Genomic DNA, 138545 nt, shown 5'->3' with positions numbered 1-138545 from the left:
GTTTTGAGGAGCAGCCTGGGCTGGAGGCTGGGTGCCCTGAGGCCCCCTGTCCTGCCCTGCCCACACGCCCCCTCCCCATGCTGAGAAGCAGGAAGCACGGAGGAGGTGTGTGGCTCCCCTGGGCACCAGCCCTTCTCAGCCTGGGAGGGTTGTTAAGTCAGTTACCAGAGGACTCCCTCTCCCCTCCGCAGGAATAGGAGGGGTGGGGGTGGTAAGGCCCTGTCCCCTCCTTCCTGCCCAGACGCCAGCCACCACAATCAGGCCTACTGGGCCCAATGGGGGGGCTTCACGGAGGCGCCCCTGCCCTGAGCGAGCTTGGGGCCTGTCTCCAGGGAGGCCTTAGTGCCCACGGAGTATCTGTGGACTGGTCCCTTGGTCACTCAGAGCGCAGGCAGGAGTGGGAGGGAGGGAGCAGGTGCCTCTGTGTCTCAGGCGGGAGGGGGTCACAGATGCGACTGGGCCCTTGGACAAGCACGTGGGTGGCGGGAGTGTGTATGCGGGGCAGCAGAGCGCTCAGAGACGGACCCAGGAAGGAAGCATCCGTGAGCCTGGCTTCCGGGTCTGTCCATGAATTCTTTTTTTTCTTTAAAATTAATTAATTAATTAATTTTTGGCTGTGTTGGGTGTTCGTTGCTGCACACGCGCTTTCTCTAGTTGCGGCGAGCGGGGGCTACTCTTCGTTGCGGTGCGCAGGCTTCTCATTGCGGTGGCTTCTCTTGTCGCAGAGCACGGGCTCTGGAGCGCAGGCTCAGTAGTTGTGGCTCGCGGGCTCTGGAGCGCAGGCTCAGTAGTTATGGCGCAGGGGCTTAGTTGCTCCGTGGCATGTGGGATCTTCCTGGACCAGGGCTCGAACCCGTGTCCCCTGCATTGGCAGGCATTGGCAGGTGGATTCTTAACCACTGCGCCACCAGGGAAGTCCCTGTCTGTGAATTCTTACTGAAGGTTGGTGGGCAGGCAAGGCTGGTTCATGCTCGAGTCAACTCCTGCGGAATCCTGAGTCAGACAGGAGACCAGGCCTCCCCATGACCCTGGAGCGGGGCAGCGCTTGTCCCTCCACGTGGCCTCATGGCCACACAGCTCAGCTGCTTTCTGGGCCCAGTGGGTCTGGGATGCTCCAAAGGCCAGATTCGCTGACCTTGGACCAAGCTCTCTGTCCGTGGGACAGGGAGGACAGACCAAGCTGGCAGCTGGTAGGGCCAGGGTGACGGGTCCTGCTGAGCCAGGGGCCTCTGGTCTTGCTTGTTCCCTCCCCCTTCCCACCTGCCTGGCGCCAACCCCAAGCTCAGAGGGTACAGCCTGGCCTGAGCCTGTGGCAGAAGCGAGGACAGCACGCAGTGCCCCCCTTCCCCGCCCGCCCCCCGCAGATCCTGGTGCCCCGCCCTCCCTCCCCGACGTGCCCATGGACCTCCCGGTTCGTTCCAGACTGTGCACGGTGGTGTCCTGCCTGCTGCCTTTGCCCTCCCTCCCCGACGTGCCCATGAACCTCCCGGTTCGTTCCAGACTGCACGGTGGTGTCCTGCCTACTGCCTTTGCCCTCCCTCCCCGACGTGCCCATGGACCTCCCGGTTCGTTCCAGACTGTGCACGGTGGTGTCCTGCCTACTGCCTTTGCCCTCCCTCCCCGACGTGCCCATGAACCTCCCAGTTTGTTCCAGACTGTGCACGGTGGTGTCCTGCCTGCTGCCTTTGCCCTCCCTCCCCGACGTGCCCATGGACCTCCCGGTTCGTTCCAGATCGTGCACGGTGGTGTCCTGCCTGCTGCCTTTAGATCCATTTGGGTTGGAGTGGGCGCTGTCCAGCCCGGTCACTGAGAGACTGGGCCTCTGCAGGGGAAGGCTGGGCTCAGGTGAGGGGCCATCACTCGCTGGGGGATCTGTGATGGGGGAGGTGGCCAGGGCAGGCCGGGAGCCCCATGGTCACATGCTTGATGCACACGTGTGGTGAACATGTGTGTGTTTCAGCGTGCTCCCCCTCAGGCTGACACGTGCACACGTGGCTTGTTAACGCACCTCTGGGCCCCCTCAGGTCTGCACGGGGCAGCACCCCGCCGCCCTGCTGTGTCTTGTCTGCGCGCCCAAGGCTCTCCCACAAGGCTCAGAACCCCGGGAGGGGCCTTCGCCAGGGCACTGTCCGCTGCCAGGCCTTCTCCGTGGCCTCTGGGGTCCTGCTGTGGGTGACCCCTGGGGAGGCCTGGTGTCTGCAGGGCTCTGAGGGCCCTGCAGGACCCGATGCTGGGAGGGCTTCTGTGGCAGGAGTGCCGATCAGCACGTGGGTGTCTGCGAGGGGCCACGCCTAGGGCTGGGGAGACGGTACAGGGGGGCAGTGCCGGGGAGGGGGCAGGGCTCGGCTGGGGAGGGGGCCCAGGGAGGCGGCATCCTGGGCTCTGAGCAGGGCTGGGCGTTGGCTGCACAAGCGAGCACCTGAAGGAGGGGTGCCACCAGGACCAGAGGGAGGCACCCGCAGCTCGGGGACCCGGGTCTCCTAATGGTGGGGCTGCCCTGGACGCCCCCCCAGCCCTTGGCCCTGTGTTCGCATGAGCTCTGCTGGGCCACATAACAGACAGTGACGCCTCTCTGTGTGCCCGGCCCCAGGGTGGGGAGCCTCTTTCCAGGGCTCGTGGGAGGACCATTTTGTTGTCACCCTGGCAGCGGTCAGGAGAGGGGGCTGGACCCACTGGCCCAGCTGAGGACTGCGGCTCTACCCAGCCTAGAGCCTTCGGCTTGGGGTGGGGTAGGGGCCTCTGGCTGAGGGACTGAGCTGGCTGGAACTGTGAGTGATGACTCAGGTCTAGAAGCCCTTTGTCCTGGCCCTTTTGGTCGTGTGTCCCGTGGGACACACATCTCTCCTCTCTGCCCGACCCTCCACAGAGCCCTGGGCTGGGGTCTGGGACCACCCTGTCACCACCACGGTGCGCTCGGCCCTGGGCTCTAGGGAGGCTCCCTTCCTCCGTCCTCAGGGATGGCAGGTGGTGGGAGCTTCCCGCAGGAGAGGAAGACCTGGCAGGAGCGGGTTTTCAACGTCTGGAGCTTGCACAGCAGGCCTCCCGCAGCTGTGGGCGTGGAGGTCGCGAGGGCGACTCTGGGCTGGTGCCGGGGCCCAGGTGAGGCCTGGGGCCTGGACGGAGCTCGGATTTCCTTGCCTGGGACCTCAGCCCCCATCTGGCTCCAAATTGTGGGTCGCAGTGGGGAGGGAGGGACAGCCCCGCTGACCCAGTTGGCCTGGCCTGCTGGGTCCTACAGCATCTGTGGGGAGAGTCCAGCTGCATAGGCCCTGGGCACTGGTTTTTTTGGCGCTGGGGGAGGACAGAGGTTTGAATCCAGACAGGGCAGCTCCCCTCACCTCGCCCACCACAATTTTAGCTTCCGTTGGCATCAGCCGGGAACGCAGGGGAGGGTGGGAAGGCAGCACGCGTGCGTGGGGACGTTGCCTGTGCAGACAGCTCCTTCGTGCCGTGGTGGTGGACTTGGCAGTGGTAAAGAGGAGGTCAGAGGCTGGGCTGGGTGAGGGTGTCTTGGGAGGGGCCAACGTGGTCTGGGAGGGCCCCTGAGGGGAGATCAGGGTCCGCAGGGGCTGTGGGCATGGAGTTCATGGCTCCACCTCGGAGCAGAGCAGAGCCCAGCCCAGCCTGGGCACGGAGGAGCTGGTTGACGCGTGGCGGTGTCAGCCGGGACCCGGCTGCGTGGTGGCCTCTTGCCCCGGTCAGGGCCACCTTCTTGTGCCCAGAGGCCCTGCAGGTATTTCATGGGCTTCTCCTCTGGGTCCTTGCTGGACTGAGGCCCGGAGTGTGGCCGCTGTGTCCTCAGAACTGCGTCTGGAGCCCAGGACCTGGGTGTCTTTCCTTCCCGGGCCTCTTCTTGGTGCTCCAGGCACTGCCGGGTCCGGAGGAGGCTGTGGGCCCCCCACCCAGCCCTGCTGAGTCAGCAGCAGGGCCAGTTCCCACCCGCCCCTGCCCATGTGTGGGTGCTCCTGTCACCATGGCAACCCCGTCCCAACAGGTCTCGTTCAGGGACATTTCCCGGTGTCCACTTTGTGTCCTCTCGAGGGCCTCTCTGCCCGTGACCCTGTGACTGCCAATGTCCCCGTTTTCGGACGGTGGGTGGCCAGCCCCCCATGTTTACCTGTGACTGTCCACGTTTCAGGCCTGAACTTCCACATTCCAGGAAACCCCTTGGTCCTGGACAAACCACTTACCCGGGGGGCCTGTCGGGGGGGACGTGAGAGGATGCTGCCCCCCAGGGGAGGCTGCCTGGTGTGGCCAGGCCTGGGCTCGGCCAGAAGACAACCCCTGTCCCCCCATCGCCACCCAGGCCCGAGGCCCCTCTGCTGATCCCCTTGGTCTGTCTCCTCTGGTTTAAATGCCTGCTGTGTGCCAGGCACTGGCGGAGCCCTGGCACATCCGTGCTTTCTCCATCCCACGGTGACCCAGGAGGCAGGGCTGCTCCGGCCCCACTTCACAGGCGAGAGCAGGAGGCTCTGGTGGGGGGTCCCCTGGCAGGTGCCATCCTTGAGCAACAGGCAGGTGTAGCTCCCGAGGGAGCTGCCGCTGTCAGCAGTGTCCATGGGCGGACGCCCAGGGGCTGGCCCCGTGGTGCTCTCAGGAGCCTGGCAGATGCTAGAGCGGCTGGAAACTCCGAGCCCCAGCTTCCTTCCCAGGGTGGAGAAGTGTGGGCTTGAGCAGAGCTGGCACTTGTGCTGTGGAGACAGGTCTCACCTGAGGTCTGTCCACACCTCCAGGCGACGGTCGGGAGTGCAGGTCTAGAGCCAGCTTTGTCCTTGCTGTTGAGTACCCAGGGTGAGGTACTCAACACCTCTGAGCCTCCATTTCCTCACCTGTCCAATGGGGATCATACTTCTCCTGCCTCAGAGTGTGGAGAGGTTAAGTTGAGATGATGCGGCAAGGGCTCTGCCCCACTCAGTGCCTTTGATGCTGGACGGAGCCCCGCCCCGGTCCCACCTGCCCGTGCTGCTCTGGGCCTGGTCCGGGGTTTCAGCCTTGGGCTCTGGCAGCTAGATGGGGGCTTGGAGTGAACTCTGGCTTCACGTCAGCTGTGAGTGGGACAGGAGGCCGTGTGAGGGGGTCACCAGCATGTGCAGGGAGCTGGGAAACCTGGTGGCCAGTCGCTCGCCCGAGGTGTGGAGCTCTGTCGTGAGGGAAGCACCTCGAAGCCCCCCTCTTCCAAGAGGCCCTCCCGGATCAGCTCTGCCTGACCACGCAGGGGTAGCCATTTTCCCCAGGGCTGGGTGGGTGGGTGGGGTCTCTCCATTTCCAGCGGAGCCGCGTTCTCATCGTGCAGCTCAACCCTGACCCCTAGTGGCCAATTCTGAGCACTGCTGCTGAGGATTTGGGACCGATGGCCTGGGGGGTGACCCAGGGGGATGTACTGTGACCTAGCCCAGGAGCCTCACCGCCCTTCCCAAAGTCTAGCCTGGACACACCCAACGAAGGCCCCATGGTGGAACCCCAGGCTTGGTGGCAGGGCTTCATTCAACCCAGGTGTGTGCTCCTGTTGAGGGGCATGACCCAGGGATTCAGGGAAGCCCCATCTGGAGTTGATCTTCGTCATGCTAGAGGCTTGTCTGGATGGGCCAGCCCTGAGAGGTGGCCTCTGAGCTGTGCTCCTAGGGTTCAGGGAGGGATGGAGGAGCATGAGGGGGAGCGGGAGAGGCTGGGGTGCGTGGCTGGAGTTGGGGAGGGGTGAGGCGGCAGGGCAGGCAGGGCTGCACTGGGAGGAGACCTGGGGCCAAAGAGGGTTTTAGGCAGAGCAGTGACACGGTCACATTGCGTTTCAATGGCTGCTGGACAGAAGGTGGACGGAAGGGTCGAGGCTGGCAGTAGGTGACTGGTGGGAAATGGAGCTGCTAAGACCCCAGCCTGGTGGGGAGGAGAGCCCTGGCAGGCAGGGCCTGGGGACGGACTGGCTGAACGTGGGGGCGTGGCTTGGAGGGCAGTTGTGGATGCCAGCAGCCCTGAGGGCAGGAAGAAGGGGAGCCCTGGTGCTGGGAGACCTAGGCCAGACTCTCAGCTGCCAGCTGACATGGTGATGGGGGAGGTGCAGAGGTCTGTGGGGAGGGGCTTAATGGGTCTCAAGTGTCTAAACTAATCTGGGCCCCTGTGGGGGGGCCTGGACTCGGTCCCTGCCTGAAGCCTCAGTTGGCTTCCTGCTCAGCTGCGCAGGGGCAGCGGGGAGCTTGGAGGGCAACGATGTGTGGTCAAATCCTACGTTTCCAGATAGCAGAGGAGAGGAGCCGGGGGTCTTTGGAGGCTGGAGAGAAGTCTGGGTAGCCGGAGGCTGCTTGGAGCCAAGAGGTTAGACAGATGCGGCAGGAGCTTGAGGGCAGCCGCAGGGCTCAGGCCTGCATAGCTTGAGGGGCTCTGGGGGCCTGATATTTCTGTGTGAAGGTGTCATCCAAGAAGGGGGGCTCGTGTGGCGGGCACGCAGGTATGCAGAGGCACCTGTGGTGTGTGTGCACGTGCTGTGTGCGTGTGCGTGTGGACCTGTGTGCGCGCGCGCGTGTGCGGTGTATCCACACACGTGCACACACTGCATGTTTTGTGTGCACGCACGTGTGCGTGTGCGTGTGTGTGGTGTGGTGGAGTTCTCCCTCCTGCCTCCTCCTAGTCTCTTCCTTTAGGCCCTTCTCTACTTGGTAATGAGAGTGATTTTTCTAAAAGCCAGTAGGATCATGTCCTGTCTCTCTCTGAAAGCCTTTACAGACTACTCATTGAAATACTCGTGAATGAAATGATGTGATCGTGTTTGGGATTTGCGTCAAGATGATCTTGCGGATGTGGGTGTAGAATAGACAAATAAAGGTGGCCGGAGCTGATCTTAGAGTTTGGCAATGCCCACGTGGGCGGTACTGGTGTTCTTCTCTCTATTTTCGTGTGTGTTTGAAATTTTGTCAGGATAAATTGCAAAAGACTTTGAAATGTCAAAAAATGTATTGGGTGTTCTGTTGGCTCACTCTTCCAGATTATTTGTCTTTCATTATCTTTGAACTGTTTTATAGCTCTACAATGGCAGAAAATTGATAGTAATGCAAACAATTCTTGTTCATAGGAATGCAAATTAATTTTGTCCAGTGGAAAGCAATTGATGATTGCCCTTTGGGTACTGACCGTCTTGCTTGTACTTACAAATTCATTTCAGGATTCTGGGTTGCCCGTGGATGTGTCTGTGGTTTGGATTCTTCTTTGATCTGGGTTGTAAAATGTTACTGGTTTCTTCATTAATGATTGCTGTGGGGTGAATTGTGTCCCTAGAAAGACATGTTGAAGTCCTGACCCCCAGTCCCTGTGAAGGCGACCTCATTTGGAAGTCAGGTCTTTGCAGATGTGACTCGTTGCTGTCAAGTCCTTATTAAAAGAGGGAAATTTGGACACAGACACAGAAGACACAGGAAGAACGCCAGGTGATGACAGAGGCAGAGATTGGGGTGATGTGTCTATAAGTCAAGGAACATCTGGGGTCATCAGAAGCTGGAAGAGGTGAGGAAGGAGCCTCAGCTATAGCCTCTGGAGAGAGGGTGGCCCTGCCCACACCTTGATTTTGGAAATCTGCCTTCCAGACTGTGAGAGAATAAATCTCTGTTGTTTTAAGCCCCCCAGTCTGTGGGCTTTTGCTAGGGCTGGTAGGGGGGCCAGGAAACACAAACAGTGCACGCGCCAGGGTGCACTTCCCAAACAGGGAAGAAGGCAGTGCAGGGCCTGCAGGAAAGGCGGAGCCTGGTGGGAGGGGCAGCCTGGCCTGTGGGAGGTGGGGGTGTGGTGGGGTGGGGGTGTGTCACTGGGAGGAGTTTGGACATTTTCCCTGAAGGCAGCATGAGGCTTTTGAAACAAAAACCAAAAACCAACTAATTCTAGAAAATGTTAAAGGATAGATTTTTGAAGGTAAAATCTTGGCCCTCGTGTCAAAAGCTATTATTTCACTCGCTGTGGGCTAACTGCCGGCCGAGAGCAGGGTTGGTGTCTGTGCGGAGGCTCCTGCAGGGAGGCCAGGGGAGGCCGTGTGGAAGAAGGCTGGGCGTTGAGGGTGGTTTAGATGTGTGCCTGTATGGACACACGTGTGTTTGGAGACAGATCACGAGGTGGATGCACCCGGGGTTAGATGCGCTGGAGGGCGAGTGCACTGCAGTGTAGATGCGTCACTGTGCGCGCTGCAAGGTGGATGCATTGGGTGAGATGCAGGGAGGACCCTCTGCAGTATAGACACACTGGCTGCAGTGCAGACCCCGCTGTGTAGAAGCATGTCTCCCGTGTCTACTCACGGCCACTCTGAGGCCTCTGGCTGGGCCTGCGCCCCAGGCAGAGCAGGGGCTGTGGGCCAGGGGGACGGGCGGCCCATGTCCTCCCCAGCCAGGCCTGCCCTGGCCCCTCTCTCACATCCTGCGGGGACCCTCCTCCTTGCCCGTGCTCATGATCCCCCGGCCTGAGCTCTGTGCTGCTGGAGCCCCGGGGGCTGGTGAGGGGCGTCAGGCCACATTTCCTCCCCGGGATCCACGGCCGTTCCAGAAAGGTCCCTCACAGTGAGCCCGACCACACAGAACTGGGCCCAGGTGACCCTAACCCGAACCCTAACCCCGTTTCAACAGGGTCCTGGGGACACCCCTGGGTCCCCAGACCGCGTCCCCTCCCTCACCCTCCAGAGGGGGGCAGCGTCTTGCCGCGTTCGCCCTCAGGACAGCTGCCAGCGTTCTTGGGGCCCCTCTGTGGGGTGGGCGGAACACGCCCACTAGACTCTCAGAGAGGCTGCCCCCAGCCCCGGCCACCAACACTTCAGAATTACTGGGGGGGTCCCCACCCTCAGGCCCCAGGGTCAGAGCCTCTTATCCTGAGTGGATAAGCTACAGGATTGGGAATTAAACAATGCGTATTTAAATATTTTAATATATTTTATTTTTATTTTTTTGGGAGGGGGAATAGGCCGTACATGCAGATGATTCAAGAAGAAAATGGTCCAACAAGGAGGGACGTGGTGAAAAAGGACCCCTCTCCCCCGCTTCTCAGCCCCGGGGACCTGTGGTCCCTCCGTCAGTGGCCTGCGGGCCTCCAGGCCGTTCTGAGCATCACAGACAGCTCACTCCCACTGGCCTGTCCACACGGGGCAGGGCAGTCCCATCCACAGTGTTGCTTAGCCCTTGCTGATGGATATTTAGGTGGTCTTTTTTTCATGGACAGTGTTGCCAACGATGTCCCTGAACCTGTGCCTTTGCAAGCGGCGGGCAGGCTTTAGGATAGTCTCCTGCACGTGCCGGGCAGTTTTCACTTTGAAAGATCTGCTGCCACATTGCCCTCCGCAGAGCTCGCTCCATACCTGCCCACGTCAGTGAGTCAAGTGGTTTGTCCCCCATAGACTCCCAGCATAGCTGTGTTAGGAAACCTTTGGATCTTTGCAATCTAAGAGCAACTCTGCTGTTCAGAATTGCATTTCTTGTACCATGAGTCAGGTTGAACAACTTTTAATTTATTTTAAAGTTATAGTTTCCCTTGTTCTGTAAACAGCCTTGACCCAGTTTTTTTTATTGGATTGTCGGACCTTGTCTTATTGATTGGACAGGCTCTTTACATAGTAAGGCTTTATCCTTAGATATTTGCAAATATTTTTCCTCGTCTGTTATTTGACTTTTGCTTTGTTTAAAGTAGTTGTGCCATGTAGAAAATTTTAAATCATGTAATTTTACAGTTTGGTTTTGTGAGCTTATAATATGCTCTGCATTCTTCCTTCCGGTACTTTTATGGTTATTTTTAAACATTTACATCTTTGACCCATTTAGAACTTATTTTGGTATAAGATCCGAGTTAGGAATCTGTGTCGGGTAGGGTCCAGTAGCAGACAGACGTCATCCTGAAATTGGGAAATTTGAGGAGAGCTGAATAAAGGGATTAAGGTGTGGGCAGGGGGTAGAGAAACCACTAGTGAGAAGTGGGGTCCACCCTTAGAGCTGAGGGAACCCGAGAACCTGCCCAACAGGAGCTGAGACCTGGGAGTGAGGCCCCGTGCAGGGAGGACTGTGCCCTGATCTCCTGGGGGCTCCCCATTGGACAGTTGCCACCAGCAGCCCAGAGGCAGGTGGTCCACTGGCACACCTGCAGGTCACCTTGGCTCTGGGCAGGGTGGGGCTGCCTGGGCGCCAGACACGTCAGCACAGGATGGGGAACCAGGTATGGTGCCAACACACTGACTTAGGAATGGGTGGTTTGAGGGCTCCCCAGGGGACTTGGACAGAGCCCCCCAGGGTGCAGGGTGCGGTGAGGGGCTAGAGGGCTCGGAGGCCAAGGGGAAGGACCCGTGTGAAATGAGCTGACCGCGAGCTGGACCTGTCTGTGATGGCCTTTCCTGCCCGGGACTGCCCAGTAATCTGGTCCCTGGGGCAGTGGGGCTTGAGGCTGGCGTGTGGAGCTGAACAGAACAGGGTCTGTGGGGCTGGGGAGGGGTCCCCCCTCCTCCCAAAGTGGGGACCAGAATGAGGGCCCCTTGCTGCCCCCTCCGTCCTTCACTCATTTGTTCGTTCACTTGTTCAGCACACCCAAAAAGTTAGGATGCTCCTTGACGTAAAATTCAACATTAAAACAATGTTAAGCCATAAGTTGGTGTAACAAAGTCCTAAGCATTGATGATTTGCCCCAGGATGACAACTTGGAAACTTCTGGGAGAAAAAGCCCAATTATTAAAACAATTGTTTTTGGCACCCTGCTTTGATAATGCCCTGAACACCGGGCCTAGCTGTTAGAAATTCAGGGTCCAGGTGGGCGAGGTCCTCGTGGGCGGGGCCCTGACGTGCAGATGCGGGGATGGGAGGAGGAGCCTGGGTCTGCTGCAGACCCAGAGAGGGGCTTGACCGTCGTCCTGTAGGAGCTGCTGATGGCTGCGCCCTGGTGTGCAGGGAGCAGGGGACCCAGGGCCACTGAGGGTGGCGCGGAGCAGCGTGGGGGCAGTGTGGGAGGTGGTGTGCAGAGGGGTGCCGCACAGTTCCTGGCCAGGTTGAAGGAGAAGGTTCCCTGGGGCGGCTGTGGGGAGGGTCCAGGACCACAGGAGGCCCACCCCGCAGGCTACCAGTGCCCTGGCTGGGGAGGGGCATCCAAGGACAGAGATTGGTTCTGCTGGTGACAGCAGAATTCGGGGACCCAGACGGTGGGCTGAGGGGCTGAGCCTGGTTTGCCTGGGTGGGGTGTTTCCAGGCTCTCAGTTTTAACAGCAGGACAGTCTGGACAAGTCTTTATGAGCTGGCCGCCCCCCTGGTGCATCTTTGTTCTGACGTGGGTGAGCTAAGTGGCAGCTGTCCCACAACCGCCCCCCGCCTGAGGACCCAGGGTCCTGCGGGAAAGGTCAAAGTTCAAGCTGCTTCCCCTGCCTCAGACCAAGGGACCTGTGGACACAGAGGGCAGCCCTGCCCACCATGCCGCCGGATCCCAGGCGAGGTGTCTGGCTCCGTCCTGCCGGGCATGCTGTCACAGGGGACCCCCCTTGTTCCCTTGTTCCAGACAAAATCCTCTGCACACCCTGGGCCTCGACCGTCGTCTGATTTCCATGGTGGCCGTGGCCCTGGTGTCCGGGGCAGTGAGGGCAGGTCACCCGTGCGCCGTTTACCTGGAGTGGGGCTCCTTCCTCCTTGTTGGTACGAGGCTGATTGCTCTGCATTTTCACGGTAAATTTGTTTTCTGAGTCGCTGTTGAAATTCTGGAAGCAGAGAAAATGCATTTGCTCCATCACCTTCCGGATGTGACAAGTCCTATAAAATCTATTAAAGCCTTTAATGAAATCCCTGCTCAGAGCTGCTCTGTGAATGAATGTGGAATGAGAATTTAAATGAAAATGTTTTTGTAGTCTGGAGGCTTTGCCTGGGAAGAAGTTAAAGGGGCAGCTCACCTTTCTGCCGTCATTCTCAGGCTTGATGAGTGCTGTGCTTGGTGGCCCTCTGACCGGATGCTGGGGGCCTTCCTCAGACCCTCCACGCAGAGGGGAAGGCGGGTGCACCTGTGGGCCGGTATAGCCACTTGTGGCTGGAGATAAACGCATTTACTTATAAACAGGTGCGAGCCCTGCACTCGCAGAGCCCACAGTCTGGGGGGACAGACATGTCCAGAATAGGTGTCAATGCCCAGAAAGAGGAGTGCAGTGCAGGGCTGCTGGGGAGCTCGGAAGGTCCATCTGGGGTGGGGAGGACAGGGGCAGGGACAGGAGTGGGGGTGGCTTGGCTGCGAGCAGATTCCTTTTCTCCCTGTGAGCTGAGTCCTGCCCCGGGGACCTCAGACACGCTCAACTCCCAGGTCTCTGGCCAGCCCTCCCCACACTCCACCCTCCTCCAGGCACCCCTGCCTGGGGAGAGAGACACAAACATGCAGCGCCTGCCTCAGGACACCAAAAAGTGCTTGTCTTTCCTGCTTTCTGGGGTGGCAACATTGCCCCTTTCCTTCTATGATGACAAGTTCTAAAAAACACCCAGAACGTGTGCAGCACAGAGTGTCGAGGGGCAGCTCTTCCCAGAGGAGGCCCAGGGAGCCCGTGCTGCAGGCAGGGGGACCACGTGGGGAGCAGGTCCAGGGGTTAGGGTGTAAAGTGTTGTGACCGAAGGAAAGAGGGGAGCCCCAGCTGGATGTGGAATTTGTTTACCCAGCAAGGGTTACTCCCCCAGTATGGGGAAATACTTACAGATCAACAAGAAAATCACCACTGAATAGAAAAAAAGGCAACACAGGCTGTGCAGAGACGAGCTTTCCAGAGACACTGGCAGTGGAAAGCCGCTTTTGGGGACCTGCTTGCTGCCTCCGTCTCTCCCCAGATGAAGAAGCGGCCCTACGGGTGCTGAGCGATCCTTGCAACCCTCCTGGGGGGCGGGGGCAGCAACGTCAGTGGGTGTGAAAGGGCGGGTTTGGCGTGCAGAATGTTCCAGGCACAGGACAAGCCTCTCCTGCCCTCCCTACTGTCCTGAAGTCCTGGGCCCTTGGCCGCCCAATCGGAAACTTGAGTGTGGGTCCCTCCCGCCAGTCCCTGAGGCTGTCTCTACAGCTCCTGCCTCACTGGTCACCTGGGAAACACATGAGGTTGGCAAAAGGGACAACTCAGATACTCCAAGCGTGAGTGGGTAGACGTGAGTGATTGCTGCGGCATGGGGACCACATCTAGCTCGAGCCCTGGAGAGCCTTGTCTGTGCACCAGGGCTACCTGAGGCACCCAGGGTCATCGGCTGCACCCAGCAGCAAGGAGACAGGGTCATTAAAAATGGATTTGTCATGACAAAAATGTGGACCTAGGTGTCCCTCAGCAGGAAAACACAGAGGTGTGTGTTATTCATGCTGTACAACGCCACACAGGGGTTAAGATCAGCCAGATCAGCTCTGATACACCTCAACAGCAATACTGATCGGTAAAGGCAAGTTGCAAAGGGTTTTGTTCTGTGTGATCACATTAACTAATCTGCAAAGAGTGTTACGCGTTGGTCTTGGATATGTATGTAGATGGTAAACCAATGAAGACATGCAGAGAGATGATACAGACCAATTTCAGAGATGTTCCCTCTGGGGAGGATGGCAGAGTCCTGAGTGTGTATCGTCATCTATGTGTTTGAACATTTCCATGCTTAAAATTTAAAAAAAGGGTATGGGGGATGGGATGAGGAGCCAACATGCTGAAGGAAGTTGACCCCCAGCTGGCGGCGGGAGTGAGCAGGCAGTGGGAGCTGGGCGGAGGGAGGGCTTTGAGGGTTCCAGGCAGAGTTCAGTAGGAAGAAGAGCTAAAGAGAAGGGAAGGGTACCGGGCAAAGGCATCTGGGGAAGGTCGCGAGGGCCAGGCGGACTGTTGCTGAGCGGGTCACATCCAGTTGGAAGGACACTTTGGGAACCTGGAGCCCAGGGGGGATGTCACCTGCGTCACAGCCCAGCTTCTAGGAGCAGAGGCCATAGGGGGTCCTGGGAGGGGTCAGTGTCTCTCCGTCCAGGCTTCAGGGGCCTGGTACCGCTCAGAATAGGGCTGGGTACAGAGAGATGGGGTAGAGAGGGCTGGAGAGCGGAAGAAAGATCACCTTCCAAGGCTGAGAGCGCACTTAATTATGCGTCGCACACAAGACGTTTCACCAAGTAAACAGAGTTTTAAAGACTGGCTCAGTCGTGGAGAGCTGTTTCCTGTGGCTCAACAAGTTTATAATAAACACAGTTAAACTTTTATTTATGGCACAGCTGCTAATTGCACCATAAAAGTTTTTTCATCAAGCAATTGCTGTTTACTCACTTGCCAATCAGCTCGTTATCTGGCTCTCTCTCCCCGTGCTCCCAATATTCCCACTTCCAAATCCCGCTGCTTGAAATGTCTCCCTGCAGCTGTCCTCCAGGCCCACCGGCCCAGGGCCATGCCCGCCCACCCCCTGGTGGGCACCCCCTCTCAGCCCCCGAGCCCACTCTGACCTGCCGTCCCTGCCCTGAGAGTCTCTCGTGACCAGGCACAGCGGTGGAGGCCCTGCAGGATGGCCCTGCTGAACTGTCCCTACGTTCCCCCTCCTCCGGCTCCCCAGCCTCAGAGCCCAGCAGGCCTCGCCTCCTCTCTCTGCCCGTCTTTATCGCAGCCCCTCCGCTTGTCGGGGTCTGCCCATCCATCTCTCCACAAGACCAGGAATTACATAAACCTGACACCTGGGTCCCCAGCGTTCACCCCTTCCTTAGGCAGTGATCCTGGCACTCAGCCCCCGCCTTCATCCCTCCAGGAGGTGCTCCTAGGGAGCAGAGGTAGGTCTCACATCTCTTCATACCTTTGTCCCATCCTGACCACCGCCTGTGTCCTGGGCGTGGTGAGAACCCTTCCCTAGGCTGGGCCCCTCAGGGGCTCTGGTCCCCTCCTCCCACGGCTTCTCGGCAGGCTGGCCCCGGGGCGAGCCGTGTGGTGCTGAAGCAGCGTGAAGCCAGAGCTGGTAGACCCTCTGGGTGGAGCGGGCCTCCCTGCCATCACGCAGACACGCTGACGCCTGCCCCCGCCAGACAGCCGCTGGGCCTTGGTGTCTGAACGGTCTGAGCGACCTTCTGAGTGGGATTTCTAGAGTCCTCTCCAGGCACCTCAGGACAGGGACATTGGCTGGGTACATCCTGTGTGCAGATCCTCCAAAACCTTCCCCCGAGGGCCTCCCCTCCATGCTGGCGGTCCAGCCATGTTGCAAGGCCAAGCTCCGGAGGGCATATTTGCTCTGGAGACTCTTGGGAGGAAAGGGAGTGAGACCATTCCCATCCCACCAACCCCTTCATTTCTTAGATCCAACATGATTAGAGCCACCTGGATGAGTTGGGAGTGTCCAGACTGAAGCTGGCTGGTGGGAAAGGTCTCCAGGGCCCCTCCCCCCAGGGGCTCACGCCAGGAAAAGGGAAAGACCAGGTTCAAGACAGGGCCTGGAGGCCAGTGGGTGGTACACGGTGGGGTCACGTGGGGAGCCCCCAGGCTTTGGCTCCGTGCCAGGCTGAAGCTGATCCGTCATGACCCCTGGCCCCGCAGCAGCCTGGGGGTGAGGCTGCTGGTTTGCGGGACCAGGAGCCAGTCCACAGGGCTGTGCAGGTCCCGATTCCACAGTGACACCCGCTGGCCGTGACTGGAGCAGCGTCACCTGGGCCGGGGCAGGACCGGGCAAGCCCACCGCAGTTTTGGGCAGTTGGGTGCGCGTGTCTGAGGAGAGACTTAGGAAGGGAATCATAGACTGTGTGCTAACCGAGGGTCTGGAGGCACGCACGCTCACTGGGAAACAAACCCCCATGCCTGCCTCTGTGCTTTGAGCTGGTGAAGGGTCATTTCCTACCTACTCCCCTTCCCGCGTTTCCTGGTCCCTCCCCTTGGGGTCCAGGGGACGATCTGGTGCAAGCTGCTTTTTGAGTCCCTGGGTTGGGTGAGGGGACAGCGCTGTCACAACCACACCAAAGTGCTGCGGGGAACAGAGGGCTGTGGCGTCTGGGCCAGTGACTGATGGGTGAGGACCGATGCTTGTCAAGGGTGTTGGTGGACCAGGGGTTGGGCTGTGTGCGGCCCCGGGGCCTGGTGTGGCGCCTCAAACCCCCTTGTGGATCCTGCATGTGTAAGGAGACCGGGTCCGGTCCTGTCCAGTCAGCCCCGGCCTGTGTCCAGTTCTGGGGTCGGACACTCCCTGGGTTTGAGTCTGGCCCCTTCAAACCTGGCAGGGGCTCGGGCTAGGCCGGGGGTCAGGAAACAAAGAGCCGCCCTGGCTGAGGCCCTGGGCAGCTGAGGGGCTTCAGCTTGGCCTGGGGGATGGGCCACTGAATTCTCAACACCATCCTCCCCTTCCTGCACCCTCCCGGGCTCTGTTTTCAGTCAGTTCAATTAGTACAACTTTAAAGCAATTAGGGAGAATGGCAGTCAGGCCGCGCTGCGGGCGCTGCTGAGTGCACTCCTGCCCCCGCCTTGTCCCCCAGCCTGGCAGCCTGGAGGGTCTGCAGAGGGGAGGGTGGGCAACCCAGGGGAGAAACCCCGACACGGCTGGGACTGGAAGTGGATGAGTGGGGAGGGACAAGGAACAGAAATCCGTCTCCCCTGGGACCCCGGGCCTGGGCTTGCTTGCAGAGGAGACAAAGCGAGGGTGCTGGTTAGAAGCTCAGCCCCTGAGCCAGGGTGCTGGGTGCAAATTCAGGGCCCCCTCCAATCAACTTCTCCTCCCTCCCCCTCCCTCTTCCCCTCCCCCTCCCTGCTTCTCCCTCCCCTCCCTCTTCCCCTCCCCCTCCCTGCTTCTCCCTCCCCCCTCCCCTCCCCCTCTCCCTCAGTCCCTTTGGGAGGGAGGAGGAGGAGGAGGAAGATTAAACCTCTGCTCTCTGGTGTTGAGGCTGCCCGAGTGTGTGACATTCCTGGCTGTCACAGCCGCTCCCTCCCGATTCTGTGGTCTCTGGCCGCAGGGAAGGAGCCTGCAGCAGTTTTCTGAGGAGGGGGAAGTGTACCAGCCTCTGACCTCACTCCATGGCCTCCAGGGGCCCCTTGGCGGGGTGGCCTCTGTTTAGGGCTCTGCACTCTGAACACCAGGGCAAGTGGGTGCCTGGCCCTGTGCCCCCGCACGCGGCAAAGGCCTTCTGGGCCAGCTCCATGGCCACCTGGAGGAGGCGACCCCTCGAGCTGCGGACACCCTGCTTGGAGACCTGGGCCTCCCCTCCAGGCGTGGGGCTTGGTGGGGCGGGGCAGGTGCAGGATCTGACTGCAGACAGAGCCCTTTGTGTCGGGACCCCCGCCCCCCCAAGCCTTCCGGCCCTGCCCCTCCACACTCCCCCAGCCTCTCAAAGGAAGCCTGTGCTGGGAGCCTCCTCTGGGAGACCCCTGGCCAGCGCAGCCTCCCTAAGATGTGTATGGAGTCAGCAGTCTACCACGTCCTTTCCTCCTTCACCTGTCTACACTGGCCCAAGACTGGGCAGGCCTTGAGCTGGGCGCCGGGTGAGACAGGCCCCTGCTGCCCCCTCCTCCCCCAGGAGTTGGATTCTGAACAAATGGTGACACAATACTTGGTCCATCTGTGACAAAGGCCACCAGGAGGAGGGGGCCCGGCCTGGGGGAACTCTGAGGATGCCCTGACCTAGTCTGGAAGCTCCCAGGAAGGAGCTGGGTGGGGCAAACCCTGGGAAGGGGGAGGGAGCCACCCTTCTGAGTGTGGCCCAGCTCCAGGGAGGGGACCCGGGCTGAGGCCTGAGGGCAGGTGGAGGCTTGTGCTTTATTCTGAAGCCAAAGGGCCTGATGGGTGGTGGCTGCTGTCAGGTGGGTGCAGGGAGGTGCTGGGCGTGGGCATGGGGAGGGGTGGGCCCTTCCTGTTCTCCAGCCAAGGAAGGGGCTGATAGGGTTCCCTATGGACAGCTGAAATGGTCTGGGAACGAAGGGAACTGGCCCACCCCCAACTCTTAGCCTGACACCTGTGTCCAGCCACCCCGTCCTGCTCTGGCTGTCCACGCCCACACCTGCCAGCAGCCTTCACTGGGCCCCATCGCACTGGGCTGGGGCACATGCCCTGTGTCTCCACAGCTGCCACTGAGCAGATGAGTGAACCCAAGGGGAGGGCTCCCCAAGGAAAGTATGCTGAGAGGTACAGGGGAGCGGATCTCACAACCCAGTAAAATTCTATTAGCAAGGGTGGGACCACCCATGGAGCTATGATCAGCTCAAAATAGAAGAAGCTCCTTTCTGACCCGCTGCGCCTGTTGTGGGGTTGAGGGCCTCCCGGTGGGGAGGGGCTGCTTCCTGCCCCCCTCTCCACTCTGCCGAGGCTCCTGCACGAACACAGGAAGGCGGCGGGGTCTTGGCGGGTGCCTAATGGCCAGCACGTCCTCTCCCTGTGCTCGCTGTGCCCGTTACAGGTGTCTCACTTCCTGATGAAGCAGTTTCCAACAAAATGGCCCCACGTTGCAGGATAAATGTGAGGAAGCACTAAGGAGAGGCAAGCAGATGCGACGCTTTGGAGCATCATCCGTGGAAGGCAGTCTGGCTGCAGGCAGTTCTTGGCGGGGTCCTTGCACGGCCTCTGCTCAGGTCTGGGGGAGAGACCCCGCAGGCACCGACAGGCACCCACCCTGAGCAGAGCAGACCAGACGCCTGCCTCGCGTGGCCCCTAGCTCAGTGGGAGAGGCACAGAGAGGCAGTGCAGGGGCCACTCCCCGGGGTAGGTGCGGGGCAGGTGCGGGGCAGGGGGCTCTGACGGGCTGGCTGCAGGGTTGCAGGCCGCTGGAGGAGGGATGCTTGAGCGGAGACCCCGAGATGCAGCCTGTTCCCTTGCGTGGGCAGTTGGACAGCGTCCCTGCTGTGGCCAGCAGGTGCAAAGGCCCACGGGAGCTGAGACCCAAGAGACCTTGGTCTGGGGGAAGCACATGGCCCACGTAGAGCATGGCCTCATAATCTGGGGAGGGGGATGTAGGCAACACAATGGGCCCTGAGTTGAGAGGGAGGTGGGCACCAGTGGACCTTGGCCTGAGTCTGGGCGCACACCCACCAGACGGCAGCTGGTGGGGGTGGGCCCACAGGGGCCCTCCTGTGGGTGACTGGCTAGACCTGTAGCTGCTGGGCTTTTTTCCAGCCCCACTCCCCTTCGTGGGGGCAGGAATGGTGTGTGCACGCAGATGTGCATGCACAAGCACACACACACACAGATGTGCACACAGTGACCACACAGACAGGCACACACGTAAGTGTGCACACACACATAAACGTGCACGTACCCTTGTGCAAGACGTGCACACTGACGCGTGACCACAGATGCGCCCATCCAGACGCACACACACGTGGACGCGCACAGCACACTCACAAACGTCCCCTCTGTGCAGCCCCGCTTCTGCCGCCGGCTGTCACTTCTCCCTGTCCTGGGCTCTTGCCCCAGGACAGCGGAGCTGAGGGCGGAGAGCGAGCTCCTGAGGCAGAAGGCCTGGACGCTTCTCTGGGCCTTGACGCCCTGCTCTGTGGCTGGGGACGCTGGAGCTTGGCTCACAGGTTGCAGGAGGGATTTGGTGCAACAGTGCAGGCGAGGGGCTGGCCTGGGCGCTGGGTCCAGGTCAGGGTTAGGAGGGTCCCTGGGAGCTGAGAACTTTCACCTCTGAACCCTGGCTCAAGAACCAGATCTACAGACCCTTGGAGGTCTGGCTGGGGTTGGGGGCTCCAGCACTCTTGGCTGGGCTCCGGGAGCCTGCCCACCAAGCCCCCGAGATGGCTAGTTCACTACACCCTTGCGGGGTGGTCTGCATGAGGCCACCATGGGGTCAGGCCAGCGGTCAATCCTGGAGGGTCGAACTGCTCAGGGGTTCAGCCCCGCCCCTCCCACGGCGGACACGGTAGCTGGAGCTCCCACCCCAGCCCACTGGGTGCAGCGGCCCCTTGCAGGCCCTGTGCCCCAGGGGCTTGGGGGTGGGGGCAGGACTCACTGCTGTGGGGCTCCTGCTTCCAGCTACAGGAACGTGGACTTGGCTTTGTGGCCACCCTGGGTAGGAGTTGCGAACTGAGACACGGGTGACCCCGAGCATGGGGGTCCGTAGACCTCACGGTGGTTGGGGACAGTTGTGAGGGGCGCCTTATGGTTTTGGGCCACAGAGGTTCCCGTGTCTGGTCGTGGCTTCCTCACCCCTGCTCTAGGCTCCGTGAGGCGCACAGAGGCCCAGACGCTCACAGTGAGTTCCAGGCCGACCTGCCCAGGGGAGCTCTGGGCCTTCAGGAGCACACAGGCCCCTGGTGTGGAGACTGAGTGAGCGCCCGTCTAGGCATGAGGGGCACCGAGGCTGGGCAGGCCCTTCCCGAGGAGGTGCTGGAGGACAGCGGGGGCGTGCCACGGAGCTTGGCCACAGCTGAGGCCACGGGGCTGGGGTGACTGGACCAGTGGCAGGGAGGCCTCTGGGGGGACCCCTAGGGAGCTGGCTGTGGTTGAGGGAAGAACACCAGCACAGGACCGGCCGGGGCTCTCAGGGGAGAGCCTCGGAGCCACGGCAGGATGTCAGGGCCTCGGCCACGGGGGCAGGGAGGAGTGGGGTCCCTGTGGGCGGCCGCCGCGGGGCCTGAGAAGGACGGAGTGAGCTGCCCTGAGGAAGCTCGCGGGACCAGTTGGGCCAATCGGCGTCTGTTTGTTCATTTGACAGACATTGAATAAGTGCCCCAGGTCGCAGGAGCGGCTCGGGGAACCTGGGTCCGTGCCCTGACACCCTCCTGAGGGGCTTGTGTCTCTTGGGGAGAGCCAGCCACGCACGAACCCTCCAGGCTTCCGCTACGTTCGAGGGTGGGAAGCGTGGCATGGCCAGGGCGTCCAAGGTGCTCGGGTTGGTGAGAATCAGCCCTGTTGGGAGCCCGGGAACACCCCGGTGTGGCTGAAGGGACGGCGGGCCCAGCAGGCTGTGAGGTCCTCAGGGTGATGGGCCTGGGCTGAGGTCGAGCCCAGAATGGGCTTTGGGGTCAGGCCATGACGGCCCCTCCCCTGCATGGGGGGTGGGTCTGGGCTCATTCCTGTGTTGCCCAACCCCGGCTCCTCTGTTCACAGGACGCTGCTTGGCTGCTAGGAGCTGCCCACCCATCCTTCCAGGGTGAAGGTGGAGGTAGAGGCGGTGATTCCCAGGTAAGCCTCCCGCTCTGGCTTTCCATGTGTGTCTGCCTTCTCCCTGGCATGGGGAGAGCTCAGCTTTTTACAGACGTGATCATGAGTGATCGGTCTTGCAAAGGGCAACGGCATTGCCGGGACACTGCAGGCTGCCTTGTTAATTTGGAGCCTAATGTGGTGTCTGGAGTCGTCTTTGATTTAGATACAAGTGGCAGCGTATTTCCCGTGTTTCTCGGTCCCCCTCAGAGTCAGGCTGGGGGGCAAGGCAAGCAGCGAGGGCGCGGGACAGGGTGTGTGGAGCCCTTCTGTGTGCCTTGCGTTTCCAGCTGAGGCTCAGCCACCTTGAGCCTGACCCCAGGGCTTTGCCTGGTCTCGGGACTCTGTGCGTCTGGCCCCCACCACCCAAGCCCCGCGTGTACACAGTGCACACGAGCGTCTGTCCTGCGCTCCCGTGCCGCGTGGGTGACCCTAGGGGACGCTGGCCTGGGTTTTGACCTTCCAACAGGTCCACCTCGGCTGAAGCAGGATGGCGCACTGGGCCATGGCTCTGCTGTGGCTTGATTCTGTGGCCCTCAGAGAAGCCCTCTAACTTCTCTGAGCCCATAAAACAGATCAGATCAGTCTTACCTGAAACACAGTGACGTTTCACTGGGATAACTGTGTGGGCACCTGCTGGGGGGCAGTTACTGGCCGCCGCCCTTCCTCCTGCCCCTGCCGGATGTGAACTCAGACTGGCCCATCGCCGTGTTTCCGCGCAGCCAGTAGCTTCAAGGCCACGCAGGGACTGCCGTGCCAAGGTCACTGCAGGCCCACAGTCCGAGCGTCCTGTTCCTCGGCCCTGAGGCCCCCAGGCCCCGGGTGGGGGCCACAGCCCTTGCTCCTGTGGTCCTGCTCATCCCTTCTGGGGCGGCGCCTTTGGCCAGGGCCTTTGGCCAGGGCTCCCCTGAGGCTGCCCTCCTCCCCGACACCTTGTGCACGTTGGGCTCCTCAGCCCTCCCTCCCCCTGTGTCTGTGGGATTTGCATACAGGTGCCCCTGCCTGTGCAGCTGAGGGGTTGGGGGCGGAGCCAGCAGCCAGGCCGGGAGGCCAGCAGCGCCGGAACACAGGTGTCAGGACAGTGGCCCCTCGGAAAGCAGGTTTTATTCCCTTGCCACCACCTCAGAGCCGCAGCCGGGCTCCCGTGCTGCGGGAGCGGGTGGGCTCTGGTGTTCGGGGCCTCTGGGAGCCCCCGTAGTGCCGTCAGGTCCCTCTGCAGCCTTGTGCCGGCCACCGTCCGAGCCTGGGGACCGGGGAACGGGGGCACGGCCTGCACGGGCTTGTGTGAGCTGAGGACCCGTGTCTGCTGTAGACGGATGGCTCGGGGGTCCCTGCCGTTGCAGGAGGACCCTCAACCCAGGCTGCACGTTCACAGAGCCTTCCCGTGAAGACTTTCTCCCAAATGGGGTGGTGCTCGGCCGGGCAGGCTGGTGAGCTGGGCGGATCGTGGGCGGCTGCGACGGTGCTGTTGTCTGAAATGTGTGTTAACCCAACACCCGCCTGTGAGAAAGCCGACCGTGAAAGGGATGAACTGTGAAGGCGGACGTTGGGCACGCACCCCAAGTTCCGTCACACAGCTTCGAACAGCCTGGAGGCCCCCTGCATCAGAGGTCTCCCGCCGCCTGGTTACCGCCGTGGTGAAGAGCCGGGAGTGGGTGTCCCGGGCTCACGCACCCCTCCCAGCCAGCTCTGGGCCCTTTCCCAGCAGCCTCTCCTGCATCTCGTATCCTGGCCTGCGCTCCTGGGGCTGGGGTGGCCATGTTTGCCGGCCTGTGCCTCTTGTCTTCCCGACTCAGGGATGCCTGGTGTGTGGGGTTGGGGTCGATGTTGTCACACGGGCCTCTGGCTGCGCAGTGGGCGGCCTTGCCTGGATGTGTCTGGGGCTCTGGAGGTGTATCTCTGGTGGGGGTCAGGCAGGTAGGGGCACACAGGGTTCTGGACTCCAGGGCCTTGTGGATTGTCACACTGTGGCCCCCAGTGAGCCATGTCCCCTGTGCCCAAGCCTGGATGGAGCCCTTCCCACCTGTGCTGATCTTCTCCAGCAAACCGTGTGCTTATCCATCCATTCATCTGTCCATCTGCTGTCCCCCATCTGTCCACCCACCTGAGCTCCATCCACCCACTCACCCACCCACCCACCTACCCATCCATCCATCCACCCACCCGCCCACTCACCCATGCATCCATTCATGTACTCATGGCAGAGTTGGGGCATGGAAAGGTCAGGGCTATCGATGGGCCAGTCGCGGTCTCATCCAGTAGGTTCGGGGCTCTGCCTTTGTGTGCCCAGGGTTTGGAGGGTTCTAAGCTGCTCTAACCGGTGAAGGCTGGGATATCCAGAGCGTGAATTTGGTTGGGGACCAGGGGACGCTGTGGCCCTGGGGCACTGGGCAGAGCTGCTAGGCCTGGCCTGCAGTCCTAGGTCCTGGAGGCCCTGTGGTCCGTCTTCCTTGTGGTCGTCCTGGTGGGCTTCAGGCGCCTGTCCAGGGGCCCCTCGGCCATCTCTGCTCTCTCCCACCTTCTGGCTCTTCTCATGTTCCCATCAGATGCCTCCTGCTCACTCCAGGCAGGGACTAGAGTGAGGCCTCAAGACCACCCCCTTTGCCCACCCTTCCCCTGCCCCGTTCTCCCTTTGAAGCCTGGGGTGAGACCTTCCTCATCCAGAGACTTTCCCCAGCGCCCCACCTTGGGGAAGCGGGCCCCCGAGGTCTCTCCTTGTGGGGCCGAAGGCCCAGACTCTGCCCTGGGGACTTTGGGCCCTCGCGTCCCGCAGCCATGTCTGCAAGGGGGCTCCCCCGCTGTCTACCCTGCCGGGGGCCCTCTGTGTGGAGGTGCGTGGCGCCCCGCTCCCCCTCTCAGGGGCATCCTGCCTGGCTCCCTCGGCGGGACTCCTGTGCTGGTTGGGGTGACAGGGGCCGGGGGGAGCTGGCACCAGGATCTGTCCCCTGAGAGCAGCTCCGTCCAGGCCTCCAGCTGCCCCTTCTCGCTCTGGGCTCCAGGACCCCAGCCCTTACCCAAGGGCGCTCCTCGACTCACCAGGGAAGCTGCCCCATTATCCCCAGAGTGTGGCGCTGGCCCCAGGCTGGCTTTGGTCTCCAGTGCTGGGTGCGGCTGGAACCACCCCAGCACCAGCATGTCCTGGGCTCCAGCCCGGCTGTCTCGGGATTGAGTCTGGGGAGGGAGTGCTTCACCCGATGTGGCTGGGCTGTCGTCCTCATGTCTCAGCCTGTGCCCACCAGCTCCACCAAGCTCCGTTCTTGTGGCCATGGGGGCTGGACGTCCAGGTGAGGGTGTCTCCCCACTGGGGCTCTGCTGGGGGCTCCCCTCCCCAGAGCCCGTGTTGACATTTGTGGGCTGTGCTCTCGTGGCTGCTAATAAGCAGAGGGCACCGGCCCAGCCTGCCATGGCAACCGCTGCGGCCTCGCTCTCGCCCGGGCTCCTGGGCGGCTTTATCTCTGAGGCCATCTGTTCCGGGAGAGAATTCCAAAGCCATTTAAACAGAGCCTGGAGCCCTCTGTCCCCCTGCTCTTGTGCGCGCGCGCGCACACACACACACACACACACACACACACACGTGCACACGCATATGCAGATGAGGTGTGACCCCTGCAGGGTGCAAGGCCTCTGAAAGGACAAAATCAGGGGAGGCTCCCAGCCAGCCCTCGAAGTGAGGACAGCTGCCGTCCCCAAGCCCCGGGGCCTGTGGCCTTCTTGCTCCCTCACCTCTGTCTGTCTGTCTGAGCCCGTCTGGTTTCCGCCTCCCCTCTCTGTCTGTCTGTCTGAGCCCGTCTGCTTCCCGCCTCCCCTCTCTGTCTGTCTGTCTGAGCCCGTCTGGTTTCCGCCCCCCCTCTCTGTCTGTCTGTCTGAGCCCGTCTGCTTTCTGCCTCCCCTCTCTGTCTGTCTGTCTGAGCCCGTCTGGTTTCCGCCCCCCCTCTCTGTCTGTCTGTCTGAGCCCGTCTGCTTTCCGCCCCCCCTCTCTGCCGCTTCTCCCTTGTGTCTCCCACCACTGTGCTCATCCCTAACCCTGGCCTCCAGCCCACTGCCGCCTGCCCCTCTTCCCACCCGGTCGGTTGCGCGCTCTTCCTCTCGCCCCCTCGGTCCGGGCGGCACCGAGCCCACGGGAGGCTCTGGTCCCCGCAGGCTGGACATCCTGAGAGTCACAGGGCCAGCTGCTCACTCCCTCCTTGGTCTGGGTCCCTCTGTCCCCTCTCTTCCTTCCTCCCCTCCTCCCAATGGCCAGGGCGGGATGAGGGGCTACCAGATCTGCTGTCAGCCTCTTGGGGCCCCACGCTTTGGGGGTGGCCTATCACCTGGAACTACAGACCCTCACTCTGAGCCCCTCACTCTCTGGGCCCCTCACTCTCTGGGCCCCTTACTCTCTGGGCCCCTTACTCTGGGCCAGCAGCCCTCTGATACCAGCCTGCAGGGAGGAGATATGAGGTCTCTCTGGGTCCATCTGGACCCGGGTGCTGAGCTGGGCTGTGCTCGCCCTACCCCGGCTGCCCCCGGCCCTTGGCTGAATCTGCTGAGAGCTGCCTGCAGGCCCCAGGACCACTGGGCTCCAGCCTCCATCTCGAGCCCTGAGGGTCCTGCAACCTGGAATCTGGCAGTGGCTGCCACCCTTGGGGTCAGTACGCGCAGAGCCCAGCCGCAGTGCCCGTGTTCCCAGGAGACGGCTCCTGCCGTGGTGCTGCCCCTTGCTCTTCTGAGCAGCAGGCAGGCCTGTCCATGGCTCGAGTCATCACTTCTGCCTGAGGAAGGTGGGGTGCCTGGACCTCTGCAGTGCCGGCTAGCGGCAGAGCCGGCAGTAGGGGAGCCACAGGGCAGACCCCATGGGGCGTCTGGGGCACACGGGGGGCTCTACTAAAGCACCACCAGAAACTGGTGCCAGACCAAACTGCCCTCCCAGCCCGCGTGCCTCGTCGCCCCAGGAGCCCACCACCAGCCCCTGGAGCAGATCCCGCTCCTGTGTCACTTCGGTCCTGCAGGGCTGGGGCCTGTGTGAGTCTCAGCTGGGAATGTGGCTGAGGGTCCCGAGGGCTTTCCTGGGGCGGGCTGGCTGTGCTCAGCTGACCTGGCTTCTGGTCAAGGGGAGGGAGGGGCCACAGGTGCCCAGAGCCCAAGAGAGGCTGGTGTGACCACCACCCTCGACAGCCCTGCAGGTGGGGAGCCCTCCCGGGGCTGCTGGCCAGAGGTGAACGCTCCTCAAACTCTAAGGGGCCCGCAGGTCACCTGGGGTCTTGTTGGAATGAGGATTCTGACTCAGCTGTCCAAGCTCTTGTCTCATCTTTGGACTCTTGTGCTGGACCCCCAATCCCTGAGTGCACTGAGTGGGGGGAGGGGGATGGAGGAGCCTCAGGACCCCCTGAGGCCCCCAGGCCTTCAGAGAAGACACCGACTTTGTCTCACTGGACTCTGAACTTGTCCAAGGGCTTTTATCATGTGCTGGATTACAAGGCCATTTGGTTTCATTAAGGGAAACAGCACAAGTGTTCCGAGGTTGTCCCCGTTGTTCCTCTCGGTAATTAACTCCTTAATTAACTGCATCCAAGGACACATTTCCCCAGGGTTTGGGAACCTGGTGGACTCAGAATCACTCACTGCAGGAAGCTGGTGTCTCCAAGTTTGGGAGGCCGGGGTGGGAGGTGATGGGAAACGGTCAGCAATGACTCAGCTCAGGCCGACTGGTGCGGCCCCATCTGGGCACCCGCAGGGTAATGTCCCTGATGCCCTCGCTTTGCAGACGAGTCAAGGAGGGTTGGCTAATGCGATGGAGGTAAGCATATCTGTCACTTCAGATGAGGGACCGTGACAGACATGGAAGGGACCTCCTGCCCAGCTTCAGCATCCCTTCCCCGTTTACCCCTGTTCCCCATCAATCTGCCCCAAATTCCCCCCATCTTTCCCTGTACTGCCCCCCATCTGCCCCTGATCCACCCCACAGCTGCCCTTGATCTGCCCCCGATCTGTCCTGATCTGCCTCTGATCTGCCCCCCATCTGCCCCTGCCCTCCCCTCTCTCCCCGTTCCCTCACCAGCCTCTCAGCACATTTGCCCCCCACCTTGCTGCCCTTTAACCAGGTGGCTCACCTTTATTTCTAGCCTCATCTTGCCCCTGAGCCTCCGACCGGAACCCATGTCCTGGGGTCAACAGGGCTGTCAATCCCCACAAACCTGCTCTCCCCCGTCAGCCCCTTTCGTTGCCCCTCCGATGGCTCAGGCCAAACCCTGGAGTCCCATGTGTCCCTTGATTGGCCCCCACAGACCCTCAGCAGCCTGGCCCTTCCCCCTGCCTGTATCCTAACCTGGGCAGCTTCCCCCTGGGACCACCCGCTTGCCCGTTTCCTGCCCAGCTGCCCTCACTGGAGGCCTCACAACAGGCGTGGATACAGTCAACTGCTGGCAGTCACGGGGCTGTGAGGGGACAGGGGACAGCCCGGGTTCTGTCCAGCTTTCCCTCCTCCTGGCTCCAGGACAGTGAAGCCCCCCCCCCACCCAGCACGCATCCCTCTAGCTTGCAAAGCAGCCGGCGGTGCCGCCACTCACGCTGGCCTGAGTGCAGCGTCCTCACCACCCTCAGGCTTTATTTAAGGGGCGGGTCTGTGAGGACGGGACCATCCCACCATCCCAGGGGCCAGATCTGAGGCCCTCTGCTCTAGAGGCATGTCGGAGGGGGGCCCTCGGGTCTCATCTGCCCCTTCCCCCCTCCCAGGGGTCATCCTCAGGCCCTTTCAAGGCCTAAGAGAGCCCCACCCAGCCCCATCTCGCAGGTCTCCCATAGAAACAGTGAGTGTGGGGTTCTTGCCATGGGCTTTAGCTGCTGCGGGCTGCATGGGCCTCACCTGTCGGGGACAGACACCTGCACATGGGCAGGGGAGTACCCAAGCTGAGGGTGTGATGGAGACCTCGAGGAAGGTGACACCCGAGTTGCCTCGGGGTGAGTGGGAGCTTCCTCCCAGCATTAGGGAAAAGCTGGGAGGGTTCAGCCAGGTCTGGTGATGGCCGACCTTATTGCTCCAAAGACCCTGGTGTGCGGCAAAGGTTCACTGACATGGGTTAGGGCAGGAGGGGTCACCCCAGAAAGGCCTAATACATCCCACACCGACACGTGCCCCTCCCCTGCCCCTGTGGGTCCCCCTCCTAACCCCGCATCCCTGAGGGAGTTGGTCCTCTCTTCACCTTCCCTCCTCGCCCCAAGCTTCACACCTGGGTGGTAGGGAGTCCATTGTCCGGGGGCCACAAGGGCCTGCCCCCTTGGTAGTCAGTGTCTGTGTTGCAGGCAGGTCCAGGCTATCCAGACCTGATCCCACTCCACTTATCGTGACTGGTCTTTGACTAGGTTTCTGGCCTAACTTGGTCTGGGGTTAAGTGGGGAGAGAGGAAAGTGGGAGGAAGAAGAGGGGCGGGGAAGGGGGACAGGGAGAGAGAAAGGGAGGGGGAGGGGAGGAGAGGGGAAGGCGGAGGGAAGGGAAAAGTAGGAGGAAGAAGGGGAGGGGGAAGTGGGGGGAGGAGCATCTTCGGGAAGGGCCCCTCCCATCCCTCACTTGTTGGTCCCTTAGTGTGAAGGGGCTGTGTCTTTGCTCCCCCCACCTGCAGGCGGGGCTCATTGTCTGGGGCCTAGGGCCCTTTTGTGTGGGGCAGGGAACCTCATTGGCAGGGCATCGATTTGTGATTATCTGCTCCCTGGCCCTGATTGGCTGCATGAGAAGGGAGCTCTCCAGGGCCCTGGGACACAGAAGTTAGTGTCACAACTTTTTGCAGCATGAAGTGACGGTGTGTACAAGCTTCGGAGTGGAGGTGTGTCTGCCCAGCCAGGATGATGCTCTGCGGGACCTTCCTGGGTGCGTACCTCCCCCCTCCCCACACTGAGCACCACCCCCCGCTCCCCGGCAACCCCCCCCCCCCCCCCCGCCTTGTTCACAGGTTTCTGCCAAGACGCCAAAGGGACTAATTAGATGTGTGTCCCCATCAGCTCTCAGTGCTCTTTTCTGGGCAGCCGAGGAGGTGACAGACGCATGCTCCCTCCTGAGCAAGGCCAGGGCCCTTGGAAGCTGATGGCGGGGCTTGCAGGGCCCTGTGAAGCCTACCCTGTCCTTGGGAGGTGGGGGGGCCGCGGGTGGGGTGTGTGTGACCAACGTGTCCACCCAGGACTCGCTGTAGTAGAATGCTTTGCTGGGGCTGCTGCTGCTTGTGTATCCATCACAGGCAAAGTTACTCTGTGTGTGTGAGAGACTTTAACACAGTGCAGTACTCTCCCAATCATATGTGTGTTTGTGTGTGTAAGTGTGTACACAGTGTCAAAGGGTTGGTGTGTTTGATGTCTCAGCACGAAACAGTCTCACAATATAGCCAGAGTGTGTGTGTGAGTGTGTGAGTGTGTGTGAGTCAGCCCAGGGTGCTGGAGAGAGTGGCCCTCGGTTTTGTTTGCTCCATCTGCCAGAGCCTGCCTGGGGCAGGGCCCCCCCCCTCGCCCTCAGCTGTTCGTATACAATATTAATGCTGACCATTGCGGCTCCACACACAACGGCCCTAATTGTCGTCTGCAGCTTTAAGGCGGGCGCCCATCTGCAGGGAAGCTTTCAGAGGGAAAGAAGAAAACCCTCACCCCCAGCTGGTCACCGGAGAAGGTGGTGCCAATTACAGATGCAGAAAGTTTAGACCAAAATTACTTGAAAGAGTTTTTATGAAACAAATGAACTGACACTGGGAATGTCTGTGTGCAGATTTGCACAAGTAATTACACTTTATTTGAACTGATCTCACCAGCTAAGCGATCCTTGAGCCTGCCTGCCCAGCTCCCACAAAACACTTCCTAGGCAAGTGCTGCAAGTTTGGTTTTGCACATCTCCCCATTTTCTCCCGTGTGGCGTTTGAGGACCCGCCAATCAGGCCGAGGGTGTTTCCCTGTGGACCTTCCAAACTTAAGAGTCACAAGCATCCTCCCCACAGATCTTTTATGAAATAAAGCTTAGAGGAGTAATATGCTCCTTGCATAACTTTCCAAGTTATGGAAAAGAAAATATTTTATGATTTAAAATAATCCTGACAGTTTCCCCCTGTGTAAGAAAGAAGGTTTTTAGTGACACCTTGCTGCTGTCACTTACAAGCAAGGCTGGGAACCTTGGTTTGGAATCGCCTCTTCCGCCGCCGGGGCTCAGCGATCACGGAGTGCAGGTCCGGACTGTGCCGGGAACAAAGGGCCCTCGGGCAAGGGAGCGCTGTCCAACGTGCTGATCAGATCCAGGCTCGTCTGGATCCCACCACTCATGCTGAAGGAAGCCACCAAACCTTAAAACTTGCCGGCTAAGGCCCTTCCCTGCTCCCTTCCTGTAACTTCTCCTTGTTCTTTTGATGGAGTGGGAGGAAGATTTTGAACCCTTACACATCAAAACCTGTCCTCTGAACCGGCTCTTGCAACTATGACCTCCTTGGCGCGGGGCTCCCAGGGCTTCTCCCCAGGTTCTTGGAACAGGCACCAAATTGAAGTTGCTGAGCTCGTTCGAATGCTCCCTGAGCAGCCTCACGCGGAGTCCAGAGGCCCCACTCCGGACCACCGGGCTGCACGCCTTGGGAAGCCTGGTTATTCAGTGGGGAGGTGTGAGAGCTGCAGGCACCCGAGGGTGTGAGCAAATGTAATTTGCTGCCTGCAAAAACAGCTATGTCATCCCAGGTCTTTTTGTTGCACATACTGATCTCTTCTAGCTGTTACCTCTGCTTGCTGTTGTTTCCTGAGTTTGACTGTTCTGTATCTGAATTAAATGCTTTCATGAAACCCTGGGTATTGTTGGGGAATTGGCTGATTCAGCACCAGCCCTCCCTTGATTCCATCTCCATCCTGGAACAACGGCGTGCGGGGCTGTCTGAGCCTGCAGCCTGCCGATAAGAGTTTAATAGAATTTCTGAATGCCAAAGGTTTGGGATGTAAAATATCCCAGCACTCACAGCGTGTCCAGAGGAGACAGAAAATGGCTTTTCAGGAGAGCTCTTAACTGAACGTGTCCTTCTATGCTAATGGGTGTGAGCTTAGAAAAGAATAAAAACAATGTTCGGCTGTCATGGCAGGGGCCTCAAGCTGTTCTCATTTGGCTGATTAATATTTCATCCTGAGTTTGACCAGTGAGGACTTGCCTTTATTTCCTTTTGCTCAAACTAAAAGATCACTCTGGGTACATTTTATTTGCTGAGAATAATGTGTGTGTATAAGAACTGAACATACTTGCTTTTCGGATGAAGCTTGTTGGTTTACATGTAATGTGGAAGCAGCTCTGCAAGTCGAAAATAATTGCTTGTGGAAGGGTTTTAGCTGACCTTCAATAATGTTCTCTTAGAGAAAGCTAAATGTTTTAGTTCTGTCTCATTCATGCTTTTGGTGGCCTGAGCGCTTCAGTGCTAATTAACGTAGGGGCGTTGTGTTCCCGCATAACTTACCAAGGACTGATATTTACTGTCTGTCGCAATCTCTGCACCGAACTTCTGGGCCACGGGTCTCGCTGGCCCTCGCGCTGGCCTGTGACAGTGCATTCTGTGCAGGTGTCTGAAATTCAGCTTGTGTCGTGTTTCACAGTACAGTTTCTGACAACCTGATTGTGATAAAGGACAATTGTTTGCTAGCTTTATCTGTAAGGAAAGGGAATCTGGATAGCAAGCAGGAACACCCTGGCTCCTGGGTACTCTTACTGAGGAAAGTCCTACATTTATCCTCGAATGCGGAAAACAAATCACAAACCCAGTACCTAAAAAAGCAGACAGTTGGGTTGCTTAAAGAGTGGGTGGGCACTTCCATTGTGTGTGTTATGAATTTTTTTCTCTCCTGATTTTCATTGGCTAGCTCCTTGCAGGCAGTTTGAAAAAGACTCAAAAAATAGAACTTGAGTGGTGTGCTTTCCCTCTGGCTGGGATAAACTTAGTGGTTTCAGGGTGTAGGATACTTGTGGCTTCGGGAGTGCTCAAGCTTTCTGTGAGAGGGTTTTATTATTTTTAGACTTGAAACAAAAAGGGAATGTGTGATAAAAGCAAAGTACCTTTTCCTGATCTACTCTTTGTGTATGTGACTATGTTTTGGTCTGTGGCCATAGGAACCTTTTATGCACTTTAACAATATATACATATCCATTTAAGTCACTGATACTTGAATATGCAGATGAGCCAATATGTAACCCTCCTGGCTCATCTGAGTAATAAATTCTGCAGTTCGTTCTTTATGATGGTAGGTCATATTCCTAACCACCAATAAATATTGTAAAGTACTTTCGCTGCAGCCGTGCTAACCCAGGGCATCTGTCATTCCGGTTGCTGCTATTAGGAATTATTGGACTGAACCACTGGTGGAGAAAGCAGAGGGGGGTGAGTCTGGTGACTGTGACGCTCCCTGCCCTTTTGTGTGTTTTGCATTAAAAAAACCCAAATCGTGCTGCATATTAATTATGAATCAGTGTGGGCCAGCGCGGGCACCTTCCGTTGGCTGAGGCTTGGAGCGGGAGACAGGGGCTCTGCCGGCCTGGGCACCTCTCGCTCCCCGTCAGCAGATCCATCTTTCTGATGCTATACTGTAAATTTATTTCACCTCAGAGAGTAAACAGATATATTGGAGCCCCAAGGGTTCATGGGTAGCGTATTTACAAAGGAGCCTCTCCGCCAGCCCGTGCCACCGCTGCTAATGAGAGCGGTCATTAAGTAAATGAGACGTCGCCTTTAGCTGGCTTAGGAGTTCGCACACTAAAGGGAGAGGATATTTAATTGAAACCCGCACACAGGCTTCCCCACATGCGACCACCGGAAGGGAGGCAGCTGCCTTGCCTCTCCTCCCCGAACACCCGCACCCCCATGTAAATTTCATGATTGCTTTCCGTGATGTCATTTTGAAAGAGGACAGACAATAGCTGTGGGGAAAGGTAAGTCAATGTTACGTTCTTTCGCTGACAAAGGCAGATACCCAGTGCTTGGCTTTTCCCCTCGGGTGGAGACGGGGAGAGGGTGCGCAGAGTTAATTTCTGACGTGAAGGCTTTCTTTGCTGGAAAAGCAGGTCTGGGGATGGCTTTTTAAAGCTGCTCTGTTGGACCGAGTCTTTCTTCTCCTCCTGGGTCTGCCCGCGGCCGTTTTCCTCCGAGTTCTCTGTCCCTCCTTGGCTTGCTCATGCGCTTGGCCACTCTGAGAATCTAGGGGACACATTGTGCGTCTGACAGAAAAGACATTGGGGGACCTTGTGTCGAGACGAGAAACTTTGTGTGCTTTTCTGAAAGAGAAACACAGATGTATCTGCAGCCGTGGGACCCAGGAGCTAAGTTCCCCGGGAGAACGCTGGCTCCTTAAGCAGAAGACCTCTCTCGAGGGGGACGCCGTCGGGACCTCATGTGTGCTCCCACCCAAGACAGAGCAGAGATGGTCATGTGAGCGTCCTGTCTTTGCGTGTCACGTATTTCTAAACTTAAGGAACAACAACTAGGGTGCGTGTGTCTGCAGGATAGATGCCCTGCAGTAAATATCGCTGTCCCCTCGGCTTCTTTTCTCACTATGTGATCGGGGTCACAAGTGTGGTTGTTTATAGCGTTAGCATAACTGGATTTTTGTACTTAAAACTAGAAATCAGGTTTAGGCAGGAAGTCCGTGTGAGCCTTGAATGATGTGATGCCGTTGCCTGTAGGGTGATGTGTTCTGGGCCGTGGACTTTGTCTGCTGGATTCACTTTCCTCTTTGTGAATCAGGAAGATAAACAAGCTGCCAGCGGCTCCTGGGCTGTGGTGTGTCGGGTCCTTGTTGTGAGAGCTGCTCTGAGTCACCGAGGGCTTCTCTGCTCTCAGCATCACCTTTGCATCCATGGACATCATTGGCTGGTAAAGTTGGGCTTTAATTTCTGAAACAAAACCTCTGAGAGGTGGGTCTGGTAGCAGGATGTGGGCTCTGTCTTGGGCCATCAGACTGTGTCACTGTAATGGCGATAAAGACAGCGATAATTATCATTATCCTTTTGAGAGAGCGAGATGAGGACTTTTGCCCCAGTGGTTAAAAAAAATCAGAGAGACTTGAGGGCATCTCTGAGGCTAGTGGCTGAGTGAACAAAAGGCAGGAGAGTGTTGGGGCAAACCAGAGGAAGGGAGCCCTCCGCCTCCGTGTGAGAGGGTGTGCTTGGACTTTGCCCTTCCGGCCCAGGGAGGCTGGGTGGGCACTGGGGAGAGGTCCAGGCTCCTCACCACCAGGGCTCCCCTCCCACTGGCCCATGGCTGTGATTCTCACCTCCTTCCATATGGCCCTGTTAATTAATGGTAAACAAAAGAATGGGAGAGCAGGGATTGGAGTTTTGTGGTGCCAGCGGGGAGAGAAGGCTGGCTGAGGACTTACAGGGCAATTTGTTTGCAAAGAGAAGGAAGTAGCTTCACGAACCCGCTGCCCTGCAGAGCTGGAGACTGAGGCCCCTACAAGGTGCCCCTACCTCCCGGGCACTCAGAGGGGTGTCCGCTGATCCAGGGGGCTGACCAGGGTCCTCAGAGAGTTGGACTTCGAGGCCTTTAATTCTGGAACCCCCGGGCTCTGACCCTTTTGGACCATGGCCCCAGATACGGGCCTGGGAACTCACTGAGGGTGGGGGCTGCTTCTGTTTAAAGTGTAACCCGGGGTGGGGAGCCTGTGCGACCCTCAGGCAATTCCCACAGGTCTGGAGGCAGCCCCAAATATTCGGAGCCAATGCTCCAGAGCCTTTTGGAAGATTCTGGCAAAGGCAGTGGTTGCCTGTTGCCCCGAACGCTCCTGATGCCTGAGGGAGTAGGACCCGCCCTGAGATGTACCCACACAGCGGGCAGAGGCTTTGGGTCTGCAAAGTGGCTCTGCTCCTGGGGCCATAGAAGGTTGTCCTGGAAAGCCCTGCCAGTGCCCAGAGGCGTTCGGGAGAGGCTGCAGAGAGTGTGCTGGCACGGGACAGCGCTCTGGGCCCTCAGACCCCCGGGCAGCTGACCCGCAGCTGCCCGCTCTGGCTGGAGCTTGGCCTGTGCCCTGGCCTTGGCCGGGGTGGGCGCGCTCCCCGGTGCTGCCCAGAGCCAAGGCCCTTCCTCTCTGGGCCCTGCTGTCCTCCTCTGGCCTGGGGTCGCCGAACGTGCCCGCGAGGACCTGGGTGACTCCGTGTGATGGGGGTGGGGCATTTGGGGTGGGGGCAGAGGGGATCTGAGCCAACTCTGGGAGCTGGTCAGGGAGCCTGGGGTGTGTGTGCCGCCCAGCCCCTGCTGGTGGTGCCCAGCCCGGGCGATGGTTGCACGGTTTGGAATGCTGCTTTGCATGGCCCAGCGCTGGCAGAGACGGCAGGACAAGGGGCCTGCAGACAGGATGTGTGAGAAGTGCCCCTGGGCCTCGGGCCGCTGCTCTGATGGCTGGTTGGGGCCGAGCTCCCCCTGGTGCACGAGGCACTTCCACTCTTGTGAAGAGAAGGCGGGGGAGGGGCTGCTCACCGCCCCCCCTCCCCTGCTCACTGCCTGGGCTGGGGAGGGGGGCCAGGAGCGCCCAGAGCACCTTGCTCAGCCCTGGGCCCGGAGTGGACGAGGTGGCAGGGGCGAGGGTGTCTGCCAGGTGGGCAGGGGCTGCCTTGTCACCTGACCCCCCAGGCAGGCAGGGCACTGGGCAATCAGTCAGCCTTGCGCGTTGGAGAGAGAAACGCCGGTCCCAGGCCTGGAAGACCCGTCCAGATCCCCTTCTTGCTGGCGTTTATCTTGTGGAAAGCTGGGCTGGGGAGCCGAGAGGGGCCTGGCTGGGGGCCCTCCCTCCACCCCCACCAGCTCCTAACCCTCCCGCCTGCTCCTTCCTTGTAAACTCACTCAGAAGTTAGCTGTCTACAGAGGTAATTTTAACAGGAATTTTGTGGTGTGAGTTTACAGGAAGACAGTCTTTGGGAGCCGGCATCACAAGGAGGTTACTCAGCCAGGAAAATGCTGTTTCCCAGAAGGAAAGAGAGCAGCTGCCACCGGTGCTGCCCCCGCGTGGGCTTTCTGCTCCCTGAAGACCCCGGGGCCACCCTCTCGGGACCCCTCCCGGCTGCTTGCAGGGCTTTGGGGTGGAATGCCTCGAGGTCCCCGGCATGCGTCCCGTCCTTCACAGATGGCTGAATTCCCCCAAATGTTGCTTGAAAAACCCTCAAAACAAAACGAGAGATGTTTTCCACCTGACTTAAAGTGCTTTGCTCCCAGACGTGTTTGGGCTGGCTCCAGGGGGACGGAGTAGTGAATACTCGCCAGCAGGAAGCACAGCTCGCGGTTGGCCTCCCTCTGTTCGGAGCCTGGGGTCCATACTCCCTCCTGTTTTCATTTTTCAATTTACACTTTAAAAAATGCAGTGTTATTTTAATCAGATGCAATGAAAGTAACTCCAAGGACGGTTTAACCTGCCTCTGTCCAGGATTAGTCCTGGCCGGAGGGGGCAGAGCCCTTGCCCAGTGCTGGCCGCTCTGCGTCCCCGGGCCCCCCTTCTGCCTCTCAGGCACCTGGAGGGGCCGTGTGGGGTTGTGCGGACACGTGTGGTGTGTGAGGGGTTATTCGGGACTGCAGCCTGGGAGCGGGGCCCGCATGGAGGGTGCGCCGGGGACAGGCCCGAGGTACCACGTGGCGCAGGGCGGCGGGCAGGGCGCAGGCGTGTGTCCATCCGGACGCGCCATCTGGCTGAGCTGCCGCCAGACAAGCCCTCACGCCTGGCTTCACACCTTGATCCCGCTCGATGTCGGTCTGAGGGCTCCTGCGGAAGCCATCTGGGGCCTCTCCTTTTCCCCCATTTTGTTGCCTAAAAACTCCACATTAAAGCAGCAGCGTGAGAGAGAGCTCCCCGGGGCTCCAGCCTGGACGGCTGCCCTCCCCGCGGCCTGCAGCCCCCGAGCTCTCTCGGCTCAGACTCCGGACCCAGGGCCCACCTGCCTCTGCCTGGGAGTGAGGGGGGTCTGGCTTCTCCGTTCTTCTTTATCCCCGGGCCTGCTTTACTCGGTCCTAGAGGGTTAGACACCTCGGGTCACAGGTCTGGGGCGCGTCCCTAACTTCCTGCATGCCAGGCGGTGTCCCTTTACTCTTCACACCTACAGGGTATAAAACGGCTTGGCCCCCGTTGTCCCCTACGGGCAGCCCGGTGGTTCCTGAGTGAAGGGGCGGCACAAGGCGTTTCACAGACTCAGAGCTGCACCTGTGACATAACTAAGGTGCTCCGAGTCTGTAACTGTACTAGGGCTCCCAGGCTCAGTGGTTCAAAACGGCCTGCTTGGTTACCAGACTGCTAACTGAGCAGTGAATTGGTTTGTTAACCACCAGTTTGCATGTGTAATTATGCAACTTCTCACTCAAGTCCCAGACCTGCACAGCCTGACTGCCCAGCACCCCAGACCGCCCAGGAGGTCATCCTCGGACCACACTGACCCTCACTGCCCTCCTGGCTGCCTTCCCGCTGCGTGGGAGCCTTGGTCTGTCTCCAGCCTGTCTTCCAACCTGATTCTCCACCCCCCATCTGGGCCACCCCAAGATCCCTGACCCATCTCCTGTCTCCTTTCACCTCCAGCTCCTCTTCCACGGCCTCGAACAGACGCCGCCCGGGCCCCTTGGTGGACCCTCCCAGGCGTCACAATCACACCCTTAGGTGTCCAATAGTTGAAACATCTCTGCTATCGTATTGGATCAGCCTTGTGGGTGTCCCCACTTGCCTTGCAGGAGGGCCTGCAGGCCACCAGGTTGGGACCGCCTGGCGGGCAGTGCCCCAGCGTTCGGTTCTGGTCTATACGCAGGTGCTGGCCTGGGTGCCCTTGTAAACGCGGGCACTGAGCTGCCAGTACTGGGCTGGAGACAGCCAGGGAAGGTTCTGAATCAAGGTGGGAAGAGAGTCCCGAAGTGTTCAGTTCTGAGTTTTCCCTCCACCATCTGTGAGTTAAGACCCTGTTGGCCTGGGTGTAAAGTTAGACTCTGTTGTCCAGACTGAGGGGCGTTTCTGTTATTACCTTTGAGTGGTCTGATTAGGTTCTGGCTAAATTACTTAGATTTTGGTGGATCTCCTTTTATTTCATGAAGCCCACGCCCCAGCCCTGGCTTCCTGGGGTCTCAGTGTTTTTTTCTTTGGCCGCACCGCGCGCGGCAGGTGGGATCTTAGCTCCCTGACCAGGGATCGAACGCACGCCCTCTGCATTGGAAGCACGAGGTCTTACCCACTGGACCGCCAGGGAAGTCCCACGGGGTCTCATTTTGCACCAAAGCATGTTAGCTGTGAGGTTTCCCCTCCCCCCCACACATAAAGCAGCACTTTTCACGCTGTGTGAGGGTTGTGAGGAGCCGTGAGCTTGCCGCCTTCCTTCACCCTGCAGCTCTGATGCTTCTGGAAATGCCACTGAAGCCATCAGAGAAACCCGTGGAGACCCCGAAGTCAGTGCATCAGCCCAAAGGGAGAGGAAAGGCGGGTTGTATTTGATATTGAATTGCATTAGCAAACTTTGTAGCCCCCTTGAAGGCTACAAACGGGTGTGTCATGGGACCGGCTGTAGACTTCTGGGCCCAGGCTTTGCTGGGTCAGCTGCAAATCACATGTTCAGCTTCTGGGTTCAGAACCTGCTGCCTGGTGTGCTTCAGGCCCTGCATGCCCCAGGGTCTGAGCTCTCAAGCTCAGCCGCAGCCTGCGCCTCTGGCATGCGGGGGACCCCAAATGGGCCCCGATGTGAGAGAGTCCCACTCTTGCTGTGATGCCATCCCGGAGAGCATTCTGACAGCTCCCGAGCGCGCGTGTCAGCGTCGGGGAGGAGGTGGGGGGCACAGGGCCTGGAGGGGCTCTCCCCACCGCGCCATGCCCCCTCCCGGCGATGGACCCCTTACTGCCCAGAGCCGTTTGGAGGCCAGCTGCTTCTGGTCTGTATGGTTTGTGTTCTCTGCAAATTCTGTTCCGCGTGTCGCGCACGCCCGTCCAGACTGGGAAATTCGCGTGCGCAGCCCCCCAGTATTTCTCACTTAAAAGGCAGCCAAGTGGGCGGTGTAGGAGGCTGACAGGTGGGTGTCTCTGCTGGCCACGCCTCCCCCGAAAATCAGCCGCCACGTGGGGGCCATTCTGAGCCCTGGGGCTGGGGCTCCAGTGTCAGCCCCCTGGGCTCGCTCTCCTCCCCCAGACAGGAGTGCTTCCATGTCCTGGAGTTAGAGGTACTGGGGTGGGAGAAGGAGAGCGGGACTGTTGTCGAGCCCCGTCCCCCGGGCTTCGAGGCCCCAGAGCTGCCCGGACCTCCTACCCTCCTGCCGGCTCCCTGTCCTTCTGGACGGGACACGAGGCACGGCATGGACAGACCTTAAGGGAGCCGCGAGCAGCTTGGATTTATCCTGTTTGTGCAAGAGGGAGCCCGTTCTAGTCGGGTTAACTGCAAGAGCCTGAGTAAAGTGCGGTTTCAAGGCAGAAGGAAGAGGCCATCTTCCCTCTCCTCAGGCCAGACAGCTCTGCCCCCTGCAGGGGAAATCCCGGGGACCCTGCGGGGTGTGGGGGGCACGGCGAGGACTCGGTCAGTCGGGTGGGTCAGGGCAGTGGACGCCCCCAGCCCAGCGCCTCCTGTGCACCCAGTAGCCGCGTTCATTTCCCAAGCCCCTTCTCCAGCCTCCCGTCCGGGCCTTTCCTGCTGGCCTGGGGGGTTGAGGGAGGGCCTCCCCCCCACCCCCCCCCCGACTCCTCGTCTGGGGGTGAAGCACGTGTGCCTGGGTGGGGGTCGAGGTCGGGGTCACCCGTGTTGACCCCTAGTGCTGAACTCCATTTGGGGTGCGAAGGCCCTCTGTGAAATCCTGTGCATCTGCCTGAAGCAGACACTGCCTGCGGCCCGCGGTCCCCGCACCTGCCTGGGTGTCGGAGGCCCGGCTCCACGCCATCGTGCCTCTCCCGGGACGCGAGGCCCCCCACCCCTCGTCGTCCGGGGGCCCCTCCCCTGCTGGCCGGCTCCCTGACAGGCCGCCTGGGGAGCCAGTCCTGCGATTGGGTTTGGAAAGTCTTCATTACTGCCCGGCAGTGTAGCTGTTGTTTTTACAGCGTGGGTAAGGTTAAAAGAAATAATAATAATCATATAAGAAAGACTCAGCCACAGTAACTGCCTGCAACATGCTATTTGCATTTTTAAGGAATCACTTCTTTGAGACAGCCTGGGTGAAAGGTCACTATTTGCATATAAATGGAAAAGAAAGTGTACGATGCTGGAAGTTACATCTGTATTATTTTCTCAGCAGTGAGCTGCTGTTGGAGAGATTAGGGGACGTGGCTTGCGTTTGGCTTTTATTGAATAGAGAAAGCACCAGCGAGGCTGATTTAGAAGCAAAATAATGAGAATCGTGCAGAGCGATGGAACTGCCGACTCCCCTGCCCCCAGCTCTCTTCTCTCATTTTCACCTAAACTCAGCAAAAGCAGGTCTGTCTTTGCTCCACTCAGCAAGTCTTCATTTTACTTCTCTCTGAATTCCAGCAAGAAAGAAAAAAAAAAAAAGGAAAGAAAAAGAGCAAACCTTGCCCTCATTTCTCCATCGGCCCCGTTTGCATTTCCTGCCAAAAGCTGGTGCAGTGGGTGGGACACCAATGCTGCCTCCAGACCCTGGAAACCAGGTCACAAACAGGCCTGGAGCAGAGAAGGGACCGGGGGAGGGGGAGGGGGGAAGGGGGAGAGGGAGAGGCCACCCAGGTCAGCGCTCCTGGGGGCTCAAGGTGCCCCACCTGTCCTGTGCCCGGCCTGGGACCCGCAGTGTCCAGGGCATGGGTGCCACTCCCTTTTGGATTTTCCAGGCTGTCAGACTCTCCCCGGGGCACGCCCTGCCGCCGCTGTCCCCGCCTCTCCAGGAGGTCCCTGGGAAGCCAGGCTTGACCCAGGACATTTTTGCCTCGTGATCTTTAGGAACAGTCCTGGGACTTAGGAAGCGGGAGACGGGCCGCTGGAGGGGCCTGAGGGGCCCCCGGGCCCCGGCTGCAAGCTCTCTTCGCAGAGGCCTCCCCTGACCACTTGTTACTGAAATCACACCCCACACCATGCCATTTTTAAAAATATTTTTTGAAGCAATCTCAAACTCACAGAAACTTTTCAAAGGGTGTTTCTCCTGACCGCTTGAGGGTGCGTTTGCCACTCTGTGCCCATCACCCAGAGGGGTTTCCCACGGAGATGTTCTCTAGAACCACTGTCACCCAGGGTCGCCTGGTCCTCAACAGCGTCTCAAGGCGGGGCTCGGAACCACACGGGGTGTTGGTCTTGGTCAGGCGTGATCTCCCCCTTGGAGGGCGCTGGGCCCCGGGTGAGTTGTCCTGGGGCCTGGACGTGGGCTGCTTGGTGACGCCAGGGGTAGCTCTGTCCCTGGGTTGGGGGCTGTCATCCCAGCGTCTCTTGCTGCAGTGACACTTTCCCCTTTGCGATGAATAAGTTATTTGGGGGGAAATACCACATTCCTCTTCACACTACCAATGTATTCATTTTGATTGACCTCTGAGTAGACGCAAGGTTTATTTTATCCGGTGGATTATAGTCATTATTTTGATGCTCAGATCATCCTGCTGGCCGGGGAAGCCCGCCAATGCTGACCTCTGTGTCCTTCTGATGCATCTGTGACTCTCTGAGCGCTCTGTGCCCTGGGCCTGGAGCCACCCCTGCACCTAGCGTGGATGTGCTGCCAGCCTTTCAGTGGACGCATGTGTGGACACACACACATCTGGCTTTGTTTCTTGCTGAGAACCACACGTTCACCCTGACGCCTCTGACTCCAGTCCCCCGGGATGCACTCTAGATCTCTCCCTTCCCGCGTGAGCGGCTTCTTCCTGCAGCAGTGAGGGGCCCAGTCTCCTTCGTATGCTCACTTGCTTGATCAACCACGTGTCTGCGCCAGGCCCCCCTCACCCTTCCACACGCGCTCGCCTGGCCTGTGGGCTCTTGACACCCACTCCCGTGGGATGCCCCACACTCCACTCCGGGCCGGGCCTTCATGGGCCCCGTTCGCCCGGGACTGTGGGTTCACAGGATGTGGGGCAGGACAGACCCAGCAGGACTTACGGCCTCAGGACCAGAGTCTTCTGCCACTCTCCATCCCAGCCCCCGGCTGCCTCCCCCTGCGCAATGCTGAGTCTCATCTTTATTCATTCATTTTCACTGCTGCGCCCAGTCACACACACCAAGATGATTTCTCATACAAGTTTTGCTTTTCTTGTAGATAACTTTCCCTGTCCCCTCTGCTAACTTTCTTAGTGTCCCGTGGGCAGCATGCTTTTGAGGCTGTCTCTGGAGGTGTTTTCATTCCACTATTTTCCTTGATTGATATTTTGTCTGGGCCCAGAGGGCAGAGGGAGTTGATTTCCAACCTTACAGTTTGCAGGTCTGGCTTCGCTGTTGGAATGCCATCCCAAGGATATCTTCCGTGTGTGACCTTCCCGCTGTGGGAGCTTTCAGGCCCTCTCGTTTCTCCCGGTGTTTTAGAATTTCACAGTGCTTGGCTTGGTTGGAGCAGGTCTTTTTTTCATTCACTGTGTTGGGCACTTGATGGGTCTTTCAATCTAAAAATAGAATTTCCTTTAGTTTTGGGAAATTATTTGTTATTATTTAGAACATGTTTCGCTCTCATTTTCTTGGTTCTCTCTGGAACTCGGGGGTTGGCCATTAGGTCCTACGCAGCTTTTCCTCCTTTTCTCCCATCTCTCTCTGTCTTTTTCTTTTTTTCTTTTTTTGGCTGCACTGCACAGTATGCGGGATCTTAGTTCCCCAGCCAGGGACCGAGCCCTCGCCCCCTGCCATGGAAGCGCGGAGTCTTAACCACTGGGCCGCCAGGGAAGTTCCTCTCTGTCTTTTTCTTTCATTTACTTTTCTAGCATGTTTCTTTGACTCTCTCTCCCAACTCTTTTTTTTTTTTAAATTTTATTTATTTATATTTATTTATTTTATTTATTTATTTTTTGGCTGTGTTGGGTCTTCGTTTCTGTGCGAGGGCTTTCTCTAGTTGCGGCAAGCGGGGACCACTCTTCATCGCGGTGCGCGGGCCTCTCACCGTCGCGGCCTCTCTTGTTGCGGAGCACAAGCTCCAGACGCGCAGGCTCAGCAGTTGTGGCTCACGGGCCTAGCTGCTCCGCGGCGTGTGGGATCTTCCCAGACCAGGGCTCGAACCCGTGTCCCCTGCATTGGCAGGCAGATTCTCAACCGCTGCGCCACCAGGGAAGCCCTCTCCCAACTCTTCTACTGGATATTTCATTTTGGTTTTGCATTTTATTTCCCAACTGGGGAAGACAGATGTGATGGTGTGAAGCCTTCTAAAAAAACCTCCCATACCAATCTCTACCTGCTACTGCCGGGGCCAGGCCACCTCCACTCTGTCCCGCCGTCCCTGGCCCTGTCCTGCCTCCTGCTCCTAGACGCTGTCCACACTGCAGAGGAGGGGCGCTTCCTACGATGCTTCCTCACTCATCCACTGAAGGTTCCCAGATGCATTCCACACCCCACCCTGCCCAGGGTTCTGGCCCACAGGTCTAAGGAAGGTCCTGGGAACTCCCTTTGACGCTGGAGGGATGCTAAACCTCCTCCTGCAGCCCTGGGAGCTGTGCAACGTGGCCTGGGCCCTTCAAGGGCCTCCAAGAGCTTCCCATGTCTGGGAGCACCGTCTGCGCCTCAGGGCTTTGGGGTCAGAGGTTCTCTGGCTTCAGAGGGTAGAATTCTGGGCTGTGGCTGCACAGCCCCCGCTCCCTGGCCCAGTGTCTACTGTGACCTGTGGTCAGTTTTGTGTGGGCCTTAAATTGTTGCTACAATTTTATTCTAACCCTTTTCTTCCTGCCTTTCTGGGCTTTGCCTTAAACCTGAAGAGCCGGAAGGGCAGGGCGAATGTGGATTGAGATGAAAGTAGGAGAGAATTTTTCCTTTTAAATGGAAGATGTGTTTGTATAGTCGTCCTTGGGTCTCTGCTGGGGATTGGTTCTGAAGGCTGAGGAGGCCTGCCCTCTCCAGGACAGCGGGGGCCCCGGCGTGGCAGCCCCACTGACGCACAGGCCGGGCATGGGGCCATGTGGTCAGTCGTGGGGTGAGGGGAGGAGAGATCGGCTGCAGCCCTGGCTCAGCCATGAGCTGCCGACGGTCCTGACGTGGCAGAGTAGGGCTGCGTGCGCTGCTCGGGGTCACGGTGCCCCTGCTACACAGAAGCACTTGTCTTCTCCTGGCCTGTGTCCCCAGAGCTGCTGCGGGGTGGGGTCTGAGACGTCTCGCCCTGCCCCCCAAGGCCCGTCCCACACCGCTGCCGTTAGCCATCCTCTTCCTGCACCCCTGGGCCCAGCCCTACCTCATCTCCAGGTGGGCCCAGAACACAGGCCCACAGAAGCCAGGCTGGGGGAGCCAAAGGCAGCCTGTTCGCACCTGCTGCCCCGTACGAGGGTCTTGGGTTGGGGGGGGTCTCACTGACCAGACCCAGGCCTCCGGGCCAGCGGCTCACACATCACGGAGGACGCAGTTCACCTCTGGTCCTGCAGCTCCTGTCGTCAGAAATTTATTTTTGATGTGAGCCTCCACTACATCGATCTCCTGCGGTGCCCAGAGCACACCGAGCCCTCCTGTGGCTGGACGGCCCTGGCAGTCGGAGCATCCCTCGCCCGCCCTGCGCTCCTGGCGTGGTTGGGAGCCCCTGCCCTGCTTGTTTCCTCAGGTTTGCTCGCTTGGGCCGACCCGCCGGCCTCCTCCCTCTTTAAAGTCGGTCATCGTACCTGTGTCCGGGTGGGAGTTCCGTGTGTCAAGAGCTTGCCTGTGGGGCTCTCACCATTATGCTCCCTCGTGTGTGCCGTTGACTTTTAAAAAACAGCTTTACTGAAATATAATTTACTCGTCACAAAATTCACCCATTAGAAGTACACAGTTCAGTGGTCTTAGCATATTTCTAGGGTGAGGCATCGATCACCACAGTCTAACTTCAGAACATTCTCGTCCCCACAGAAAGAGACCCTGTGCCCGTGAACAGGCGTGCCCGCTGCCCCTCCCCTGAGCCCCGGCACCACTAATCTACTTTCTGTCTCTATGGGTTTGCCATTTTTGGACATTCTGTAACTAAGGAACTGTACAATCTGGGATCTTTTTTTTGTCTGACTTCTTCCACTGAGCTTCTTCCCCTGATGCTTTTGAGGTTCACCCACATTGGACCCTGGACGGACACTTTAACCCTTTTTATTGCCAAATACTATTCCGTCATATCTTGCGTCGTCCGTTCAGCAATTGATGGACATTTGGGTTTTTCCCACTTTTTGGCTAGTATAAATAAACCTGTGATAAAGAGTTGGGTACAAGGCTTTGTGTGGACATATATTTTCACTTCTCTTAGATCTGTACCTGGGAGTAGAATTGCTGGGGCCTATGGTATGTCTATGTTTAATATTTTGATGAACCACCAGAATGTTTTCCAAAGTAGTGCCATTTTACACTCCCATCAGCAACGTACGAGGGCTCCAGGGTCTCCACATTCTCCCCAACAGTTATTATTGTCTGTTTTTTTTTTTAAAAAAATTATAGCCATTTTAGTGGGTGTGCAGTGTGATCATATTGTGGTTTTGACTTGCACTTCCCTGATGACTAGATGATGAGCATCTTTTGTATGTTATCTTTGGAGGAATGCCTATTCAAATACTTTGGCCACGCTGTGCGGCTTGCAGGATCTTAGTTCCCCGACCAGGGATCGAACCCGGGCCCCGGCAGTGAAAGCACCGAGTGCTAACCACTGGACCACCAGGGAATTCCCCTTTGCCCACTTTAAAATTGGGTTATTTGTTTTATTCTGGAGTTGTAAGAGGTCTTTCTATACTCTGAATACAAGTCCCTTATCAGATATGTGATCTTGCAAATGTTTTCTCCCAGTCTGTGGGTTGTCTCTTCACTTGACTGGTGGTGTTATTTGACTTCCCAAAGTGTTAAACTTTGATAATGTCCAGTTCATCCATTTCTTCTTTTGTCGCTTGTGTTTTAGGAGTCCTGTCAAAGAAACCACTGCCTAACTCAAAAAGTCAGGATGATTTACTCCTGCGTTTTCTAGGAGTATTAACGCAGATGTTTAGATCTCTGATCCATTGTGTGAATTTTTACGTATGGTGTGAGGCGGGTCCACCTTTATTGTTTCGGTTATTCTATGTTCCTTGATCTGCCATGTCAGTTTTAGAATCAGTTTATCAATTTTTGCAAACAAAACAGAACAGCTGAAGAGGTCAAAAGTGCTCAGATGCTGGTGAGATTCAGAAAATAACAGGCAGGATTCAGGGCGCAGGACAGGGTGGGAGCAGGGCGGGGAGAGGTCAGAGGAGGAGGTGGTAGGATGGCCAGCGGAGCAGGAGGAGGAGAGGCTGGGGGCTGCCGGAGTGCCCCAGGCGAGGAGGGAGGGAGCGAGTATCGGTGCAGGACGGCCGGGCGGCCAGGTTGTCACCGGTGGCCCTTCAAGGGCTGCTGCTTTGGTGGAGGGCTGGGAGCTGGCCTGGGAGCAGGGACGGAGTCAGCTTCTCGGGGTCCCTTAAGAAATCGGGCTGTGAAGCGGGTGGAGACGTGGAGCCCCGGGGCTGGGGTGCGGAGTCCAGACAGATTGTGTTTTGTGAATGTGGATGCCTCAAGCTTGTTGTAGAGTCGAGAAGCCCCAGGAAGGGTCCAGTTAGGGCAGGTGAGCAAACGGTTGAGAGGAAGATGGTCTATGGTTGCTTCTCCGAGGACATTGGCATTGGGAAGAAGGGCCTGACAAGCCACACAGCGGAGGGCTTGTCTGTGGTGGGACGTAGGCGGGTCCCAGCGGGGGACCAAGGGGGCCCCCGGGTTATCTCCAAGCAAAGGAGAAGCACCGTCACACTTTACTGTGGCGACTATGGTTTGCTACCCAAAAATTCCCGGGAAAAGGAAGGAATCGTGTCAATTACGGACCCACGTCGTGTGGTTCTGGTCTCGGGGCGTGTGACTCCTGCAAGTTCCCTCCGCCTCCCAGGGCTGGTGCTGAAGACATCGCTGGGGTGCTGTTGTGAGGGAGATGCTGGCCACCTGTTCTTTTTACTCTTTTCTCTTAAGCTTTACAGACCATAGTCTTTATTTATTTATTTATTTATTTATTTATTTATTTATTTTTGGCTGCGTTGGGTCTTTGTTGCTGTGCGCGGGCTTTCTCTAGTTGGCGGCGAGCGGGGGCTACTCTTCGTTGCGGTGCGCGGGCTTCTCATTGTGGTGGCTTCTCTTGTTGCGGAGCACGGGCTCCAGGGGCGCGGGCTTCAGTAGTTGTGGCACGAGGGCTCAGTAGTTGTGGCGCACGGGCTTAGTTGCTCTGCGGCACGTAGGATCTTCCCGGACCAGGGATCAAACCCGTGTCCCCTGCATTGGCAGGCGATTCTTAACCACTGCGCCACCAGGGAAGTCCGGGGTAGATGTTCTTAAGGCCCTCTTGTGTGGCCTGAGCAGGAGTGGGGCACAGGGAATGCAGGTGAGGGGAGGATTCCCCTCAACAGGGCTTCGCTTCAGGAGAGAGCGGCGAGGCCCCTGTGAGCTGGTTCCCTCCCATCACAGTGGCCCCTCGGCACAGACTCGTGCCTTCACCTGCTGGGCTTCTCTGGGAAGCGTGTGGGACTGAGAGCAGGAAGACCTGGGAGGGGGGCTTCCAGGATACCTGCTGGGACGCCGAGGGGAGGGAGCCATCCTGCGCGCAGCAGCACAGATCTCAGGCTATGTCCTTCCCTCCAGCTGCCAGGGAGATATGCCCAGTTACCCCACTTATTCACATATGTCACCATGGTAAGAAATTCCGCTGGAGCCTCGCAAATCAGCCCAGGGTGAGGGTTCCTGCAACGTCTTCTCTGACGGGAGGTACGTGTGGAAAGGGAACCCCATTTGTGGCCAGGGGTCTCCCAGCCTCCATTGTCACTCTAGATGCAGAATTTCTACCACCCGTCTTCAAGTGCGACGCACACCCCGTGGCCAGAGCCATTCTTGTCAGCTCACCTCCCAAGCTTCCTCCCTTCCATCGCCTTTGGAGGAGACTGTCTGCTCCCTCCTCACCACAGATGCTCTTTGCTGCCTCCTCCTCCGGGGTCCGGGGCCCTGGGCGACCCCTGTCATAGGTTTGGGTGGGTGGGCCTGGCTCCCCTTACAGTCTGCTGGTGGCCGTGGGGTAGCTGGCCCGAGATGTCCGGTTCACACCTCTCTAGTGGAGTCCAGTCCTCAGGGGGGCCCCCTGCAGGTGACCCACAGCTCAGTGAGGGTGAGGCACAGAGTTGGTGCACACAGTAGGTGCCAAATTCTGGTGGTATTACCCGTTCCTTTGAAGACCGTGCATTAGGCCGTCTCCTTGGCAACCAATCTGCTTCCCTCCTGTGCTACTGGAGGTCAGAGGAGCCCCTTTAATGGGATGGAGACATTTCCAGACAAGAGGGCAGTGTGGCCGGAGCACAGGGCTGAGCGGGGCAGGAGTGGTGGAATTATAGCAAAACAGCATTTGGGGATGCACATCAAAAACGTGAGGAAAGAAGGATGATGGGTGTTACAGCAGTGTGCCTGACCTGCCTTCAGCGGAACCCAAACTCACTTCCAAGGAGGAGCAGAGAGCAGAATGAAGGAATATTCATTTCCTGTTTTTATTGTTGGTTACTTCATGACCTTCCTTTGAAACGCTGCAGTTGTAGAAAGCTGGTTGTCATGGAAACAAGGGAGTGCCGTGCAAGGAATAGGTACACAATGCATTTCTTTGTCCGGTCCAGCTGATGCCTTTAGCCTCTGCTTTGACGTGTGAATTTATGTGAGGAATTAAATATTAACTGGAAGTATTGCCCTGGAGAGAGGCAGAAACACAGGGAGAGGAAAGATGCCGGGAACCCGGGCAAAGGGGAGGCAAAGCGTTGGACCTCACCTGACTTGTGCCAGCCCCCTGGTCGGAGTGGCTGTTAGTGGAAATCCACCCCCACTTCCTGACATGTTCCATGAAACAGCGCAAGAGCTGGGACGATGGTGCAGGGGTGAGGGTGCTAGAAGCCTCTGAGGACTGTCCGAAGCGGAGAGTGATTTTCCCCCAAGAGCTCCTGTCCTTTATTCCTGAGACGGTCATGGGGCCATGACCTTGGGTGTCTTTCTGGCGGATTCCAGAAAACAAGGACCGTACGAGTGCTGTGTACAAGAGCGGCCCAAGTTTCTCGATTTCTCCCCTTGAGCTGGCACAGCTGGCGTTCATTAGGTTTTCTTTTTCTGACTCTCAGAAAATGAGTTCCGGGGTGAGCTGCTGAGTCAGACGTGGACGCACGGAGACAAGACCAACAACTGCAGGACCCCGAGACTCTTCCTGGGCGGACACGGCAAGGTGAGGTGCTTGGAGCGCAGCCCCCAACCTGGGGCCCCTGGCTCCGGGCAAGGGTCCTTCTCACTCCTTGGCGTGGAGCATGGAGGTGACTTTTGGTCTAGTCATTATCAGTCTAGATTAGGCAAAGAATAAGTGGAGGCTAGGACCATCAATGATCTTGTCACTTTAAAATTAAAGGAAGAAAAGTGACTCTGAGTAGAGTAAAACTAAAATGTGACAGCAGGTCCCACGACTGCCAGGTCCCTGCTCTGGGACCCGGCCCCACCCGGGCTCCCCGGTGCACTTCAGTACTTGCTGTTCTCCCCACTGCTCGCTGGGCAGCCTTTGCTGCAGGGACGCCTGAGTTCCGCTGGTCTGGTTTATTGCAATCTTCCCAAGTGGGGGCCTGTGGTGCCCTGCTCATACCTGCCTGGAGCTCGCTGGTGGAGGCGGCTCGGGCACTCCACCTCCACAGGGGTGCTCCAAGCCCAGATATCGCACGCACTCATAGCCACACCAAACCTCTGATTCTGGATGTGTTCACTCCCCATGATGTGCTCTGGGTGAGGCCAGGTCCCCAGGCTCAGGTGACCCTCAGAGATGGAAGTGTGGGTGACAACGGGCTTGGTGGGCATCCCTTCCCAGATCTCAGATTCTGATCTCTCATATTCTTTGACATGTAGACGCTCTCCATCAAGGATCCAAGCCATGACCCAGAGCATGGCCACCAAGAAGTGGCAGCCCAGGCTATAGACAGGCAGGGCTGTGAAGTTTTAGGCGGCAACCTCATTTGAGGGTGCTGTATTTTACGCTTGAAGCCCAGCATTTTTCTTTTGAGTCTGGTGACTGGAATGTACATGGAATGGGTCTGTCCTAGCACCTCATCAAGCACCTCCACGCACACTCTTATTCCTGTGTGATCATCAGTGCTCTGCCGAGCCACGTCTGAGCCTGATGCAGAAGGAACATACAGTAATGCTGGCCCGGTCTTTATTGAAAGTTTTGTTATTTTGCTCATCATGGAATTTTTGCATTAATTTAGATGTTTTAAAATATTGCATTAAATTATTATTTAATTTGATCACTTAGTTTTGTTTCCCCCTTAAATTTGCACCTGACGGAATGCCGCACTCGCCTCACCCATCTGGCCCTGCGCACTCAGGGATCACGTGACCAAGAAGCGACTTGATTTGAGGCCAGGGGCTCTGGGTGCCGTGTCTTCACAGTGGCTGGCATTGTGTAAGGGACAGGTAGGAAGGCTGCAGTCACCCCGCGGCTCAGGTGTGACAAGCTTGGAGCGTGTGGGACCTGCTGGGAACATGCCCGGTGGCCACGCTCAGCTTCTCCCCCAGCGCCGACAGTTTCACAGCTGCTCCATTAGGGTCATTTCCTCTAGTTTGGGCAGGCAGGGCCAGAGTTACTGCTCTGAGCAGAGAAGCTAAGAAGAGTGAGCCAGAGAAGGAGGGACTATGGGGCTGGCGCCGGGGGCACCTTCTGACTGAGGAGGCCAAGAAGGGGTGGGGACACAAGAGGGCAGAGCACGCACAATGGCAGGACTGGCCCGAGAAGGAGGTGGGGAGCTGGGGAGCTCGGTGCCTGGAGGGCAGGGGGAGCAGAGGAGTCCTGTGTGGGAGGTGGTCACAGCCGCCTCGGCCTCTGAGTTCAGCACCAGGCGTGTGGACAGCTCAGAGGTGGGTTTGGAAGGGGCTGTTAGACAAGATCAGGTGGTTGTGTGCTTTGTGGGAAGTGCTGGGCGTTGGGCTTTTTTTTTTAAAATAAGCTTAAGGAGAAAAGGAGTAGGTATGGATGGTAGGACCTTAAACCTCTTCTTGACCTTGAAGAATGAAGCATTTGGGCCCCAGATCATGGGTGTTCAGTGGATGACTAGAGATATGCAACCCAGGGGCAGGGTGATTGCATGAATGCTCAGCAGGGCCTCCTTCCTGCCACCCCAGTGGACGCTCCTGGCGAGGGAAGGAGGTGGCGCCGGGTGTGTCCTCTGACCTGCCCCATTGGATGTGGCTAGATTTCTACCCCGAGAAGGTGGAAACTCCATTTATGCTGAAGTTTTAGACAGATGGACCCAGGCATGGCTGCTGTATCAGGGTGTCTATTATGTAGTTATAATTTTAATGTAGGGGTTGGAGTGAGCCATGACCCCATGCCTGGAGATGCCAGGAGAGCCCCTCCCAAGACGTGTATTAAATAATGCTCCACGGGGTGTCCTTTCTACAACCCAAGGAGAGGGCTGGTCTATTCAGCCGCCAGTCGGTTGAACAATGGGTGGAGTGTCAGAGATTTTCAAACACACAGTCAGGCATCCTCCAAGGGGGACACAGTCGTCACCGCCAGGAACCAGGGGTGCTGTGACAGCTGTCAGGAGGTGCAGGGGTGCGGGTGTGTGGTTTAGCCTCAGCCATCAGAGAATGGAGAGCAGGATGTATGCTGAGGGTCCCTGAGACAGCAGGACTTCAGCATCTTCAAAGCAGGGGGCTGCTCTTGGGTCTGCCCCTGCGGCGGCGTGCAGGCTGGGCTGGGGGTGGGGAGGGTTCCACTGGAATGCTTGGTGGGAGAGGGAGCAGGGAACGTACTTGAAAGCTGCTCTGAAATCCTTCAGGGGAGCGTCTCCCCAGAGGTAGGAGCATGGATTTGTCCCAACACTCTGCCCCCAGGCTGTGCACACGGTGAGAGAAAAAAACCAGCCCAGACTGTGCCCCTCCTCTGCCCTCTTCTCCCCACGTCACCCCCTCCTTCTAGGCAGGCTGCCTGGTCCTGCGAGTCAGCAGACACTCCCCCTTCTCCGTCTGGGTCTTCCCGGAGGAAAAGGGACGCTATCACCCAAATAATCTTGTGCATTTTAAAAGTTACCCTAAGTCCATTCTAACCCCCAGCTTTGCAGGAACGCGTCCTAAGTAAAATGGAGCGCTAGCCTGAGCTCCTGGACTTCCTCCTCCAGCCCAGGGCCAGGGTGAGTCCTCTGTGGTCCCAGGGGGCCTGGACTCTCCAGCAGCTCGGGGCTCTGGTCTCTGCTCTGACGGCTCCTGGCCACCTTCTCCAGCTCCAAGATCTCAGAGATGTTTCAGATTGTCCCAATTTGTCTGTCCATCTGCCTGTTTGTCTGACCTTCCACAATATGCCCCGAGCAGTGAATGAGATCTCTGCAGGGAGACACTGACCTCAAAAACATGAATGGTTGAGCTTATTTCAGATGGAGCTGAGCAGGCCCAGGGGGAGAGTGAGAGAGGGGGTGCAGAGGGAGGACGCAGGCCTGACCACTGAGAGGTGCTGGCCACCCAAGGGTGCACCATCTCCATGGGTCAGGGGCACTCGCCCCCTGAGGCCCTCTTCCCTGAATGTCCTCAGGTCCTCTCTGACCCACGGGGCCTCCCCACTCCCACCCAGGCTCCCACGGCTGAGCAGCCCCTTCCTCTTGAGCTCCCCCCCGACGCCCCCCGAGCTCCCCTTCTCTGGAGGGAGGGACCTGCTGCCTCGGGTCGCATAGCTGGTGCTACTCAGGCCAGGACAGCCCGCAGGGGCCAGAGAGTCAGCCGACATCCAAGGGCTGCTCAGGGCCAGGCTCCAGCGTGGAGTCTGGTTTTCGTCTAGCCCTTAGCCGCGGTGCAGAAGGGCAGGGACGTGGTGTAGGGTGGAGAGGGGGCGAGCTCTTCATCTGTGAAGGCCCCGGGAAGAACCAAGAAGAAAAGAGAATGAAAGAGAGACAGAGAGAGACAGAGAGAGTCAGGGAGAGGGAGACAGGGACAGAGGGAGAGAGCCGGAGAGAGAGATTCAGAGAGACACAGAGAGACAGACAGACAGAGGGAGGATGACCGAGCAAGAAAGAGAAACGGGGGAGGCGCCCCTCCAGAAACCGCCTGCAGGCCCCTGAACTGGGCAGGGGGCGGGCAGACCTGGATTCTGGGGCTAAAGTTGAAGATCGGCACAAAGCCCGTTGGACCTCTGACTGGACATTCCTGGGGGAGAGGCCACCCTGTTAACTGTGTTACTGGCTGTGCGTCTGGACTCTGAGAGCCCTTCTCACAACCACAGCCTAAGAAGCTGCTGGTTTCACGTTTGCCCTCTTGGTCCCCGAGTTTGTAAACATCCAACTTGGGAACTCAGGTTTGGCAAGGGTGCCATGTGGAAGGGGCTGGTTTTTGTAACAAGTCATTGTGAGAACCGTTTACATTTAAGAAGAGCTTACACGATTACCCTTAACTTTCCAAAAAATACAAAACAGAAGCAAGCATTGCCACCCCCTTGAGTGAGACCATCACGTGACACAACAAAGCAGGTTCAGAAGAAGGGCGAAGAGACTGTTCTCGCTGGTTAAGAGATGTGGTCGGGGCTTCCCTGGGGGCGCGGTGGTTGGGAATCCACCTGCCAGTGCAGGGGACACGGGTTCGAGCCCTGGTCCGGGAAGACCCCACGTGCCGCGGAGCAACTGAGCCCGTGAGCCACAACTACTGAGCTGTACTCTAGAGCCCACGAGCCACAACTACTGAAGCCCGCGTGCTTAGAGCCCGTGCTCCACAACAAGAGAAGCCACTGCAATGAGAAGCTCGTGCACCGCAACGAAGAGTAGCCCCTGCTCACAGCAAACGGAGAAACGCCTGCGCGCAGCAACAAAGACCCAACGCAGCCAAAAAATAAATAAATAAATAATAAAAAAATAGAGAGATGTGGCCAAACGGGGTGTGTTTGCGTTTGTAAATTATTCTCCCATAGTTTTCCTACTGAAGACAGAACGACTGAAATATTAATTAGAGCGAAGAGCTGGTTTAGGGAGCCCAGGGCAGCCGTAGACAGGCCGCTGGTGGTGGAATGCAGTTGGCGTCACAGAAGCAGCGTGGACCAGGTCTTGAGAGATCACTAGCCCCACAGTGGGGGCATTGAGGCCGGCTAGGCCGGGACGGGGCCTTTCATCCTCCAGGTGGGAGGTCACTCAACTATGTGTGGGCCTTTCAGAAACAGACTTGACTGGTTTGTGCTCGGAACAAGGGAAGAATTTTAAAAAATAAATTAATGAAAAATTGGGAAGTGTCTCACTGTCTTGGCCTGTCTTGCTGCGATGGGGGCAGAAGGCGGGGCGGCCAGCAGGCTGAGCAGGGCCACCCATCCACACGTGAGGCACCAGTGCTGAGGGTGGGAGGATGCAGAGAACCACCCTCGGAGAAGGAAGACAGTAAAAACCCAGTGGAGCTGGCTCAGAAATCAAGGTTTCCCTGCTTGCCCGTCGATGGCGGCATCCGCCTCTTAGAAGCTCATTCTCATATTGAAGCGCTGACTCTAGTTCTTCCTCCCGTGGTTCAGGTTTTTCCCTTTTCACATCAAAGCTCCGTGCACTGGAGAGAACTTCTCACTTATTGACCATTTGATGCAGATAAATTGCAAATGGAAAGGTGCTTGGCAGAATGAATGCCACAGCTGTCAGCTCTGTCAACAGGAGCTTGCAGTGTGCAAGCAGCGCCCGTACGCATCCTGCAACCCTCTCTATTCTGTGCTCTTTGAATAATTTATCTTCAGGAAATCCAAATTGCCAAGGCACGCTTTAACCTAGCAGAAGGATCGCCAATTTCCTTGGGAAAACTGACAAAAAAAAAAAAAAAAAAAAAAAAAAAAAAGAGCTGTAGATTGCATTTCAGCTGAGAGCGGCCTGGCAATCAGACGCCTCGGCCCCTTTGTGCCACTGCATCGGAAGCCGCTGTGCTGGGCTCAGCGCAGACGACATTTGAAGGCTCATAAATGTAATGAAGTCCCTTTGACACCTGCTCCTCTCTTCACTTTAAATGTGAGCCATTGGTCCATGGGGAACTCTGCTTTAAAAATAGAAATTATAGTAATTGTCGTCCGTGCTGTCGGGAGGCTGTAAACGCATAGCTCTCAGCTCTACCTCCGGGAGTGGACGGCTGCGTAAATTACCCCAGGCTGTGGTTTCCGTCCTTGACACAGCACGTGAATCTCTGTACGTTCATGCTGCCCAGGGTGGGGGGCTCACTTTGCAAGTTCTAGCTTACGAGCTGGGGAGTTAATGGGAGGAGTCCCTCGTCTTTCTTCCTGAGCGGGACCTTAGCTGCTTGCCCCGTGCTGGCCTCTGGGGACTGAAGCCCCTCTCTGGCTGCTCCGTTCCCACCGCCTGGCTTTGCTCTGATGGCCTCTTGGGGGCCTGGGAGGTGGGGCTGCTCCCTCCCCTCCCTGACCACAGGGCACACCTGCTGGGAAGAGGGCCCCTTCTATCTCCTGCTCCTGCCCAGACCAGGCTGAGGATCCCGTGTGATGACCCGTGCCCCGGGGGCGTCCCTGCCCTCCCGGGGCTCTGCCTCGTTCCCTGGATGGACAGGACGTGGGCAGCATCCCCCATGGAAGTGGGTCTGAGGCAGAGAATTCGGGGCAGAAGCTGATGGGCTCAGGCAGGGTAGCCAGAGGACGTGCGGGGTCTGGACAGTGCGGGGTCCCCGTCCCCCTCGAGGGCCTCCACTCACTCTCTCCTGGGGGAGTCAACATCTCTGGGAGGGTGGCCTGTGTGTCGGGTCCAGGTGACACCTCGGCCTGCACTCCTACCAGCTCTCACCCCCGTCTGCTTCCCACCTCCAGAGCCAGTGCCGTGGCCATGGGCCCTTGGCATGTGGCTGGTCAAACTCAGAGGGGCTGTGAGTCCAGGACATGTGCAGGATTTCTAAGAGTTAGCACTAAACAAAGTCCCGTTCATAACTTTTTCTGTTGATACTGTTGAAATGATAATGTTTCGGAGAGACTGGGCTAAGTAAAGTTCAGTATTAAAATCAATTTCACCCGCTTCTGTTTACACTTGTAACGTGGCTATTAGAAAGTTTTAAACGATGTGGATGGCCTGCACTCTCTTCCACTGGGCAGTGGTGCCTGGAGGCCCCTGTGCTGCCGGGAGCGCCCACGCTTCGGGGTGTCCAGCTCATGTGGAGGACGATCAGGTCCCCAAGCTCAGGCTGCCCCCCTGGGCTCTCCGTGGGACAACGCACGGTGGACAGGGCCCCGCTCAGGTCCCAGGCACCTGTTTCTGACAAGACGACCCTCGAGTGCCGGGGTCACCCACTCCCAGGGGAAGCTGGGCTCTCAGCACGGCGGGGTCAGAGTCTGCGGTGGGTGGTGTCGCCAGGGGACCGTGTGTTACGACACCCCGACGTTAATGTAGGCTTGGTGCTGCAGCTTCCTCCTCGGATGTGCGCCTGGGGGCAGCAGGAGGGCCCCGAGCAGGAGACGAGGGACACGACGGGGCCAGCGGTCTCCGCCCCGAAGCGCCTCCGCCTCACCTGCTGCTCGCAGGTCTGCAGGCCGTTCCTGCCCTGTGACCTGGTCCTTGTCTCCTGTGTCAGATTCACAGGCACCGGTGAAGCTTGAGGCAGAAAATGCCTGGAGGTGACGCTGCAGACACAGGGGTGGTTCTGCCTTCTTCCTGTTGACAGCACGGTTGTTTTTACTTGCAGATGAGCTTAGAAAATGACGAACAGTTGTTTTTACTTGCAGATGAGCTTAGAAAATGACGAAAAGAGAGCTCGTACAAGATCCAAGGCCCTCCGAGGTGAGTTCCATCCTCCCCTCCCAGCAGTCTGGCCTGGGCCGTCCACAGCCTGTCTCTGGCCAAGAGTCCCAGGTCCTAAAGCTGTAAATGCCACTTTCCGCAGCAGTTGTCCTTAGGAGGACAGAATCCCGCAGCAGTGCCTCGCCCCTGGGACGCTCCTCCCCTACGCTGGGCACCTGGTGGCCTCAGGCTTCTTCAGCCTCAGGGTGCATTTGAGGGCCACGGCCACTGGGGGGCTTTTGGCCCAGATGCTCCTGCTGGGGAGGAGATGAGGTGGCAGCCCCGGCGCTGCAGAGTGGGGAAAGCAAAACCTGGTTAGACCTGCTCTGTTTGGGAAGGAGAGGCCGCCAGCCTCACACCACTAGCCTCTCTGCCTCCCAGGAGGTTAGTCTTGGCGCTGAGGGCATTGGGATGTTGCTGGGTTGAACTGGCACTGGGGTGGGGAGAGGGGCTGAGGCCCTGCTTGCTCGGCAAGGACCGAGTCCCGACACCCTGGCCAGCCTTGCCACCCCGACACCACAGGGCACACACTGCTCCTGGGCGTGGGTGGCCCTCAAGGAGGGGCCAGACGCCCCGAGCTTCTCAAGTGTCTGCCAGGCAGACTCCCGAAAGTTCTTGTCCCAGAGGCCCCATCACTGAGGGACCAGGTGCTTGGACCACCTGTTCTCTTCTCCAGCCAGCTTCATCCTCTGGGTCCTCTTTCCAGCCAGAAGCTGACTTCTCCCTGAGATTAGAGAAAGAGATGCTGTCCCAGGGAGCCTGTCTTAGCTGGGGCCTCTGTCCGACTCTGCAAAACCAGCAGCCACCGGCGGGGTGGGGTCTGACATGAGCACCGGCTTGGAGGAGGCAGCTCCCTCCGTGAGACCCTGGAGGACATTCTAGGAGGCCAGGGAAAGCGGGGTTCAGGACGGGGGTCGCCCCCGCTCTTCAGTCGCTTGTGCTGTGAAGATACACGTGCCTTTTCAGTTCTGCTTCCCACACGAGTTTCCCTGTTTCTCTTTCTCTCACTCAGCTCCCCCAGAGCCCACAGGTGCCGACCTCAGGTAAGAAAGGTTTCCTGCCCGCACCCAGCATGGTGCACGCCTGTGACCCCATTCGTCCTAAACGTTGCACTGGGTGCTTGGAATTGAGCAACCGCGCCCGGGCCCCTGCTTTTCCTGACGAGGCCCCTTTCTGCCTGGCCTGTGTGCATCTGTCTTCGCCCTGCCTCGTCCTCTCCCACCTGGTCCTGGCGCCACCACGCAGCCAGCCTCGCACGGTGGCACAGATGTGCTCACACCTTGTCACCCCTCGGACATGACTGTCACCATGGTCCTCAGCCAGCAGCAAGGTGCTGTCTTAGTGGCTCCTCGGCCAGAGATGAGGGCACAGGCTGTCCCACGCCCGAGTCTTCCACTGACTTGAGGGCAGGCAGTGGCTTATGTATCGGCTGAGCTCTGTGACTTTCCAGATTCGAGGCTGGCCTCACAGGGACGGGCATCCTGAACAGGAGGGAGGACAGACACACGGCAATTTGCTGGGTTGAAGCAGGGGGGGCCAGGCTTCCTCCCCAGAGGTCGACTTGCCCTCGCCTGCTGGCTTCCGTCCTGAGCTTGGCCAAAGCCTTTGTGTGTGTGTGGAAGGGAGGGGCTGGGGGGAGGCCAGAGAGAAAGCCACCCCAATGCTTACGTGCTGGACTGCCCCAGCACCACCCCACGTGGCCTGTGGACTGCAGGTTCTGTGGGCCTGGGCTCTTCCCGGGGTCCCCAGGGCCGGCCCCTGGGCCATCTTGCCCAGACAGAGCTCCAGTGAATGGTGTCCAGTGACTGGCAAGGAAACCAGCCTCTCGCATCCCCCTTTTCGGGCGAGGGGTAGTGCCAATGCATCTGGCTCAGAACACTGGAGAAGGAAGGGAGGGCCCCCAATGTGCCAGGTGGGCTCTGGATGCCCTGTCTAATTTTTATAAATTTCCTGTGAGATGGGGCCAGACTTGAACTGTGGCCAAGGTAACCTGCCTGAGGCTTGTTGGAGGGATGAAGGGGCTCCGAGCCCACCTCCCGCCCCTGGGGCAGCTCTGGGGCAGCTCTGGGGCTGAGCTCACCATGGTGCTGCTCCGCCTGTGCTGCGGGCTTGCGGGTGATGGCCACTCCCTGATGGACATTTCTGTGGGCTTCCAGACTCGCGGATGGAGGCAAACAGAGCTTTCTAGTTGCTGAGGGTGGATGCTGTTCTTTCGTGCTCCCTCTGCCCCAGCCTGGAACAGCTCTCTCCACCTAATTGCATGGTTCCAGGGCATAAGCCACTACTACATTCTTAGGGGTGAAGGTTCTCACTAGACAGTGAACACATCTGGGGCTGGGACCATCTTATCCTTCACCAGATAGTGGCTGAGTGGATGGCTTTTGCCAGTCAGGAAAATGAGACCCCAAAACATCCCAGCATCTCTCCAACCTTTGCGGCTGTAACTTGGAGGCGGGAGGGGAAGGACGTGGGAGCGGTGGTCAGAGCCCCACGCATGTGGCGAGCCCTGCAGCGGCTGCACAGTGCCGTCCGATCTCAGGGATTCTCATGGAAGCGCTGGCGGCTGGTGGTGTTTCCCCACTTGTGAAGTGTGGAAACTGAGGCTCAGAGGGTTAGAATTCATGCAGCCAGAATAGCTGAATCACACACCCTCCTGCTCAAGGGCCAGTCCTGGTTGCAGGGCTGGAGGGTGAGGGGGGCACAGCAGCCAAGCCAGGCCCCTGGGAGTTGCATGGAGCACAGTGGTCAGCTCCCTGGAGGGTAGGGGCCTGCGGGTGGACCACTGGAGGAGACCCCACATGACGCTCAGAGGGGCCGTGGGCCACAGGGTGGAGAGCAGGTCTCCCGGAGGAGGTGCTGCTTCCCTTGGGCTACGTGACGTTCACCTGGGGACATCCTGGGGACAATGAGGGGGAGGAGGCTGGGCACAGGACTTGAGTTGTGGTAACAGCTGTTAATTTTGGCAACAGATGAAGTAATGGAGGAGATTGGAAAGGCAAACCCAAAGGGCTAGGTTTCTCTTGAAACTTTGAAGTAAAAATGACCCAGAGTAGATTTGTTTTGAAATGTTCTAAGAGCGGACTTGGCCAGTGTAAGTAAGGGGATTGTGTGAGCATCTGGGTTTTGTCCAGCGTCATCGATCTCTTGGTCTCACCCTGTGTACACGGTAATAGTGAGACCCGCATGCAATCTGATGGAGAAACTGGGGAGAAACGCACTGACGTGTTCTAGCAACCACGTCCTCAGCAATTCTTCCCGCTTCTGAGAATCGGTGCTTAGAGGGAAATCCACGTGGAACGTGCCACTCACGCCTGAGTTCACGACTGTTTGCTGGCTACGAGCCACCCGTGGGGCACGATCCATGAGGCGCTGTGATTGTGCGTTCACCCCGCGGGAAGGGGCAGGCGCTGCAAGCCCGACTCCTGCTCCCAGCACGTGGCGGGCTGTGGTTGGTCCCGGCGGGGCCCTCGCAGTGGGCGCCAGCACAGGGAGAGCGACCCTGGGGCAGACGCGCCGCTGGGATGTCAGAGGAACCCCTTCGGGATCACTTGACGGGAGCGCGGGTCACAGGGAAGCTGTACGCGCAGGACTCACTCTGTGGACGAGGGACTTGCGCCCTGTGGACCCAGTCTGTGGCCCACCGCCCCCGGTGGCCCCTTCCCCAGCTCAAGCAGAGACTCCGGGAGCCGCTTGCCGGCGAGGGGCGGTTGCTAGGAGACGAGCTGAGGAGCGGGTGGGCCTGGACCAAGCAGGACTCCCAGCTGCCTCCTCCCACCCGGAGCCCCTTCAGCTCTTGCTCTGCCGTGAAGCCGAGTCCCTGAGAGAAAACAAGCGGGTCTGGTGGCCTTTCCCTTTGCGCAGTGAAGAGCCAGCAGACCCCCCCCCCGCCCCGGTCTCCATGGGGCCCGTCTGCTGTCCACGCTGTGGGAGGTGGCTTACGCAGGGAAGGTGGGCGCCGCCCTCTCTGCAGAAGGGAGTGGGTGGACCCCTCTCGGAGCATCCTTGGGGCGTCTCCCAGTCCCGGGAAGGACGCCCGTCTGCCACGCCCGCGCCCCAGTCCCCAGCCCGCCTGTCCTCACCTGAGGGCCTCCTCTTGAGCCAGTGGCCAGCTCCTGCCAAGGCGACAGAAGGGAGTGGGGAGCCCTCTACCTGCCTCCACGGGGCCGGAGGGAAGCCAGTCCCTTCCAGGGGCTCCCGCTGGGGCATGGCTCCTCCCAGCCTCCGCCACGGCCTGAGAACTACTGTTTATGTTTAGATCCTCAGATGCCTCCGAGCCATCGCCAGGACCCTGCTCAGGCTGACGGCAGGCAGGCCCTCTGCCCACCTCCCTGTCTCTGCCACACGCGGCGCCATGCTGGGGCATCGGGGGAGGGCTTGGCCGGGTCCCCCTCTTCCCCCATGCTGGGGAGGGGCTCCAGAGGCCTGGAACCAGAGCTGGTGCCTCACCCTGCCCTCTGGCCCCGAGCACACAGAGGGCATCCTACCAGCACTGGGGGTGCCCATAGGGTGACCTGCTGGCACTGAACCCCTGGGGCCCCGGCTGGGTCTCAGGTCGCTTTCAACGGGTACTCTCTCTGCTGGCACATGGGGAGAAGGGGGTCTCCAGATTCCTCTCCCAGAGTGGCCCTTGGCAGCTCTGCACATGTGGTGCGTGCCTGGCCCACTGCCCTTGGAGGGGCTGGCCCTCAGGGCTGGAGGCCAGGTGCTTCTGAACTGGTGGGCGGAGGTGTGGCTCGGAGCAGGTGACGTGTTTGGGGGCAGTGCCAGTGCCACAGCAGCTGGCACCTAATTGCCTGACTGACTCAGTGATTAATTGACTAATTGGGACCTCAGCTTCAAATCCCCAATAACAAGGAGCTTTTGTGAAGAGTCTCAAAGCTAGTTCTTGAGAAAGTGACAGCAAGTGTGGGGCATAGATTTCAGAGTGAGAGGCCTTGGGCAGCAGCAAGTCCTGTCTGTCTGGAAAGGAAACGCACAGTAAAGTTCGCATGTTTCCCCCCCATCCTCCCCCTTCCTCTCCCTCTCCTCCCTCTCTCCTTTCCTCTCTTCTTTTAAACACCAGGAGACGAGCCACGGTGGCCTCATCATGGGGGGCTGCAGGGTGCGTCCCCCTCAGAGACCCCGGCTCCCGCTAAGGCCACCGTTGAGTTGGGGGGCGCGACCCTGCCTCCACGGACTGTTCTTTTTCTTGCTGATCCGTCAGCGAGTATGGCCTGCCGGCCGGTGGGACCCCACAGTCCTCTGTAGTCAGGTCCGTGGTCAATCAGATTAGACACATCAGTGTGTCTGGACAGAGGTCCAGAGTGGTGCCCCTTTCTGAGCCTCAGGAGCCCACTGGTGTCGGTGGGGCCACACAGCCTTCCTTCCCAGGCTCTGGGAGAGCCTGCTCGGAGGTGGGGGGCTCAGACCCTGTGACGACAAGGTTGTCCCTTCTTGGATGGCGGCACCTTGCGGTGATCCCTCCCGGGAGGAGTTCGGGCTCCCCCTGTTTCCACCACGGGTTCGCCGTCTCAAAAGCCCACAGGACCCTGGCCTCAAGCCCCACACAGGCCCTTGCTGCCCTGGGGAGCTGACTCCTGGGGAAGTGGGTTGGGTGGTCTGTGCCCATGACTGGAAGTTTCCAGAGCTTCCCACCATCTGGTTCTGTGGGGAGACAGATGATGGTGAAGGGAGAGGAACTCCTGGAGCTGTAAGAGGCCAGGCTTCGCCCCACCGAGGTCTCACGGCAGCTCCTGGGTCATCGGCCCTCCTGGCTTCACCGCCCTTCGTGGGAAGCTGGGATCACACCAGGCTGCAAGTTCTGGAGTGGGGTCTTTGCTGCCACCTCCAGCCGGGGTCCTGTGGCTTGGGTCAAAACTGCACCTTTGCAGAGTTGTTCCTGCCTGGGGGCGTCGGCTCAGTGTGCCAGCGAAGGGCACGCCTGGCAGGGCCTCGCAGCGTCTTGAAGGCCATGGAGGATCCCCGTGTTCGTGCTTTGCCCTTGGGCCAGCTTCAGGTGCTGGTTCTGGGAGCGCCCTGGAGGTTCCCTGTTCCCAGTCCCCTGGAAGCCTGGTGGTGGTTTGCCTGCAGTGGGAAAGACTCGTTGTGGAAAAAGGAAGTCGTCCAGCCTTGATTTCATACACACAGATCTTTAATTAAACACTCTCATAAAATTGTAACGAGCCATTCATTTATATAAATGGGGGTGAGTTATTTCATTACTTTTTTGCAAACTGCAAGCAGCCATTCTGAGATGAACTGTCTGGAGACAATCTTCTGCTTCCTAGGGTGAGGGTCTGGGCTGGGCCCTGAGATTCGGACCCTCTCCCCATGCCCCACGGGGCCCACCCCCAGGTGACCACTCCTGCTTGTCTCCCCCGCAGCTGTCCCACTCCCGGATGCACGGGCTCGGGACATATCCGGGGCAAGTACTCCAGGCACCGAAGGTAAGGAGGCTGGAGGGCCCTCAGCAAGGTTCCTGGGAAAGAGGCTGGGCTGCTGGGGGGTTGGAGCTCCTCTCCTGCTCTGGGACCCTTTGTGGGTCTAGAACCTTCCACCTCTGCTCTTGGCTGCCGAGCTGCGGTGGCCTCCCATGTGACCCTCATACTGGGAGGCCGAGCGCGTCTGTGGCATGCCTTTCCGGTGTCTCCCCTTCGGGGCTGCTGTGAGGCCGGAGGTGTCTGTGCGGGAGAGCCCAGAGCAGAGCCGGCACACACGGGCTGGCTATTCTCACTGCTGTCATCCCGGGGGTCTGCTGGACCTCAGGGGGCCCCGACTGCGGTGCCAGGTTCAGGGGGTGGGTGAGGGTGCGAAGGGTCTGGAGGCGGAGAAGGAAGGGCCTGGGCACTCCTGACGACCTGCCTGGGGGGCGGTGCCCACGGAGCAGAGCAGCCTGGGCCGGCCCCCACCCCTGGGCATCCCAGGGGGAATGACTCTGGCGTGGACAGGGCCATTGAGGTTAGGCCTTCCCAGAGAAGCAGGAAGTGAAATTTAAAGCACAATCAGGCCCTTTTTAATGCGGACAATTACTGTAAAATTTTGAACACGTCAACCTGCCAGTCTTGAGTCTGGGTCTTTGGCGGAGGGGTGGTGATGAGATGCAGAGAGAGATTTTCAGGACAGGGGAAGCGCTGCAGAGGGTGAAGGCCGGGGGCCCGGGAGGTGCTGACAGGGTGGCCCGGCCTCCTCCCTCCCAGTTTGCTGAGCTGCCCTCTGGCCAAGAAGAGGAAGCTGGAGGGCGCCGAGGCCGAGCACCTGGGGTCCAAGCGGAAGGCGCACCCCCTGAAGCTGGCTCTGGACGAGGGCTATGGCGTGGAGAGCGACGGCAGCGATGATGCCGAGGTGAAGGGCGCCTCTGTTTCTGGTGAATCGGAAGGAACTGCGGAGGAGAACGAGGCTGCGGCGTCAGGACAGGAGGACATTCATCGCCCCGAGCCAGCTGAAGGTGCTTTGTTGCTCTTTCTCTCCTGAATAAAGGCGCTTAGTGTGGCCCCGGAGAATCGCAGCCTGTGAGCAGGCAGGGCTCCCGCGAGCGAGGAAGCCCTGCTGAGAACAAGCTCCGCTTGTCTGACGTTTGCAAGGCCTCCTGGGGAGGGGCTGGCGCTTGGGGCTCGGGGGGCCCAGAGGCTCATCTGTGGGTGAACCTTGTGCATCTGGATGTGTGTCTGTGTGTGTGAGAGATGGACGGACAGATGGACGTGGCTGTGTGTCTGTGTGGCGGGGTCTCAGGTAGACCCGCCCCACGTGGCCTCAGGAGAGCCACCTGCGGGGGGGGGGCAAGGGGTCTGCTTGGCATTAGGGGTGATGGTGCGGGTGTTCAGGGAAGCTGGGCTGGGCAGCGGGAACTGAGGGGGTCTCCCTGCTGGCACCTTCTTCCCTGCGGGGCCCCCAGCCCTTGGCAAACACTAGTGTGAAGGTGGGACACGTCCACGTCCCGAGACCTTGGCTGGCTGTAGGGTCCTGGGGATGTGGCTGAGGCCTGAGGCCCAAACCCCCCAACACCTCCAAGCTTCTGGCGCTCTCCCCTCTCAGGGCCTGAGGTGGATTTTTATTTCATTTTGGAGCCACTCCAGGGAGGGTCCTCATACCCGCCTCCCTCCTGGGGACCCGGCTCTGCCTGAGAGGGTGCTGGGCCAGGGGACTCTCGCTTGCTGGGTTTCTTATAAAGGAGGGAGTCTGGTGCTCAGGCATCGGCCCTGGCTCGGCCCCTCCTAGAGTGGGAGCACGTGGGCTGGCTGCTGCGCCCGGGGGGGCGGGGTCCTTGTCGATGATCCCAGGGGGCCTGGGTGTGGTGAGCACCCACTGCTTCTTGGCCATGGCAATTAAAAGACTCAAACTTTAAAAACAACTTTTGCTGCTTCTCAGTTATGAAACAATTTTTAAAAATCTGATCCATTCTTTAAGCTCCATTTTATGAAATGTAGATTTGCCTGATTTAAGAAAGTACACATAACAGGGAGGACCGTTAATCAAAAATATCAGAGTAATTCTCTGCTTCAAAATACAGTGGTGATTTCTCCATCTACCTCCCAACATAAGCTTACTGTGACCTCCAGATCTGGGCAGAGGGGCTGACAAAAACGGCCACTCCGAGCCCATTTCTGGGGGTTTGGTGTCCCCCAGCTGCAGTGGGGCAGGCTCGAGGAGCCCCGCCTGGAGACCTGCCCTCTTTCCCCGTGTACCTACCACACAGTTTCTGATTTTGTGCAGGAAGGAGCCCCGTCAAGGCTCGTTTCGGATCCAATCCCATCAGCAGCCTCACGGGCCCCTCCAAGGGCAGCTACAGCAGCTATCAGGAGATCATTGCAACTTCTCTCCTAAATTTGGGCCAAATCGCTGAAGAGACACTGGTCGGGGCAGACTCGGGCCAGGGGGCCAAGCCGGGCGCTGGCATCGTGCGCCTGGTGCAGGAGGAGGCTGAGGAAGGAGCCACCAGCGACGAGGGGGAGAAGGACGTCTTCATCCAGCCGGAGGACGCAGAGGAGGTGATCGAAGTCACCAGTGAGCGCTCCCAGGAGCTGTGTCCCCAGTCCCTGGAGGGCGTGGCCAGCGAGGAGTCCAGCAAGCAGAGGGTGGCCCTGGGCAATGAGGAGGAGGAGGAGGACGAGGACGAGGACGAGGACGAGGCCCCTCCTGACGTGATCTGCCAGGACGAGGCCCCCCACGTCCCCCCACCGAAGGCCTCTGAGCCCCGGCGCCCGGCGCCTCCCAGCCCCAAGCCCGCGTACTCCGTCCTAGTGGAAGTGCGCTCCGACGACGATGGCAAGGACGAGGACTCGAGATCCCAGAAGTCCACAGTCACGGACGAGTCGGAGATGTACGACATGATGACCCGCGGGAACCTGGGCCTCCTGGAGCAGGCCATTGCCCTGAAGGCCGAGCAGGTGCGGGCCGTCCGCGAGCCGGGATGCCCACCCGCTGAGCAAGGCCCGCTGGGCCCAGGCGAGCCGGGGAAGGCGGCGAGGCCCCTGGACGCCACCCGGAAGAGCTACTGCAGCAAAGGTAGGCTGGGCACCTGGCCCTGCCCCGCCCCCTCCCAGGGATGCGCAGTCCTGGACCCAGGGACGAGTCCTGAGGCCTTTACAGGCTGGCGGGCATGGGCGGGGGCAGGTGGCGTGGGCCAGACAGAAGCAGCCCGTGTTCGGTGAGGCAGGTGGCCAGGCTGGGCGCACTGGGCAGTGCAGAGCAGGCCCGAACCACGGAGGACAGTGGGACTGGTTCTCAGGGACTGACTGACGCTGAGGTGCAGACGCCGTACAAGTCCTGGACAGAGAGGCCGGTGACAGCGAGCCCAGGAAGGCGGGGCCCGGGAGAGGCTTGTGAGCCCCTTAGGGTGCCCCTGCCTGCCTGGTGGTCAGAGGACAACTTCCTCCCATTTAAATCACACAGAGCCCGCCAGGGCCCTGCCCTCCCTGGGGTGGGCTTTCCGAGCATGGTCTGTGACTTCTGCATTGTGGCTTCCCTACCAAAGGGGACGGACGGCTCCATTGGAAGTTTCTCTGGGACACTGGCTATGCTCTGGGGACCGTGCGTGTCCTGAGAGGCAGTCCCTTCTGCCCCACACTGAAAGTGACCTCTCTGGGCCTGCAGAGGCTCTACGAGGTCAGTGACTGAGATTTGGGGTCAAATTTCTGCCCAGGCCTTTATTAGCTGCTTTGGGTAAGTCACTTAGCCCCTCTGTCCCCGTTATTGTCAAATACAAAGGACGTGTCCTGGCAGAGACCTTGTCACATAGCTTTACCTCTCTGTGCAGAGGCCTGGCTCCCCCCCATCCCCCGAAGCCAGTGGCCCTCGCATGACATTAGCAGGACAGGGCAGAAGGTGCCAGCCACCAGCCGGGGGGTCCTCCCTAAAGCCCCGCAGGTCCCGCTGTTTGTGGCTTGCCGCAATCTGTGGGCTTTTCCACCCAGACAGCCAGTGTGGACGGTCTCTCCAGGGTCCCCGTGCGGTCCAGCCACGGTCCCTTCTGGGCTCTTGGGCAGTCTGGTCACTCTCCTCTCTGGACAGCCAGAGTGAAGGATCGTGAGCTGCCCTGCCGCCTCCCTGCTCACCACCTCCCACCCAGCTTCCTGGCCGCCCCCTGACTGAGAGGCCTTGTGTGTTTAGATCCCGCAAGAGCTGAGAAGCGTGAGATCAAGTGTCCGACCCCAGGCTGTGACGGCACCGGCCACGTCACTGGGCTGTACCCGCACCACCGCAGCCTGTCTGGCTGCCCCCACAAGGACAGGATCCCCCCGGAGAGTGAGTAGCTCTGCGCGGCTCAGGCCGCCTCTGGTGTTTGGATGGTGTCCACGTGGAGGAGTGGCCATCCAGGACCCTGTCCCTCTGGACTGGCACGTCCAGAAGCCCAGACTTGGGCCCTACGAGCGTGGCGACATGGAGCACGTGCCCCGTTATTCACCCTGAGACGGCAGCCTGGATCAGGGCCCCTGGAAACCGGCCACAGACACGGGCACACAGGAGGGGAGGCCGGGCCCTGGAGCTGGGGAGCGGCCGCTGTCTGCGTTCTGAGGGCTCAGGAGGAGAAAAGCTGTCCTTGCTTCTAGGCGAGGGGCAGTAATCGTGACCATTAAGTTCAGAGGAGGGAGGTTGTAAGGCTGAGCTGGTTTCTGCCTCAGGGAGGCCAGGGCCGCCATGGAAGGGGGCGTGGGCTGACTGAGCCGGGCCTGGGGCTCCGGCATCCCCCGCAGCAGGGGGTGCTCACCGGCTGCCCCTGGTTGTCTTGCAGTATTGGCCATGCATGAGAACGTGCTCAAGTGCCCCACTCCTGGCTGCACAGGCCAGGGCCACGTGAATAGCAACCGTAACACGCACAGAAGGTACGGGGCCGGGCCGGGCTGGGCTGGGAATGGTGAGGGCCATGGGCGGGGGTGCCTGCAGTGCGTGCCCCAGCCTGGGACACGGTCTCCCTGTGTGCCGCCCTGGGGGGTGAGTGCAAGGTCAGGGCAGACCTTTGGCGGGAGCAGGGCAGCACCTGGAGGTGTGGTCACCTGTGCCACTGTGAGCGGGGGTCCCGAGAGACCAGAGGGCGGCTGGGAGAATGGGCGCACGCAGCGCAGGGAGGCCTGCAGCCTGGGGGGAGAGCCAGGTAGAGACCCTGTCCTGCTGAGATTTGGGAAAACTCTGGACACTAGCTTTTGCTCAAGGCAGAACCTCAGCAGCCGTGACCGAGCCTGGCTGCTCTGTAGGGGCGCTGAGACCCTGGTGCTTGAGTTGTCTGCCGTCTTCTGGTGAGAGGTCACCGTATCCCCCGCCCTCGCCCCGAGCCATGGGTAGCTGCAGCCGTGGCGGGGCGTGAAGTGGCTCCAGCAAGTGACACTCAGCTGGAAGGACTGGCCAGAGTTTTTGAGGTCCAATCACTGAGAAGAGGCTAAATTCCCCAACATGGCTGGGATTATGTCACCTCTCCTGGCTGATCGCAGTTTCTCAGTTCTGACAGTTGAAGCTGCATCCGTGGTGTCTCGGATTGGGTGCTTTCCTGGGAAGGACCTGTGCCCTCCTCGTGTGACCCTGGTGGTCCATGTCCTCCAGGGTCAGCACCCAGTTCGTGGCCTGTGGGCTGATAGAATGTGAGCAGCTCTGGTTGGTGGTGAGGGGAGAGGAGGGAGGTGAGAGGCAGGCCCATGCCCCAGACCCACCCAGAGGAGGTGCCTTTGCTCAGAGCCTTGAAGAACTTTAGGGTGCGTTTTGTCTCTGTGTCATTGGCTTAGAATTTCCAAAAACAGGAGCTGACTGAGCAGCAGGTGCTTTGAGGGCTTGAGGACAGACCTGGGGGAAAGGCCCCCTCTATAGGGAAGACAGCCTTCCCTGAGCTCCTGCTGACGCCTGGCTTCCGGCTCAGACGGTGGGGCCTGGAGGAGGGCTCAGCTGTCCTCCTGTCCTTTCTCTAGTTTGTCTGGGTGTCCCATTGCTGCTGCCGAAAAATTAGCCAAATCTCATGAGAAGCAACAGCCACAGACGGGAGATCCTTCCAAGAATAGCTCCAATTCGGATCGGATCCTCAGGTGAGTGAAATGAATCACAGACCGGGAGGGGTGTTTGCGAACCCAGGTTCACGTGCCTGATGTGCAGTGAGGCCAAACAAACCAAAACTGGGTCAGAGTTTGGAGCAGAGCAAGGTTTATTACAAGAGCCGAGCAAGGAGAACAGGCGGCTTGTGCTCAGAAGACTCGACTCCCCGATGGCTTTCAGGCAGGGTCTTTACAGCCAGTGTGAGGGGAGAGGGTCCAGGATGGGTGGTCAGCCCGTGGGCCCTCTCCTGATCAGCTGATGGTGAGGTAATTGGGTGACGTTTCGGGAATCTCAGCCTTACGGTTCCAGCCAGTCTGGGGTCCATGTGCTTGTGGTCGGCATGCCATCACCATCCTCCACCGGGTGGGGGTCTTAGTTTCTGCAGAATGACTCAGAGATATGTGTCAGATTGTTACCTCTGTCTCTTCAGGAGGAACTAGGAGCCCTGTGACTCTGTTGTCCTGTTAACTGATTGAACCTGCTCTTTGGAACTGGGTGGGAAGGCCTAGGGGGCTTAAAGACTTTTTTTCCCCCCTACAAACAAGAATCAGGGACACGCAGGGGCTTTTTTACCCGGGAAGGCCCTGCAGGGTTCTGCTTGGCTTCACGAGCTGCCTCCCCAAGTGCCGAGGGGGCTTCTCGCCTCTCTGCCGCTGTGTGTGTGTGTCCACGCTCGTGTGTATGTGCACGTATGTGCTGGTGTCTCCCAGGGTGGACTTGGAGGGTGGTTTCGTGGGCACCGACACCCGCACGGCTGCCCCTGCCTTGCTCTCCCCAAGGGTGTCTGATGTCACCGCTTGGGATTGTTCAGGGATTTGTTTGTGGAGTCACTGGTCCTGTTTGGAGAGAGTGGGCTGCATCAGCCAAGGACCCCTGCTGTCTAGGGAGCCCTGGGAGCTGCTCACCCCAGGACGGACCCTGAACCGGGGAGAGGAGTGGGTGCCCGCGGCACCCTCCTCAGTGCCGCTCCCTGTGACCCTTGAGGTGCTGTGTGTTTAGGAGCATATGCACACGTGTGAGTGTGTGTGCACCCGTGTGTGCGTGTAGACGTGGCTCATCAGTGAGGGGGCTTCTGGAAGACCATTCAGGACGAGTCTGCTTAGTGTGACCTAACCCGCAAGGCCCTGTAGGTGCCACGAACAAGGCCAGAGGCTGAGGAGCTTTCCCAAGGCCACTCACTCCCCCGGCAGCCTGCCTTCAGAATCTCCTCCCAGTGGGACCAGTTCTCTGGCGCCCACCATGCTGGGGGACCCTCCCTCACCGCCGTGTCCTTGCTCAGTGGACTCCCTGCTCCCTCGTCTCCGAGGAGCCAGAACTGACAGGGCGTCCCGTCTAGATTGCTGTGCCACGTCTGTCTCCCAAAGGAGAGTGTGGGAGACCAGGGCCACTGTACCCTGCACAGGCCCGGCGCCCGGCAGCCACGAGCATGGGCGACGGCACAGACCACGGTCTGGAGGTGGGCAGGCCACCTCTGTCACCCACCTGTCCCTTCCCTGGCACGTGCCTGGCAGAGCCTCTGCCTGAGGAGCGTGGCCTCCCACCTTGGCCTCAGAGGGTCACGTGCAAGCGGTCTCCGGGCTGGGCCTCGCCCTCCCGCACTGGGGAGCCCTTGCAGCCCTGTTCTTGGGGCGCCCTGCACTCCAGCTGGCTTCGTTCATCCAGGCGGCGCTCATGACGGTGGAAACTGCTTCTTTCCTCCATCTTATTCTGTTCCTTCCGGCTTCTTGTCGGTTTTCTTGCCTTGATCCAGGTCACTGACAAAACGTCAAACTACCAGGCAGGTAAGGCTTGGTGAGGCCAGGGTGGGGGCCAAACAGGTGCCAAATGTGGAGGTTGTGCCCCAGGAATGTGACTCAGTTTGTTTGCCTGTAAAAGTGGGACAACAGCGTTATCGACTTCAGAAGTTTCTCATGAGGCTTGAACGAGGCAGTGACATTTTGTTCCCCGGGCCCTCGGCGAGGAGCCCAGAATGGTAGCAGTTGTGGCCGGGATGCAGAGCTTTCCATCCAGGCTCCATGTGGTCCTTGGGGCCACGCTTCTGGATGTCGTACCCCAGGGTGTGGGGAGAATCTTTGCAAAGCTCTGTGGGCATCACGGACACTGAGTCTGCTGCTGGCGGAAGCCCTGGCTGAGGAAGCCACCAAAACGTGGCACAGACATTAAGTTTAGGACTCGTCTCCCCACAGGGGTGCCTGAGCACTCACCAGCAACTTCTCAGATGCCACTGGCTGGTCCAGAGGGGCCCCCTGCCCCTCCTGGGGAAGGAGAGCCTGCCCGCGCTCTGGTGGCATCGGTTTCCCAAGGCCCTTCGGAGCCGGCCTTATCGTGGTTGCAGGGCCCTCCTGGCACCAGGCTCCTATTTTCGGGTCACACTCAAGTTCTTATAGTGCCTGGCACCTTGGGGGCCTCACCACTGGCTCCTTCTTAATTCCGCCCACCCACCTGTTCCAGACTGAAGTCACTGCTTGGCCCTCCCAGGCCTCCTCCGCTCTTTTTCTCTCTGAGCTGACTGGTACACAAGCCGCTCCACAGAACGGTACAGACCCTGCAGCCTTTCTCTGCCAGGCTGGTCTCCTCCTGCCATGGCTGCAGTGCTGTCAGGGCTGGTGTCTTCGCACCATCTCTTGTGCACTTAAAAATCTGAGCTCTTCCAGAGCTTCAGTAACAGTGACTGAATGCTTGCAGCGTCCTTTCGTGCCTGTCTTTAACCTGTGCAGCAGCCCCTCCAGGGGCATCTCAAGTGACTTTCAGCAGAAGACAGTGGAGGGCTAGGCCCCTCGCTGCGAAGGGCTGGGTCGGCCCGCCCTGAGGCTGATTCTCAGAAACGCCTCCATGTCCCCTCCAGGCACCCCAGCTCCCTCCCCTCTGGGGAACTGTAAGTTATTCCACCACCAGAATTCTGCCTTGGCTGCCTGCCGCCCTAAGGATGCTCCTCTAGGGCTCCCTGCAAAGGGCTCAGAAACCTGCTCTCCTCATTCCCTCCTCTGTTGACGCGGTCTGCAAGGGGACACGCACTGTTTCTTCAAGGCTCCTAGCGCTTCTTCCCTGTGGCAATTCTTCCTGCACATCAGCCCCTAGGCACCCTGCAGTGGTGGACGTGCGGGAGGGCCTGCCTGGGTCTCTGTCCGCGCCGGGGTCTGAGGGATGGCTGGGCCAGGCCGTGGCACGGGGCACTGGGATGAGTGGCACAGAGTCCTTGCGTCCTGTCTTCGTGATTCTCATCTCCGTCTCACACCCCAGGCCCATGTGCTTCGTGAAGCAGCTTGAGGTCCCTCCGTACGGAAGCTACCGGCCCAGCGTGGCCTCCACCACACCCAGGGCCAACCTGGCCAAGGAGCTGGAGAAGTTCTCCAAGGTCACCTTCGACTACGCAAGTTTTGACGCTCAGGTTTTTGGCAGGCGCGTGCTTGCCCCAAAGATTCAGACCAGCGAAACCTCACCGAAAGCCTTTAAATGTAAGTTGGGGAAAGCTGCTCCCGGAGGTGTAGCGTCTGAGGGGCAGTGGAGGAGGAACCCTCAGCAGCAGCGTGTCGGTCCTCTCCACCCTGCGGCCCAAACCGTCCCAATCCCCCGCGGCGGCTTTCTCAGAGTCCGTGTCTCACCCACGTTGCTGCCCACACACTCACCATCGAACTGGATGTGTCTCCTCACTTCACGTGAAACGAGCCCAAGTCCATTATGCCGTGCGTGTCCTCAGACTTAACAATGTCGCTGACATGGTTCACGCTACGAGCGTGCCCTCCCCTGGCTGTCCGTTCCCAGCCAGTTTATTCTAGCTCGAGGGGTGGGGGTCTGGGAGGGTCAGACAACCGCTGTGCCGAGCCTGGGTACCCGACAGATGCTTCCTGCGCGGGGACCATCTTGCTGGATACAACGTGCCATTTGTGATATTGGCAACAAACTTTCTGGGTGCTCGCACTAACAAAATTCATTCCGCCAAACCTTCCAGAACAAGCCTTCCTGTCTTTTTTTTGGGGGGGAGGGGTCACTTATTGCACTAATTTGTGAGTTGCAAGCCTATTAGCCCTGGAAATACAAATAAAATGGAAAAGCACCCCAGCGTACATGAGATTGGACCTGGCAGCCCCTGGTGGTTGCTGTCAGCCCCCCCAAAACTGGCAGTGATGAGTTTCCTACAGGTTAATAATAGAAACGCTGATCAGTCCAATGGCCACCTGCAGTGCGTGCGTCTCTCCCACTTGTTGCGACTGGGGGCTTCATGCCTTCCCGCGAGGTGCCCACTGACGCTGGGGCGCTGGAAATTTGCCGGCGATACCCTGACTACTCAGAAATCATACCTGAGAGTGATCTTATGGTTATAGCACAGTTACTAGAAAAGATAACATTTTATGCCTTCATGTGTCATGTTTATTTGAACAATAATGTTATTCACCAAAGCTGTGGCTATTGGCGGAGGGGGGTGGGGGTCGACACCGAAATCAGCCTTTTGAGATGTTGTGATAAAATTTTCCTCCTTGAATGATATTCCAGACACTCCTCCTATTTGCAGACTTTAGTCTCTCAGTAAGCATTCACCGATAGACAGCTTGTTTTGTCTGAAATATCAGGGACGCTAGAACGTCTTTGGAGGCTTTGCCCTTTCTGCCCATCTTACGGTCAAGATGGAAATGGCCTTCTCAATACCCGACAAGGGTGGGGCTGGGGTGGGTGTGCAGGCAGTGGGTGGATGGCCCAGCCCTGGGCCCACCTTCACTTCGCTGCGCCCTGTGTGCTTGCCCCCAGCCACCCCAAAGTACCCCCGACCCTGTGTCTGCGTGGCCGCCTCCCGTTCAGGTTGTATATCAGCCTGCTGTTGTTCCCTTTTTGCAGCCAAACCTTTCCCAAAGGCCTCTCCCCCCAGGCCCAGCCCCTGCACTTCGTCCTCTTCTACAGGCTTCGACTACGCCCATGACGCGGAGGCTGCACACATGGCCGCCACGGCCATCCTGAACCTCTCCACGCGCTGCTGGGAGATGCCCGAGAACCTCAGCACGAAGCCGCAGGACCTGCCCAGCAAGGTTGGTGTGTCCCCCGCCAGGAGCCCTTCTGAGGCAGAGCAGGGGGTTGGGATTTGCAGTCAGGAGCACGTGCCGCCTGCACGAAGGGGGCTCAGCAAACCCAGGGTCTGCTAGGTGATTACCACTCTTTCCTCTTCTCCCTCCTGACCGCTGACCCTGCTGGGCAGAGACATTGGATGGGTCCCCTCCGAACTCCGTGCACCGTGCCTAAGGGGGCCCCAGTGGCTGTGCACACGTGTGCTCCCTTGTCTCGCCGAGTCTGAGGGCCCTGCACGTGTTCTGGGGCCCACACGAGCTGCCGTGTCGAGGGTCTGGTGTTATGGCGCTGGAGGCCTCAAGGGAGTGGGCAGAGTGTAGGCCACATCAGCTTCAGGACGCTTTCTTCTCACAGGCTTTTCTCTTCTTGTTTGGCTCTGCTTCCTTTGGGGGGAGACACTGTCTGGGCTTCCGGTGAGCTGAGTAATGGACCAGAAGGCAGGCGTGGGAAGGGGGTGGTGTCTAACACACACGTTGCCTCGGCCATGCAGGCCACGGACATCGAGGTGGATGAGAACGGAACCCTGGACTTGAGCATGCGCAGACACCGCAGGCGGGAGAGCGCTTTCCCCGGCGGCGGCGGCGGCCCCGGCCTGACCTCACCTGATGCCTCCCAGGGCCAGGGCGTCCCTGGCGCCCCCAGCAGCTCCGTGACCTCGCCCCCGTCCAGCCATGCCTCCCGCCAGGACGAGTGGGACCGGCCCCTGGACTACACCAAGCCCAGCCGCCAGCGAGAGGAGGAACCTGAGGAGGTGGGTCCCGGGGTCCTGAGCTGGCAGCTGGCCGAGCAGGTGCTGGTGGCCTGTGTGCCTTACCCGAGGGCGGCTGTGAACGCACCTTCGCTCCAGGCAGAGCCTCCGTGCGTCCTGCCCCTTTCCACACAGGGTCCTGCACCCTTCGGGCAGCTAAGCCCACCTTCTTGGAGGGATTTTCACCGTGGGGCCAGTCTGTGGCCTTGTCCCCTCCGAGAGAGAGGTGGCCTTCTCCCCTCGGCCGGATCGGTGGTCAGCACCAGTGCGGTTCTCCGAGAGCACGGGGAGGAGAAGGGCTTTGATTCAGATCCCACGGGGGATGACTTGGGAGTGGCTCCGAATGCCTCGTTTTTGTGGGCCTCCCACCAACCTGCTGGTGTCCCAGATTAGGGACACCCTGAACTCTGGCAGCGGCCTCTTCTCACTGTCCCCAGGACACTTCAGGCGCCTGGCTCCCTGGACGGGGGCAGGAGAAAACTCCTGGACTCAGGAGCCCCTTTGGTGGCCAGTGGCCAGAGTCCCAGGACAGCAGTGCCTGGTAAGGAGCAGCAAACCAGGCCGCTGTGTAGGAGCTGTAGTCCGGGGGCCGTGGAACGTTCCCTCCCAGTTACTCCACCCACCTGGGATGGGGGCCGCTGGAGGGCTTTTCCCCACGGAGAAGGGCCTCCCGAACAGCAAAGCCCTGCTCTGAGGGCTCAGACCAGGTGGCCTCTGCACGGCGTGGACAGGCCTGTGGGTGCCCTCCCAGCCCTCCCCTCCTTGCCAGCCCCCACTCCCAGGAGGGCAAGGGGGGCAGGTGCCTGTGGAGGAGGAGGAGGGGGTGGTGAGGGTCCCTCTCTGAGAGCCCAGCCCCTCCGCAGTCCCACCCTCAGGGCCAGCTAGGGTCCCTCTCTCTACAGGCTTCGCATGCAGCCCCACTTTACAGAGGAGCCGACTGAGCCCCAGGCCTAGGTCTTCTGGCTCAGTCACATGGCTGCAACTCAATGTCTGGCCTCAGAAGAGGGACACCTCTCTCAGAGGGAGCCCCCAGGGGAGGGAGGCTGGCTGAGGGTGCTCACCTGGGGCTGGCAGGAGGGTTTCTCCCTGGCCGGTGGGGCCCCAGTCTGAGCCTGGTGAGGCCCTCCTGTTCCTGTTCTGGGCCACCAGTGTAGCGTCCCCACGTCTGCTGTCACTCTTATTCAGTTCCGCCCCCCCAGCCCCTGCTTTGGCTCCTTCCCTTTCCCTGCCCCTTTCTTTGACCCCCAGCTCAGGCTGGTCTCTCCAGCCACGTTGCCCCCCGCCCCCTTCACATGCCCTCTTCCTCGTCCCCTCCCAGGACTGTCATGTCCTCTGCGGATGACCCTGGTCTCAGAGGTCCTGTGGTCCCTGCCCACAGAAGCCTGCCGCTATGCCCCATGGTTGACAGTCCACTGTCCAGCAGGAAGCCTCAGCTGACCCCCAGGCCCTTCCTCTCCTCCCCTGTGCCCTGGGCACAGGTGCCCACGTCCTATTGGGTGACCCCCAGAAACACCTCCTGAATCCGGCCTTCCCAGTCCCTCTACCATGGCCCTGGATTCCCTGCTCAGCCTCTCCTTCTAGCTCTGTCCAAGGCTCCTTGACCATCCTGGGTAGGGCTACTGCCGCACTCTTTAGCCTTACCTCACCCAACTCTGGCAGCAGCCCCCCCTCAGGTCCCCCTAACACCCCAACACCCCTGGCCCCCGTGTCTAGGGGCCTCTGGGACGTGCTCCCTGCTCTGGAGCAGCCTCTACCCCTATGCTTCTGGGAGGCCCCTGTTTCTCCTGAAGACTGGGCTTAAGTTGAGGGACTTCGTCCACCCAGCTGTGCCTTATTCAGTAATAGTAAGAGTGGCGACAGTGACAACAGCACATGGTGCCATGGGCCTTTCCTCCTCCCCTCCCCAGACGTCCTGGGACGGGCTGCTATTTTTTCCAGTTTAAAAGTGTGGTGCCCAGGAGGTTGGACAGCGTGCCTGGGACACACAGCACGTACCAGTCCTGAGATCTGAATTGTGATCCACCACGGGGGCTAATGGTCTGCTACAGACCGACCTGTAGGGCACTGACCTTCCTGACTCTCGTGGACTCCTTCCCTGCGCCTGGACGGAGGGACTGTCCTTGTTCACCCCTGCATCCACAGCACCCGGCCCTTGGGTGGCGATTGAACACTTCCAGGCCCCGCATTTGAAGTCAAAGTGCTTATTAAGTGCCTGCTGCGGTCAGGTCATCGTGCTGGCTGGGGGCGGTAGGGCCAGATGGTCCCAAGGTCGCTGTGATTATTTTTTATTATACTTTGTACATTGTGCCATCTCATCATCATAGCGTTTCAACAAACACTTCCTTAGTGCCACTGTCTACGGAGTGCATGCCGAGCCCCAAAGGAGCCGCACTCGGTGTTCACTCTGGTGTGTAGATTGCAGCCCAGGGCGGGTAGTTGGAGGTGACACGCCTGCCTGAGGCCGCGGAGGGCGCCAGAAGCGGCGGTGCTGGGCAGCGCCCGGGTCTCCTCGTTGCTGGGCAGCTCAGGAGCAGTGGCCGAGGTGAGGGAGCACCCCAGCCCCTCGGGGTGCTGTTTCCCGTGTCTTCCTCCTGCTTCCAGAAGACAGGAGACTCCGGAAAACGCCCCTGTGGACGTAGCTCTGAAAGGCCCCTCTCCCTCAGCCCCCGGGTCGGGCGCCCGGCCCCCCGCCAGCTGGTTAAAACCTCTCCCTGCTGGTTTTTTGCAGTCAGAGCCAGCAGCCCATTCTTTTGCTTCTTCTGAAGCAGATGACCAGGAAGTGTCGGAGGAGAATTTTGAGGAGCGGAAGTACCCCGGGGAGGTCACCCTGGCCAACTTTAAGCTGAAGTTTCTCTCCAAGGACATAAAGAAGGAGCTGCTCACGTAAGTCCCCACCTTGGACGGCAGGACCCCTCAGGGGACCGCCACGGTCTGGAAAGGAGCACGCCTTGGTGGGAGCCCGTGACGATCGGGCTGGCCCCTGTGCAGCCCCGTGCTGACCGTCCTCCTGGCCTGGCTGCCTTGGTGGGCAGAGGCTGGGCCTCTGCTGCTAGGACCCTCCTGGGCCGGGCAGCGGGGGAAGGTGTCCTCTTGGCCCTGCACCACGCTGGCCGCTAACCCACTCCTTCAGGCTGATAAAGAGTGAAGGCAAGCCCCCGTCTGGCCCACAGAGCAGACAGGGCTGAGGGGAGTGGACCTCTCCTGAGCGCCCGCTGCGCTCCTGGCCCTCGGCCCCCAGGCCTGAGGTGCGCCCTGCCTTGGGGTCCGTGTCCTCAGCTCTGGCAGCCGAGTCAGTTCACCCAGATGCCACCGGGGAGGGGGCAGCTACTGGTAGACGTGAGCCACCCCACAGCCTTCTGGCCAGCCCCCGCTGAGAGCCACCTCCCCTAGGGGACTTTGAGAGGCCTGGCCCCTGCCCCTCAGGTGATCCAGCCCCCACCGACGCTTAGAGCTTGTTCCTGGGGTTCCTCTTCCTGCCCCGAGCCCCGCCAGCTGCCAGCTTCCTCCTGCCCTGCAGCTGGCTCGCCCCAGGATGGCTCTGGTCTGGGGCCCTGTCCTCGGGGAAGGCCCTGCCACGTCAGGAAGGGGCTCCCTGCACACCCATCCCCGAGCACGCACACGTGTGCATGCACAGCACGCTTGCTTCGGAGGCACCCCAACCTTAAGCCGAGCTTCACGTGGGCTCCCTTTGCTTCTCGAGTTAAGCTGTGTGGGAGAAACCTATAGTCGGAGAGGCGAGGGCCCGGCTCTGAGGGCTGGTGGGGAGGAGTCGCTCCTCGGCTCTCGGGCGAGCCGGAGGCAGGGGCCAGCCGGGGGGGCGGGCCTGGCGGGGTGCCGCTCTCTGTTCTGACGCTCTGTTTCCTTTGTCCAGCTGCCCCACCCCCGGCTGTGACGGCAGTGGCCACATCACTGGGAACTATGCTTCCCACCGCAGGTTCGTCCGCACTCGGGTCCGGCCCGGCCTGGGTGCCGCGTGGTGGGTCTCCCTCCTCTGCTCCGCTGCTCCCCTCTTGGCTCACCCCGCTGTCCCGTCTCTTCTCTTTCAGCCTCTCTGGTTGCCCTCTTGCTGACAAGAGCCTCAGAAACCTCATGGCCGCCCACTCTGCTGACCTCAAGTACGTCTGCCCTCCTGGCCTCCCGTCTCTCGGGTGGCTGCCCTGCTCTGCTCGCTCCTTCCATGAGGCTCCGGCCGAAAGCAGCCTTCTCCAGGGCTCTGGCACAGGCCGGCCCCAGCCAGAGGCACGGGGCCATGGGGCCGAGAGGCAGGGCCACGGAGGGGCTGATGCTGCTTGGCGGGGCTGTCGCCACTGCTGCCTGCATCTCCCTGCTCTGAGCGCTGCTGTCTGCCCGCCCCCTTGGGCCCAGGGCCGCTACAGGCTCCCGTGCTCCCCTCTGAGGGCCGAGGGCCGGAGGGCCAAGCAGGGGTAGGGCTTGCCTCTGGCTCGTGGTGGCCCGGCCCGTTCTCTCCTCTCCTGAGGACCCCTGACGGGCTGTCTGGGCCTGCTTTCCTCCTGCCGTGGAGATTCGGGAGAGGTCCCGAATTGGCCTTGGCTTGTACGTCTCCCCGTGGCTCAGAGGGCTACAGGCTGTGCAGCTCTTGCTAAGCGAGCTGGAGGCTGGTGATGGCAGAGAAAACTCTGTGCTCCTCCCTCCTCATGCAACCCCTTCCAGCTGCTTCCGCCTTGGCGCCTCGTGCCCTCCCCCCACGCCTCTCCCCCACGCTCACCCCTTCTTTCTGCTGCGCCCTCTCTCCGCCTCTGCTCCTCCTGCCCCTGACATCTGGGCAGGGCCGCCCTGTGGCACCAGCCACGCTGCTTGGTAGCCCTGCTCAAGCGAGGAGCGAGCGCCCAGAGGTTTCCCGGCTCTCAGCGTCCTCTTGGGGCTGGACCTGGGGAGTGTGATGGCCTTTGGTTTTATGCCTTCAGCTGAGCTGAGCCCTAAGCCCCACGGCGCTGGCTCTGGGTTTCCAGGCTGAACCGAGGCTGCGGAAGGAGGGCCCCCTCTTGGCCCCTCAGGTCGCCCCCTCTTCAGGGGGTTCCTCCCGCCCTGGGCCTCTGTGCTGGGGGGCCTGAATCCAGGCCGGGTTTCCCCGGCTCATCCCGATCTGGGGCCAGAGAGGAACTGGGGCTCTGGTGCCTCTAAGGTGAGGAGCCATGGCTGCCGAAGGCTTCCAGCGACCTGAGCTGACTCAGAAACGGGGCAGGAAGCTCCAGGTCTCTCAGAGTGTCCGGCCCTGCCGGCCTCATTTCTGTGGCTCTGGGGAGCTGTCTGGTCCTAGCAGTCAGGAGAGGCGTGTCGTTGCCTCTTTTACCAGTGGGGCCTTCCGTTCCCGCAGGCAAGGCTGGGCAGGGTTCATGACCAGAAGCGTCTTTCTGGGAACTATTGGCTTTGACACCTGCGTGTTCTGAGGCTCAGCCCATCATGGCAGATTCACACATGTGCTCACTCACCCCGCGTCCGGCTCCAGAAACGCAGTGAGACCCTCAGTCCTGTAGGTTCGAAACACTCTTCCCCATCCTCCTCTTCCCGCTTTCCTTCCTCTCTTCTTTTACCATCTTTCTCACGATCCTTTCTCCTATTATCTTTTCCAATTCGACTTGCTTTTCTAACTGATCAGTTTTCATGGTTTTCCAGTTTGAAGGCCTGCCTGAGTGGTGGTGGAATTCTAGAAGTGACTACATACCCTCAGTAGCCCTTTTCCTGCAGAGCGGTTAGTCAGGGCTCCTGGAAGGAACGCGCAGACTTGGTCTGGGTCCAGAGATGTGGCTGACAGGGAGGTCAGCACCCTTCTAAGACTGAGAGCCTGTGAGGAAGCGCAACCCAAACTCGTCTGGAAGTTAGCAATGGAGAGCTCCCCTTGTGTGAAGACAAATCACTCCCTAACTCCCTCCGACGTGCTTCTCTCCCCCAGGGGTCCTTCCGTGGAGCCCACTCCTTGCTTCTCTCAGGCCACAGGGTGGATGTGGCCTGGCTCCCCCATGCGCCTCTCTCCTTCCCCCGCTCGGTGGGGGTTTGGCACCCTGATCAGCCTCGTGGCAGTGTCAGCTGAAGGTGACCTGTCCATGGGGGGCAAAGGCACCTGTGCCATGCCTTGCAAGTGAGTCTTTTTTGGTGGCCCCCCATCAACACCTGGTTTGCAGTGACAGTTGCAGGTGATGTGTTTTCTGTGTTTAATCAGATCCCAAGGGCATCTGTTCTTCCCATCCACGTGCCCAGCGTGGTCAGGAGCTGGGGGCTCGGCTGCCTTGGGCTGCGCAGCCCACTCCACGTGTGGGCGTTCAGAGTGCAGCCACGCAGCCTGCAAGGGCGTGATGGGGGAGCTAGGCACAGGTCGGGGGACAGCCCCCCGCCACGCCGCCCCGGCCACGGGACAGGGATGGGGGTGGGGTGACGTCTGGTGTGCGCCAAGCTGCATGGATCCTTCGTCCTGCCCAGACAGAGCACTCGGAACAGAAGGGGGGAGGGTTCCTGAAGCCGGCCCTGGGGTTACCCAGGGCCATAAGAGTAGCCGATGCTACTGGCGCCCAGTGCAGACACCTGCTTCTCCAGCCATGTGACGTCATCCTCTCTTGGACGTGACTCTTGGGGAAAAGCCATTACATCAGGCCAGCAAGGAGGGCGGGGCTGCCCCGCCTTCCTGGAGCAGGAGTGCCCCAACGTGCGTGTTCTCGCCGAGTCGCCTCCCCCAGACCTGAGACCCACTCACAGGCACCGCCAGAGGCTGCAACTCGCAGGGGTGTCACCCACAGACCAGAGCTGTGCTTATGGCCACAGAGGCCTGGGACTGCTGTGGACCCGCCGTCCTGGCCACTGCCTGCAGCGCTGAGCTTGTGTGTTCCGAAGCTGCAAAGGAGCAGGAAGGAGAAGCTCTGTCCTTCCAGAGGGTGTCACAAGGCCTGGGCCTCAGCGCAGAGAGCCATGTGAGGGACACCCTGGTACCCTCAGTGCGGCCCAGAGGGCCTTTCTGAGCAGCTGGCGCCCTGGGACCGCGGGCCACGCAGAGACTCAGAGTGTCAGAGCAGGAGGTCCCAGCAGCTGGGGCTCATTTGAAAGGGTGATGCTTACCTGGACAGAGGTGGTGGGTGGTTTCCCTTAAAACACAAAAGCCTCTTTGCCCCAGATGTGGGGGTTGGAATGTGACCACACGTGACGGGCGGGAGGCGTCCCGTCCCAACCTCAGTGGGGTCTGAGTTACCCCAAAGCCCGACAGGAGGGAGATTGACCCGTTGGCCGCTGCCAGGCCAGGGAGGCGCTGATGTGTGGCACTTGGGGCAGGGGTGAAGAGAGGGCCCCAAGAAAGTCCGAGGGGCCAGGAAGGAGGCTCCTGGGCATCTCGCCCCTCGTGTCGCCACGCCAGCCTGAGATGGACGGGCAGTGTCGCCCGCTGACGTCTGGGAGGAGGATGCAAAGGAAGGGCCTTGGATGCTGCCGGAGCCTGGGCACAAGGGACCCCTCTGTTGATTGACGGGCCACCCGTGTCCTGCCCGGCTGGTGCTCAGCCCTGTGTCCTTCTGGGTCCACATTTGTGCTGAAGAATGGCCTTGGCTCCACAGTTCTCTCTCCGTGTGAGGATGAAGCCAGGAATGGCAGATAAGCACCCAGTGAGTGCCAGGCTCTCCAGATGCAAGCACCAAGGTCCTGCCGGGGCCCACAGGATGAAACCACGCCCTCACGAGGGGCACGGTGCAGGCGGCAGATCCACCCCGGAGGAGGCCTCCTGAGGACCCACCTGCAGGATCGGGTGCTCTCCCCACTGACGCCAGCAGGAACAGATTCATTTTTCTCCAGTGGACATTCAGGGAAAAAATAAGAAAACCCAAAGCTGGTGTATCAGAGGGGAATTTTTACCTTCTACGTGATACAGTCATCAAACCTTTTGGGTGTATACAGTTGGGCTTTTGTGTTTTGTTCCTCCCCTCCCTCCCCTCGGCTGGTGCCAGCCATCCCTCGAAAGCCTGCGTCCGTGTGGACTCGGTGCTCACCCCGTAGGACTCACGCCCCGACGTCGCCACTGCTGCGGGTGGCGCGTCGCAGGTGCTCAGTGCTGTCTGTGCTCACGACGGTGGCGGCCCTCGGTGAGAATAGGCCGTCTTCCTCCAGCAAGCTCAAGGAGGAGGAACCGGTCCTAGATGTGAGGTTTGCATCCTGAGCGCTTGTTTAAAGGCCCACATGTGTTCTGGAACCTTCTAGTCCAGCCTCGTCCTCTGCAGGAGGCTGAGTCAGGAGCCCATCATCCCGCAGTGGAAACGTGCTCTCCTCTCCGCCCTCCTGGGCCCCCTTGGGGAGAGTGGGTGGCCAAGCTCTGAGGCCCGGAGGTCGTGGCAGCAGGCCGGCCGGGACACACGTGGCCGTGTGTGAGACCTTAGTGGGTGGACTTGTAGGGGGCTGAGTACAAAGGCATCTTCTGTGGCCAAGTGACTTCCGCGGCTCTGGTCCCAGCTCCGCTCTCCTCCGCAGGTGCCCCACGCCCGGCTGCGACGGCTCCGGCCACATAACGGGGAACTACGCATCGCACCGGAGGTGAGCCTGCCGTGCCCTGGGTGCCAGGCCGGAGCGGGTGGGGGCGGTTTCCTCCTCAGACGAAGTTCCAGGCTCTGAGTAAGACATTAACGTTGCTGCGTCCAGAGACGGTTTCGTCCCTTTCATCGGAACTGCCAGTGTTCCCAGAGCCCGATCAGGGCGCCCTCTGACCAGAGCTGGGGGCTCACGGTGCCGCTTCCTGCGTGTGGCCCTGCTGCCGGGACCCGCCGGGGCTGCTGTCACAGAGCTTAAGGGGAGGGGTGAGGCGGGGGGTGTGAGATTTTGCTGTCCTTGGACCACGGTGGCATTGTTTCCTCTTTCAAAACCAGCTTGTCCGGCTGCCCTCGTGCCAAGAAAAGTGGAGCCAAGGCTACACCCGCGAAGGATGACAAGGAAGACCCTGAGCTGATGAAGTGAGTCTAGGCCCTGCTGGCCTCTTGGCTGCTGTGCAGACTTGGGGTTTCCCTGTATTTTATAATTTTAAAAGCTCCTTCTAGATTCTGTTTGCATTAACATAGCCCATTAACAATGCCCATTTTTACAGACGTGCTCATACCGTGCACGGGGACGCCCTTGCAGGCGGGAGCCGTGTGCATTGTGTGGAGGGCACATGCGTGCGCTGGCTCCTGTCTGGGCCTCTCAGGTTTGCGGTGTTTGACGGGCCGGGAGAGGCAGAGTGCCCTGCTGCCCGTGCACCTGGGCACCTGGGCATGGACCTCAGGGCCTGGCAACCCCAGGCACTCACGGGCATTGCGGTCTGCACGGCTCCTGGCCTGGTGGGAAAGGTCAGCTGCAAGAGTCAAGGAGGAGAGGGTGGCTAGAAAGACAGCAAGGCTTTGAATCACGTGTGCGTGCTCCCACACCTCTGAAGGGAGCTGACGTGCAGTGAGGGAGCCTGGGAGGGTCACCTTGAACTGGGACCTCAACAGTCCTGTGGGGAGGAGAGAGGACATCCTGGGCCTTACGTGATCGGAGTGCCTGAAACCCTCTACTGACCTTCTCACTGGGGGTGCCTGACATGTCATGAACCCTGACCCAGACCCCGACTCGCCTGGTGGGGGCTGGTATCGCTGAAAACTGATCCTTCCAGGAGGGACCCCCCGAGCTCCCCACTTGCAGGTGGGGGCAGGGCTGTGCCACAGGTGCAAACAGGGTGACCCACCACCCAATTTGCCCAGGACTTTCAGAGCTGACACCAGGTACAGCAGGCAGTGGGTCCCCCCAGGCGGGTGAGGACTGGAAGAGAATGGCTGGCTGCCTGGTGGGAAGCATGGGACCACGGGAAGCAGGTCTGCCCTGGGCCCAGGAACTCGGGGGGCTCGGCTGGGGCAGGGCACGCAGTTCCACGGGAAGCAGGTCTGTCCTGGTGGCCCAGGAACTCGGGGGGCTCGGCTGGGGCAGGGCACGCAGTTCCACGGGAAGCAGGTCTGCCCTGGGCCCAGGAACTCGGGGGGCTCGGCTGGGGCAGGGCACGCAGTTCCACGGGAAGCAGGTCTGCCCTGGTGGCCCAGGAACTCGGGGGGCTCGGCTGGGGCAGGGCACGCAGTTCCACGGGAAGCAGGTCTGCCCTGGGCCCAGGAACTCGGGTGGCTCGGCTGGGGCAGGGCACGCAGTTCCACGGGAAGCAGGTCTGCCCTGGGCCCAGGAACTCGGGGGGCTCGGCTGGGGCAGGGCACGCAGTTCCACGGGAAGCAGGTCTGCCCTGACTGTGTTCCCCGTGGACCGGGAACAGCTGGACACTCACCTCTGTAGAGGGGATCAAGCTGGCCCGAGGTTCCGTTGCTCCTCCTGGGAGCTCACCCCCGCTGCGCCCAAACATCTGCTTGGCCACAGAGGAGGGGCCTAATTGACCAGCATTATGCCCTTCAAAGGGGACAGCCCCACCGGCTGTTTGCTGTAATAAGGCAGTGACTTGTTTATTTAATTTATACAGTAAAACTGTAATGAATGCTAAATCAAAAATGCAAAATACATGGTTGTTGGTATTGTGAATGCTGCCTACTAAATGAGAGGGTGGATAAAGAATATTTTTTCTTCTGAGAACCTAGGAATTTGCCTGTGATCATACAAAGGCATTGCTGTTATGGGTTTAGCAAGGATCCTGCTGGTAGGGATGATAAATGAATTGTGCTGCCTTTGCAAATGATTAAAGTCAAGATCAGCGTTTTTCAAGTTAACGGGGAGAAATGGTTTTCCTCTTCCTGATGTGCTGTCAACTTTGCTTTAAAAACAAACAACAAGATTTTGCAGCCAAGTGGAGAATGTGACTTGTAGAAACAGTTCAGCATTTACAGGATGGATGAAGTTTCTAATGGCTCCATGGCAAGGAGAGGGGGCCGCCCACTTAGCACCTCTGTTTTATAGGATCTCCTCCCTAGCCATAGACTAACTGTATTTATAACTGACGAGCATCTTAGACAAGGGCAGGTGGCCGCAGAAACCTCCATCGGTGCGCCAGGCCCTGCTGCGTGGCGTGACTTGGTCGGCAGGCACTGGCGCGGCTGCAGAGGGACCCACAGAGGAAGAGCTTCCTCTTAGGCGTCTCACGTCTGCAGCGTTTGAGTCGGTCAGCACGTTGCAGTAAATCCCTTTGGCCACGACTGAATGACTGACCTAGACAGTCTGTGGAGGTGGCGGGTGGGATGTCTTGGGAGACTGGGATTGACACATACGCGCTAATACGTGTAAAATTGATAACTAACGAGAACCTGCTCTATAGCACAGGGAACTCCACTTCGCTCGCTGTACGGTAGAAACTAACACAACATTGTAAAACAGCTGTACCCCAATAAAAAAAAAAAAGAAGGAAAGTCTGTGGAGGTTCCAGCGTGGCGGATCGGGAGCTGCATATCCATTGCCCGTGGAGAGGCCTCGGCTGCCCCCGGCCGCCCTGGCACCTGACCAAAGAGATGTGCCTCTGACCGGGGGGCCCCTGGGTGTGCCACACGTCTTAACGTGAGGTCACCTGACAGCTCTGAAGATTTGGGCCTGGGGTGTGGAGGGAAAGACCAGCAGTGTTATTGTTGACATATCTGAAACGCTCACCATGAAGGCAATTCCAGGAAACGCCAGCAGTCCCTCCTGAGGAGAAGGCAAGGGTTTTGCAAAGAGAGGGGGGAAAAAGCGCTTAGATTCAACTGTGTGTGGTGAAGAGCTGCCTCTCACTTGGCCTTTTGATCTTGTAACGTCAGGTACCTCACAGGTACCTCAGAGGGCTGGGCCCAGTGGTCCCCCTGGGACCCCACAGTTGGGAGTGGACATAGAAGGGAACCTCCCCAAGTCCCCTGCAGGGGCCCCTGGCAGTGACTCCGCTCTGGATCGGCGGCAGAGGTGACCTTGGGCCGGCTCGGTGGACAGCCCACATTAGGGCCCACGTGGCTGGGATGAGTAAGAAAGGAGTGAGAGCCGAGACAGGGGATGTGTGAGGATGGGCCCGGCTGAGGAGGCCGCCTGTGAGATGAGTCCGAGTGTGCGGGCCACGAGGCAGCACGCTGTCCCCCAGCCCTGCCACCTCCCAGGGGCTTCCTGCCTCTGACGTGTCTGCACCCCAGCGAGCTCTCTGTGAACTGGGTCCTCTGTGCTTGCTGGGTCTGTGGCATGTAGAAAGCGGTGACAAACGGCTAGTGCTCAGGGCAGGCTCCCAGCAAGTGGCCTCTGGGGTGATACAGAAATGATGCTGGCCACAAGGTCCAGCTGTGGACCCGGAGGCCACCAAGAGCCAGCCCCAGGCCCCAGGGGTCACTGCTGCTGAGGGACGGGGCGAGAAGGTGGCTGCTGACCCCCCCGCTGTGCAGGGGATGTGAGGCCAAGGCTGGCGAGGGAGCACGAGCCCTATGCTGGGGAGGCCCAGGTCCTTCTGTGCTTTCTGTGCTTCTCTTGCTCCAAGGCCTGGAGTCCATCCAGGAGACCCCGGCGTGTCTTAGGGTCTGGCCTGGGGGGTCTCTGGGCTCTGGCGCCTGGGGCTCACCTCTGACCTCTTTGTGCCCAGGTGCCCAGTTCCAGGCTGCGTGGGGCTTGGTCACATCAGCGGCAAATACGCCTCTCACAGAAGTGCGTCGGGCTGCCCTCTGGCCGCCCGAAGGCAGAAAGAGGGCTCCCTCAATGGCTCATCCTCCTCCTGGAAGCCCCTGAAGAACGAGGGGCCCACCTGCCCCACCCCAGGCTGCGACGGCTCCGGCCATGCCAACGGGAGCTTCCTCACCCACAGGAGGTGACTGTCCCAGCCTCCCTGCCCCTCCGTCACCCAGGAGGGCCCCAGCTGCGGGGCTGTGGGCGAGGCTCCCGGGGAGGGCAAGACCAGGGCTCAGGTGTACATGGTAGTTTCTCGAGGAAAAAGACAGACCCAAACTGGTAGCCCATTCATTCCACAAGCCATTACTGAAAGTCCATCAAATATCAGTCTCTGGAGACAGATGGTCTCTGGAGAACGAGAGGACAACCAGCCCTCCCTGCAAACCAGCACATAAGTTAAATACCTAGTTTGGTGGAGGATGGTACACACTGGGGGGAGATAGCAGCAGGGAGGGGGTAGGAAGTCCTTTCTGAAAAGATGGTGTGGCGCTTGCCCCGAGCCGTCCGAGGGACAAGACTTCAGGGCAGTGGCTTGAGCTGGGAATGGCCTGGGCTGCTGAGGATTGAGGGAGCCTGGGGGCTGGAGTCGGGAGCGAGGGGCACCGGGGATGAGCGACGACATTCCAAACAGGATCCCACCAGGCCGCCAGCTCTCACTGTGACATGTGACCTCAGACTGGCCCATGGTGTGTGAGCTTGGACTGGCTTTTCATGTGTGACCTTTGCTTCCAGCTTGTCTGGCTGTCCCAGAGCGACCTTTGCTGGAAAGAAGGGAAAAGTCTCAGGGGATGAGCTTCTCGGCACGAAATTCAAGACGAGTGATGGTAAGGCTGCCCTCCTGCAACCCCTGCACGTGGCCTTTGCAGCTAGAGTGGGCGGGTGGCACTGGCAAGAAGTGGGTCGGGAAGCAAAGCTGCCCTGGAGAGAGTCGCGGTGGGGACCGAGCTCTTGAGCTGAGCCGCTGGTCCTCCTGACCTCGGCTCAGAGCCTCTGGCTGCCCTGTGCCCTCGCGTGGCCATTACGGCTCTAACCTGGAGGTTGGTGAGCCCTGCTGGCAGCGCTGGAAGCCATAGTGTGGACCTGTGAACTCACTCAGGCTCAATGAAAAGGGAAGCTGAGGAAATCAGCACCATCTGGAAAAACTTCCATTTTTATCTCAGCAATTAACACTTGCCCAAGAGGCGTCTATTTCCCCACCAAGACCCAGGGCCAGGAGGCAAACAGCTGACACACGTCTACTCGTCCTGAAGGCCACCTTTCCCAGCCTGAGATGTGGGCCACGAGCCAGGGCTTCTGCTCGGGAAGGGGGTCCCTGGGTCCATCTAGAAATCAGGCCTCGGCTGACCCCCACTTGCGAGAGCCGCGACTGAGGTTTCTCTCCGGGGCAGTGCTGGACAACGACGAGGAGATCAAGCAGCTGAACCAGGAGATCCGCGACCTGAACGAGTCCAACTCCGAGATGGAGGCCGCCATGGTGCAGCTGCAGTCCCAGGTGGGTGGTGCTGCCTACCTGCCCCGCCCCGCCCTCCCAACCCGAGGATGTCCGTCCCATCCTCGGCCTCCTCTTCTGGGCAGTGTGAGGGGAGCCCAGCCCCTCGTCACGGTTCTGCTCAGCAGCGTCAGGAGTCCTGAGGTGCCGGCGGCTGTCGGTCCCGTCGGTTCGTAGGAGCAGAGCCGCAGTGTGGGTCCTCAGAGCCCGTCTGGAGCTGGGTTCCAGCCCAGCACTGCCACAGCCCGGCTCAGTGACCTTGTGAACCTCTTGTCTGATCCGTACCCTGATGTCCTCCCAGGTAGAGTGGAGATAATAAGAGAATCTACTGCATTCATTTGTTGTGAGGTGAATGCACTTCTACGAGGAAAGCGATTAGTACAGTGTCTGACCCAGAAAGAACTGCTGTGCTGAGGGGCAGGGCTACACCTCACTTTAGGTGTCTGCACCCTCTCTCTCTCTGATTTCCCCAAAACGAACATTTGCAACCAGCAAAAAAAGAACAAAAACCCACAAAGAACGGTGATGGTCTATTTGGAAAAGAAGACCATGCCCTTCCCTTGGCTGCTGAGTGGGGGCCGGAGCAGAGCTAGGGGCACAGAAGGGGAGGCCGCACACAGCCATGTCCCCAAGGATGAGGAGGTGACCTGGCCCTGCGGAATTGGAGGGCAGAGGGGATGGGTGGGCAGTGTGAGATGTTGGAGTCCACGTGACCTGTGCCGCCCCTCCTTCCCCTGGCAGACGGGCTTTTACGCTGACCTCCTGTTACCCAGAAGCTGGTGTAAAAATAGCATCAGCCCACGAGGATCAGGAGGGATTTTTGTCCTGCTGTGCAGCATCTTCTCCACGTTCACAGGCAGTGGAAGCAGAGAAGGGGTGCAGGGGCTGTCTCTGGGGACCGAGACACCCCACTGGGTGGCTGTCCCCCCATACCTCCCTGCTCCTTTCCTTCTCAAAGTCCAAGGGGTCGCCCAGTGTCAACACCCTTGGGAAGCACCTCTGATTTCTCTTTATTTGCCAATGCCCACCTATTTATAGACAGATTATTCACTATCGTCCTTTTGGAAGGACTTGGAGTCCCCTTTCCCATCCAGGGAGTTTTGAGTTGTGTGCTCTGCAGGAGGGCTCAGGCAGAGGAGGCAGGCTCCAGAGCTCTACTCAAAACTTTTAAAGCCAAAGGCTTGCCACTAGGTGGTGAGAGACTGACGCTCTTCAGCCGCAGGTCACAGAACCAAAGCCTCCGAAGAGGCGGCTCACCGTCCTGCACCTGAGCGATGGCTCGGTGTGTCATACACACTGCGTGAGCTTGCCTCTGCCCTGAGGCGCCTTGGAGATGCAGTGAGGCCGGGGGCTGCCCTCCCAAGCGTGTCTCCTCTGGGCCTGGCCCCGGGGTGGGCTTCTCGCCCCCCTTCCCCACAGGGTGGTGACCCTCTGCACAGGGCTCTGCTCACCCTGAGGCTCACGTGGTGCCTGTGGCACCTAGAGCAGGCGAGACTGCCCGTGGCCATCAGCCCTGTCATCACCGTCCTCTGCTGTTCCATGTGGAACCCTTAGAGCCCCCAGGAGAACTTCCAGCCTCCCTCCTGGTGCCCTGCTGGGTCCAGAGAAGGAGAAGTGTTCATACCAGAAATCCCAGGATGCTCTCTGGTGTGCTGGAGGGATCATCGGCTGGTTCCACTCAGCCGTGAGTTGCAGAGAGCTGCAGCGGCCTGCTTTGCTTGCCTTCACAGCTTTAATAAGGCACTTGGTTGGTCTTTCTGGTGGGGGAAACCCAAAGGCAGGCGGACCTCCCACAAGGTGTGTACAGTGTCCCTACCAGAGAGGAAGAACAGGAAGCTAGTAGCAGGCTGGGACTTGAGCCCAGGTGCCTCAGTCTGTGCTCCTCTCCACCCCGTAGGACAGATGGGGCACATAAAGCCGTGGCACCCCCGCCCTGGCTCAGTCACTGCATCCCCTCCTCCGCCCAGGGGCCGGGGTGCTGCCAGCCCTCACTTGTGGCAGGGCCCCTGCCTCTTCGCCCTCTCGCAGAGGGACGTGAGGCGTGGCCCGGCGGGCCTGCCCCGCGTGCTCCCCGGGGGATGCGTCAGAAGGCAGCCCCCGTCTCTGTCTGGCGCAGATCTCGTCCATGGAGAAGAGCCTGAAGGACATCGAGCAGGAGAACAAGCTCATAGAGGAGCAGAACGAAGCCCTGTTTCTGGAGCTGTCCGGCCTGAGCCAGGCCCTCATCCAAAGTCTCGCCAACATCCGCCTTCCGCACATGGTAAGGAGCGGCCCTGCGGCCGCCACAGCTGAGCTGGCAGCCACGTCCCGGGGCTCTTGGGAGGGCGGGCACCCCTCTGCCTCTGGGGTCTTGCTGGAAGGGCCCCGCCCTGGGGATTCTGCCTGGGCAGACAGCTGGCCACGGTGGCTGTAGCATCCTGAGCAGCCTGTGCCGTGGTTGTCTCAGCCCGAGTGCTGCCCGTGGCGGGTCCGTGGGCTTGTCTCTGGGGGCGTGCGCATGTGGGTCCGAGACGTCCCCCATCAATTTCCCTGGCTTCTGGAAACCCTGGGGCCCCCTGCACGGATGGGCCTCGCTAAACTGGTTCTGTTCTCTAGGAGCCAATATGCGAACAGAATTTTGATGCCTATGTAAGCACCCTCACCGACATGTACTCCAACCAGGAGTGCTACCAGGACCCCGAGAAAAAGGACCTACTCGAGAGCATCAAGCAGGCCGTGAGGGGCATCCAGGTCTAGTCCTCCTCATCCGAGGGGCCATCGTGCTGAGCCGGGGCACCTGGGGTACCCCGACTTGCCTCCATCTTTTACCTCCCTTGCCCTGCCCTCCCAGTGGAGATTCCCAACTCACAGTGACTTCTAGTTGGCAGCCCAGGGCGGCCTCGGGGGGTTTACCCAGAGGGGTGCCTGGAAATCCGTCTCCCTCGATGCGATGCGCTCGCCGGGCCGGAGGCCTTGACCTCTCCACACGAGTGCGGGGCGTGAAGTGTTACAAAGTGATTTATTTTTGCTTCTGAAAGCTCGACGTCTCCAGGGGAAACTCAAGGACAAGGTTCTCAGGGAAGTTTTGGAGCTGCAACCTCAGTACTCCTTTGTCTGTCAAGGTCGCGAGGGCAGCCCGGCCGGGCGGTGGTGCGTGTGACGAGTCAGCCTGGAGCGGCCAGTGCGCCTGCGCGGTGAGGCCGCGTGGCGAGTGTGTTTCCTGTTGTCCTTTAATTCAGTTTGTATGTTAAGGGTGGAAGAGAGCAGCGTTCCAGAGGGTAGGTTAGGAGTAGGCCTCGAGGAAGCTGGCCCGGGACCCCCTGAAAGACAGCGCCAGCTCCACGTGGAAGCACCCCCGGCCGAGCCTGCAGACCCTGCGCTCAGGGTTTGGCTCCCTCGAGGCTGTGGCCTTTAGACCCACGTTGCGGTCAAGGCCGGGGCCTCTGGCTCTCTGTGTGCCCACATGGCCCGTGACCTGCCCATCACCCGGGTCATGGCTGAGCTTTACCGAGGTGGGGACAGTGTCAGCGAGGTCAGGGGGTAAATTCCTCAGTAGAGACCACCAAGGTGTCACTTCTTTTTAGATCCATTCGAGATTCGAAAGAAGGTAAATTTTGATTTAATGTGTTAAAAACACAATGTTCCTAACATGTAAATAGAGTCCAAATCAAGTGTGACTGCGATTCCAAGTTAGTATTTAAAAGTAGAGAAATTGCACTTCCTGGAAGAAATAAGAAAGTAGTTAGTTTAATTATTCTGTAAATTATTTAATTTTGTCAAAATGTAAGTATTTATATTCACAACCTCTTATGTTAACGTTTGCTATTTATTTAACATTTTTATTTATTAATTTTATACTATTTTACCTAGACCCCACACCAGGACACACGAGAGGGAAATAAATGAAATCAAAGCAAAATTAATGATTTCACTATGAGATAGGCCACACACAAAAAATCTTGCTATAACTTCTAGTTATGATTTTAATGCAACTGAGTTATTTTTTATATATTTTGTTATTTATTCTTTTAATAATGGAATTTTAAAAAAGTATTTTGTAACAGGCATTTTGATAATTTGGGGATATTTCCCCCTCGGTCCAATGGAAAGAACGACTTTTTGGTTTTCTTCATCCCTTTTGGCTCCTTTTGTTTCAGGCGCGGACGACAGCAAATGGAATTCTGTATTTATTGTTTATTTAAGCGTAGTGCAGATGTGTGTGCTCTGGCGTGTTTCTTGTGTCGCGTCTGTGTGCCGGTTCTTGATGGCTGAGTCCTGTCGCTGCGAGGGGTGCTGGCCGCAGGCCGCCCTGAGCAGCTGCCCGCTCTAGGCTCCCGTCCCTCTGACAGCTCTGATACTGTGATTCTCCTTCCTCAGGAAACGTTGAACCCACAGCACAGCACTTCTCAGTGTGTCTGCAGGGTGATTTCCTAATAAAAGTCCACTCTGACTGTGAGTGGGAGCTGTGTCTGGTGAGGGTGCCGTCTCTGTCCCCAGAGCTCTGGGGGTCACCTTCCTGGGGAGTGGGTGGTGGGTGGGCTCTCCCATCTCAGGCCTCTCCTTGATGCTACACATGGAACCCACATCTCCTTTGTGGAACTGCCCTCCCCGCCAAGGTTTGAGTCACAGACCTGCGTGTGTAAATCAGAGTTTTCTCTTAGGGTCAGAAGAAGTCTTCCTGCTGGGGTTGCTAGACTTGGGGTGTGAAATGGGGGCTGCCCCAGGCCACCTCTCCTGGCTGCAGGAGGGAGCCATCTCTGCAGAGGAGGGAGTTTGGACATTTGGGAAGGAGGAAGAGCTGGGAGGGAGAGAGAGAAAGGTGGAGGTGGGAGGGGGAGGCAGACAGAGCTCCTGGATTCAGCCATACCTGAAGGTGGCGATGGCTGTAGTGGCTCCTCACTGTTTTACCCTTTTGTGTCAGGTGGGGCTCTCCCAGGTAAGACTTAGGTTTGGGGCTTCTGGTCACATTCAACCCAAACTGTCAACACACTTTGACCTCACTGGGAATCTGGCCCTTGAGGGCAAACTGGAGCTCCCACCCGAATTGAGAACGAAGGGAGATTCTTAGGAATTCTGGGCCTCACTTCCAAGACCTGTCCCAGCTGGACAGTTGAGGGTCTGGAGGGCTCCAGCTGCTGGCTGTGGGGACCAGAACATGTGGCAGTGCATGGAACCTGTGCAGCCTTGAGGAGGGGCTCCCCGGGGGGCACAGGGGACCAGTGGTCCGGGTTGGTACTCATCTGTGTCAGCACGCAGATGCTGGGGTGACAGCATTCTGGAGGCATGAGGGTTGGCAGGAGACGAGCAGAGGCCAGGACTGTGGAAGAACGGGCGAAGGGCCACGTCCGTCCCACGTGTGACATCCTGCTCCCACCCTCTCCCAGGGCTTCGCCCGCTCCCTGCCGAGAGTTTAGCGGGCCTCTTAGCCTCCTGACTCTGAAACATTGCGCTTCGGGGGACCCAGCTTACCGCCCCCCCACCTGGCACCAGTTCAGCCAGAACCTCTCCCCAGCGCCACGCGGCACGGCCTCAGCACAGATTTCCAAGGGCTCCAGCAACGTGAGAAGAACTGGTGCCCGTGGAGGTGACGGTTGGGTGCCGGCGCACTTGCCACGCTGGTCTCTAGCTGGCTTCGTCGCGGTAAGCTCTGCCTGTGGGCCCTGCAGAACCTGGTTTGTCCAAAGAACCACAAAGACAACACGGCTGGGAAGAGGGCCCCAGAGGTCAGCCTCAAGAGCAGGTGAGTGTGCAGATGTGGGGGGACAGAGGGCCTGTGGAGGGTGGGGACAGGGGCGGGCCAAAGGCCTCCTCCACGAGCCGCATCTCAGTGAAGTCCTCTGTGCATAGTTGGGGGACAGGTGGGCCATAGTGAAAGGAGAGCCTGGGGAGAGGTCAGTTCCAAACCAGCCCTGGACTGGCCCTGGGCTCCAGCAAAGATGGACTCAGCCTTGCCCTCAGGGCTGCTCAGGCCCATGGCTGGCCGGGTGGGCCAAGGGCGTGCCCCTGGAGTGTGGGATCTCGGAAGACCTCTCAGAGAGGCCGTGTGCGGGATGTGGCAGGTGGATTGGAGGAGAGGGGGCTTCCTGGAGAGGGAGCACCGTGGGCATGGATGCTGGCGTGTAGGACCCTGACATTGAAGAACCACAGCACTGAGGTGGCTGCTTTGCTCCTATAAGACCTGTAGGTTTTCCAAACTGTTCTCCGGCTCCAGGATTCTGGGAGGTACTAGGCAGCCTGGCCTCGGGGTTCTGGGTCCTCAGTATCTCTCGGCTTCCATCCACGATGATATCCTGGGCTTCTGAGGCTTTGTCCACTGTGGGGTCAGCAGACCTGGACTTGAATGGGGCTCTGCATTTACCTGCTGGTGTCTGTGTGTGATGCTGTGGGCAGAGGGACCACGGCAGCCCCTCTGGCTTCAAGCAGATGCAGCATCACTGTGATGCTAGAAGGTTGTATGGTCCCACAGTCTGATGATGACATTAGCTGTTCACCCCCCAAAAAGCCGCTCTCACCTCCTGCTTGGAGGGTCTGCCCCAGCCACCAGCCTCCTGGGGTCCAGGGTTGGGGGAGGGTCTCGGTGTCATTGGCATATGCTCTCTTAGGATTTATTTTTGGTGTGGGGACCTCATCCACAGCCACGCCTCCTCTCCCAGCCTGCAGACCCTTCTTTTACACCCTGCAGAGAATAAAACTCAAGGCTTTATCCCCAGGGAGGGGAGCGTTCCCCAGCTCTCAGAGACACTTGCCACCAGCCATCTTTGTTACGGACCCTTTCTTCCTTCTCCAGCATCACCTGAATCTGCCAGTTACCCGGGTTCTGAGGTGTGGACGGCCTTGGTTCTGAGCTTCCCACACTCTGGCTATAATTCAGGTTTGGGGTCTGCTAAGTCATTCACTGCATATCTGTGTCTTTTCTGCCTTCTAAATGACGTTGTTGTCTCCTCTTCCATCTTCCCATTCCTGCCAGTTTATACCTTTTTTTTTTGTAAACATCTTTATTGGAGTATAATTGCTTTACAATGGTGTGTTAGTTGCTGCTGTATAACAAAGTGAATCAGCTATACATATACATATATCCCCATATCTCCTCCCTCTTGAGTCTCCCTCCCACCCTCCCTATCCCACCCCTCTAGGTGGTCACAAAGCACCGAGCTGATCTCCCTGTGCTATGCGGCTGCTTCCCACTAGCTATCTATTTTACATTTGGTAGTGTATATATGTCCATGCCATTCTCTCACTTCGTCCCAGCTTACCCTTCCCCCTCCCCATCTCCTCAAGTCCATTCTCTACATCTGTGTCTTTATTCCTGTCCTGCCCCTAGGTTCTTCAGAACCATATATATTTTTTGATTCCATATATATGTGTTAGCATACGGTATTTGTTTTTCTCTTTCTGACTTACTTCACTCTGTATGACAGTCTCCGGGTCCATCCACCTCACTACAAGTAACTCAATTTCGTTTCTTTCTATGGCTGAGTAATAGTCCGTTGTATATATGTGCCACATCTTCTTTATCCATTCATCTGTCGATGGACACTTAGGTTGTCCATCCTAATAGCTTGGACTTCCATGTCCTGGCTATTGTAAATAGAGCTGCAATGAACATCGTGGTACATGACTCTTTTTGAATTATGGTTTTCTGAGGGTATATGCCCAGTAGTGGGATTGCTGGGCCATATGGTAGTTCTATTTTTAGTTTTTTAAGGAACCTCCATACTGTTCTCAATAGTGGCTGTATCAATTTACATTCCCACCAACAGGGCAAGAGGGTTCCCTTTTCTCCACACCCTCCCCAGCATTTATTGTTTGTAGATTTTTTGATGATGGCCATTCTGACTGGTGTGAGGTGATACCTCATTGTAGTTTTGATTTGCATTTCTCTAGTAATTAGTGATGTTGAGCATCCTCTCACCTGTTTGTTGCCTGCCAGTTTATACCTTAAAAACTGTCACTTTAGCCAGGTTTTGAGAGGGTGCCAATGTAGATAGGCGTGTCTACCTGCCCTCCTTAGCTGGACCCACAGGTAACGCCCCAAGTGGGTGAGCATCGTCCTGTGTGTGGAGGCTGTGTTGATGCCACCCCATGATTGCAGGAGAGACTTTCCCCTTAACCACTGCACCCCTAAGGCTCATGGCTCTGTAGAGGCTGTTACAGCTGTGGATGTGGAGGGTTTCCTAACACTGGGCAGTACGGGTCCAAACCTTGCCATACGGGTCTGCAGGTGTTATAGGCGCTGCGTTTCTCTTTGCTCCTCCTTGAAATAGGAGGTGGCTTCTCCGAGAGGACCCCAGCCCCCACCTCAACCAAGTGCCCGTCAGGTTAAAACACACAGGGGTGCCAGGGGATCCACGATTGTGGGCACAGCACCAGTGCTGGCAGCTGACCCTAGGGACAGGCCCCTGCGGTCCCTTCTGCCCCCCAGACCCCGCCCCTGCTGGCCTTGCCCCTCTCCCTGTCCCCTCTGGTCTAGGGTGTGGGCCACTGAAGCCTGGCCGCTACCCTTCCAGCGCCTTTTATGGCTCCCTCCATCCCTCCCCCTCTGTGCCCTCCTCCAACCTGTCCCCCTTGCGCCCCGCAGAAGCTGCCCTGGGTCTCCTCCTGGCCTCTCCCCTCCCTTTCTCACCATCCCTACAAGAGTGTGCCACGTGCAGAGAATGCCCACACTGTTCCCCAGGCCTGCCTTTCCCAGTTCCAGCACCTTCTGGGTCTCCACTTGGATGTCCCACCTGCCACAGGAAGGCTGAGCAGGGTGCCCCCTAGATCAGGCGAGAGTGGGGAGAGGGGTGGCTGCACGGGGCAGGAGGTGGGCCCAGGGCCCAGGCTGTGAATTAGGAAGATCCAGTTGTGCCCCTGGACACCTGGGCTAGGAGCAGCCCACAGGTGGAAGCCACACCTGGAGGAGCCCCAGGAGTTAAGAAGTCCCCAGACCTGCTTGGACCGTCAAGGGAGAGACCCTGAGCCTAACCCTTCCTGACAGGTGGCTCCACGGTGAACTCCAGAGGAGATCTGGTCCCTCCTTCCAGGGTGCTAAGCTCCTGAGAGAAAAGCAATCAGTGCTTCTGATTTATAAATAACTTTGATTTAAAACGGGAAGGAGTGACTACAAAGAGAAAGTATTTGTCTCCCTTCACCTCGGGCTGATTACAGACTGGGTCTTTTTTTTCCAGAATGAGGAGAAAGCTCTTTGCAGGTCAGCTTGTCTGTAGTGTGGCCCAAGGTACCTGGACGCCCCAGTGCAGTGTGGGAGGAGCCAGGAGGACGCTGGCCTCTGTGTCTGGGACAAAGCGGGTGACGTAGCCACAGGGGGCCCCACCTGGACGTAAGGGGTCTGGGGCCACCGGGCCCAGGAGATTCCCTCCTCAGCTTTATTTCCAGGCTCACAGAGTCCATGCCCTCCGACGGGAGGAGGACGGACCAGCCACATGTTCTGATCTCCTCCTTCTGGATCCTCCTGGAGAGGGTCCTCCTTCACTGTGAGCCGGGGATGGTGGCAGCCACCAGGCAGGCCAGACCTGCTGTCAGAGTGGCCCCTCTCCAGTTGTTGTCTGGTGGGGATTCACTGTCACTGGAGCAGCCGTGGGTTTCCCACAAGGGCGGCCAGGCTTGTCCAAGATGTCTTCTCTGGACGCCTAAAGGCGGTCTTCTCCGATGCACACATTTTCAGTCAGAAGCAGAGAGGAGTAAGACATGGTCCTTGCCCTGGGACGTTTTCCAGAACCTTCCTGATCATTCCGGAGCCACCTCGACACTGTACCCTCCCTGGAGGCCCCTCCACATTCATGCTGTCCCCAGAGGTTACCGCGGCCTCCTGGCCTCATCCCCTGTGCTGACCCTGGGTGGGGGAAGGTCTGTCCCACGTGATTCCTGCCAAGCTTGGGCCTGCGATCACGACCAGACCCTCAAGCGCGTTTCCTTCTTAAAGTGCTGAGTCTAGGGGCCTTTTAGAGTCCAGACAACTTTAAATTGAGAAACAATGTGTGCATGTTCAGAGGGGTTCTTTTCCTGGCCCACAGCCCGCCCCGAATTCTTAGTGCAGCAGGGATACTTCCCAGCTCACAGTCTCCACGTGTCCTGTGAATACAACACTCAGAGCGGTCCAGGCCCTGGGCAGGTTGACCCTCTGTGCGGCAGTTTCCTCATCAGTTCAGGGGGCATACGCGCTGAGACACGTGCGTGCACTGCAGTGGGGACCAGGCTGCCCTGGGACATCTGGACACCCCACCCCTGCCATCGCATGTCCCTGGGAAGCCAGCTCAGAGGCATCTGTGAGAGGGGTTCATGGTGGTGGTGATCTGCTCCAGATCAGCCTTGATCTGCTCAAGGCTCACCCCCGTCCACAGAGCTCGGCCCCAGGGGCCATCCACACCCACCCCGCACTCATGCTGGAGGGGCCCTAGGGCACCTCCAACAGGTTTATGCGCCCCTGGGTGGCCAGTGGTGTGGGGGAGGGATGCTGCTGCTGCCCTGCACGTTGGAGCCCTGCGTCGGGACTGGCGGTCTTCAAACGTTGTTCAGTCACCTAAACCCTTTAAATGGAGTGTCACCTGGAGCCCCCACGCTGCTCTGGCGGAGGCTGAGGGTCAGACTGGTGTGGCCGTGGGCGGCCAAGCACAGAACTCGTGCGCAGCAGGGTGGGGGATTTGTAGGGCTGGAGGAGGGCCCAGGAAGTGTGTCTGGACAGTGGTGCAAGGCAGCACGCGGGCCTGAGTTAGGGGTGCTGGACGAGGCGCCCCTCACGGGGGCTGCTGGTTCCTGACACGTTAGCACAGGTGCCAGCTCTCTGGCTTGAGTCCAGGCCCGTCTCATACCTGGGAACCTTGAGCAGGACACTTCCAGCCTCTGTGCCTCAGTTTCCTTCTCTGTAAAGGGGTCCACAGCACATGCTGCTGAAGGAGAGTGGGAGGGAGCGAGCGGGAGCCCAGGCCCCGGGCCACAAACCACCCCTGACACTCTGGGGACACCCTCTAGCCCGCCTCTCCTTCTTGCACCCCCCATCAGCACCAGCCACCACTCCTGGCTCCAAGATCTGCCCCTGGTGGGTTACCAGACACCTGATGTCTGACCACAGCTGCCAGCTAAGCCCTGGGTTTGGAGGCGCCCCCCAGGGCACTCCTGTCTGCAAAGTCTAACTGCCACCCACCTGGTGCCCGCAGGGTGAACACGACTGCTGCTGCCACCTGCACTAGCAACTGGTCTTGTCCACTGACAGCTGCAGCCAGAGGTTCTGGAGTTTGCTCTTCCCAGGCTGGCCCCATGTCTCTAAGGCTGCTACCCGCTCATGCTCTCCCCTCAAGCTTTCCCTCTCATAAGTCATAAAACACAGTGAGAGATGGCTGAGGGGCTGGCTAAGGGGGAGGGGACCCTCGAATCCTGGGAACAGCATCCTAAGAAATGCGGGTGTCAGCCCCTCAGGGTGCTTCCACCCCAGGTGTCCTGTAGACAGACCTCTGGACCCTGATCTGGCACCACTTCTGTGTCAGGACCCTGTATTAGCCAGGGTTCTCCAGAGAAACAGAACCAAGAGGAGATACCTATATCAGCTATATCTATATCTATATCTATATCTATATCTATATCTATATCTGTATCTGTATCTGTATCCGTATCCATATCCATATCCGTATCCGTATCTGTAGCTATATCCCTATCATGTGTATCTATCTATACCCATACATCTATATCTGTATATGGAGAGTGGTTTATTTTCAGGACTGGCTCACACAATGTGGGGGGGTAAGTCTGCAATCTGTAGGGCAGGCCAACAGCCTGGAGACCAAGGAAGAGTTGATGTCTGGAGGTGGGTGGCGGTGAGAGGGTGGGGAGTGGGATCTCCATCTTTGCTCTTAGGGCCTCAGCTACATGGCTGAGGCCCTCCTCCATTCTGATGGGTAATTTGCTTTATTCAAAGTTTACTGATGTAAATGTTCACCACGTTTAAAAAATACCCTCACAGCAACACCTGACTGGTATTTGACCAAATATCTGGGCACCATAACCTAGTCAAGTGGACACATAAAAGTAATCATTTCAGATTCCTGTGCCCAGGCATTGCTAACCTTTTATTAAGGTGGTTTGTTTTAAGATGAGAAGTTATTTTTCAGAATCCCTTCCCAATCATTTTACTTATATGAATACGTTTGAGTTCACCAATATTTTCAGATCAACATCAAACTGCCGTCACCATATAGTACAAATAGCAGAGAAGCCTCAACTCATATCTGAAACTGTGGGTAATTCCACCACAAATGGCTTAAAATGAAGAAGAACAAACTTTTTTCTCTTTTCAGATGACCTAGTTTGGGCGCTCTCAACACAACGGTGCAGCAGCGACGCCTTGTGGTCAATATCGGGTCTCGTCATTGCCATGGCCTGGCCCTGGGATGCAGATCCGTCCTGCCTCACTTCACAGATGGCCAGAGGCAGGAGAGAAGGTGCAGGTGTAACAGCGTTCACTTGCGCTGAGGCCCCCTCCTTGACCCCCCCCCCCCCGTGGAGTTTGATGCGTCTGTGGGCGGTAATCTCACTCCGAGGCCCCAGATGCGGAGAGTGGACGTGAGCCCTCCCCCCTCCGCTGGAGGAGACGTTGGAAGCGGGGCTGGGGGTGGGGTGGGGGAGGCATGTTTTAGTTACTGTAATTGCAAAAGCAATTCTTGTCCATTGTAAAAACAGCACTGAAGTAGGTAAAGTGAGAAGTGACATCCTTGTCCAGGACTGAGGCACACTAAGAAATAATCTTATATATTTACCCACATAGTTATCATTTCCAGGGCTCTTCATTCTTTTGTGTAGATCTGTATTTCCATCTGTTATTATTTGCTTTCTGCATGAAAAACTCACTTTATCATTTCATGTGTCAACTTAAAAAAATGCACAACGTGAGAGTCGCGAGTTAAGTTTTATTTGGGGCAAAATGAGGACTGCCGCCCGGGAGACAGTATCCCAGATATCTCTGAGAAACCGCTCCAAAGAGGTGGGGGGGAAGGTCAGTATATACGTGATTCTGGCGAAGGGGGAGCACGTGCAGTCGAACACATATTGTTTTGCAGAAGGTTTCTGCTCGTCACGAGGAGCAGACGTCATCATGAAGGACTTTAGTGCTTTTCTAGATATGAGGAGATACAAGAAGTGGGCTCATAAAATCGGCTCCTGAAAATATCTAACTACCTGAAGACCTGTTCTGCCACTTTTTCCCAGAGCACAGAGCGCCTCATGTCTGCTCTCCACCCTGAACTCCTTTCAGGGGGTGTCGAAGGTCAGCAGCTGCAGCTGCAGGAGAGCACATGATTTAATCTTTGCAGAGGTAGCTGGCAAGTGCCAACGGCAAGGGCCGATTTGTTGTTGACACATGTTGTGTGGGTCTGCTGCTGCTTCTAGCTTTTGTATGTCTGAAAAAAATTTCATCTCCTTTAAAAAAAATTAATATACTGCATTTTTGCGAGTAGTTTTATGTTTACGGAAAAATAGGGTATAGTACAGAGACTTCCTGTATACCCTCTCTCCCCTGCACACGGTTTCCCCTATTATTAACATCTTGCATTAATGTGGTACTTTGTTACAACTGATGTACCAATACTGATACACTATTAAAGTCCGTAAGTTACATTAGGGTTCACTCTTGGGGTTGTACATTCTGTGAGTTTTGACAATGCATACGTCATATAGCCACCATTACGGTATCACACAGAATAGTTTCACTGCCCTAAAAACCCTATGTGCTTTGTTTATTTATCCCCCCCTTCCCCCAACCCCATCCCTGGCAACCACTAATCTTTCTACTATTTCTACAGTTTCGCCCTTTCCAAAATGTCATATCATACAGTACGTACGTAATCACACAGTCTGTAGCCTTTTGAGACTGGTTTCTTTCATTTATTTAGAAATAGCATAAGGTTCCTCCCTGTCTTTTCATGGCTTGACAGCTCATTTCTTTTTAGGGCTGAATAATAATATTCCATAGTTGGGATGTACCACAGTTGTGCACAAAAATTGGCAATTATGAATAAAGCTGCTATAAACATTCGTGTGCAGGTTTTTGTGTGTACATAAGTTTTCAACTCCTTTGGGTAAATACCAAGGAGACTGCTGTATCTAATAAGACTGTTTAGCTTTGTAAGAAACTGCCAAACTGTTTTCCAAAGTGGCTGTACTATTTTGCATTCCTACAAGCAATGAATGAGAGTTCCTGTTACTGCATATTCTTACCAGCATTTGGTGTTGTCAATGTTTTGGGTTTTAGCCGTTTTAACAGGTGTGTAGTGTATCTCGTTGTTTTAATTTGCATTTCCCTGATGACATAGGATGTTGAACATCCTTTTATATGCTTATTTGCCATCTGTATGTCTTTTTTGCTGAGGCATCTATTCAGGTCTTTGGCCCATTTTAAAATTGGATTATTTGGCTTCTGTTGTTGTTGAGTTTTAAGAGTTCTTTATATATTTTGGATACAAGTCCTTTATAAGTTATGTGTTTTGCAAATAGTCTCTCTCAGTCTTTGGCTTATCCTTTCATTCTCTTAATAGTGTCTTTCACAGAGCAGAAGTTTTGAATTGTAATGAAATCCACCTTACTGGGACTTCCCTGGTGGCGCAGTGGCTAAGACTCCGCGCTCCCAATGCAGGGGGCCCGGGTTCGATCCCTGGTCCAGGAACTAGATCCCATATGCGTGCCACAACTAAGAGTTCGCATGCCACAACTAAGGAGCCGGCGAGCCGCAACTAAAGAGCCCGCCTGCCTCAACTAAGATCCAGTGCAACCAAAAAAAAAAAAAAAAAAGAAAGAAATCAACCTTACCAATTGTTTCTTTCATGAATCCTGTCTTTGATGTTGTATGTAAAACATCATCGCCAAGCCAAAGGTCACCCAGATTTTCTTCTATATCATCTTCTAGAACTTTTATGTGGTAATTGTGAGGTTTGTGTCTAGATCCTTTTTTGTGTATCTGTATGTCCAATTGTTCTAGCACCATTTGTTGAAAAGACTATCCTTTCTCCATTGAATTGATTTGCTCCTTTGTCAAAGAACAGTTGACTATATTTGTGCAGGTCTTTTTACGGGCCCTCTATTCTGTTCTGTTGATCTATTTGTCTATTCTTTCATCAATACCACACTGTCTTCATTACTGTAACTTTAAATTAAGTCTTGAAGTCGAGTAGTGTCAGTCTCCAATTTTATTCTTCTCCTTCAATATTGTGTCGGATATTCTTTTTTTTTTTTTGCCTTTCCACATAAACTTTAAATCAGTTTGTTGATATCCACAAAATAGCTTGCTGGGATTTTGACTGGATTGCATTGAATCTACAGATCATTGTGGGATGAACTGACATTTTAACAACATTGAGTCTTCCTACCTGTGAACATGGAATATCTATTCATTTATTTAGGTTTTCTTTGATTTCTTTAATCAGAGTATTGTAGTTTTCCTCTTATCCATCTTGTACTTTTTTGGGTTAGATTTATACCTAAAGTTTTTTTTTGTTTGTTTGTTTGTTTTGGTGCTAATGTAAATGTTGTTGTGTTTTTTATTTCACATTCCAATTGTCCATTGCTGGTAAATAGGAAAGCGATAGATTTTTGTATATTAACATTGTATTCTGAAACCTTGCTATAATCATTTATTAGTTCAGGAGGTTTTTGTTTGTTTATTTTTAATAGATTTTGGGGGTATATTCTATGTAGACAATCTTGTCATCCGTGAACAAAGACAGTTATTTCTTCCTTCCAAATCTGCATACCTTTTCTCTCCTTTTCATGTCTTATTGGATTAGCTAGAGCTTCTAGTACAATGTTGAAGAGAAGTGGTGAGAACATTCTTGCCTTATTCCCAATTTTATGGGAAAGTATCTATTTTCTCATCCAGTATGATATTTGCTGTGGGTTTTCTGTAGATGTTCTTTACTAAGTTGAGAAAGTTCCCCTCTAATCCTAGTTTGCTGAGAGTCTTTATAATGAATGGGTGTTAGATTTTGTCAGATGCTTTTTCTGCATCTGACAAAATCCAATTTCATATCCAAAATTGATATGATCATAAGATTTTTCTTCTTTAGCCTGTTGACGTGATGGATTACTTTGAAATGTTAAATGCATCCCTGGAGTAAACTGCACTTGGTCATGGTGTGTAATTCATTCTATATATTATTGGATTCAATTTGTACATTATTGGATTTTTGTGTCTATGCTCATGCGAGATATTGGTTTGTATTGGGCTGGCCAAAAAGTGCCTTCAGTTTTTAAGTAAAAATAAAAGACAAATTTTTCATTTTCACAAAGACCTTTATTGAACAATGTATTCACTCTTTTGTTCCACTACGTTCTGCCATTTTTCAGGCAACTTCATCATTCCATCTTCCCAAAACTTTTTGTCTTTTTGAGCAAAGAACTGTTGCAGGTGCTTTTTACAGTCTTCCAGGGAATTGAAATTTTTTCCATTAAGAGATTTTGTAAAGACCTAAATAAATGGAAATCCAAAGGTGCACTACCTGGGGAATATGGCAGATGAATCAGAACTTCCCAGCCAAGCTGTAACAGTTTTGCCTGGTCATCAAAGAAACATGTGGTCTTGCATTATCCTGATGGAAGATTTTGCATTTTCTGTTGACTAATTGTGGACGCTTTTCGCTTTTCGTTGAGTGCTGCTTTCAGTTGGTCTAATTGGGAGCAATACTTGTTGGAATTAATCGTTTCGTTTTCTGGAAGGAGCTCAGAAGAGAGGACTCCCTTCTAATCCTACCATATAAACAACATCACATTCTTTGGATGAAGACCAGCCTTTGGTGTGGTTGGTGGTGGTTCATTTTGCTTGCCCCACGGTTTCTTCTGTTCCACATTATTGTACAGTAGCCACTTTTCATCGCCCGTCACAATTTGTTTTAAAATGGAACATTTTTGTTATGTTTAAGTAGAGAATTGCATGCGGAAATACGGTCAAGAAGGTTTTTTTTCACTTAACTTATGTGGAACCCAAACATCAAAGCAATTAACATAACCAAGCTGGTGGAAATGATTTTCAATGCTTGATTTGGATGTTTTGAGTATGTCAGCTATCTCCTGCGTGATATAACACTGATTGTTCTCAGTCAATGTCTCTATTTGACCCCTGTCAACTTCAACTGCTCTACCCGACCGTGGAGCATCGTCCAGTGAGAAATCTCCAGCACGAAACTTCGCAAACCACTTTTGACATGTTTCATCAGTCACAACACCTTCTCCATACACTGCACAAATCTGTTTTTGCGTTTCGTTGCATTTTTACCTTTCTTGAAATAATAAAGCATAATATGCTGAAAATGTTGCTTTTTTTCTTCCATCTTTAATATTAAAATGGTTACACAAAAATTCACCAGTTTTGATAAGTCTTGTTTTAAATGCACGCTGATATGACAGCTGTCACATACAATCTAACAAAATTGCTTCGAATGAAGTTAAAGACAGCTAAGTGCTACTAGAGCCATCTTACAGAAAAAACCAAATGAAACTTTTGGCCAACCCAATACTTTCCCTTTCTTGTAATGTCTTTGTCTAGTTTTGGTATTAGGGAAATTCTGGTCTTGTAGAATGAGCTAGGAAGCGTTCCCTAGCTTCTGTTTCGTGGAAGAGATTAGATAACTGGTATCATTTCTTCCTTAAGTATTTGGTAGAATTCACCAGTAAACCCATCTGTGCCTGGTGCTTTCTGTTTTGGAAGGTTATTAATTATTGATTTCTTTAATAGATGTAGGACTATTCACATGATCTATATATCCTTGTATGAGTTTGGTAACTTGCGTCTTAGAAGGAACTGGTTCATTTTTTTAGATTATCATATTTGTGAGCTAGAGTTGTTCACAATATTCTTTTTTAAAAAAATTAATTATTTATTTGGCTGCACTGGCTCTTCGTTGCTGTGTGCAGGCTTTCTCTAGTTGTGGCGAGTGCAGGCTACTCTTCACTGTGGTGTGCGGGCTTCTCATTGCAGTGGTCTCTCTTGTTGCGGAGCATGGGCTCTTGGCGTGTGGGCTTCAGTAGGTGCAGCACATGGGGTCAGTAGTTGTGGCGCACAGGCTTAGTTGCTCCGCGGCATGTGGGATCTTCACGGACCAGGGCTCACACCCATGTCCCCTGCATTGGCAGGTGGATTCTTAACCACTGCGCCACCAGGGAAGTCCCCACAATATTCTTTTATTATGCTTTTAATATTCATGGGATCCATAGTGATGGTCCTTATTTCATTTCTGATAATTAATAATTTGTATCTTCTTTTTTTCTTGGTTAGCCTGGCTAGAGGTCTATCAATTTTATCAATCTTTTCAGAGAACCACCTGCTGGTTTCACTAATTTCCCCTCTTGATTTCTTGTTTTCTGTTTCATTGATTTCGCTCTAATTTTTATTATTTCTTTTCTTCTGCTCACTTTGGATGTAATTTGCTCTTTGCTGTGTCAGTCCCAGCCTAGTGATGGTGATGCTCTCAGCTAGGAACGCCTGAGGCACTTTCTGGGCCTGTATCACTTGTAGTGAGCCCCTGAGACATCCCCCCCTAACCCTGCTACTGGGGCAATGTTGTGGCTGGACTGGCCCTTGTGGTTCTTATTATGATCACTGGATGCACTTTAGCAAAAACCGTGAGGGAACTCTGAGGAACAAGATTTATTACTCACAGGTGCTGGAGGGTACATGGCACAGCTCAGGGCCACACAGCAAGGTCAGAGGGGGAGAAAGAGAGCCTGGGGCTTTGCCTTTATTAGGGTCTGAGGGTGGGGTGTCTAGGATCATGGGGTCACTCATTATTGGCAAGCCTGGAGCATAAGGGCAGGAATTAGGGTGTAGGCAGGGTCATTCAGGTGCTCAGTTTTCTAGGTCTCCCAGGGTTTTCTGAAATGGGAGCTCCATGCAAGGGGGGAGGGGAATTCCCCACCTGATTGTTTTGCTAGTAGTCGTGTCATACAGCTGGTGATATGTTTATTCACGAGCCATGTCATCTGACATGGATGCCTCGGTAATCAAAGCTTCACGCTGGGCACTTACACTACACTCTTCTCCCCTTTGTTTTTGTTTCTTAATTTATTTATTTTTGGCTGCGTTTGGTCTTCGTTGCTGTGCACGGGCTTTCTCTAGTTGTGGCGAGTGGGGGCTACTCTTCCTTGCGGTGCGCAGGCTTCTCCTTGTGGTGGCTTCTCTTGTTGCAGAGCATGGGCTCTAGGCGCGTGGGCTTCAGTAGTGGCAGCACGTGGGCTCAGTAGTTGTGGCGCACGGGCTTAGCTGCTCCGTGGCATGTGGGGTCTTCCCAGAGCAGGGATCAAACCTGTGTCCCCTGCATTGGCAGGTGGATTCTTATCCATTGCACCACTGGGGAAGCCCCTCCCCTTTGTTTTTGAAAGCTAGAATTCTAGGGTGGCAGGGTTTTGTTCTCCCTTTCGGTATTTTAAATATGTTACTTCACTGTCTTCTTGCTTGTATTGTTTCCATGAGGAAATCTGCTGTCAGCCTTATTTTTATTCCTTTGTACATAATGTGTCTTTTTTTCTCTGGGTGTTTAAAATTTTTATCTCTCTATCACTGGTTGAGCAACTCGATTGTGTTATACCTTGGTGTAGTTTCCTTCATGTTTCTGAGCTTGAGGTACATTGAGGTTTGTAGTTTTCATCAAATTTGGAAAATTTTCAGCCTTTGATTTTTTCAAATAATTTTTTCTCTCCCAGCCTGTCTTTCCTTCTTTCTGGGACACGAATTGCATGTATATTAGGCCACTTGAGGTTGTCCCACAGTTGTCACTGAGGCTGTTAACTTTTTATTCTCATTTCTCTCCATGTTTTATTTGGGACAGTTCCTATTGCTCTCTCTTCAAACCTTTCTGCAGCAATGTCCAATCTGCTGCTAATAACATCCACATATTTTTCAACTCAGACATTATAATTTTCATTTCTAGAAGTTATATTTGAGTCTTTTTTTGTAACCTCTATGTCTCTACTTAACTGTTTTCAATACTTGATATTCACTTACAGCACCCATGTTAGTGTCTTTGTCTACTGATACTAAGATCTATGTCAGCTCTGGGCCAGTTTCAATTGCTTGGTTTTTCTCCTCATTAGGAGTTGTATTTTCCTCCTTTGTGTACCTGACAATTTTAGATTGGATGCCAGACACTGTGAATTTTACCTTGTTGAGGGTTGGATATTTTGTGTTCTTAAAAATATTCTTGAGCTTTGTTTTGGGATACGGTTAGAAGGAAATAGTTTGATTCTTCCAAATCTTCCTTTGATTTGTTAGGTGGGGTCTGTGCAGTGACCAGTCTGGGGCTAATTATTCCTCACGACTGAGGCAACAGCCTTCTCCGTCCTCTACCTAATGTCCAGTGAACCAAGAGGTCTTCCAGTCTGGCTGGTGGGAACCCGCACTACTTCCTGCCTTGTTACGGTGCGGGGCGTTACCTCGAATCCTTCTGGGCGGTTCTTCTCCCAGACTTGGGTTGTTTACTGACATGCATGTGCTGATTAGTTCTCTGCTGAAAATTTGGTGGTGGTGGGGGGTTTCCTGCAGATCCCCAAGTTCCTTCTCAATGTCGCTTTCTCCTCACCAGCTGTGGCCTCTAGCTGCCTTGGCTTCCCTGAATTCTCAGTTTTATCTCCTCGACTCAGGGAGTCCTTCTGGCTCTGCTTGGGTTCCCTTTCTCTGCACTGCAGCCTAGAGAGTCTCACAGTGGTAAGATGGGGGCAATTGCAGGGCTCAGCCCATTGGTTCTTCATCTCTCAGGAGTCACTGAGCTTTGCTGCATAATGTTTAGTGTCCCGAGAACTGTTGCATCACGTATTTTGTCCATTTCTTTGTTGTTTCATGAATGGGGGCAAGTCCAACTCCTGTCACTGCATCTTGGTCAGAGCTTCAGAGTTTCTTAGTACAGAGTTTCAGTTTGGAACTGTGAAAAAATTCTGGAGATCGATAGTGGTGATGGTTGCACAACAATGAGAATGTACTTGATGCCACTGAACTGTTCACTTAAAAATGGTTAAAATGGTAAATTTTATGTTATCTATATATTACCACACACAAAAAAACCTTAAAAAAAAAAGGGCTACCTGAACAAAGGGAAGTCCTAGTACTGTTCTTTGAAGATGACAACACAACCCCGCATGTGGCTCCAGCCTCGGGTATGCTCCTGCCTCAGGCCTATGCATGACCACCCCTGTGCCTGGGGACCCCTCCTCCAGATACATCAACCATGAGTGGCCCACAAATCACCCAACCCAAGCCTACATCTTTCAGTGAGCTTTCCCAATACCTGTTAGAGACACTCCACAGCTCCCCATGGTGTGCCCCCTACTCCCTGGGACAAGGAATAATCCCAGCTCACCCAACTACAGTGTGTCTGGTGGCCTTGGCAGGGCACTGACATCTCTTCTACAGACGGACAAATTCTGCATGGGCTGGATGCTGTCAGGAAGCAGGGGTATCTAAGTGAGTGATACCTGTGAGGGGCAGGGCAGAGGGAGGCTCAGCTGTGCTGACGGAGGAGCAGGCCTCATTGATGTGGGCTGGGAGAGGGCACGCTGGTGGCAGAGACCTGGTTTTGGCCTCTGCCTGGACACAATTATGACGTGGCCTTTGTCACAGGGCAGCTCTTCTGCCAGACGTCTGTGTCCAGCAGGACAACCACGGGACCACCTTGCTGTGAGCCCGGGCCCACTCCCATCGTCAGGGCTGCTCTTCTCCTTCTTGGAGAGCACGCTAATGTCTACTCCAAGGAAATAATCTCTGTCAAGTGCCTAGCATGATGCTCTACGACGACCAATACTGATGGTATGTTGTCTATTACTTACATGAGGAAGGCCACTCGGCAGAGCAGAGGGAGGGGTGGTGAGGTGCGAGGCCACAGCCCGGCCCCAGAGAGACGAGGGAAGCAAGGCCAAGGCAGGGCGGGGTGGACGCAGGGCGTATCCCCTCACAGCGCGGAGAGGGTCAAGGATGGCTCCAGGGCCTCTGTAATTTGAAACAGTCACAGACTATCACAGGCAATCAGGTAGGAAGGGCTCTGAGAGCCAGTGTGACCGTCACTAGGTTGGCGGCAACCACAGGGCCACTGATTCGGGGCTGTGGACCACCAAGAGAAGCAAGCCTTCCCTGGAACATGGAAAGTGGTGAAAACTCTGCCCCCAAGTGGAGGTCAAGTCTGGGGAGGCATGTGGGGGCAGGAGGGACCCAGGCAGCAATGCTTGCAGCTGTTAAATATAAGGGGTTCCTTATAGGACTGTGTCTAAAGAAAGGGTTCTGCTGCTAAAGACTCAGTTGGAAAACCTATGTGAGGTTTGGGCAGATTTCACAAAGTTCACTGGGTAGGCCGGGCAGGCGGCCCACAGGGGATGTGTGGCATCAGGGGGCAGAAGGCCCCCCGCGTCGGTGGGTGGCTGGGGAAGTAACACCGAGGATCTGCCAGTGGGCCAGGACGCAGCGGCAGGCCACTTCTGAGACGCAGAATGATCCTGACTGATGCCCCGACAACTCTCACAGGAAGGGCTGACCAGGATGTGGCGTGGGAGGCGGCAGTGAAGCCAGGGAGGGTGGGTGTGCAAGTCGGGGCTGCGTGGACCCCTCGCAGGGGTGGGCATGGTAGGGGGCTCCTGCCCACTTCAGCTCTCCCTGGCCTGAAGCCACTGGACCCTCTCTTGGCACAGCTGGATCCTTCCTGTCCTGCAGATCTTCGCTTGCATGTCCCTTCAGTGTTACCCAAGCCACAGCAGCCACCGCCGCCGCCAGTTGCTGTCTATCCCCTGTGTTTTCATTTCTTCCTCACCGGTCGGTCCCCTCCTGGAACGTCACTTCCAAGGAGTGAGCCCTGCCTGTCGTGGTCACAGCTGAGTCCCGGCTCGCGGTGGGGCGCGGAAGAGACAACGCTCACCTGTGGATGCCCTTTGACTTCCGCCTCCCAGCGGAGCGCATGGCCGGCCGGGACGTCTGGATGGGGCCCACCTCTGCACCGTTGCCCCTTTAAGCGCTGGACCCGGGCGCACGCGCAGTAGGGCGTTCGGGCGCGCAGGCGCAGTGGGGCGGTGGATGTTTACGGCGGCGGAGGTCGGCGCTGCGTAGCGGGAGGCGGACTGGCGAGGGGCGCCTGAAGAACTGCAGGTGTGGCCCGGCGGCCGATCCCGCGGGCCCGCCGAGCCAGGAGGTACTGAGCCGCCGCCGCCGCCGCCCTCGGCCCGGCCTGCAGCGGGGGATGGGGGGCGGTGCGGCCCCTCGGCGCCCTCCCCGTCTCTCCCTCCTCTCCACCCCTCCCCTTCCCCTGGTCCCGGGCTCCCGGACCCTCCCCCGGGGCCGCCCTCTCCTCTCCGCGTCTTCCTGTCCTCTTCCGCTGCCCCCTCGTTCCCCACCCCCAAGCATAAACACCCCTCCGCGTCCCAGGCGTCTCCCGTCCCCCCTCCCCCCTCCCCGGGGGTCCGCCCGCGTGCGTTCCGGGGGTTCCCGAGGTCTCGCCAGGTGCGCATTGCTTACACCCCTTGGATTGACTTAACTCTCCAGACGCGTAGCTTGTCCCTAATTTACTAAGTAGGAAACATTTGCAATTAGCACGGCAAGTGGAGAGTTACCAAGGTTTGAAACAGGTTGTACCTTTTCAGAAGGTGACAGAGTCTGTTAAGGAAGTATTGGCCCTTCAAGCCTTGGGGACTTAGCTTCAGGCAAGACCTGAAAGAGGTCTTCGGTTGGGAAAGGAGAGCTCGCCGGGCTTTGGTGCGTGTGTTTTGTTTGTGTTTGCGAGGGCCTGTGTCTCCCAAGTTGATGTTTGTATATCAGAGAAGTCCTTTATCTCCCCCCTTTGCTCATGTGCCTGTCAACGTTTTCTTCGTTCGTTTTGGCCAAGGAGGGGCTGAAGTAAACAACTGCATTCTCAGTGTTGGGTAGACCGGCAGGTTCCTATATAAACAAGTCCGAACTTGTGGCTCTGCTGGGAGGAAATAGAGCCATACGCTAGGGTGGGAGGGGCCCTTGGAGATGGTGGGTTTCGGCTCCTGAGACCAGCGCCTGGGCCCCCTCCCTGCTTGTGCTTGGCACGGGACGTCCCTGGCGGGGAGAGACTCCTCGTTCTGACAACGTGTCAGTATTTTCAGTTCCAGTTTTAGAAAGCTTTTTCTTGTGTGTTTAGTAGAAATTATCTCCATCCAACACGTGTTCCACTGGTCTGGCTTTTATCAGGCTCATGTATAGTGTGTATATGGCAGCCTTTCAAGTATTTGGAAAAAAAAAAATCCCTCTGCATTCCTTGTAAGAGTTTTGGTTTTCAAAATGAAAAAAGTCTCCATTTCTTCCATTATTCCTGCGGCAGGAGGTGTGGTTTTGGTTCCTTCTCCCCAGCTCATCTTCCAGCTGAATTACTTTGTCCATGTTGCCCTTAATAAGTAGCCTGATAAACCCAGCGTCGACTTGAATCTTGGCCCCGGATATCAGCGCTGCATGCTGTGTTCACCTGGCCGCTGTCACAGCCTCCTCGATTGTCATTCTGAGACCTTCCGATGTCGGTTCCTGCTCAGCCGTCTCCTCCCTGTGCCCTTACGGCTGGTTTTGGAAGAAGCAGCATTAGAGTAAGGCTTTCTTGTTGGGTGGTGCCCAGTTACTGCGGAGCGGTGAATTCAGGGTCGCAGAGTATAATCGAGTGCAGCATCCGAAAAATGACTTGCCATTACTTTGAAAAATTGAATTTGAGTGGCTTGTAGGTCCAGATTTGGTTTGGCAAGGACATCTCTTAACCTGTTGTTGGTGTTTTTGGTGGCGTTAGGACTGATCACATTGATGGTCAGTAATAAGCAGTGATTGTTTCCAGTGTGAGTGAGTGTTAGATTGCCAGGGAAAGTTAATAATAAATATCAGATCTCACAGGTTATCACGTGCAGCCTACCAGTGGCAGTAGATAGGGTTACCACATAGTTATTTAGTCTGTCATTTTGGATGGAGATTACCAGTGTGTTCATTGGTAAAGAATTTTGCTCCCTTGAGAATTTTTTAAAGCTGTGTTTGGTGTGGGGTAAAGAACATAGGCCCGGGGTTGAATGGCACACACTGGTGTGTGATCATGAGCAAAATAACTTCTCAGTCCCAATATGCCTAATAATGTCGTAAAGCCAAAATGAGGTCGTGACTGGCAGGTGGTGCCTGTAAAAAGGTTGTAGTTAGTTGCTAGTTTTACTAAAAAGCTAGCCTTTGCACGTGGAATAAACTTTCAAAGTGAGGCAAAGTTGAAAATAAGGGGTAAATACTTAGTAGACAATGAAACATACCCAACATATACTTCGTGTTTGCTTTCTGAGGATAGAACATTATACTCTGCGGGCTTCTGGGTGAAGAGGTGGCTTTCAGATCTGCCCTGGAGGATGTGTGGGTGCCAGACATTTCCCTAAAGCAAGCAAACATGACTCAACTTTTAACTAGTGACCCAAATTTTAAGATGACTGTCCAAACCTAGGGGTATAAGCTTTAGCCTCAGAACTAAGTGGCTCATCCAGGATTAAACTTGACCTCATTAGCACTCTATCCCATCTGGCTAAGTTAACTGGCCGTGGGCTGTAACCAGCAAGGGCTCTGAAACCATTTAAAATGGGGTGAGAATCTAATAATTGGAAGATCCCAGTGATTTGGAAGTCTGTTATTCAGCTCTAAAATCTTTATTTTATTTTATATATTTTTTATTTTTTTAATTAAATAAAAATTTTTTATTTTTGGCTGTGTTGGGTCTTTGTTGCTGCGCGTGGGCTTTCTCTAGTTGTGGCGAGTGGGGGCCACTCTTTGTTGTGGTGCACGGGCTTCTCATTGCGGTGGCTTCTCTTGTTGTGGGGCATGGGCCCTAGGGTGCGCGGGCTTCAGTAGTTGCAGCACGTGGGCTCAGTAGTTGTGGCGCGTGGGCTCGGTAGTTGCTTAGTTGCTCTGTGTCATGTGGGATCTTCCCAGCTCAGGGCTCGAACCCACATCCCATGCGTTGGCAGGCGGATTCTTAATCACTGCGCCACCAGGGAAGTCTTCAGCTCTAAAATCTTGACGATGAAGATGGACTCTTCCAGCCATAAAATAGAAGAGCATTTGTATTAAAAGTCCCACCTTTCACACATTTTGTGTCCTTGTGAGAAGTGGAAGATTAGTCTGTGTGGTCGGTGGCTTTCATTCCCGGGGAGATCTCTCCCACCGCAATTGCCAGTTTTGTGTGTGGGGTGTGTGTGTTTGGAACTCTTAGTTGTGGCATGTGGACTCTTAGTTGCGGCATGTATGTGGGATCCAGTTCCCCGACCAGGGATCAAACCTGGGCCCCCTGCGTTGGGAGCGCAGAGTCTTACCCGCTGGACCACCGGGAAGTCAGTGCTGTTTTCTTTTTTCCCAGCAATTTATATCAAATGTTTTGTAAACATTTCCATTTTATTTGAAGTAAAAGTCCCTAGGGGAAGTGTAAAACTGGAGTTGTTTAGGAAGAGTAAAACCTCTCCAGGTGGAGGAGCGTTTTCCCTGTGAACTAGAGCAGGGCCCGTTGTGCTTTGGCAGCTGGCTCAGAGGGGAGCGCGTGCTGTTACTTTGTCCTCTTGAAGGCAGTCGGGAGGGGAGCAGAGTGCACTTTGCCTTGTTGGCGAGCTGGGGAGGCTGTGTAGTAGGCACTGGTACCTCGGAGGAGCTGAGGGGATTCTAGTAGCAGCTCCTCTTGTTCCTGGGCTGTAGCCTCGAGGCGGATGCTGTGTTTGTTACCGTGAGGGGTTTGTCACAATATGTTTCGTGGGGAAGAGGGTTTTGTGGATGTTGTTTTTGCCTGAAATTTGTACATCAGAACGTCCAAATCAGAGATTGAATGGATCGCTTGACTTGATGTTTATGGGTAGGTGGGTTGTGGAGTTGTTAGGTAAAATATAAGACAGCAGTTAAATTTGAATTTCAAATGAACAATGAATAACTTTTTACTATTTGTTGACCTGAATTAAAAAAAATTTTTTTTTTTTGCTTTTGAAGATTTATGTACAAAAAAAAAGGATCTACAGCACTTGAAATATTCAAAGAGGTTGATATTAGAATGATTTTCTAGTAGACATATCTGCTCACTTTTTATGTTTACATTCAATGATTTTTCCATATGTGGATATATACCTGTTAAGATAGATACATATTCAGGATTTCCCTGGTGGTCCAGTGGTAAAGAATCCGCCTTACAATGCAAGGGACGCAGGTTTGATCCCTGGTCGGGGAACTAAGATCCCACATGCAGCGGGGCAACTAAGCCCGGCACCATAAACACTGAGCTCGTGTGCCTCAACTAGAGACCCTGAGTGCTGCAAACTACAGAGCCCACGTGCCCTGGAGCCTGCGCGCCACAACTAGAGAGAGAAAACCCACATGCCACAACTAGGAGAAGCCTGCATGCCGCAATGAAAAAGACCCGACCAAAAAAAAAATCTTAAAAAAAAAAGAGATAGATGTATATTCAAGATGATTTTAATCCTAAATGCTTGACTTTCTAGAATGATGACTTTTAGTAAAGTTTTGAATTCATACTTTAATGATGTTTTTAAGTCGTCAACTATGTTTTAGGTACTGCATGTTCATTTGTATTCAGTCGATATTATAAATTACAAACTTACTTTTGGATGGATGTAATTAAATTTCAAATTTAACTTTTTTTTGTTTTGAATCTGGCATTCTTGGGAGGTGGGGGTAGGGTGGGGGGGGTGAGTGTTGACTAAATATATTCCATCTGTATTACTTTCAGAATCTGAAATTGGTATGTGTTTAGAACTTTTATTGCTCTGCTCTAACCTTTAGTATGAACTGCTCTTTTAAACATTTTAAAACGGCAGCTTTCCGTTGCGTGACCTCGAAGATGGGCGGCGCCGTGAGTGCTGGTGAAGACAACGACGAGCTGATAGACAATCTGAAGGAGGCCCAGTACATCCGCTCCGAGCTGGTGGAGCGGGCCTTCCGGGCTGTGGACCGCGCAGACTATTACCTCGAAGAGTTTAAAGAGAACGCGTATAAAGACTTGGCGTGGAAGCACGGTAACATCCACCTCTCCGCTCCGTGCATCTACTCGGAGGTGATGGAGGCCCTGGACCTGCAGCCTGGCCTCTCCTTCCTGAACCTGGGCAGCGGCACTGGCTACCTCAGCTCCATGGTGGGGCTTATCCTCGGTGAGTCTGGCTCTGTCCCACGTGTGGGAGGGAGAGCCTGCCGGCAGCGTGTCCTTTTGTGGGGACCGAGTCGTAACTGCCCTCGGCCTTCCCGGCCGTCGTCGTGTCCACACGGTCCCTGGGTGGGGGGCGATTGTATTAGTGGAGAAATCCCCGTAAGGGGCAGGAGGGTCCTTCTGCAGCTTTCCTGCCCCCCAGCCTGCATCTCCAACATCTGATCGGCACACCCTCCTTTTGGACAACGGAGGACCTAGAGGTTGTGTAAATCTGGACCTTATGGTCATTTCTCGATTAATACAGTCACGCGGCCTGCCCTGTCATGGTCTCTAAGCTGGGAATAGTTAACTTTAAAGTCCCCTGGAAGTTAAAGTTCTTCCAAGCAGTTTTTGTTTTTGTTGTTTTAATACTAAAAAAGTTAATACTTGTAAGTTGTTTATTTTTAAGTATATTCCAGGGATGGGAAGGATTTCACAAGTTATCTCATTTGAAGCCATTTAGCCTGTTTTCCCAGCTTTGCTAAATATCAAAGCTTTTGGCTTAAGTATCTTAACATCGTTACCAGGTCAGTGTAAGATTCCGAATATTGGCGATTTCAAGTAATAACGGCTTTGAAGTCATGTTTAAATCATTAGCGGTCCATCACAACATTGTTTGTTTGTGGTTGATACAGGCACCTAAGAAAATCTTAGCAGTAACAGTTGCTTTTTGTGGATATGGAATGAAACTTTTGGTTTCTTTATAAGTTCATATACTTTAGAATTTGCTGAAGTTTTGAGATTCTCATCATCTGACTTTAGGCTATAAATTGCTACCCTCAGATTATTAAATGTGAAGTTTTTTTTTTTTTTTTTTTTTTTTTTTTAAGCTAAATGCTCTTTGAACTTAACTTGTCTTGGATTGAAACTGCTTTGCAAAGGGAGCCCGGGTTATTCATCATTCTGGAATTAGTGAATTGTAATTCCCTCTGCTGGAGCTGAAAAATTGGAGGAGCTAAGGATAAGGTGGTCAGGTTATCAAACTGATTAGATTAGAAATGCTACTGAAAAGAAATGAAATGCTCAGGAAAAGATGACTTAAGTAAACCTCAGCTGACCTGCTGCACTTGATGTTGTGTAGAAGTTATAAAGAAATGGCTTACAGTTGATGCTGTTGCTTGTCTTTTCTGAGTCCCCTCTTTCTTGGGAATTTCACTAGATACTAGGGGAGGAGAGTTCTGAAGGAAGGAAAGCTGTGTTTTCGGCTGCAGTGGACACTGCGTGCTGCTTTTATGTATTTGAAGGTGGTAACTTGAGAGTTTGCGTTCACGGGTAGACATCTTGGATCTGCAGGGAGAAAGCTGCGCACACTGGACCGTTTTCGCTGTCTGGATGCTGTGTGTCCTGGGCCTCCCTGTCTGGTTCACTCAGCCGTGACGGTGCTTCGTGCAGGTCACTGCAGAGGTGAAAACCTTGCTGGCCTCCCAGTGCCTGCAGATGTGAGGCTTGAAGTGTTCCATCCGACTTAGGGGTTCTTATTCTCTGACCGCAGCCTTTCTGCCCGGCTCTGAACCGTGCCGCCTTTCTGCCACGTTCCTGTGCTCATTCAGTGGCTCCACACCTTCGCCGAGGGCGCTCCCTTCTAGAGGTTCCAGTTGGCGGTGGGGAGGATGCAGCACTTGTCAGCTTAACCTGAAAGTGTCGTGTGATGTCGTGTGATGCTCTGCTTGGGGGGCCTTGTGGGACTAGTTTCAGGGTTGTGTCTTTGGTGCCACCATCCTGATCGCCCCCGCCCCCTGTACTCCCTCCCCTTTTAGTTTTCTTCTTATTGGGGTGGGTCAGGGGATATGTGTTTTTACTCTGGTGTGGAGCTTCTTGGGAATAGGAAGTGTGTCCTCAATAAGTGTCTAACAAAGGTGAGGGGCTAATGAGAACATGATGAGTGGGGAAAAAAGGCAAGTTTTCTTGGTCTCTGGCAAGTGACCAAGAGAGCAGTGGGGATGGAAATGGAATAATGTGGATGTGATATAAATACTGGAAATGTGACTTCGCAAGTAGGCTGTGTTTTTTTTTTTATAACTATGTTTATTCTTTTTTTATGATATATTTTTAATTTATTTTATTTATTTATTTTTGGCTGCGTTGGGTCTTGCTGTGCACGGGCTTTCTCTAGTTGCGGCGAGCGAGGGCTACTCTTTGTTGCGGTGTGCGGACTTCTCATTGAGGTGGCTTCTCTTGTTGCAGAGCACGGGCTCTAGGTGAGTGGACTTCAGTAGGTGTGGCACATGGGCTAAGTAGTTGTGGCTCGCGAGCTCTAGAGCGCAGGCTCAGTAGTTGTGGTGCACGGGCTTAGTTGCTCTGCGGTATGTGGGATCTTCCCGGACCAGGGCTCGAACCCGTGTCACCTGCATTGGCAGGCGGATTCTTAACCACTGAGCCACCAAGGACACCCGTAGGCTGCGTTTTGATGAGAGAATGTTTTAGCAGCAGCTCTGTACGTGACAGGTGTCGAGAAAGGAGAGCGCATGAGTCATCCAGCAGAGGCAGGGAGGCCTGGGCCTGGGGCCAGGCTGCTGCACCAGGAAGGGGCCAGATGAACCAAGTGGCAGAATGCAAAGCTGTGGGTGCACAGATGGTTGCATTTACCAGTATTTCTGTTGGACTGTAGGGTTGAATGCTGCACTGTGACTTTATATGTGTGTTTTTTATAAGATTTTTTCGATGTGGACCATTTTTAAAGTCTTTATTGAACTTGTTACAGAATTGCTTCTGTTTTATGTTTTGGTTTCTTGGCCACGAGGCGTGTGGGATCTTAGCTCCCCAACTAAGGATCGAACCCGCACCCCCTGCATTGGAAGGCGAAGTCTTAACCACTGGACCACCAGGGAAGTCCCTGTATGTCTTTTAAATATAAAGCCCTATGTGCCCTGTTCATTTTCCCATGCAGATTTTTTTTAATTGAGGTATAACTTACCCGTAGTAAAGTAACAAGTGTGAAGCGTGGAACTTGGTGAGTTTTTACATCCACCTCCATGTAAGCACCACCCAGAACAAGATGCAGAGTAGAGTCTGTGCCCCAGAGGTTCTCATGGCCACCGCCCCATAGCAGGACCCCACCCCTCCAGAAGGGGGAGGATGCTCACCTCCATCACACAGATGAGCGTTACCTGTTTTGACCTTCATACAAATGTTTTTATTTTAATTTAATTCAATTTAATTTATTTTATTTTTTAATTTCTGTTTTGCATTTTTTTTTAAAATTTATTTTTGGCTGCATTGGGTCTTCGCCCCTGCGCGAGGGCCCTCTCCAGCTGCGGTGGCCTGTCCTGCTGCGGAGCACGGGCTCTAGGCACGCGGGCCCCAGCAGTTGCGGCATGCAGGCTCAGCACCTGTGGCTCGCGGGCTCCAGAGCACAGGCTCAGCAGCTGTGGCACATGGGCCCAGCTGCTCTGCGGCATGTGGGATCCTCCCGGATCAGGGCTCGAACCCGTGTCCCCTGCACTGGCAGGCGGACTCCCAACCACTGCGCCACCAGGGAAGCCCTATTTTTATTTTTTATTTTTAAAAAATTTTTGGCTGCAATGTGTCTTCGTTGCTGCACGTGGCTTTCTCTAGTTGTGGCGAGCGGGGGCTGCTCTTCATTGGGGTGCGTGGGTTTCTCATTTCGGTGGCTTCTCTTGTGGAGCACGGGCTCTAGGCACATGGCTTCAGTAGTTGTGGCACGCGGGCTCAGTAGTTGTGGCGCACGGGCTTAGTTGCTCCACGACACATGGGGTCTTCCCAGACCAGGGCTCGAACCCGTGTTGCCTGTGTTGGCAGGTGGATTCTTAACCACTGCGCCACCAGGGAAGTCCGACCTTCATACAGATGGATTCTTACAACACAGAGATTTAATGAAGCTGTTTGTGTCAATAGTTCTCACCGAGATTTAACCCAGAGGCATTTGTATGTGGAGGAAGCACTTTCGTCAAGTGGGCTCCTCACTTTTCTCACAGCTTTATTTCCAGTTACTGATAAATTTCTTTTGATTAAAAAAAGTTTCATTTTGATTTTGGAATTATAGTTTTATTTTGATGATGATTAAAACCTATTTTGTGAAATTAAACACCACATTTGAGTGTTTGGGGAGACCTTTGATGGAAAACAGGCCTGTGTCCACTTTCATTTGCAAATACATGTTTCTTCTTTAATTCATTAGTGGCACTTTGAACTCTTGGTTACGGGCCTTGGCTTTTTTACATTTTCAAATGATTCCTTAGAAGTTTGAGGACAGGGAGGTCCAGGCTTTAGGAAGCTGTGAGAAAGAGTATTGATGATGTGGTGAGCAGAGGCCAGCCTGCATATTTAAATATTGGGTTGGGTGATTTAGGCCCAATAACGTGTATTTCTGTAATTATACATGCCAAATCAAATGTGTTGTAGTCTATGAAACAGAAATAAAGAGTAGGGGTTCTCGCCCTAATTCTACATGTTTCCTTATCCTGAAACCTTTTAGGTCCTTTTGGTGTGAACCACGGGGTGGAGCTCCATTCAGATGTGACAGAGTACGCGAAGCAGAAGCTGGACTTTTTCATCAGGACAAGTGACAGCTTCGACAAGTGAGATCAAATCCGTCCGTGGTTCTGGGTGTCAGTTATAACTTCAACTTTGGATTAAAAGGAAAGAAATCAGTTTATTACTGTTCGTGTTCCAGGAAACATGATTAAACTGTGGCAGGAGAGTCAGGGATATGTGTGTATCTGTTCTAGTTATTCTTAAAATATTTTGTGTTTTTAAGGGCCTTAAGTTATTTATTTATTTATTAATTTTTATTGTTTTTACGAATTTATTTATTTATTTATGGCTGCATTGGGCCTTCGTTGCTGTGCGTGGGCTTTCTCTAGTTGCGGCGAGCAGGGGCTACTCTTCGTTGCGGTGCGTGGGCTTCTCATTGTGGTGGCTTCTCTTGTGGTGGAGCACGGGCTCTAGGTGCACGGCTTCAGAAGGTGTGGCACGTGGGCTCAGAAGTTGTGGCACGCGGGCTCAGTAGTTGTGGCTCACGGGCTCTAGAGCGCAGGCTCAGTAGTTGTGGAGCACGGGCTTAGTTGCGCCACGGCATGTGGGATCTTCCCAGACCAGGGCTCGAGCCCATGTCCCCTGCATTGGCAGACGGATTCTTAACCACTGTGCCACCAGGGAAGTCCAAGTTTTTAAATTATGATACCTGAAGGTAATTTCTCACCAGTATAAGAGAACAAATAGAATGTTCATTTTTCCCAGTTTTCGTGTTTCCAATGGAGACAACATTTTATCACCTACTTGTTTGTAAAATGGAATTGTTGCATTTGTCTTTATCTTTTTATTTTAAATTTATTTATTTATTTTGGCTGTGCAGGCTTTCTAGTTGTGGCGTGCGGGCTTCTCTAGTTGTGGTGCGTGGGCTTAGTTGCGGTATGTGGGACCTTAGTTCCCTGACCAGGGATCAAACCCGGGTCCCCTGCGTTGGGAGCACGGAATCTTAACCACTGGACCACCAGGGAAGTCCCACATTTGTCTTTAAATGGCACCATGTAGCTAGCTCTTGCATTTTAAAACAAAGCGTTAAAGTTCTTATTTTAAGGATTAAAATTTTTAGAAAAACCAAATATAATTTTCCCTCTTTTTACTCGGTTAGTAGATCTTGAATAAGATAATAAAGATATAAGATAATAAAATAAGATAATAAAAATAGCAAATAGTGATGCTTGGAGCTTGGGTGAATTTAAGCTTGGATTGCGCTTATGATATTGACTTTCATAATATTTTGTTTGGAATTTCTAGGGTTCTGATTATTGCTAGTATAATTCTTTCTGAAGCCTGACGTCCAGCTTCTGCCTCTAATTTTGCTATGTTGCTGTGGGATTGTGTAATGAAAACATACCCATGTTTAGCGTAGATGTACCATGTAGACTTGTTACAATGTGATATATTTAGTTGTGGAAAACATTTTTTGCTTCAGGTTTGACTTCTGTGAACCCTCCTTCGTTACTGGCAATTGCCTGGAGATTTCTCCAGATTGTTCTCAGTATGACCGGGTGTACTGCGGGGCAGGCGTGCAGAAAGAGCACGAGGAGTACATGAAGAGTCTCCTCAAAGTCGGGGGCATCCTGGTCATGCCGCTGGAAGAGAAGGTCAGGTCCCCTCGTAACCGACGGTTTTGCACACTTAACTGTCTGCCAAGGTCGGTTCCGGGGAGTTGACATGCACTTTCCTTCGTAACTCTTGTAACAATGCCCTCCATTCCACTGATGAGGAGACAGGCCGTAGAGACGGCCAAGGTGGGGCAGGTCCTGACTTGGGCGGGCATCCCAGAGCCTGCGCTGGAAGGCTGACCTGCCTCCCTCTCTCTCCTCCTCCTCTTTTCTGTCCTCTCCCCCTCCTCCCCCCGCCCCCCCTTAGCTATTCTTTTATGCTTTTTCTAGTACTAGAGTCACTGTACACATAAAAAAAATTATTAGGGTAATTCTATTTTGGTAGCTAGTCTAATTGTTAAATTCCATGGTGGCGGGTACTTTACAGAATCCCTTGCTTAGTGGGAATCTTGTCCAAGTCTACTTGGCTATGCATGTTTCTGTATGTTTTAGATACTGTGTTTCATTGGGAAAACCAGATTGTAATAAATGAGCAACCTCTCCGTCACAAACAACTAGGAAAAACAGAAATGATAAATGTTAGGAGATTGTGCGTTTTGGTGAAATTTTCTTCAGTCTTAAAATATTAGCATTAAATTCATTTTGTGTGAAAAGTAATTACTTATTTTAGAAAATCCAGAAGATACGAACATTAAGAAAAACGGTTCCCAGTCCCTAACGACTGCTAGCCTGTGATTCTTGTAGCCCTCTCCTCTTAGTTTGTATCCTTTCAAAAAGGTTATTGTACACTAAGGTGTTTTACTTAACAGAGTTTGTGAATATAATTTTAAGTTACTTAATATTCCACATCATCATTTTTTAGTGCTTATGTGGTAGCCGGTTGAACCATTGACCAGTTAATTATCTGGCTCCTATAATCAGACATTAGGTTGTATGTCGTTTTTATTGTTATTTACTGTTATGTAAAGACTGTAGTGAATGTCCTTAATAAAAAAAAAAAAAATTCTTCAATATTTCAGTTTGTATCTGCAAAAGATAAGGGCTGTGTGTTTTTAAACTTCATAACAAAACCATTATCAACCTAAAAATATTAATAGTAATTCCTTAATATCTTGAAATGTCCAGCTAGTGTTCAGGTTTTCCTGATTATCTCAAAATCAGATTGAACAGCTTATTTGAAGGAGGCTCCATTTAGGGCTGTGCACTGTACTTGGTGGATTATCTCTTCAGTGTTGTTAATCTCTTAAGTTTTCCTTCTTTCTTGCAATTTATTTGTTGAAGAAGTCAGGTCATTTGCCTTAGAGAGGTTCCTGCTGCTGTTCAGTGGGGGCAAGATGGTCTTTTTCCAGTTCCCACCCTCCAGAAACCACAGCCCAGGACTCAGTCTAGGCTGAAGCATCGCAGCTGGTTGTGTGGGTCTCTAACGACTTGTACTTGAGAATCACCCCATCTCCTTACGTTTCCCCTGCCACGCTGACTTTTTTTGTAGAGTCCAAGAAAGTTGTCTCATCAGAATCCCCACATTCCTTCTCTGATTGTTTCCTCTTGTTACCCGTTAACTTCTTTCCCTGTTATATATATTTTCTGTACTAGAGGCTTGAGTATATTTGCAAGAATATCATTAAGTTATGTGTAATTCTTGTCACATCGCATTAGAGGCCCATATTGTCAGGTTCTTTTCATTATTAGTGTCTGTGTTTTTTTAGGTTGTATATAGGAATGATTATATTTAAATAGATACTACCAGTAGTCAAATCTTTTGAATGTTCTCGTTTTTGTCTTTGGGATAGTTGACTAAGATAACTCGCACTGGCCCTTCTGCTTGGGAAACCAAAAAGATTCTGGCTGTTTCTTTTGCGCCACTGATCCAGCCCTGCCACTCAGAGTCGGGAAAATCAAGACTTGTCCAGTTACGTAAGTATGAAGATTCTTACTTACTTTTTAGATCTTTTTACTCTCGTTAGAATTTGAAGAGAAATAAAATTCATAAGAAACCTTTTAATGTTAAAGAACACTTTTCCACCCATTGAAGCCTTTAAAGTTTTACAAGTGATTTTTTAAAAAAATCACTCAAAAAATTATAGTCTACTTTTAGCCTCTTTTGGGTTATTTTAGGATGTTTGTACTTGATATTCAAGGACGAAAAGGACCCTAGAAAGAAAGAAAAGGGAAGAGAAGCCGGAGCAGAGGCGCGTTGGCCGTGAGCTGGGCGTCCCTGGTGCGCGGGGCACGTACGCCGGGGACGTCCAGGGTTAGGCTTAGGGTTAGCAGCCTTTGGCTGCTCTGTGTTATTTGAAGCCACGGGATGGATGTCAAAACAAGGATTAATAGGCATAAGCGGAGAGGAGCTCGCCAGAGTGGGGGTCGTGGGAGCATGAGGTGGGCAGGTGGGTTAGACCCGAGTTTATCATGTAGGTGGTAGAGTCCATCCCATGTTTTAAATAGAAGATGTGGGGACTTCCCTGGTGGCTCAGTGATTAAGAATCCACCTGCCAACGCAGGGGACACGGGTTCGAGCCCTGGCCCGGGAAGATCCCACATGCCGCGGAGCGACTAAGCCCGTGCGCTGCAACTACTGAGCCTGCACTCTAGGACCCGTGCGCCACAACTACTGAAGCCCGCGTGCCTAGAGCCTGTGCTCTGTAATAAGAGAAGACACCGCAATGAGAAGCCCGCTGCACCGCAACGAAGAGTAGCCTCCGCTCACCGCGACTAGAGAAAGCCCGCGCGCAGCAACGAAGACCCAACGCAGCCAAAAAATAAAAAACAAAACCCCCCCCAAAAAGCTCTAAATAGAAGATGTGGCACCTCTGTATTCTGGATTCCCTGGTGGTCAGGGGAGGATGAATTTGTCAAATGTGTGCTCCCTGAAAATCCCACCGGAATGGGTAGGCAGGCACTGCCCGCAGGCGGGGAGGGCACCGCCTTCCAGGGCCCCTGCAGAGTTTCCGAAGGTGAGGTCACAGGTGGGATCTACGACAAGTGTCTTGATCATGCCTGGGTAAGAACCTTGAAGACGTGGAGGGTACCCCGAGATGTGGGTTCTGAGGCCAGGGCTTCAAAGCAGACGTGGCACAATAAACAATTTCGATGCTATTTAGGGCTCCTGAAGTGAACTTGTAATTTTATCTCCCGGACCAGAGGTTCTTAGACGAGTAGAGTCATGTTGACGAGGGCAGTGCACATCGAGGCCCGGAGCATGTGGTCGTGTGCTGCACAGGGGATGGGGTCGGCTCTCGGGTGGACGGGTGAGCGACCAGGCTGCAGGCAGGAGCTGGTCAGGAGGCCGCTGGGATCTTCCAGGCAAGAGACAAAGACTGAAGCTAAGACACTGAGCTCTACAGTGGCAGGGACTTCGGAGGCATGTAGGGCCTTTTTGAGGAAGGATGTGGGCCTGAGGTGGCTGGCATGTTATAGAGGCGGGTCTGCAGGAGGCTCTGACCCCAGCAGCACTGGCTTAGAACCCGGGGAGCCTTTGGCTGCTCTGTGTTATTTGAAGCCACGGGATGGATGTCAAACCAAGGATTAATAGGCCTAAGCAGAGAGGAGCTCGCCAGGCTGGGTGGAAGAGGAAGAGGCAGCAGGGGAGACTTGGGCCAGGGGATGAGGTGGCCCCCACCGATGGCGCCTCGGGGTGAGCCGGAGAGGCCAGAGCTGGCCGTGGGAGGTCTGAGAAGGCATCCTGGGGGCAACAGCAAGTGGATGCCGTGGTGGGGGCGTGAGGAGCGGGCGAGTGCAGGGCCCCGTGTCCTGACAGGGGCGGGGAGGGTGCTGCGAGCCTGGGGCGCCTTCAGGGCACAGGGCGCTGAGCAGGTTCTGCTCGGGCCTCTGGTGCTGGTAAGAGATGCGGGCAGCAGAGGAGCCCTCCGTATAGTTCGGGTTGTTACTTTTCGGAGAAGTTAGGTTCAGGGGGGTAAAGAGTGATGCTGACTTTCAGTGCAATGGGTTTAAACACATGACCCCTAATGACTCTCCTCCCCTCAGAAAAGCCCTTATGTTGCCACGTGTGCATTGCCTACACATCTGCCTAAATTGAGGTTTAATTGCCAGATTTCATTTTTCCTTGGTGTGCTTCGGGATTTTCGTTCTTAAAAATGTTTTGGAACTGCTTTTTCTCTACTTTAATAAAAAAGGAACAAATTCTTAAATTTCTGAAATACTGTGAAAATATTAAAACAGATAAAAGAATTGTAGAGCCATGTGGTCACTGTATTTCTAGTGGATGAGACAATGCATCACTGAACACGGCAAATAGGGAAATGAAGCCAGTTGTCAAAGAACCAAACGCTGTAATCCTGGTTCTTATTCTTCCATTGATTGATTAGCCAAGCAGTACTGCTTCCTTTTCTTATCTGATTTAAAGGTCAGCGCATTTGAAACTATCTTTTGAAAAATACCATATGAATGCAAATTAGAGTATAATTAACATTTGCCTACAACACTGTCCTATTCTTGTAATGTGTTTGTAAATACGCCAGTAAATGAAAATGTGGTTAGAATTTTCTCAGGTGTCTAGACCTTGTGGTGTCACGAGGGTGAGGCTGACGGTCTCGCTCTCTGCACAGCACCCCTGGCGGTTCGCAGCCTCCAGGACCTGGCACGCATTGCCATCCGGGGCGCCATTAAGAAGGTCATCCACCAGGAAGCTGTGAACAGAAACGGGAACGGACTGAAGAACACTCCCAGGTTTAAACGAAGGAGAGTTCGCCGCCGCCGAATGGAAACGATTGTCTTCTTGGACAAAGAGGTGTTTGCCAGTCGGATCTCCAGCCCCTCTGATGACACCAGCTGCGGAGACCTGGGAGAGGAGCGGCAGGAGGAAGAGGCGACGACCCCGCCGGACACCAGGCCAGAGCCCCCGGTGAACTTCCTGCGTGAGAAGGTCCTGAGCCTCCCTCTGCCAGATCCCCTGAAGTACTACCTGCTTTATTACAGAGAAAAGTAAGTCTGTGGTCCAGGGGAGGAGGCCAAGCCTTCCTGGAGGGCCGCCCGCAGCAGGTGCACTGCAGAAGGAAGGGGCTCCCGCTGTGCATCTCGTCTTCTCGTCTGTCCTTGACTGTCCTGTAGAGTTTTCATCCAGCGGTCTCATTTCTGTAAACACAGTCTGACAAACATAAGGTGCAAGGGAGAATGTTGTCTCAAAAGGGCGAGAGTCTCCTGGAGGAGGGGTTGACTTCACACTCTCAGGAAATGCTGAGGTCTGCACGTGGAGGTGGCCTGGAGACCGTTTCTTACACAAGGTACACATGTCTGCATCAGAAAGGAAAACTGAAGTTGAAATTAACCTGTGTTTCTTATAAAAGGTGAGACAAAAAGCACAAGTTGGTAAGTGTATAGAATCTTTTCTGAGTGGGACATGCCTATGTGCAAGTTTGAATTTTACGGTATCAACCTCTTAATTACTGGCACTGAGTAATTAAAAGATTTATTAAAAGATTAATTAAAAAGATTTAACTAAATCTTTTAGTTATCTGGAACGTGGATACTTGATTGAAAAGCCCTCTCTTACTTTAAGTAAATTAATTACATCTTACATGAGTTGTCAATTGTAATTTTAAAAAAGAAAAATTGTGATGGGGAGAGGAATGAACGTATCAAATTGCCAGATGTCTTTGTGGAATTGCAAAAAAATTCCAAGGAATTTTTTTCTGACACCTTTTGTTACCTTTAAAAGAACCAACATTGAGTAATCCCCTCAAAGAAAGTCCTGAAGAATGAAACAAGTGTTGTGTGGTAAGTAATGAGCTACATTACTTTTGCCCCAGAGACAGAGAGTACTGTTGACTCAACTTTAAATACAGTCACGGTGTCTAAGGCTCAGTCCTCAGAGCAGTTGGGAAGTACTGGCTGCAGGAAATGGATTGGGGACGATGTAGACGGCCTGTGGGTTGGTTTTTTTTTTTTTTTCAGTTGGCTATTTTTCTGTAATCACATTACAGTACTGATTCATAGATTTTATCTTTTGTAATTCTGGAGAAAAATATTTGTTAGTTTTGTAATTTTTCCTAAGAACAAACGTGTGTTTAGTACATTGCATTTGAACAGTTTCACTCAGAGTGACTTGTGGAATCCACCTTCTCCAGCGCTGTGTGTTGAGAGCTTCCTCTCTTATCAAGTCATGGGTCTAGAAGAAGAGGCCGTCCTTTTAGTTAGGTGGCAGGATGTTTACAAGTGACACTGCTTCTTCCAAAACATTGGTTCTTTTCAGACTTTTCAGTTTTAACCAAAGGCTAGTATAAAATGTTAACACTAAACCCCAAATCAGAGTGCTGATGGAGGATTAATCATCCAGATTGTATGATTAATTTTATCTCTTAGCCTCTCAGGTGTTGCTGGATTTCAATGTCTTTGTGGTTTTACCAGCTTCGCTGAGTTCTGGTTATTTTGTTTTGCCATTTATGCTTTTTTTAAGTAACTGAGTCATTTTATCACAGAATACTGTGTGCACACATAGCTGGGAAAGCGTGTATATTGCCCTAAATTGGTACAGTTAAGTTATTGTAAAGAAGGGTTTCTTCATAGTTGTGTTTACCTGCCTTTAACTGAAAGTCAAGCCTCATTCTCTCAGAGAGAAAAGCATGAGTCACGTTTACTTGCTAAGACTTCAGTTTGCAGATCTTGTTGACGTTATTCTAATTGATTTGTAGAGACCTCTGCAACGCGTGGACATTTTTGGACATGATATCTGAAATATTTTTTATTAGGTGGCTTGACTAAATGTTTTTCTGTAATTGTATATGGATTTCCTTTTTTTTCAACCACATTTGCCTTTATGCGAGATTGTAAAAACTCTTTACAACGCATAAGACATGTTTTCCCCTATATATGTTAAACCTTTCCTAACATTTTGTATTTACATGTTGGTTTGTGACTTTTAAACCAGAATTTGGTTACAAAGTATATATATAGATATTGAATATAATATATGTGAAATAATTTGGTATTGATCTATCTAATAAACATAAAGGAGAATCATCAGTGAGTTTCCCTGTGTGTCAGCATCTTTCTCCAGAGTCAGTCTGAGACACTACTTTCTGTTTTCAAACAGGTGAATTATATATATAGTCTGTGTTGTCTGCAAGCTCTATATTGTAAACCACATTCTAGACAATGGCTGACTTTTATGTTTTGATTAGTCTGTATTTTTATATGTGACTTTCGACTTGAAAGTAGTACAGCCATAGACATGTGCAAAACAAACAACACATTTATAAATATTAAGTATATAATGTAGAAATCAGCTGTGTATTTAAAAATATTTTTGCCCATCTGGAACTTTCAGGGGATTAATGCAAGAAATATGAAACAAAGGTTTTAATGAACTGATATACAAAAGATACCAATAAAGGTAGTTAAGACACTTTAGCTTTCTTGGCATTGCTTCTGTTTCCGGTGTGGAATTAAAATTCTTGGCTACATTTTTTTCCAAAAAATTAGAATCATGTGCTTTCTTTCACCTTTTGTATTATTGCTGAATTCTGTACCATTCTAGCACAGCTAGGGGAGGCATGATGTGTGATTAAACACAGGAAGTTGGAATAGACAAAGTCTGGCTACATGAGAGCATAGGCGTCTGGAGAAAGTCTGGTTAGTTTTTTGGCACGATTTCCCCATGTCGTGAAAATGTTAAATAAAAGATATTGGGTAATGGCATCATATCTTGTGGGGCAGCAGGGGGTGAGGGTGAGGGTTCAGGGTTGGCGTTGGGGTCAGGCCAGGGCCAGGGTCAGGATTTAGTGTCAGGGTCAGAGGGTCGTGGTCCAGACTTAAAAGTACTGAGGTGCTGTTGTAAATGAGCTTTTCTTTTCTTTTTCATTTAAAATCCCAGTTTTTCCTAAACACCGTTGCTGACTGTTTTAATCCATCCGGGCTGCTGTAACAAAACACCAGTTGGGTATTTTAGGTGGCTTGTAAACAATAAAAGTCTATTTCTCACAGTTCTGGAGGCTGGAAGTCTGAGATCAGGGTACCAGCACGGTTGGGTGAGGGTGCCCTTTCTGGTGGCAGAGTATATTACAGACAGCCCATGCTGCTTTTACTTCAACAGGCCGTTTTTCTGTAAGCACATTAGAGCACAGTTTGGGGTGGTGAGAGCAAAGCCAGGAGGCTGCTGCAGTCAGTAGCCCTGAGTGAGTGGTGGGAGGCGTGTGGCGGGCTCCGCAGGGATGGTTGTCTTCCCACGGCGAGCCCAAAGCCCTTGTTTTCTGGACTTTGTCACATGGTTAATCCTAACTGTCTCTGGGAGTTACTTCAGCAGGATGTGTTTTATAGAAGCTTCCCTGCCTTAAGGCTTAGGGACTCACGGTGTTTGGAACCAGGCTCGTTTGTCATGCAGCAAGCCAAATGCTTAGATGCCGAGGTTGCAAGGCAGCCAAGTGATGATATCAAATCCACCTCCCCAGAGGCAAGGGTCTTGAGATACTTACGGGATAAGGAAGCAAGGTGGTCTTAGGTGTGGGGAAAGGAGATTGGAGGTAGGGAAGAGGTGAGGCATGAGTGTATCTGAGTTACATGCTTCTTCATGCGACTTCAAGGGATTGGAGTAGGGTTCAAATTTTTAGTCTGTTCTGATACGAGCCTATAGTTAAGAGTTAAAGGTGGTGTAGGATCATGGTCAGGTCAGAGGTTAGGGTTAGGGAGTAGTGTATGGTTCAGAGTTAGAGGGTCAGGATTAAGGATTGAAATTCAGGCTCAGGGACTTACCTGGTGGCACAGTGGTTGAGGATCCGCCTGCCAACGCAGGGGACACGGGTTCGAGCCCTGGTCCGGGAAGATCCCACATGTCGCGGAGCAACAAAACCCGTGTGCCTCAACTACTGAGCCTGTGCTCTAGAGCCCACGAGCCACAACTACTGAACCCGCGCGCTGCAACTACTGAAGCCTGCGTGCTCCAGGGCCCACGTGTCACAACTACTAAGCCTGCATGCTGCAACTACTGAAGTCCGCGCGCCTGGAGGCCATGCTCCACAACGAGAGAAGCCACTGCGATGAAAGCCTGCACACCGCAACGAAGAGCAGCCCCCGCTCGCTGCAACTAGAGAAAGCCCGCGTGCAGCAATGCAGACCCAACGCAGTCATAAACAATAAAAAAAATAAAAGACTTGTACATTTCATTAAAAAAAGTGCAGGCTCAGTGCTCAGGGCGAGAAGATAGGGTCAGGGTCAGGGTTAGAGGCTTAGGGACAGTATTAGAAGGTCCATTAAGAGGTTGAGGTTTTGAAGGATCGGAGGTAAAGGATCTAGGTTAGAGGTTCAGGGTTAGAGGGTTAGCTTAGCTGTAGGTTGGCTCCCCTGCACCTGGAGATACGGGACCCATGGAGTGGGGACCAGGCAGTACAACTGCAGTGGGGCTGCATTTGCTGGCACATCCTCACCAGGTGTGTCTCAGCGCCAGGAGTGTCCAGCCTGAGGGCCCTATAGCCAGCTCTGGGTCTACAGCGTGTGGCTCCAGGTGGGGTCACTGCTGCCGAAAGAATTTACGAAGAATTTCTCTCTCTCTCTCTTTGTAGTTTATCATTTTTATATAGTGGATTATAGCGGATTTACAATGCTGTGTCCCTTTCTGGTGTACATCCACTTGATTCACATAAAGAGAAACATCTACATATTTTTTTCCATATTCTTAGCAGTCTTACGTATTCTCTTCCGGAGATTTCAATGTGTTGAGTTCTATGTGCTATACATAGTGTATACACTATGTGCTGTACACTTGTCGATTACCTATATTGTCTATGAAGGGTATGTATGCTAATTTCAACCTCCTGGTTTATGCCTCCCTCCACCCCACCTTTCCCCTTTTGTAGCCACAGTTGTGTTTTCTAAATGTGTGTCGCTGTTTGTGTTTTGTAAGTTTGTTCATTTGTATCCATGTTTAGATGCCACCTATAAGTTAGGGTTAGGGATAGGGTTGTTAGGGTTGTTAGGGTTAGGATTAGGGTTAGGGTTGTTAGGTTTAGGGTTTAGGGGTTAGGGTTAGGGTTAGGGTAGGGTTAGGGTCAAGGTCAGGGTCAGGGTCAGGGTCCCGTGTGTAGGGTGTGCTGAGTCTAGTCCTTTGAGCTTTAGAGTAAGACTTGTTGATTGCCTATTTGGTCTATGGAACGGTATCTGTGCTCATTTCAAACTCTTGGTTTATGTCTCACCTCAACCGACCTTTGCACTCTAGCAGTCATAAGTGTGTTTTCTAAATGTGTGATTCTGTGTCTCCTTTGACATTTAGTTCATGTATAGCAATTTTGATATTCCACCTATAACTGATATCTGAGGATAAGTCTCTTTTTTCTGTCTGACTTATGTCACTTAGAATGATCGTACCTAAGTACACCCGAGTTGTTGCAACTGGCCTCATTTCATTGATTTCATGGCTGAGTAATATTCCATTGCACATAAGTATCACATCTTCTTTATCCATGTTTTCCTTCCAAGGAGATTTCGGTTGTATCCAAGTCGAGGCTCTTGTAAACAGACCAGCACTAAACGTTGTGGTGCCTGTGTCCTGTCGAGTTTTGGTTTTCCTAAGATAGACGCCCATGAGTGGAAGTGCCATATGCTCTGTAGCTTTGTTTCTTAGATGTTTTGGGAAACAAACTACACTTCTGCAGAGTGCCGTTGGCAATTTACCTTCCCACAATCAACGTAAAAAGGCTCCCTTTTCTCCATGCCGTATCCTTCACTTCTGGTTTTTACACTTTGTGAGGATGGCCCTTCGGACTGATGTGAAGTGATACCTCCTTGTAGCGTTGATTTGCATTGTGCGCCTGCTTGGTTTGCCAAAAAGGGCGTATGCGTTTTTCCTGAATATATTCAGAAAAAACGCATTCGCCCTTTTTGGCCAACGGCATCGTTGAAGAAGTTCTGCCCCTTTCCATGTGCTTTCGAGGCGAGACCAATCTCCCTCTTGAAATTCCGTTCCTGCAATTCTGCCTTGCTTTCAAGTCCTCTTTCGTGACTTACCTCAAGGCATTTTTCCACGTTAGGTATGATTTACAATCCTGCACGATTGTGAATTGCAGTGCCCCTGAGCTCCACTTTTCAACTTGTTTCTTTGGGCACTGGCCACCATACAGCAGGATTGCTTCAAGCCCTATTCTAGTTCCAAAGGCTGGCTGAGCCTTTGGTCAATTCCTCTTCCTCACTGGAAATTCGAGTGGCAGGTGCCTCTCCAAACACCTAGGCGTTTCTCTCAGTCTTCCCCTCCTTCCAGTTCATCCTGCGGACAAATTCCAAAGCGTGCGAAACAGGATGTTGATGGTGCTGACTTGCCCTAGTGGGGAGATTGTTAGAGAAGAGGCTGGAGGGGGGAACCCGAGCACCAGGAGATGGGGAGATGAGGTGCCTTTTCCAAACTCTTCCCGATGCGATGGTGTACCATCGTCAGGGTGTCCCATGCATGTTTTGGTTGTACGAAGGGTCCCCTGCACTTGGAGATTTGGGATCCATGGAATGGGGACCAGGAAGTATTACTCTAAAGGGGCTGCATTTGCTGACTCATCCTCACCATGCCTCTCCGCCCCACAAGTGTCCAGCTTTAGGGCCCATGCAGCTGTGGGTCTAGATGTGGTCGGTCAATCCAGGTTGCATCACAGCCCCTGAACGAATTTTGTAACATTTTCTTTGTCTTTTTTTTTTTTGTTTTTTTAAAATTTATTTTTATAATGGGGTAAAGGTGATTTTCCATGCTGTCTTTCTTGCTGGGACATCCACTTGTTTCACTTACAGAGAGACATCCATAAATTCTTTCAAGATTAAGATTCTTACCAGTCCTATATATTCTTTTCTGGTGACTAGATTGTGCTGAGTCCAGTTCTTGAGCTATAGAGTAGGTCTTGTCGATTACCTGTTTGGTCTTTGGAATGGTATCTGTGCTAATTTCAACCCTCTGGTTTATGTCTCACCCCACCCCACCTTTCCCCTTTAGCAGCCATATGTGTGTTTTCTAAACGTGTGACTCTGTTTCTGTTTTGTAATTTAGTTCATGTGTAGCCATTTTTAGATTACACCTATAAATGATATCTTATGCTAAGTGTCTTTTTGTGTCTGACTTTTGTCACTTAGAATGATCGTATCTAAGTCCACCCGAGTTGCTGCAACTGGCCTTATTTCATTGATTTCATGGCTGAGTACTATTCCATTATACATAAGTACCATATCTTCTTTATCCATTTTTCCTTCCAAGGACATTTATATTGTTTCCAAGTCGAGGATCCTGCAAAAGTGCCACACTAATAGTTGAAGTGCCTGTGTGCTATTGATTTATGGTTATCCCGAGATATACACCCAGGAGTGGTAGTGCCGTATGCTCTGTAACTCTATTGTTTTTTAATTAATTAAGTAATTAATTTTGCCTGTGTTGGGTCTTCGTTATTTCGTGTGGGGTTCTCTATTTGCAGGAAGTTGGGGCTACTCTTCGTTGAAGTGCACGGGCTTCTCATTGCCATGGCTTCTCTTCTTGCGGAGCACTGGCTTTAGGCGTCAGGCTTCAGTAGTTGTGGCACACGGGCTCCGTAGTTGTGGCTCACGGGCTCTAGAGCACAGGCTCAGTAGTTGTGGCGCACGGGCTTAGTTGCTCTGCGGCATGTGTTATCTTTCCAGACTAGGGCTCGACCCCGTGTCCTCTGCCTTGGCAGTTGGATTCTTAACGTCTGCGCCACCAGGAAGTCCCTGTAGCTCTATTTTTTAGAATTTTTAGGAAACATCATACCCTTCTCCAGCGTGGCTGTTAGCAATTGACATTCCCACCATCAGCGTAGCAGGGTTCCATTTTCTCCACATACTCTCCTCCATTTCTTGTTTTTACACTTTGTGAGGTTGGCCATTCTGACTGGGGCAAAGTGCTACATCTTTGTAGTGTTGATTTGTATTTCCCGCATGTTTGGTTGGCCACAAAGGTCGTATGGGTTTCAACCTGTACACCCTTTTTGGCCAACTGAATCATAGGCAATATTGAGCAGCTTTCATGTGCTTTAACGGCGAGTCCAATCTACCTCTTGCAATCCGGTTCCTGCAATTCTGCCTTGTTTTCAAGTCCTTTTCAGTTACTTACCCCAAGACATTTTTCTACGATAGTTGTCATTTACAACCTTGCAGGCGTTGTGGATTGCAGTGCCCCTGAGCAAGTGTCTTCAACTTGTTTCTGGAACCGGCCACAAAGCAGCAGGATTGCTTCAAGCCCCATTCTGGTTACAGGGGCAGCCTGAGCCTTTGGGAAATTCCTCTTGCTGATTGGAAATTAGAGTGTCATGTGCTGTCCAAATACATAGAGCTTATTTCTCATTCCTTCCCCCCTTTTCCCTTTCATCCTCCCGACGAATTCCGAGCCTTGCACGACCAGCTGTTGAGTGTGCTGACTTCCCCAGGTGGGGAGACTCTAAGGAAAGAGGCTGGAGCAGGGAACCCTCCCCCAGGACATGTGGAGATAAGGTGACTTTTCCAAACTCTTCCCGCCCATATGGCCCCCCATCCTCTGGGGTTCTGTCCGGACACCCCATGGTTTTCAGCGGTGTGGGGCTCTGGAGCCGCCCTGCAGGGAGCAGCCCTGCTACCCGCGCCTGCAGCGCCACCTGCTGGTCTCTTCGTCCTCCCATTGGGCACAGTCTTCCACCTTCCCGGCTGCCTCGAATGATCTGTCTCCACACTGTCCGGCGATCAGCCCCTCATCCCCACCGCCATCACCCCCCGCTCCACACCCCTCCTCCAGCCTCAGGGATGACCCAGGACTGGGCTGCCCGCCTGCCCACCCTTGGTCTGTGTCCTCAATCCACCTGTGCAGACAGGTGAGGGTTCCCTCCAGAGGCTCCCAAACACTTCACCCCTACATCCTCCCCGGGGTCGGCCCACGTCCTGTCGTGATGTTCCACCCTCACCAAGCCCCTGACTACATGGCAAGGGCAGGCATCAGGCTTGCTGCACTGTTGTGCGTCCTGCTGTATACACAGGCATGACCCTGCCCCAGGGTGCAGGAAAGGCAGCTCTACCTCGGGATGTGGGGAGATGGACTGACCACAGGGCGAACGTCAGCTCTCGGCTCACCAGGCAAGGGCAGCCGGGTTCTCACTCCTTGGACCCTTTCTCACCCAGCCTGACCATGACCCGGCTTTGTTCCCACCCGCGTTGTCCTTCCATTGGCCTCGCTCTTGGGAGCAGAGCAGGACAGTGTGGTCAGTGGTCACAGGCTGAGACACACAGACACTGGCTGACCCGCGTGCACCCATGCTGACCACACGGAACGGGCACTGTACCAGGGCCTGTGTGGTGTGGGTTCACCAGCCCACAGAGAGGCCGGGCCTCTGCTCCTGGCTCTAGGAGGTCACCTTGAGTCTTTTGGGAGTGTCCATGCTCCATGGGCCTCGCTCCAGGCTGGTCTGTGCTGACGGCGTGATACACGGTGGGGCTTCCTGAGTTGCCCCCAGGGGCTGGAGGCCAAGGTCAGGCACATGGTGGTCCCCACATTGACGTGACAGACCCCAATAAACCCTGCACTTCCGGACTCAGGTGGGCTTCCCTGGGCTGCCACAGCCGAGGAAGGTGGACCTTGCTCATCCCCCCATCCTTGCTGATTTTAACTTGCATCCTTCAGCATAATGAACCCTGAGTATAACATCTTCAGGGAATTCTGGGAGCCTCCAAGAAAAAAGAAGCCGGGGAGGGGGTCTCTGGGTCTCCGACTCTGCATTTGGGGTCAGAAGTCGGTGGGGAGGATTTTGGGGCCCTGGAATCTGAAGGGCCTCTCTACCAGGGGAGGGAAGGAGACCCCGGGTGGTAGTTAAACTGAGTCCAAGGCCCTCCTGGGTAGGAGGCATCCTAGCCCCGGGGATCCTGAAGAGGCCGGTGCCCTCCTCCCCTCCACCTCCAGGCCTGGTCCCTGCTCTTGAGAAATTCCTTAGGGTGGAGTCCTGGTGCTGGAGGTGCCCCGATGCTGTGGCCTCCTGAGCCTCCAGTGAGGATAATGGGAGTGGGGGAAGACTTGTTCACAGAAAGGGAGCTTCTGCCAGAACAGAGTCTGGGTCTGCTGCCCCCGACCCCAGGTGCACTGGGGCAGGAATGTGAGAGCGAGGCCCCTTCCCCTCCCAAGACACCCAGGACACATGGGCGCTGATCACTGGACTCCCACACAATATTAAAATCTCCCATGTAGGCCTGATGGATGAGAGACACTATTTAAAGACTATTAATGGGGCC

General features: G+C 55.5%; 2 protein-coding genes across 4 annotated transcripts; both read left to right on the top strand.

The window, feature by feature from the left end:
• The first annotated feature begins 49201 nt into the window (after positions 1-49201).
• MYT1 (myelin transcription factor 1) lies at positions 49202-91933 on the top strand. The gene is made up of 22 exons (XM_061207921.1): positions 49202-49294; positions 56771-56825; positions 57838-57868; positions 63188-63250; positions 64001-64248; positions 65514-66305; positions 67410-67544; positions 68032-68122; positions 69194-69307; positions 72555-72769; positions 74208-74332; positions 74860-75120; positions 77846-78000; positions 78989-79051; positions 79164-79232; positions 83575-83637; positions 83967-84050; positions 87626-87847; positions 88441-88532; positions 89097-89200; positions 91314-91457; positions 91793-91933. Exons 2-22 carry the CDS (start codon positions 56771-56773, stop codon positions 91931-91933), a joined length of 3267 nt encoding a protein of 1088 aa, XP_061063904.1. The 5' UTR covers positions 49202-49294.
• Positions 91934-112194: 20261 nt separating this feature from the next.
• PCMTD2 (protein-L-isoaspartate (D-aspartate) O-methyltransferase domain containing 2) lies at positions 112195-130716 on the top strand. Of its 3 annotated transcripts, none has more exons than XM_061208693.1 (6): positions 112195-112308; positions 116957-117286; positions 121757-121859; positions 123239-123410; positions 125162-125285; positions 127937-130716. In XM_061208693.1, the coding sequence occupies exons 2-6, from the start codon at positions 116980-116982 to the stop codon at positions 128314-128316; spliced, it is 1086 nt and encodes a 361-aa protein (XP_061064676.1). In that variant the 5' UTR covers positions 112195-112308; positions 116957-116979; the 3' UTR covers positions 128317-130716. The 3 variants fall into 3 exon arrangements, with proteins under 3 accessions (XP_061064676.1, XP_061064678.1, XP_061064677.1); XM_061208695.1 differs by lacking the exon at positions 127937-130716 and adding an exon at positions 125964-127519; XM_061208694.1 differs by lacking the exon at positions 127937-130716 and adding an exon at positions 125873-127519.
• The last annotated feature ends 7829 nt before the right edge of the window (positions 130717-138545 follow it).

Source organism: Eubalaena glacialis, chromosome 13 (genome assembly GCF_028564815.1).
Source record: "Eubalaena glacialis isolate mEubGla1 chromosome 13, mEubGla1.1.hap2.+ XY, whole genome shotgun sequence".
NCBI lineage: Eukaryota > Metazoa > Chordata > Mammalia > Artiodactyla > Balaenidae > Eubalaena > Eubalaena glacialis.
The sequence above is the reverse complement of the archived record's forward strand: the minus strand, read 5'-3'. Positions and strand labels throughout refer to the sequence as shown.

What these genes read in the sequence shown, in the direction of transcription:
- PCMTD2 (XM_061208693.1), top strand. Translation starts at nt 116,980, where the DNA reads ATGGGCGGCGCCGTGAGTGCTGGTGAAGACAACGACGAGCTGATAGAC. An exon ending in ACAAGTGACAGCTTCGACAA is followed by an intron (nt 121,860 to 123,238) that starts GTGAGATCAAAT and finishes TTTTTGCTTCAG; the next exon opens with GTTTGACTTCTGTGAACCCT. An exon ending in ATCAAGACTTGTCCAGTTAC is followed by an intron (nt 125,286 to 127,936) that starts GTAAGTATGAAG and finishes CTCTCTGCACAG; the next exon opens with CACCCCTGGCGGTTCGCAGC.
- MYT1 (XM_061207921.1), top strand. Translation starts at nt 56,771, where the DNA reads ATGAGCTTAGAAAATGACGAAAAGAGAGCTCGTACAAGATCCAAGGCC. An exon ending in AATTCGGATCGGATCCTCAG is followed by an intron (nt 69,308 to 72,554) that starts GTGAGTGAAATG and finishes CTCACACCCCAG; the next exon opens with GCCCATGTGCTTCGTGAAGC. An exon ending in GAAGACCCTGAGCTGATGAA is followed by an intron (nt 84,051 to 87,625) that starts GTGAGTCTAGGC and finishes CTTTGTGCCCAG; the next exon opens with GTGCCCAGTTCCAGGCTGCG.